This window comes from Palaemon carinicauda, chromosome 17, assembly GCF_036898095.1.
Source record: "Palaemon carinicauda isolate YSFRI2023 chromosome 17, ASM3689809v2, whole genome shotgun sequence".
NCBI classification, from domain to species: Eukaryota; Metazoa; Arthropoda; class Malacostraca; order Decapoda; family Palaemonidae; genus Palaemon; species Palaemon carinicauda.
In genome coordinates, this window is record NC_090741.1 from 46770229 (window position 1) to 46907728 (window position 137500).

The window sequence follows — 137500 nt, forward strand, 5'->3', positions numbered from 1 at the left end:
GAAGTATCAGTAAGAATCGAATGATCAAAAATAGGATTAGATTTCGTTCAAAGGATTTATGATGCTATACAAATATCGCTACCTTGAGCTTATAGCATCATGCTTTTCCATCTAGGGTTGTAGCTTAGCAATTAATACTGATAATGATAACATTACAGTAAACATTTTAGAAGTATCAGTAAGAATCGAATGATCAAAAGTAGGGTTAGATTTCGTTCAAAGGATTTATGATGCTATACAAATGTCGCTACCTTGAGCTTATAGCATCATGCTTTTCCAACTAGGGTTGTAGCTTAGCAAGTAATACTGATAATGATAACATTACAGTAAACCTTTTAGAAGTATCAGTAAAAATCGAATGATCAAAAAATAGGGTTAGATTTCGTTCAAAGGATTTATGATGCTATACAAATGTCGCTACCTTGAGCTTATAGCATCATGCTTTTCCAACTAGGGTTGTAGCTTAGCAAGTAATACTGATAATGATAACATTACAGTAAACCTTTTAGAAGTATCAGTAAAAATCGAATGATCAAAAAATAGGGTTAGATTTCGTTCAAAGGATTTATGATGCTATACAAATGTCGCTACCTTGAGCTTATAGCATCGTGCTTTTCCAACTAGGGTTGTAGCTTAGCAAGTAATACTGATAATGATAACAATAGACATAGTAACGTCTACTATATTCACACTGGTATAAAAACAATGGCACAAAGACGCCTAAATTTGGGCAACGAAAAAATTTTCTTCATTTATGGAGACGGCGAACGCCACCAACGGTCTATTTGCGCACCATAAGTCGCTGAGAACGAGCGATTGCATTGTCTTTGAAAAGGTGAACTTTGACCGGATGAAAAGATACGGGAGAATGATAAGAAGATACTAAAAGATATAAAAAAAAGACTGCTGATAACGACGAGATAACCATTAAAGTCTGTGATCTTCCTAATCGGGTAGTTGAATCAGTAGAACTTCAAAAGTTCAAAGTTGGAGCAAATGCTTTTTTGTTGACCAGGCGGACATGAGTCTTTTTATAGTTTACTTATGACATATTTGTTTTTTATGTTGTTTATAGTTTATATGTGCCATGTCTGTTTTGACGTTGTTAATTTTTTTAGAACGATTTATTGTTAATTTTTTCTCATTTATTTATTTCCTTATTTCCTTTCCTCACTGGGCTATTTTTCCCTGTTGGAGCCCCTGGGCTTATATCATCTTGCTTTTCCAACTAGGGTTGTAGCTTAGATAATAATAATAATAATAATAGTAATAATAATTAGAGGATATAAACTAAAAATAACATCATGAGTCTATGGTTTAGCATGGCTACCCATATCAACATAATTGTTTAGCAAATTAAAATCTACCTCTCAACAACCTGTTTTAAATAGGCAGTACAACTTCTAATCTCTCTCTCTCTCTCTCTCTCTCTCTCTCTCTCTCTCTCTCTCTCTCCCTCTCTCAAACTAGACCAGAATTTCAAGTAGAGATTGTCTGAATCTCCTTTCTCTCTCCTCTCCGCGTCCGATGACCAACTGACCCCAAAAACTCGCTCATCCTTAAAATGTCAGGCGAACGGAAGAACCTCTTCAGCATCCTCTCAAATTTTCCACTGGCTAAATTATTTTCTTGAGACCTAGGCTACTGAAAAAGGACATTCTAATAGCAGTTCTTATCTAGCCCAATTTCGGATGTAATTAGATAAAGAAATTAAGGCTGGTCCGCTTTATATATATATATATATATATATATATATATATATATACACACATATATATATATATATATATATATATATATATATATATATATATACACACACATATATATATATATATATATATATATATATATATATATATATATATATATATATATATATCTTTTCTGAGTGGGGATACCTCAACGAGGTGAAAGGGTTTGTGTATAGCCATAATCAACAAAGAGCTATACTTAGCATTGCTGTGAGCAATAAGACAGAGAAGTCTCCCACTATCACCAATCCGCAATGGCCAGAGTGGAGATGTAAAATGGCCAAATTCCAGACATGAATAAAGCCATATGAGAGAGACAGAGAGAGAGAGAGAGAGAGAGAGAGAGAGAGAGGGAGAGAGAGATTATAACGCGTAACCCGCACCACGTGGTCATCCGGCGTCGAACTACAAACGCAAGTGTTTTGTTTCAATAAAACAGTGACGTCATCTTTGAATGTCACGCCCTTCACACCTCTGCAGGCGGAGGTCACAATACGACTGCAACAGTGGGCGAAGAGGGGGGGGGGTGAGGAGAGTTAAAAAGGGCCTTGAAATAGTATCGAAGACCTACGTTTATATTTGAACACGTGTAGGCTATATACATATGTAGGCCTATGAGTGTATATCAGATTTTAAGGACACAAGCGAATAACTCTCATTAATCGATAAAATATTTATCTATCTATTGACAAAATCAACCAGCTAACCTAATAACAGTACAAACTTTCTCTTCCAGATTTTCAATAGTACAATTACCTAAGTCATTTCCTTCAATAGCTACATAAAAAAACAATAATTTTTTACCCGTAACACAATGATATTTTTTTCCCCTTCAGTTTGAGAACAAATGGGGCTTCAGCAAATCTAGGCCATGAAAATCAGTAATATTAATTATCTACTACCACTGTTAGTCAGTGTATATATATATTATATATATATATATATATATATATATATATATATATATATATATATATATATATATATATATATATATATATATATATATACATATTTATATATACAGAGAGAGAGAGAGAGAGAGAGAGAGAGAGAGAGAGAGAGAGACGCAGCGGCAGGAAAAGAAGACGATGGATTGACGAGCTAAGAATATTTGCGGGTATAGACTGGTATAGAAAGGCCTTACTCAGTGGACTAACAATGGCTGATGATGATGATGATATATTGTAAGGAAATGTTATACAAAAGTAAAAATCGACAAATAATGAATAATTGGAAACACCTGAATAAGTCAAGTATGAAAAGAGGAAGGAAAATAGAAAAATTAAATAGGCCTATGTACCATTAACCTCATAGATGCTTTAACTTTTAAATCGAAATACTTTAACTTCATTTGCAGTAAATGTTTTTTTATGTTGAACAGGCTGACATAAGTCTCTCTTTATAGTTTATATATGACATATCTAATTTAACGTTGTTATAGTTCTCAAGATATGTTATATCCAACATGTATTACTTCTCATATAGCTTATTCATTTTCCTATTTCTTTTTCTCACTGGGCTATTTTTCCTTGGTCTAAAAGCATTAGCATCCTGCTTTTCCATCTAGGGTTCTAGCTTAGCTAATAATAATAATAATAATAATAATAATAATAATAATAATAATAACAGGTCTTTTTCAATATCTCGAATAGAATTATATATGTAAGCCACTATATTTACCGCTGTGCAAATCATGAATTTAAAATTCAAGCTGTCTCTATCTATTCGGGCCAAGGTAGTTAAAAAGCAGACATGAAAAAAACGAAAAAAAAAAAAAAAAACACATTAATATTATGAAACTTAAATCTTAACCATCGAATGCAGGTAAGTTACATTCTCTGAACGACAAGGTAAGATGATGGTAGAATTGGACGAGACAGAACTAGTTTTTATAGACCGATGGGTGAAGGTGTTCTTCACCTAATTTTTCTTGCGGGTCCTTCTTCCTGGACTATCCTTATTCATTGAAATTCTTTAGTATGGATTCTAAGTTGGAGCAAATGTTTTTATGTTGACCAGGCTGACATGAGTCTTTTTATAGTTTATATATGACATATCTGTTTTTGACGTTGTTAATAGTTTATATATGACATCTATTTTGACGTTGTTACTGTTTTTAGAATGATTTATTGTTAATTTGTTCTCATCGACGTTGTTAGTGTTTTTAGAATGATTTATTGTTAATTTGTTCTCATCATTTATTTATTTCCTTATTTCCTTTCCTCACTGGGCTATTTTTTCCTATTGAGGCCATTGGGCTTATAGCATCCTGCTTTTTCAGGTAGGGTTGTAGCTTGGCTAGTTATAATAATAATAATAATAATAATAATAATAATATTGTAACGATGTTATTTACTGTATTGTAGATCAGCCATTAATTGTCTATAACGATGGCAATAGCTGGAATAATTATACAACAAAAGACAGATTTTCTACAATCGGAAATGACAGATTATAGGCAATGACCCTAAACACTGTCCTTCAACACTGGTCTATTTGTCGTTGTTGCTATTTCCTGTTTATCTCGCCTTAAACTAATAAACAAATACAATAGAATCGAGATTAAATACGAGATACCAGATGTAAGATGTGCTTCAGACAACAAACTTAACAAACAAATTCGCTTTAAATCCTGAACTCCGGAATATCGGTCTAGTCCGACTCTACCATGTACACCCTGTTCTACATCTATTCGTACAAAAAAATAGTCCTTTCGATTTCCAAGTCTGGAGCAAACATATAAAAAAACAATAGCAAGACTATGATTATCTCGACTCGATAAAAAACAAGGACAAAAACTAATATCAGGAACAGCCCAAAGTCAATAAATTCTATCCTTTCACTAGGCCAACGCCTCATTGATTTCTGATCACAACCAGTGTTTCGAGGAATGGTTTAAAGTTTTAAAACGAAGCTTTTTAAAACATATCGAAGGATTTAGGACGCTATTGCAAATTAACTTCTCTATTGACTAGGATTTCTCTTAATTTCAAAACGTTTTAACAAACAGGAAGTCAGTTGTGTTAATAGCTGGAGCGCACTGAACTCTGTAAGTAGGACTATTCGATATACCGTAAACTTGCGTGTATACGTGCATGCTGAGCATTACTGCTTTTGATTTGCTTGACATTATTTATCTATCTATCTATCTATCTATCTATATATATATATATATATATATATATATATATATATATATATATATATATATATATATATATATATATATATATAATGCATGTGTGTTCATATGAAATAAAAAAGTAGCAATAAATCTAAAAACATAAAAGTAATAAAATCAAAACTATAAAACGTGATATATAGAAAAATAATAGCTAAATAATAAAATTCTAATCCATTTAAACTTGGCCCTGTAACAAAAAAAAATTAACACGAACAAAGGTCACTTTAAACCAACGAAAGCAACAAACAAAAATGCATTTCTAACTGACAGATTAACACATGGAATAAAATATTTGCCAACACGGAAGTGTGTAATTTATGCCAAAGATAAAATATCCATTAAAATATATAGCATGTGAGCGCCTGCAATATGTGGCAAGTCCTAAGGAAGGATTAAAACTCCTGGTGTGACCCTGCCTTCTCAGCCCACCCAACCGGAGACGAGAGAGGCCACGCCAGTTGGAAACAAGGCGCCTGGGACTCTGGGTACATCCACAAAGGGCGTGCCCCTCCTGCCCAACCTAGCGAGCACTGGTGGAAAGGAAAAGTGGTCCATAATTGAGCGCCAAAACGTCAAGTGGCAACTCAAGGTCGTAGCCGAGATCGGTGATACGGTTGATGCAGAGAGAGGAAGTTCTTTTTGATTATGTAGGGGGGGGGGAGGGTAGGATAGCCTCTTGATGGACTTTGCTATTAGATGGGAAACCCCCCCCCCTCCCTCCCTCCTCTCTCTCTCTCTCTCTCTCTCTCTCTCTCTCTCTCTCTCTCTCTCTCTCTCTCTCTCTCTCTCCGACCTTAAAAACGTAATTTTGCACCCACAATGTGACAAAAACATTAGTTTGACTTGAATTTGAAATTCTAAAAACCCCTTTCGACTAATGAAACGTCTCAAATTATGTCGTGAGTAAATATCGCATTATCGGTAAACATTTTAAAAACTAAATGCTCACAATAATTCCATTATCAATTATTTGATTACGGAGTTATTATCTTGAGGGAGAGAAAAATAAGCTTCCAGGAAATGAGACTCAGATAAAGGGATAGTGGAAACTCTAAGGTGTTCACATACCATGTTAGAAGGCGGTGATGTTGATTATTATTATTATTATTATTATTATTATTATTATTATTATTATTAGCTAAGCTATAACCCTACCTGTAAAACGCTAGATTCTACAAGCCCAAGGGCTCCAACATGGAAAATAGCCCAGCGAGGAAAGGAAATAAGGAAACTTACCATAGTGTGCCTGAGTGTACCGTCAAGCAAAACTCTACCCCAAGACCGTGGAAGACCATGATACAGAGGCTATGGCAATACCCAAGGCTAGAGAACAATGGTTTGATTTTGGTGTGTCCTTCTCTTAGAAGGGCTGGTTACCATAACTTAAAGAATCTCTTCTACCCTTACCAAGAGGATAGCAGCCACTTAAAAATTATAGTACAATACAGTTAGCAGCTCTTCTAGGAGAAGGACACTCCAAAATCACACCATTGTTCTCTAGCCTTGAGTAGTGCCATAGCATCTGTACCATTGCCTTCCACTGTTTTGGGGTAGCGTTCTCTTGCTTGAGGGTACACTCGGTCACACTATTCTATTTTCTTCTTTATTTTCTTTCCTCACTGGGCTATTTTCCTTGTTGGAGCCCTAGGGCTTATAGCATCCTGCTTTTCCAATTAGGGTTGTGGCTTAGCTAGTAGTAGTAGTAGTAGTAGTTGTAGTAGTAGTAGTAGTAGTAGTATGGTGGAGAAGGCGTCATGATTACTATAGTCAATTTCTTTTAGTGATGCAGATTTGCACCGACTCGCAGCGGTGCCCTTTTAGCTCGGAAAAGTTTCCTGATCGCTGATTGGTTGGACGAGATCATTCTAACCAATCAGCGATCAGGAAACTTTTCCGAGCTAAAAGGGCACCGCTGCGAGTCGGTGCAAATCTGCATCGCTAAAAGAAATGGACTATAGTACCACCTGTTTCGTTAATATACTAATTACCTTTATATCATTATGAGGAATATAATTAAATTAGTAAATATAGACGGGAGATCCGGAACCCCATAAAAAAAAAAAAAAAACACACACATATACACATTAACGCAAAACAAAAACCAGCAAACTAATTACATTCACCCAATGGAAAAAAAAAACCGACCTGATTAAAATGCCAAGGACATATTGCCCCCATGGCCTTGGGTATACCATCGGCCATAATATCCGTATGTGAGTTTTTGGGGGCTCCCTCGAAAGGGCAAGTGGTCGTGTCATATGGCCGGCGGATAATGGCCCACAGCCAGGAGCCTTCGACCGGACCAAGGGATATGGATTCAGTTTAATATCGGTCTGTTTTGGTCTTTAGAGTTGGAGAGGCATATAGAACGATAATGAAAACAACAGGTACATACACTGTGCACATAATTACATACACACTTATATATGTATGTGTATATATGTACATACACATACATACATTAAATATATACACACATATATATATGAATATACACACACATATATATATACACATACATACAGTATATATATATATATATATATATATATATATATATAAATATGCAGTATATATATATATATATATATATATATATATATATATATATATATATATATATATAAATATATACAGTGTATATGTATTATATATATACATATATATATACACACATATATATATACATATATATATATATATATATATATATATATATATATATATATAATTACATTATCAGCAAATTGTTAGTCCCTGTCCATCCTTTTCCACCCCAACTGGCTAATTACCAAACGCATAACTCAATTCTTTGGTCATAGCCTTAATTCCCCTCAATGCATTGGAGCTAGCTTACGCATCGAACGTGGTATATCTAGCTGGTAAACTAAAATCTTAAGCCACCATGTGTCAAGGAATAGTTATTTAACTTTTAAACACTTCCATGAACAATTGCACTTACGAAGTGTACAATTACTCTATTTTGTATATGGTGTTATATGTACTATTCTAAGCCTATCTCATATCGGTTTTAGCGGTAGTGAATCCAGTAATTAAAGGCTGTGCAGGTAATAGGCCACAACCTAATCTATAACAAACGAATAATTATAGATATCTAGGCATGTGTTGAGGTGGTTTGGCCATGTTGAGAGAATGGAAAATGGCTGTCTGCTAAAGAAGGTGATGAATGCAAGAGTTGGTGGGAGAAGTACAAGAGGAAGGCCAAGGTTTGGGTGGATGGATGGAGTGAAGGAAGCTCTGGGTGATAGGAGGATAGATGTGAGAGAGGCAAGAGAGCGTGCTAGAAATAGGAATGAATGGCGAGCGATTGTGACGCAGTTCCGGTAGGCCCTCCTGCTGCCTCTGATGCCTTAGATGACCGCGTAGGTAGTAGCAGTAGGGGATTCAGCATTATGAAGCTTCATCTGTGGTGGATAACGGGGGAGGGTGGGCTGTGGCACCCTAACAGTACCGGCTGAACTCAGTTGAGTCCCTTGTTAGGCTGGAGGAACGTAGAGAGTAGAGGTCCCCTTTTTTGTTTTGTTTCATTTGTTGATGTCGGCTACCCCCCAAATTGGGGGAAGTGCCTTGGTATATGTATGGATGATCTAGGCATGAATCTTCAACCTATCGATTTCTGCTATTTTGCTACAAATTTTGACACACATAACCAGTAGATTTTCTTCTTATCTATGTTGGTCTTTCCCTGTAAGGGTTTGGCATCAAATTTAAAATTTACCGCTGTTTGAACATCCTTGCAAGTTTGTGACGAGCCCCATTGGCCATAAAGAGTGAGGTGATATTTCAAGCGATATATCACAAGTTAACTTTCCCTAGCCTGATCGATGATTTGAGATATATACAGTCATCAATTAACTTAGCATGACATATCTTAAGGTATATCACAAGTTAATGTAACCTAACATGTTAAAAGTTAACCTAACCTAACTTAGGTACATTGCCAATTATACAATCAAAACGTTATATAACCAAGGCTCAGTATAAAGTACTGTACTACCTGGATGGAAAAGATGCACTGCTCTGGTCAGCCAACCAATTATAAAGTGACCGCCAACAGGCATCTTATCCCCTCAAAGACTTTTCAATACTTAGTGGTATGGGCCCATACTAGACAAGTTTAGTCAGCAAGTGCCAGATGACAAAATTTCCAAAATTGCAAATTCTTATAGACTGTTAGTTCATGGCAGAAGACTTTTGACACCAGTATAAAAAACCACAAATGAAACTCCACACATATATTACAAAGCTGGTAAAATAGTGAGGGCAGATAGACTGTTCATTTTGAATGAATTTGCTTTGCTTTTATCTCAATTTCATAAAACATTAATGCTATTTGTCTTATTCATTCCAGGTGACAGTTGTGTTGGCAGTAGTGGCGTGTATTCTTTACACTTCCGAGGCCCGTCCCAGTGAAACGCCTGTAAGAGCAACTTCTCGCTCTAGAACTGCTGTGCGATTAGACAGACTCCCACAAACCGTTCGAGGAGACCTAAATAAAGTATGGGATACACAACTATCTAAGCAACGAAGCAGGACACAAAATCCAGAGGACACCATCAACTTCTTCGAGCGACCTGGCGGTGGCCGATACGTCTACGGCTATGACGTTGGCGCAGACGGTCGATCCCACCTCCAAGCCTCCGACGGGAATGGTCAGACAATTGGAAAATACTCATACACAGATGCCAATGGAAAGGACGTCGAGGTGCACTACGTGTCTGGTGCGGACGGCTTCAAAGTCATCAGCAACAACCTTCCAGAGGAAACTGAAGATGTCAAGAAGGCCAAGGCAGAGTTCTTCAGGGTCTTCCAGGAGAGGAAGGCACAGCAGTCAAGCACCAAAGTGGATTCCAATATCGCTGACATGATTGGGAAGTCCGCCGTGCATCTTGGGGTCTCCTCTGCTGCAATGGCTGCGAAGTCATCTCCCCTCATAGTAAGAGGAGGCGCTGCCGTGGAAGCCGAAGGGGCAGAAGAGGAAGAGGAAGAGGAGGGTGATGGAGAGGGTGAAGAAGGTGAAGAAGAGGAAGAAGAAGAGGAGGAAGAAGAAGAAGAGGAGGAAGATGAGGAAGAAGAAGAGGATGAGGATGAAGAAGAAGAAGATGAGGATGAAGAAGAAGAGGATGACGATGAAGATGAAGAAGAGGAAGACTCTGAAGAGGAGGACGAAGAAGAAGACTCAGATGAAGAGGACGAAGAAGACAGCTCATCATCGTCAGAAGAAGACAGTAGCAGCAGCAGCAGCAGTGAAGAAGACGAAGAAGAAAGCAATGAAGATGATGATGATGATGAAGAAGGTGATGATGATGATGACGAGGAAGACAACGAAGGTGGAGAAGAAGAGGATGACGACGATGAAGAAGACGACGACGACGACGAAGAAGAATCGAGCGAAGACGGCGAAGACAGCAGTTCGTCGTCATCATCATCGTCGTCCTCTTCCTCCTCTGAGGAAGGAGATGATGAAGACGAAGAGTCCTTGTTGTCCAGATTCCAGAATGATTTCGGTAAAAAACTCTATTCGACCACAATCCATTTCCCAGGTCCTGCAAAGCAGACTTAACGGACGAATGACTTCAAACCAAAATATGTTTCCTTATTTTCCAGTTTGCCAACGCAATGCTCATTAGGTTTAGACATTAGAATTAGTTTTCCAGATGAAAAAATACCGTTCTTAAATGACACAAATTTAGTACATCATCCTCTCCTCCTACGCCTACTGACGCAAAGGGATTTCATGATGTGAGGCTAAATTTGTGTCAACTTTATACTACATATATTACCTTCTTTCCCTCTTGTTTCGCCTTCCATAATATGTTCCTAATGATGTATTTCTCTATATGTAAAGTTCTCCTAGAATATTCAGAGTTGCTAGTTTAAATATTTATGGGCCCAACAGATATTTCTTTCTAAATCTACGCGGATCATACAAGTATAGAGTAGAGAGACTTTCTTGACAGACCGAGGCAACTCTTGAATAACTTGGGACGACTTTGCAATTGGCGAAACTATGATTAACTGGATTACAAAAGTTGACGCATCATTCAACATAGTTAATATATATATCCAGACATGTGACTATTGAACGTACGAGTACAAAGAAATGTAGAGTTGGTTACTAAACTATGAGAAAATTATATAGGAATTCCATCATTAATGAACGAAACAGACCCTCTTCGCTCCGTCCGCCTTGCACTGTCTAGAAAAAGAAAATGTTTTGCTTAACAGATATTTTTATCATCGTCCTCATTTCGTTATCTAAGAAGATTCTCCTCGCCAAAAGCTCCTCTACCTCTAATCTTCATCCTACGAAGTGTCCTGAAAGGAACCAAAACCTTGACAAAGGATGGCTGCTCACAGGATCCACTTCTGACTTGTTCATCACCCTTCCCTGGTCATCTCCTAGCAAAGCCTCTACTACTGGAAAGTCTGAGTCTTCTTACAAAGCCTCTACCACTGGAAAGTCTGAAAGTCTTCTTACAAAGTCTCGACCATTGGAAAGTCTGAAAGTCTTCTCGCAAAGCTCCTACCATTGGAAAGTCTGAAAGTCTTCTCGCAAAGTCTCCACCATTGGAAAGTCTGAGTCTTCTTACAAAGTCTCTACCACTGGAAAGTCTGAAAGTCTTCTTACAAAGTCTCGACCATTGGAAAGTCTGAAAGTCTTCTCGCAAAGCCCCTACCATTGGAAAGTCTAAAAATATTTGATATTTCGGCAAAAATACAGGTTAGAAACTGGGTGACGAACCTCGTGTAAAACTATTTTGTCCTGCGTTCTCTCTAGGCCTATACGGGCCAACCTGACGTCCATGTATTTAGTCTCTCTAGACCTATCAATTTTACGTGTTAGTGAGTAAGAGCAATGAACTCAAAACGATTAAGTAGTAATTGTATTTATAGTTTTTGTTTGTAGTTATCATCTAAGAGATTAATCGGTGCCTTTTCAAACACGAAAATATATTAAAACCAAAAATTTCACAGAATACACCAATTGTCTGCTGGCTCATTTATACACATCAAACACATACAGATTATCTTTAAGGTTAGAATTTTTTAATTCTTTAAGGTGGAACTGAATAGAAATTGAATATTCTTCACAAACACTGAAAATTCAAAACCCAGAACAGGCAGCCACAGAATTTGTAAGTTCATACTATATCGTACCAGCTAAGTACAATGTTTACCTTCTAAAATACTCAATCATATGTAAACGATGATAAAATTAAGTATAAGTAGATTATTTTAAGCATAAGTAAAAGACTTACATATGAATTAAAGACTGATTCGCCATGACTTAGCTGGCCAAAGGCACCGGTTATTCACCAATAACATTAAATTCTTCGTTTCGTTGCCAACAAAACTGCTTTTCTCACAGCTCTGAAGTACCCAATCCAATATTTTCTCTTTGTTTAATGTTTAAGAGAGTTATACGATTAATCTATGTATAATAAACGATTATTACGAAAATATAGTACTTGGTTTTCCTTCCCTATATTGGAGTGAATGTTGTCTAAAAATCATTTGAGTGAAAGCATACCAAATGTGCGCAGTCTACACAAGGCTTAGACCTATTCGTCCTTATTACACACATCCACACAAACACACACACACACATATATATATATATATATATATATATATATATATATAATACATATATATATACATCCTGAACTAGTCCACTGCAGGAAAAAGGTCTCAGATATGTCTTTCAACTCGCGTCTGTTTAAGGTCTTTCTATGCCAGTCATGATATATATATATATATATATATATATATATATATATATATAAATATATATATATATATATACATATATATATATATATAAATATATATATATATATATATATATATATATATATATATCAAAATTACAATTATCTCAGAATACACTAATTTTATGCACAAAGACCCAATGGGATTCACTGCCTACAGTGAGCCCTGTACCACATAATTGTATAATCATATTCAAGAGCTATGCAGCTATACTTCTCATTTAATTTCTACCCCTTTTCTATGATATTTTCAAGCCTTAACTATCCAATATATTTCCCCTATCTCAATCAAGAACAAATCTTATAGTTTATATAGATTATTTATTTTAATGTTACTTTTCTTGAAATATTTTATTTTTCCTTGTTTCCTTTCCTCAATGGGCTATTTTCCCTGTTGGAGCCCCTGGGCTTAAAGCATCCTGCTTTTCCAACTAGGGTTGTAGCTTAGCAAGTAATAATAATAATAATAATAATAACTTTTGTGAGACAAGAAACCAAAAGAGAGACGAGAGTAGAGAACGAGTTTGCAATATATATCAAATGCAATTTGAAATTAAAATAAATAAATAGAATGACAATTTGATCAACTACTATCGGTAAAAAAAAAAAATTTCCATAAAAAAAAAAAACGGTAAAAATCATGGAATAAATGTTGTCAAATATTTACCGCTTAAAAAAAGGATATATTGACGTAAAGGAGTGACATTACGGTCACCAAAGTAGGGTAGAAATTACGGTCCACTGTATTTTACTGAAATACGGCTGAGAACAGTATATATCTACGGAAAATTTCCGATTAAAATTACGTTATTTTAACAGAGTATAAAAACAAGTAGAAGGAGATCAGGACACCATGCAAGCAAAAGGACAATAATCAGGAGGGGAAAATAAAATGATACATAGTAATTCTCTCATCAGATCTATAACAACACATTTAAAACCATATTCTGGTCTCCTTTATTTTTTTTTTTTTTACTATCCAAGCTACAACCCCAGTTGGAAAAGCAAGGTGCTACAAGCCCAAGGGCCCCAACAGGGAAAAATAGCCCAGTGAGGAAAGGAAACAAGGAAATAAATAAATGAAGAGAACAAATTAACAATAAATCATTCTAAAAAAGGCAACAACGTCAAAATAGATATGTCATATATAAACTATTAACAACGTCAAAAACAAATATGTCATATACAAATTATAAAAAGACTCATGTCCGCCTGGTCAACAAAAAAGCATTTTCTCCAACTTTGAACTTTTGAAGTTCTACCGATTCAACTACCCGATTAGGAAGATCATTCCACAACTTGGTAACAGCTGGAATAAAACTTCTGGAGTACTGCGTAGACAAAGCATGATTTCCTTAAGAATAAAAATATAGTGTATAAAAGACACGAAAGTCTAGTGCATAGAAATTTCCTGATTGCTGATTGGTTGGACGAGATCATTCTAACCAATCAGATAGCAGGAAAATTTTCCGAGCTAAAAGGGCAACGCTGCGAGTCGGTGCAAATCTGCCTAGATAAAAGAAATGGACTATAGTGCATAGAAATTTCGAGTACATGAAAGATATACGAGACTTATATGAGAAATAATGACGAGTAACCCTCTTAGATAGGCAAATAAAAGATACGGGAGCCTCACGCATAAACCTGTTAGATAATGAAAATAAGCAAACCTCGTTTATAGACCTATTAGGTGAAGAAAAGACACCTGAACCCTGCCTATACACCTATTAGATAAAAAAAATAAACTTGTTTATAGATCTATAAGATAAAAAAAAACACCAAAACCTCATTTAAAGCTATTAGGTAAACAAGAGACCACAAATTTTTGTCTATTAACCTATTAAGTAAATAAAAACCACTAAAACCTTGTTTATGAACCTATTAGGCAAACAAAGGACACCAAATCCTTGTCTATCAAGCTATTAGGTAAATAAGACACTAAAACCTAGTCTATAAACCTATTAGGTAAATAAAACACTAAAACCTTGTCTATAAACCTATTAGGCGAACAAAAGACATCAAATCCTTGTCTATCAAGCTATTAGGTAAATAAAAGACACTAAAACCTAGTCTATAAACCTATTAGGCAAACAAAAGACGCTAAAACCTTGCCTATCAACCTATTAGGTAAATAAAAGACACTAAACCCTTGTCTATAAACCTATTAGGCAAACAAAAGACGCTAAAACCTTGCCTATCAACCTATTAGGTAAATAAAAGACACTAAACCCTTGTCTATAAACCTATTAGGCAAACAAAAGACACCAAATCCTTGTCTATCAACCTATTAGGTAAATAAAAGACAATAAAACCTAGTCTATAAACCTATTAGGCAAACAAAAGACGCTAAAACCTTGTCTATCAACCTATCAGGTAAATAAAAGATACTAAAACCTAGTCTATAAACCTATTAGGCAAACAAAAGACGCTAAAACCTTGTCTATAAACCTATTAGGTAAATAAAAGACACTAAAACCTAGTCTATAAACCTATTAGGCAAACAAAAGACACTAAACCCTTGTCTATAAACCTATTAGGCAAACAAAAGACGCTAAAACCTTGTCTATAAACCTATTAGGTAAATAAAAGACACTAAAACCTAGTCTATAAACCTATTAGGCAAACAAAAGACACTAAACCCTTGTCTATAAACCTATTAGGCAAACAAAAGACGCTAAAACCTTGCCTATCAACCTATTAGGTAAATAAAAGACACTAAACCCTTGTCTATAAACCTATTAGGCAAACAAAAGACGCTAAAACCTTGCCTATCAACCTATTAGGTAAATAAAAGACACTAAACCCTTGTCTATAAACCTATTAGGCAAACAAAAGACACCAAATCCTTGTCTATCAACCTATTAGGTAAATAAAAGACAATAAAACCTAGTCTATAAACCTATTAGGCAAACAAAAGACGCTAAAACCTTGTCTATCAACCTATCAGGTAAATAAAAGATACTAAAACCTAGTCTATAAACCTATTAGGCAAACAAAAGACGCTAAAACCTTGTCTATAAACCTATTAGGTAAATAAAAGACACTAAAACCTAGTCTATAAACCTATTAGGCAAACAAAAGACACCAAATCCTTGTCTATCAACCTATTAGGTAAATAAAAGACAATAAAACCTAGTCTATAAACCTATTAGGCAAACAAAAGACGCTAAAACCTTGTCTATCAACCTATCAGGTAAATAAAAGATACTAAAACCTAGTCTATAAACCTATTAGGCAAACAAAAGACGCTAAAACCTTGTCTATAAACCTATTAGGTAAATAAAAGACACTAAAACCTAGTCTATAAACCTATTAGGCAAACAAAAGACACTAAACCCTTGTCTATAAACCTATTAGGCAAACAAAAGACGCTAAAACCTTGCCTATCAACCTATTAGGTAAATAAAAGACACTAAACCCTAGTCTATAAACCTATTGGGCAAACAAAAGACGCTAAAACCTTGCCTATCAACCTATTAGGTAAATAAAAGACACTAAACCCTTGTCTATAAACCTATTAGGCAAACAAAAGACGCTAAAACCTTGCCTATCAACCTATTAGGTAAATAAAAGACACTAAACCCTTGTCTATAAACCTATTAGGCAAACAAAAGACGCTAAAACCTTGCCTATCAACCTATTAGGTAAATAAAAGACACTAAAACCTAGTCTATAAACCTATTAGGCAAACAAAAGACACTAAACCCTTGTCTATAAACCTATTAGGCAAACAAAAGACGCTAAAACCTTGCCTATCAACCTATTAGGTAAATAAAAGACACTAAACCCTTGTCTATAAACCTATTAGGCAAACAAAAGACGCTAAAACCTTGCCTATCAACCTATTAGGCAAACAAAAGACACTAAACCCTTGTCTATAAACCTATTAGGCAAACAAAAGACACTAAACCCTTGTCTATAAACCTATTAGGCAAACAAAAGACGCTAAAACCTTGCCTATCAACCTATTAGGTAAATAAAAGACACTAAACCCTTGTCTATAAACCTATTAGGCAAACAAAAGACGCTAAAACCTTGCCTATCAACCTATTAGGTAAATAAAAGACACTAAAACCTAGTCTATAAACCTATTAGGCAAACAAAAGACACTAAACCCATGTCTATAAACCTATTAGGCAAACAAAAGACGCTAAAACCTTGCCTATCAACCTATTAGGTAAATAAAAGACACTCAACCCTTGTCTATAAACCTATTAGGCAAACAAAAGACGCTAAAACCTTGCCTATCAACCTATTAGGTAAATAAAAGACACTAAACCCTTGTCTATAAACCTATTAGGCAAACAAAAGACGCTAAAACCTTGCCTATCAACCTATTAGGTAAATAAAAGACACTAAAACCTAGTCTATAAACCTATTAGGCAAACAAAAGACACTAAACCCTTGTCTATAAACCTATTAGGCAAACAAAAGACGCTAAAACCTTGCCTATCAACCTATTAGGTAAATAAAAGACACTAAACCCTTGTCTATAAACCTATTAGGCAAACAAAAGACGCTATAACCTTGCCTATCAACCTATTAGGCAAACAAAAGACACTAAACCCTTGTCTATAAACCTATTAGGCAAACAAAAGACACTAAACCCTTGTCTATAAACCTATTAGGCAAACAAAAGACGCTAAAACCTTGCCTATCAACCTATTAGGTAAATAAAAGACACTAAACCCTTGTCTATAAACCTATTAGGCAAACAAAAGACGCTAAAACCTTGCCTATCAACCTATTAGGTAAATAAAAGACACTAAAACCTAGTCTATAAACCTATTAGGCAAACAAAAGACACTAAACCCATGTCTATAAACCTATCAGGCAAACAAAAGACGCTAAAACCTTGCCTATCAACCTATTAGGTAAATAAAAGACACTAAACCCTAGTCTATAAACCTATTGGGCAAACAAAAGACGCTAAAACCTTGCCTATCAACCTATTAGGTAAATAAAAGACACTAAACCCTTGTCTATAAACCTATTAGGCAAACAAAAGACGCTAAAACCTTGCCTATCAACCTATTAGGTAAATAAAAGACACTAAACCCTTGTCTATAAACCTATTAGGCAAACAAAAGACGCTAAAACCTTGCCTATCAACCTATTAGGTAAATAAAAGACACTCAACCCTTGTCTATAAACCTATTAGGCAAACAAAAGACGCTAAAACCTTGTCTATAAATCTATTAGGCAAACAAGACACCAAATCCTTGTCTATTAACATATTAGGTAAATAAAAGACACCAAATCCTTGTCTATTAACCTATTATGTAACTAAAAGACACCAAAACTTACTTTATTAACCTATTAAATAAACAAAACACAGAAATCTTGCCTATAAACCTATTATGTGAATAAAAGACACCAAATCCTTGTCTATTAACCTATTATGTAACTAAAAGACACCAAAACTTACTTTATTAACCTATTAAATAAACAAAACACAGAAATCTTGCCTATAAACCTATTATGTGAATAAAAGACACCAAATCCTTGTCTATTAACCTATTATGTAACTAAAAGACACCAAAACTTACTTTATTAACCTATTAAATAAACAAAACACAGAAATCTTGCCTATAAACCTATTATGTGAATAAAAGACACCAAATCCTTGTCTATTAACCTATTATGTAACTAAAAGACACCAAAACTTACTTTATTAACCTATTAAATAAACAAAACACAGACATCTTGCCTATAAACCTATTATGTGAATAAAAGACACCAAATCCTTGTCTATTAACCTATTATGTAACTAAAAGACACCAAAACTTACTTTATTAACCTATTAAATAAACAAAACACAGAAATCTTGCCTATAAACCTATTATGTGAATAAAAGACACCAAATCCTTGTCTATTAACCTATTATGTAACTAAAAGACACCAAAACTTACTTTATTAACCTATTAAATAAACAAAACACAGAAATCTTGCCTATAAACCTATTATGTGAATAAAAGACACCAAAAGCTAGCAAATAGACATAATAAGTAAACTAATAGAAAAACTTTTTTAAGGCTTAATAGATACAAAAAAAAAAAAAAAACTCAAGTCTGGTAGACAAAAAGACATCAAAGGATCGTTTACAAAGCATAATACGTAAATAAAAAACACAAGAATCTTGTGCATGTACTTATTGAATAAATAAAAGCCATGGAAAGTTCGTGTCCATAGATATACAGTAGCATTATTATAGTATATCAGATAAGGACGTAGAGCATGCTAAGTACTCCAGTATTGGTAGCGAGGTTAAAAGAAAAGCCAAGAAAGGGTGCAGAGAATACTTAGACTGGAAAGCAGACGAGGCTGACAAATCTATGAATTCTGTGATTGGCTATGGTTCAAGAATCGCTCATGGAATTATCAATGAAATCTCTACCGGGGGCAAAGTAAGAAGCATATACCTATCAAAAAGAGAGATGGGTCTGTTATAACAGAAGATGGAGAAAGGTAACGTTGGCTGGTACATGAAGGGAAAAATTTGATTGATATACCTAAAGCTGATGAAGACCTTGATGTGCCCATGAATGAATTCAGTGTGTTTGAAGTCGAAGCTATTATTAATAAATAAAGAGATGGAAAGCCCCGGGATACGATGGAATAACTGCCGAGATGATACTGGCTGAAAATGAAGTGACCCCCAGAATGCTTACAAGATTATTTTGTAGAATGTGGTATGAAGACACAAAACCTGATGAATGGGAGTTAAGACTGTTGGTGAAAATAGCAAAGAAAGGAGACCTGACTGATTGCAATAATTATAGAGGCATCACACTTACGTCAGTTGTCTTGAAAATATATAGTATGCTTAGTCTAAAGAAACTAGCGAGAAAGATTAATGAAAATATGAGATGAACAAGCAGTATTTAGAAAAGGTAGAAGTTGTAAGCCTACTGGAAAAAATTTCCTTTTGAGAAATATTGTACAGCAATGCGTAGAATATAGAAATCCATTTCTGATGCCATTTGTGGAATATGAAAAAGTCTTTGATAGTGTGCACCGGTCAATTTTGTGGAGAATCCTATGTTATAATGGAATTTTTCTTGAATATGTAAATTTGATAAAGTTTTCATGAGCATAACCAGTGCAAAGTTTATGTTAGTGGAGTCATATCAAATGAATTTCCAGTGAACAGCGGAGTACTCCAGGAGAATGTGTTATCACTTATGTAGTTTATCTTCATGAATTTCGTAATGCGTAGAACAGTTATAAATGGTGGAGAAGGATTGGACTGGATTGGTAATAGGAAATAAGCTGACCTAGAGTATGCTGATGACGCTGTCCTTATATGCAGAACACAACAGGATTTGCAATGCTTGCTTACCAGAATGCATGAAATATCACAGGAGATTGGGCTCAAGATTAATAGAAGAAAGAGATGATGAGAACGTAATATGCAATAAAAGATGAAATATGACTGGAAGGAGAAAGGATTAATGAGGCAGAATCCTTTAAGTATTCAGGAACTATGATCTCTAATACAGGGTCTTTAGAATTGGAGTTTAATGAAAGATTGATAAAAAGCAAATCAGACAATGGCTAGGTTGTGTCAAATTTGGAAATCAAATCGCCTTAAATTACATATAAAAATTAGGCTATATGTCAGTTTAGTGAGATCCGTGTTACAGTATGGACACGATTCATGGTATGACAATGTAACACTATCCAACAGATTTTGTAGATTTGAGAACAAAGCCATCTGAAGAATATTGGGAGTTAAATGGCAGGGCAGAATTAGAAATGGACCTATAAGAAATTACCCGAGTGCCAGATGTATATGAGACCATGGTGAGGGGTAGATGGAGATGGTTTGGGCAAGCTCTTCGCACTTCCCATGAGAATTTAGTTCACCAAACGTTTAACTGGGCTCCATAAGGCACTAGAAGTTGGAGGACCAAATGGCCTACATGGCTGAGGACTATGAAGCGTGAAGTGGGAGATAATTTATGGAAAAGTATTGATTTAAAGCTCAAGATAGAGACGACTGGCGAAATATAACTGAGGCCCTTGGCGTCAATGTGCGTGGCAGGAGATGATGATGATGAAGTTTTGATGACGCACTTGCAATAAATAAAATTCTTGAACGTCACCTTTGACATTTTATTTTAGTATCCCATAAAAGCAAATGCGCATATCGTTTTCTTTGAAGCATCTACGACCACATAGAAAATCTAACTTGGAAACGACAAGAGAAACAATTTAAAGTTAAGAAACATTAAAATTGATTGCAAGATGTTACGCAAACACACAGAAAGATAAAATGGAGACAAGTGAAACTTTGAGATACAGAAAACGCAGGGGTTTTATTGTAGTGTATTACAGGGCAATGTAACCAAAGAAAAATACTACTTTTTCTTATAGAAAAGCAAGATCCAAATGTGCCAATGACCTGAATGAGTGAATCTCTTGTAAATGATATACAATATCTCTTATAGGGAGACTGAAGAAAACCAGTTAAGATGAACCATGAACGAGAAAAGTCATCACGGGTTAGTTGTTCTTTGTCCATAGGTCTCTATCAGCCCTCCTATGCCCTTCAACACTTTAACACACGCTGTCTATTGGTAAGAGCCAAATTGGGATAAGTCAGGCTTCTCAACAAACAACCCAATTGATATGAGTCCTATTGATTTTATTATATCATGGCCCAGTGCTGGGGCTAAGAAGGCTAATCAAGAGTGGAGTGCAACTGGGAGAGGTCCCACAGTTGCACTGTTGGAGAAAATGTTAAGGAGTTCGACAGCAATGTGAAGAAAGGAGCAAGAAAGAAGTAGAGGGCCTAAAAGTGGGAGCAGCTATAGGAGGTTGAAGGGATGCTCTAAAGATCCTTTAGTAATGTCTACAGTGTATCGCATAAGATGCACTGACGGCAATAGGGTGTTGGTCATATTAATCGGTATCACAAATCTAGAGGTAACGCCTCACAACGGTTAGGAGCTGCCCTAGCCCTAGGTCAGGGACACATGTTGGCATAAAGCTTGTTTAATCTATTCTAAACTAACCACCAACCAACTGATATTTACACCTTAAAATGCAGGAGAGAAGCGGAAACCGTACAAAACCTACCACAGGTCATCGTAGCCCTAGATCTTACGGAAGCATTCGATAGCATAGACAGTTGTGCATGAATTGCTACTAAATGATCTGCAGTCCATCAGTATTGAAGATCAAGCTTTTGAATACCTAAAAGACTACTTGGTTGACAAACTATTGTGTGCAAATTGGAATCTCTTATTCATCATATGAACCTTTACACAGAGGGGTACCATCTTGATAAGAGCCCTCGGATACAAAGCTAGTGAAGCAAAGAGGTCCAACCAGAGACCCCAGGTTGGGGTCCATTGCACTACTGTTATAAATTGAAACTAATTAAGGTATTAAGACAGACGGGTACCTCAGGAGAGTGTACTGGGGTCAATCTTATTCTGTATCTATACTCGGATACAAAGCTAGTGAAGTATAGATGTCCAACCATAGACCCCAGGTAGGGGTCCATTGCACTACTGTTATAAATTGAAACTAACTAAGGTATTAAAACAGAGGGGTACCTCAGGAGAGTGTACTGGGGTCAATCTTATTCAGTATCTATACTATTGGTCTATCAAAAGTACTATAAAGGCACGGAGTGAAGTTCAAACTTTTTGCAGACGATACACAATTTGATTTCCCCATGAATGACAGAGACGATTATGCTGAAACTCTAAACCAAATTCTTGCCAGTGTTAGGGAATAGGTGACGATCAAACAACTAAAATTTATGGTGGATGAAAAGAAAACAGCCTTAGAATCTTGGATATATTCAAATAAACATAAATAACAACTCTGTCTCAATATCTGGTATAGTTCGTGATCCAGGAGTACTTCTGGGCTGTAACTTGTCTTCCAATGGCCAATTAATATTACAATCCCCTAAATATCATCTTAGATACATTGCTTTATAAAGAAGTACCTGGATGAACATTCTGTAAAGAAACTTGTAATAGTTACCCGGATTGATTACTATAACTCCATCTACCACAATCAACCCAAAGTGCAAATTAGGAAATTGCAAAACATAATAAACAGAGTAGCAAGACTGATAACAGGTATCCCACCGCGAGAAACGATAAATCCTATACTAATTGATTTACACTGGCTGCCGATTAAAGAAGAATTGGGTTTAAAATACGTACATACAACAACCCATCAAGTTATCAAAACCGGACGTCCAAAATATCTAAGAGAATTATTACTATTATTATTAAATGCTAAGCTACAACCCTAGTTGGAAAACCAGGATGCTATAAGCCCAGGGGCTCCAACAGGGAATTGCTACATATTGTGCAGTCAGCAAATTGTGTTGACACGAGAAGAGTTACAGATGGTTTCAAATTACTGGAACGAATATGCTGCCCCAAGACTAGGCCTATACAATAAGCTCCCACTAGACAATGACACGAGAAGAGTTACAGATGGTTTCAAATTACTGGAACGAATAGGCTGCCCCAAGACTAGGCCTATACAATAAGCTCCCACTAGACTATGACACGAGAAGAGTTACAGATGGTTTCAAATCATTAGAACGAATATGCTGCCCCAAGACTAGGCCTATACAATAAGCTCCCATTAGACATTCGAAAGACTGAATATATTAAGTTTTTCAAAAGGAAATTAAAGACTTTCTTGCTTCCTAAGTGCTTCGATAATCCAGGTTTGACAATAGACGAGCAATATGCCGTGTGAAATGCTAAATGCCTTGAAATATATATGATAAAATGGCTGTGAAGGTCCTATAGAGAGTGGGGTTCATTTGCAGTATAGGACCAGAAAAGCAGCCTGTAAAGTAAATGTCTATGAGGGCGGGCATTGTCCATTTCCTCGTTATAATATCAATATAAAACTATCTTTAAAAAATAACATTATTTTCCTTAGTCAAATTATAATCCTAGTTGCAGAGTCAGAAGTTTAAAAAGCCCAAAATTTCCAATGAGGAAAGAACCTTTGTATTGAAAAATTCAAAAAGTAAGGTATAAAGAAAACACAGTAAAGCAAATTAAGAGGGATAATATAGAATAAATAGACCTTGGATTAGCAATGTAAGCAAGACTTATCAACCAGCTCAAAGAAACAGCATTTGCTAAGTTCGAACTTCAAAAGAGATCCCAAGATTGAACTGTATGGTACAGTCAGGATAGTACATTCCACAATTTGCTCATAGCCAGCATAAAACTACGGTAAACTGTGTGATATCGTACTTCAATGCTGCACAATAATATCATCAAACCTTCTGGTAGGCGAGATTGTTAGAAGGAACTACAGCTTTAGTACTACGAAGTGACAAGTAGAACCAGGAAATGCAAGATTAATAAAAGGACTACACAATAGGGAAAGAGTTACCCCTGCACTAATTAAATTACACTGGCTGCCGGTAAAAGCGAGAATTGAATACAAGCTACTCTTACTAACGTTTAAGATACTGAACCAAAATATCTAAAAGAATGCCTGAACAAACTAGAACTAGAAACAAGTGTTAACACAAGACACATGAGTGACAAACATAGGCTATCTGAACCAAGAACAAATAGTAAATTTGGTGAAAGGGCTTTTAGCTACTGTGCGCCTAGACATTATAATAAACTGCCAACTGAAATGAAGGACCTAAAGGGAGCAATTGAATTTAAGAATAAACTAAAGACATTACTTTTCACAAGATCATATGATTTGGAAGATGCTACAATCAAAGAATTGTATAAGTTATAATGAAAATGTTTCGTTAGATGATTAATATGGACCCGCCCGAGTAGTAGTTCACTCGACTTCAGTGGAGGGTTGGATTTAAACCCAAAACAAGTAAACAAGTAAGCAAATGACGATCAGAATGATGAAAAAGGATAAAAAACCTAATAGACATATTTTCTCTTACAAGGCAGATGGTTTATAAACGTAAATTTCATTAAAAAACACTTTTTTCCCATAGTGCAGCCAACAAAACGTGTCGACATAAGAATATTATAAAGTGTTTCAAGCTATGGCAAGAGCCCGTGTCTTGCTATAGGCAAAGCAATCTATACTGAACCGAACCGTTTCAAGTTAGTACTAGCAAGATGCACATCGGCTGTTGGTTCCAGAACTTTCAAATATGCGGCCCCAAGATTGTTTACAATTAGTTTAAGACTTTCTTGTTTATGAAATGCTATGATACTGTTAATTATATGATTAACGTAGATTATATATACTTAATGTCTACGACAAACATATGTAGGTGCTACAATGCGAAGGGCTCCTCCGTGTGCGAAAAGACCAGGAAAAAAGCCATTAAAGTAAGGGGATTTCAAATGTCTTGGCTGTTACAAAGTCCTCGGCTTTTTTTTCGATATTGTGGTCCTGTGCCACCATGGGCTCTCGCTGTTTAACAGTCCATGCAGCCAGACATCAACACCACATCATCCCACATGACAATCAAATATTTCAATAAGGCAAGCAAGTAGGCCTAGTATTCACACCTATGCAGTATTGCTATCAGTGGACATTTCGTCCGTTAGTTGATAAATGATTTAAACAAATTAATACTTTCCGATACGTTTCATTTATCAAAAAAACTGATAAAAGAAAATACGTTATTGTTCTATCAGATTTCATAAAATTCATAATTGCAAAGAGAAGTTTTAACTTTGGCTAATTACAAATAGAAGATATAAAGAAATTTGAACCAAAATTAATTTAAAACAAGTGTTACTTAAGAATAACATGGATCATGTCCAAAATGATTTAGGAAAAAAAGTTAAAATTCTGGAAAAGAGACTAACACAAGAGACAGTTATTATTATTATTATTATTATTATTATTATTATTATTACTAGCCAAGCTACAACCCTAGTTGGAAATGCAAGATGCTATAAGCCCAAGAGCCCCAACAGGGAAAAATAGCCTAGTGAGGAAAGGAAATAGGGAAATAAATAAATGTTGAGAGTAAATTAACAATAAATCATTCTAAAAACAGTAACAGCGTCAAAACAGATATGTCCTATATAAACTATTAACAACGTCAAAAACAGATATGTCATATATAAACTATAAAAAGACTCATGTCAGCCTGGTCAACATAAAAACATTTGCTCCAACTTTGAACTTTTGAAGTTCTACTGATTCAACTACCCGACTAGGAAGATCATTCCACAACTTGGTAACAGCTGGAATAAAACTTCTAGAATACTGTGTAGTATTGAGCCTCATGATGGAGAAGGCCTGGCTAATAGAATTAACTGCCTGCCTAGTATTACGAACAGGATAGAATTGTCCAAGGAGATCTGAGTTTTCATAGGAGGGTAAAGAGTCATTCAATAATCATAATAATAATAACAACAACAACAATAATAATAATAATAATATCTACTGACTCTTTAGCTATGGTAAGCAGCTCTTCTAGGAGGTCACTCCAAAATCAAACCATTGTTCTCTAGTCTTGGGTAGTGCCATAGCCTTCCACTGTCTTGGATAAGAAATCTCTTGCTTGAGGGTACACTCGGGCACACTATTCTATCTAGTTTCTCTTCTGCTTGTTTTGTTAAAAGTTTTTTATAGTTTATATAGGAAATATTTATTGTAATGTTCCTGTTCTTAAAATATTTTTTTTTCATTTCCTCACTGGGCTATTTTCCCTGTTGGGGCCACTGGGCTTATAGCATCCTGCTTTTCCAACTAGGGTTGTAGCTTAGTAACTAATAATAATAATAATAATAATAACAATAATAACACATAAGGTTCATCCCGATTCAGCGTTAAGGTGAAAGCGGCAGTGATTATGTCCCTATTTTTTCTGGAGCCACCCCTAACAGTGGAAAGGTTTATACAGTATATAGAGCTGTACAGGTGTATGTCTGTATTTCAATTATTCTGCATTTTCTTAGAATTTTCCTCTCTGAATAAAAGAAGAAAATAACTTGAACAAAACTTTTAACATAAAACGAAAACAAAATTCAGAGGAACAATTTTGTTTCAAAATTTAGGGGAAAATATTTCAAGATATCAAAGCTACACTAAATTATACGCCAATTTGTATATATGTTTAAAGGGAAACAGTTCCATAGCTAATCAGCTTGTAATGCCTACTCGAATTAGCAGTTATATCGTTCGACTACCTCATATAAAAACTTTTAAAACATAAAACTTCGTATTAAACGAATTTAAGATTACCCCAAAACAAATGTCCGAACAGCCTAACACGACGCCCTTAACTTGTTAAAAACTCTCTTCTCATTGCCCGTAACTTCCGAAGCATATTGATGTCCCATGCATATATAAGTACTTCTCAGACGGGTCAATGTACTCCCGTAAGTGTACTAGGACCTACGAATTGTCAAGTAAATCATGGCATTATCTTACTTACCTCTTCCATAAGTCTGTTTTCATACCAATTTCCCACCCGGACACGGGAGTGATAGGAATTCCGCGCCATTTTCCTTGTCTGCTACAGCTTTTCGCAACACAGTATCTAAAGTTCTTTGCACAGACAGGCGTGCTGTGCACACAATGCACACATACATACAAGGGCACAGGCACCAACACTCTGTGGCCACAGAATAGCGAATTGGCGTGGACATTGTTTACCTGGTTACCTTGGAAACGCTCGTGCTGACTGCTGAGCAGGGTTGCCATTCGTACGATAATTATCGTACATGTACGATTATTTTGGGTCCAGTACGATGTACGATACATACCTTGGGTATATACAATGATTGTGTGTGTGTTTGATTAAACAATTATACTAAAATACCTTTAAATAAACTATATATGTTACTCCTTAATAATCATGTTGAAAGTGTGTACGATAATTTTGGTTTAAAAAACGATAATTTTAAGGTTCATGTATGATAATCCAGTGGAAATAATCTGGTAACCCTGCTGCTGAGAAAGCTTGCATGTTTGAAGTAGCCGAGTTCAGTTTAATCCGGAAATGCAGAAATATTTCTAAAGAAAGAATGCTTATATGTGATAAATTTTATCTTTTACTAGCTAGATAAGGACTTAATTCGTTTCTATTTTAAACTACTCTTATCACCAATCACAGTTGTTTATTGTTACTTCTTTTTTATTTTCTGAACTCAGGAGTTCGGAAATGTGATTGGTGAAACATATAATCTCGATGGTTCCTTTTTCAAAACAATCATGTCTTTATTTCAAGTTATAGAATTAAAATAAGTTCAGAAATAAGCAATTGCAAAGAAAATTACTTAAGTATTAAGTATGTAATTGGGTTGTTTAGGGAGACCGTTAAAAGTATCTTGTTATTGTCATCAAATGAAGTAGTAGTATAAGCATATCTAAGTTATTCACCTTGGTGATTATATATGCAGTTACGAACATGATTGTGATATTTTTTTTTCGTAAAAATTACATAAAATTAACAATTGTAACAAATTCTACGTTGCTGTATAGAGGAAATATTGTTGCATGATAAATGCGTTGTTTGTGAGCTGTTTCTAATGTTCGTTAGACTAAATCTGAATGCCACATTTTATACTATAGAAAATTTAGTAATATGTAATATAAACGCTCTGAAAATTATCTATGTTACGTATTATCAATTTAATAGTAGCAGCAATAGCAGCAGGCAATTTCTTTTAATAAAAATCCTAATGTATACGACAAACAGATCTTGTAGGTCCTGTAGTAGGAAGGGTTTCCCTGTGTGATAGGATCAGGAAGATTAAAGTGAAGTTAAGTACTATTATTATACGCTTTTATTCAATTAAGTCGTCGAGTTGATTTATATAAACGAGTTCAAGTTCAGATTAAAAATTTCCTCTGCTACGGCTCCTCATGTACTGCCAGAGAGCTTTAACAATTCTTATATTCTTCTTTTGTTTTATTATATTTTTTTTTCTCATATGACATTAAATTTAATATATTATTTTCAACGGTAAACAAATATTCCTAATTTTCATTTAAATCGTCTTCATGAAGTTCCTGTTGCCGGACATCGAGTTTTTTTTATTACTCTAATATTCAAATAATAAATCAAGACTTCTCACAATAGAGACTTTTTAGAGCAGTATAAATTACTTTTAAATTATAAATATAAAATATAAAAAGTATAATAATAATAAAAAGAAAAAAAAAAGTTAAATCTCATTCTCCGTGGTAGACTTTATAATGTAAACAAACCGAAGAGAAGACCTTTTCGAGAATGGCGAAGTCGGGATTAATCAGTTTTCTCGTCCAAAAATCATCTGCAGCGTTTATATGTCGGCCAACTCTTCCAGTTTACGCATATATATCACAGAGAAATTATGCAAAGCCAGCGGGTAAGTTAACAAACAGTGTTAGGATTTATTAGACGAAAACTAGTAATGCCGGATAGCCCCGTGGGTTGTAATAGGGGAGCCTTTGTAGGGTGACGGCCAGATCCCGTAGAAAACGGGAATATTCTGAACTGGCCGTCGTTCTAAAAACGATTTTGGCGGGAGAAGCTAACTTAAAAAAACCACCTAACCTATGCTAAAAGCCGTATCCTTACCCAAAGAGGCTTCGCCCCCCCGGACCCCCCCCCCCCCCCCTTACACAACAGTTTCCTTACCTACGAGTACGACGGGAGAAGCTAACTTAAAAAACCCACCTAACCTATGCTAAAAGCCATGTCCTTACCCGGGGGGGGGGGGGTGCGCACCCTTGGACCCCCCCCTTACACAACATATTTAAGATCCGTAGACCATTTCCAAACTTTTTTATTCTATACAAGATAACAGTCGGAGCGATAATAAGCAAATTAGGACGCTTGGCCGTAGTGCTACAAACTACCCTAATTAACCATACTGTGAATTTTCTATGTTGTAGTTAACTATACTATGAGTTTTCTAGGTTATAATTAACCTCAATGTGAATTTTCTATGTTGTAGTTAACTATACTATGAGTTAACTACAACCAGTCGTGTATCCCGTTTAGTTGGTTGCGACAGACGGGGAGTAAAATTTCAAGTTTCCACTTTGGTTTCATTGTAGTGTATTACAGGGCAATGTAACCTAGGAAAACAACTACTTTTTCTTATAGAAAAAATTACGCTCTCTTCGAAAATGACACTCGTTCCCGTCGCAAATGAATAGTTTCAGAAATATATATACATCTATATCCTCCGATAATGGGGGACCCCCAGTGGGAACTCGGGGTTTTTGGTGGGGAAAACATACTGGGGAATCGATATATAAATGTAAAACAAGCCTTTTCTTCTCTATACATTACCTTCTTGAAATTATAATAATCGGAGGAAAATACAAAACAGTACATCTGGATAAACTTTGGAGGCGCCGTTGCAAAGATTGTGTCATGAAAAAATACAGTAGCCAGTGCTGCCAACGTCCGATGTAGATCAAATGCTAACATTCCATGCTAACATTAGTACCTGAGGTTTGTGACCTGTCATACTACTAGGCTAGGTTAGGTGGGTTTGTTAGGTTCTGTGCCCTTTTTGTACTTTTTATATATTGAGTAAAACTTATATGGAGAAATTATTTAAAATATGTATGGAAATATCTATCATTGCTATCGTTAGTAATGTCATCGTGCCGTTGGTAACTCTGTACACATACGTCAACGTTGGTAACACTGAGTATCATTGGTAACGTTGGTAATGTTATCGTTCGCAGCATTCGTAAGAAAAGTGACACCGTTGAACAAATGCTTATATTTAAATATTTTAACACAACATATATGACATCAGTGATTATATTTAACTATTTTAACAGAAAAAATATGTTTTCCTGTAGGAAATAACGTGATTTAACTGGTTTTCACCTTCATTTCATCCGTAATAACAGCAACCAATTCGGCAACTTAAAGTTAGCCGAATTGGTTGATCTGTTTGTTTCCGATTGAAATGAACATCAAATTCCGTTAAATCACGTTATTTACTATAGGAAAACATATATATGCTGTTCGAAATCTCACCCAGTAATACAATACAAAATTACTATAACTTTCAAACCACATATTAAAAGGGAAACAAATACACGAACATTGCAGAATAAAATGTTCAACACCTAAGTTCAGCTAGGAGCCGTATCCAACGTTGCCGCCTCGGCCACATTCATTGTGGGTAAATGCACTGTTGCCATTGTAGCTGCATAGAATTTCAGCAAGCACTTCATTATATTTTCAAGCGGCACATTGTTCCCATCAAAATTGACTCGGCAAAATTATAGTTAAGGACGAACAACATTTTGAACAGATAAAATTGTTTTTTCCTGTAGTAAATAATGTGCTTTCACTGAATTTGACCTTCATTTCCATAGCAAATAAACAAAAACCCTGTTAGACCGTCTAAGAACAGGGATATTTCTTAAAAATCTAATGGTTTTTGCTCCACCTTGTGCTCGCTTCACTCGCGTAAAAAGAAAAACATTAAGCTCCTATGTACTGGGAAGCGGTACATACTGAGCTGCGCACGCTAGCCCCATTGATTATTATTTCTTAAATAATCAAGTTTTTATTTGCAGTGAAAACAAGTGTCTTCGAGAAAATTAACGATTTTGTTTTTGAAACGCCTGTTCTTTAGTAGGAAAGCTTTTCCCATCCGTAACTATATTACAACCGTCGACTCTTAGCAGGAGAAAGACATTCGGTTCTAAATTGATACATTTAAAGTCTTATTCAAGGGGTAAATAAAAAAACTTAATCTATATTCCATTTATAGTTATTTTGGTTTTATTATCAAAGCCTAATTACCAAAATTTAAAGCAACAATACAGTATGGTTTTTTATTACAAAGAAATGTAGTCATAGTCAGCGTGACCATTTGACCACATTCTGAGACAAAACCACAAAACGGCATCACTTGCCATATCCTACTGGCTATATACAGTACTTACCTACCTCAGGGTGAATATAGTACGTTGTAACAGGTGTAAACTTTACTACATATCAAATCAATTTTCAATATTAATCTTACCCGATAATCATGTAGCTGTCAACTCTGTTGCCGACAGAAATCTACGGTCGGGATACGCCAGCGATCGCTATACAGGTGGGGGTGAACACCATAGCGCCATCTGTGGTCAGGTACTCCAGTACTTCTTGTCAACACCACCTCAATTTTTCCTCTGTCGTGCCTCCGGCTAGACCTACATGGATACGCTGTTGATTCTGGAGTTTTTGCTCACGATTTGGTGATGTATTTGCTCTAGAGTTTAGCTTTCGCTATTCAGGAAGTTTTATCATTAGCTTAGCTAGCTTTTGGAATTAATTTGATTAATTATGGTGACGAAGAGAGTATGAACTCTCTTTCACTTTTAAATGGCCGACCCTTCCCTTAGACGGAAGTGTTGGTGTCTAAGAGAGTATAGACTCTCTTTCTTAATTTTGCTTAACAAAAGTTATAGATTTATTTTATATCTCTCCGCCTTTTATAGGCCTCTTCGATTAACTTCCTTTTATTATAAACTTAATTTTTATATTTGTTTATATTCGACCTTTCCTAATAGTAGGCGGTCTTTTCTTGGTACCGAAGTTAATTAACATTGAGCCCGTCATTTCGTTTTTACCTGTTAACATATTATGCTATTTTAATGTTTTTGAAAGAATTTCTTTGATAGTCTCGTACTGTTTTCAAAGTTGAACTAACGTTTTGTTTTGTCTCTGCAGTTGTTGACGTTCAGAACGTTCAACTTGCGCTCTATCGTTACGATAGAGAGAGAATTTTCACGGTGTCACGTTGCAGTAAGAGTAAACCGATTCTAGCGTTTTGTTCATTCTTTCTTAGCTTAATGGTTTTAATTCTAATAAAGGAACTTTTTTGGGAAATCTTTCAGTTTTTTTCCTTTAACAATAATATGTTTTAACGATATATATGATTGGGCTCATCTCTCAGGTTCTAAGTCAAGAGAGAGAGAGAGAGAGATAGAGACGGAGGGAGAGAGAGGAGGATAAACGTTTCGTTCAAGCGAGTAACGTTGTTATCGTTTTTGCTCTTCTCCCTAGTCTCTTTAGGGGAAGAAGGTAAACGTTTCTAGAGTTTTATTCTTGTTCTCAAGCTTTATGCGGTGAGAGATTTTAAACGTAGTTTATTTGATCTAGTGTTTAGTCTCTTTCCAGCCACTGAATTATTTATCTTTCATTATATTTTTCTGTTACATTGTAATTCTGTTTTCGCAATTACTAACTTTTAAGGAAGGATAGAATTGCGTGTTTCAGGTACAAACCACTTAAAGTTTCGAGTTCAGTGAAATAAGTGCAAGCAGAAAATCAAAAGTGATAAAGTGATAAGCGCAAAGTGTTACAGTGTTGCGTTCGAGGGTTCGTCTGTTCGTGCCAGTTGTTCGCCTAGTCTGGGACCTCTTACAAGCTCCCAAGCCCAGGGGAGAAGTAATGTCGAAGGACTTATGGGTTCAGCAGGCCTTGATCGACGAACAGACGTTTCCCTCCGTGGTTTCGGGTGTATCTACACACGTTGCCGACGTGATCACCCCACCCACACAAAGACGAGAGAGCCCTTTTATTCCTCGTCTGCGGAAGAGGTTTCTCGCAGAAACCATGGACCAAATCTTGCAGCTTTTAAGTGCAAGTCGGTCCCTTCCGCGCAAGTCCAACTCCTAGGTGTAGCCATTAGCACTGGGTCAGTTCGGACTTGCTGCAGTACGACAACTGCACACCTCCCAGAGAGGCAAGGTGGTATCGCAACAGGCAGTAGCTCCGTCTGTTGCCGCACCAGCTGTTTTAGACCCTCAGTCTCAACGGACAGTAGCTCCGTTTGTTGTTGTCTTTCTTAAACTAGTGGTCTATGCTGCAGACAATGCAGTCTCAGCTTGCGGTGTTGATGCAGGAGTTTCAGGCAGAGAAGGTTAACACACCTCCTCCTGCGAGCGCTCCTCCACCTCTACGCAGTCCAGCCTGCCAGACGTATGATGTTGAGGTTCCTCAAGCTACCTCCATGCGTGAGCTGCCGCATTGGGAGTTGCCAGATACCAGCTCTGTGCAGCAACCTCCACTTTCCTTGAGGCAGGAGCCTCTTGCCACGCGGCAACCTCCTCAACACTTGAGGCAGGAGCCTTATGCTTTGCAGCAACCTCCTCTACCCTTGAGGTAGGAGCCTCATGCGTTGCGACTACCTCCTCCATCCTCGAGGCAACAACCTCTTGCGGTGCGACAACCTCCACCATCCTCGAGGCAGCAACCTCAACTCCACCTCTGCGCAGTCCACCCTGCCAGACGTATGATGTTGAGGTTCCTCAACCTACCTCCACGCGTGAGCTGCCGCATTGGGAGTTGCCAGATACCAACGCTATGCAGCAACCTCTTGCGTTGCGGCAACCTCCACCATCCTTGAGGCAGCAACCTCAACTCTTGCGGCAGCCACCTCCACTCTTGAGGCAAGAACCTCAACTCTTGAGGCAAGAGCCTCAACTCTTGAGGAACCTCATGCTATGAGGCAGCCGCCTCAACGCATGCAGCAACCGCATTCTTCACAGCATGAGCCTCTCTCTGCGCAGCTACCTCCTCAACCCTTGAGGCAGACGCAACTCTTGAGGCAGGAACCTCACAGGAGCCTCATGCTATGCGGCATCCTCCTCAAACCATGAGGTAGGAGCCTCATGCTATGCGGCTTCCTCCTCAACCCATGAGGCAGGAGCCTCATGCTATGCGACATCCTCCTCTACCCATGAGGCAGCCTCATGCTATGCGGCATCCTCCTCAACCCATGAGGCAGGAGCCTCATGCTATGCGGCATCCTCCTCAACCCATGAGGCAGGAGTCTCATGCTGTGAGGAGCCTCATGCTATGCGGCATCCTCCTCAAACCATGAGGCAGGAGCCTCATGCTATGCGGCAACCGCCTCAACCCATGAGGCAGGAGCCTCATACTATGCGGCATCCTCCTCAACGCATGCGGCATAAGCCTCTTCCCTTGCAGCTTGAGCCTCATCCCATGCAGCATGAGCCTCATACCATGCAGCATGAGCCTCATCCCATGCAGCATGAGCCTCATCCCATGCAGCATAAGCCGCACGCCATGCAACATGCTCTGCTTACCTTACAGCATGCTCTACATACAGCATGCTCTGCATACAGCATGCTCTGCATACCTTACCGCATGCTTCTCAGTCACACATCTTTGGTTGTTGCCAACTCACTAGACTGTCAAGCAGTTTCATAACGTTGCCTTCTAGTCTGCTGCTTTTGCACCAGTGAAACCCTCACTGAGAGAACTTAGCTTTTCTCGGATATGGTTCCTGTAGATGAGAAAGTGCTATTCTCCCTCCTTCTGATATTCCCTTGAGGACTCTGTCATTTGGAGTGGAGCCTTTAGCTGCGTAGCCTCCTATGGACTTTTATTTAAGCATAACATGCTTCCAGGGAAGGTAATGGTTCCACTTCAGTCGCTAACCCTGTCTGTTACCACACCTGCTCCCATAGACCTTGAGCTGTGTTGCAAGACATGCAGTCCAAGCTTAGTCCTTGTTAGAGGATTTTTTGTTTACGGAGTCAGTGTGTCACTGGGAAGACGTTCAACAACCAGCAGAAGTGACTTGTTGTGACGCAGTGCGGCAACCTCAGCAACCCGATAAGGAGTTGTCTGTACGACCCAGACAGTCTAGACAGCTTCGGGTTGTCACTGTACTTCCTCGCTTCCCCATGGTTGACAGTTCACAGACTGTGCAGCAGTACCATGATCTTGTGTCCGGCTCCGTCAGACGACTAGCTTTTAAGAGCTCCCACAAGTCGTCGCTGTCTGGAGATTCTCAGATGGACTATGGATCTGACCAAGGAACTGGGCCTCCTGGTCAATTTTGAGGAGTCCCAGCTCGTCCCATCCCAGACCATTGTCTACCTGGGTATGGATCTTCAGAGTCGAGCTTTTCGGGCTTTTCCGTCGGCCCCAAAGATCTACTAAGCCCTAGTTTGCATCCAGAGCATGCTGAGAAGGAACCGATGCTCAGTCAGGTAGTGGATGAGTCTAACAGGGACACTTTCATCGCTGGCCCTGTTCATCGGGTTAGGGAGACCCCACCTCCGCCCCCTTCAGTATCATCTAGCGGCTCACTGGATAAAGGACATGACGCTAGAGACGATCTCAGTTCCTGTTTCCGAAGAGAGGAGGTCTACTCTCACGTGGTGAAAGAACAGCTTTCTTCTCAAGGAAGTCTACCTTTGGCTGTTCAGAAACCCGACCGCCGTCTCTTCTCTGACGCATCAGACACGGGCTGGGGTGCGACTTTGGACGGACAGGAATGCTCGGGAACATGGAATCAGGAGCTAAGGACACTTCACATCTTTTGCAAGGAGCTGTTGGCGGTTCATCTGGCCTTGATAAACTTCAAGTCCCTCCAGCTTAACAAGGTGGTGGAGGTGGACTCTGACAACACCACAGCCTTGGCTTACATCTCCAAGCAGGGAGGGACTCATTCGTGGAAGTTGTTCTAGATCGCAAGGGACCTCCTCATCTGGTTAAAAGATCGAAAGCTCACGCTGGTAACGAGGTTCATTCAGGGCGATATGAATGTCATGGCAGATCGCCTTAGCCGGAAGGGTCAGGTCATCCCCACAGAGTGGACCCTTCACAAGAATGTTTGCAGCAGACTTTGGGCCCTGTGGGGTCAGCCAACCATAGATCTGTTCGCTACCTCGATAACCTAGAGGCTCCCGTTGTATTGTTCTCCGATTCCAGACCCAGCAGCAGTTCACGTGGATGCTTTTCTGCTGGATTGGTCCCATCTCGACCTGTATGCATTCCCGCCGTTCAAGATTGTCAACAGGGTACTTCAGAAGTTCGCCTCTCGCAAAGGGACACGGCTGACGTTGGTTGGCTCCGCTCTGGCCCGCGAGAGAATGGTTCATAGAGGTACTGCAATGGCTGGTCGACATTCCCAGGACTCTTCCTCTAGGAGTGGACCTTCTACGTCTACCTCACGTAAAGAAGGTACATCCAAACCTCCACGCTCTTCGTCTGACTGCCTTCAGTCTTTCGAAAGACTCTCAAGAGCTAGGGGCTTTTCGAAGGAGGCAGCCAGAGCGATTGCCAGAGCAAGGAGGACATCCACTCTCAGAGTCTATCAGTCTAAAGGGGAAGTCTTCCGAAGCTGGTACAAGGCCAATGCAGTTTCCTCATCCAGTACCACTGTAACCCAGATTGCTGACTTCCTGTTACATCTAAGGAACGTAAGATCCCTTTCAGCTCCTACGATTAAGGGTTACAGAAGTATGTTGGCAGCGGTTTTCCGCCACAGAGGCTTGGATCTTTCCACCAACAAAGATCTACAGGACCTCCTTAGGTCTTTTAAGACCTCAAAGGAACGTCGGTTGTCCACTCCAGGCTGGAATCTAGACGTGGTCCTAAGGTTCCTTATGTCATCAAGATTTGAACCTCTCCAATCAGCCTCTTTTAAGGACCTCACATTGAAAACTCTTTTCCTCGTGTGCTTGACAACAGCTAAAAGAGTAAGTGAGATCCACGCCTTCAGCAGGAACATAGTTTTCACATCTGAAACGGCTACATGTTCCTTGCAGCTCGGTTTTTTGCTAAAACGAGCTTCCTTCACGTCCTTGGCCTAAGTCGTTCGAGATCCCAAGCCTGTCCAACTTGGTGGGGGACGAACTGGAGAGAGTACTTTGCCCAGTTAGAGCTCTTAGGTACTATCTAAAAAGGTCATAACCTTTACGAGGACAATCAGAAGCCTTTTGGTGTGCTATCAAGAAGCCTTCTCTTCCAAGGTCTAAGAACTCAGTTTCTTACCTATTCAGGCTCCTGATTAGGGAAGCACATTCTCATCTGAAGGAAGAAGACCTTGCTTTGCTGAAGGTAAGGACACATGAAGTGAGAGCTGTGGCTACTTCAGTGGCCCTCAAACAGAACCGTTCTCTGCAGAGTGTTATGGATGCAACCTATTGGAGAAGCAAGTCAGTGTTCGCATCATTCTATCTCAAAGATGTTCAGTCTCTTTACGAGAACTGCTACACCCTGGGACCATTCGTAGCAACGAATGCAGTAGTAGGCGGGGGCTCAGCCACTACATTCCCATAATCCCATAACCTTTTTAACCTTTCTCTTGAATACTTTTTATGGGTTGTACGGTCGGCTAAGAAGCCTTCCACATCCTTGTTGATTTGGCGGGTGGTCAATTCTTTCTTGAGAAGCGCCGAGGTTAAAGGTTGTGATGAGGTCCTTTAGTATGGGTTGCAGCCCTTTTTACTTCAGCACCTAAGAGTCGTTCAGCATCCTAAGAGGACCGCTACGCTCAGTAAGGAAGACGTACTTAATAAAGGCAGAGTAATGGTTCAAGTCGTCTTCCTTACCAGGTACTTATTTATTTTATGTTATTTTTGAATAACTAATAAAATAAAATACGGGATACTTAGCTTCTTTGTTAACATATATGCTGGTCTCCACCCACCACCCTGGGTGTGAATCAGCTACATGATTATCGGGTAAGATTAATATTGAAAAATGTTATTTTCATTAGTAAAATAAATTTTTGAATATACTTACCCGATAATCATGATTTAATTGACCCACCCTTCCTCCCCATAGAGAACCAGTGGACCGAGGAAAAAATTGAGGTGGTGTTGACAAGAAGTACTGGAGTACCTGACCACAGATGGCGCTGTGGTGTTCACCCCCACCTGTATAGCGATCGCTGGCGTATCCCGACCGTAGATTTCTGTCGGCAACAGAGTTGACAGCTACATGATTATCGGGTAAGTATATTCAAAAATTTATTTTACTAATGAAAATAACATTAAAAAAAAAAAATAGGAAAATGTTGTTTATCTTGATTTAGTCTTAGGGTTAACTAAGGATACGGAAGGCTAAAGGGCTTTGCAGGGGGCCGTAGCCTCCCCGGTAGGTAAGTAGGTAAGGATATGGCTCATAGTTAGGTTAGGTGGGGAACCTTGCGTTAGTTGGTGTTCTTGTTTATGTTTCCCTTTTAAAATGTGGTTTTGCAGCGATAACCTTAGTAATTTTACCCCTGGTCTGTCTCGATCAACTGCAAAAGCTCCTATAACCACCCATTAGACTGCCATATCCTTATCCTACCCTAAGCTAGGTCTCAACCCTGTGAATGTTTCCCAACCAGTTTCATGCCTGCCAAGATAACCCTAAATCATAAAACTAGTTACATATGATTCTATTTCAGACCATGATAAACAACATTTTCCCCGTAAAGAAACTCAGTTTAACAAGTACTATAATAAAAAATGGTTATGCTGGCCCCAATGCTACATTCATCTCCATGGTAAAAAATAAAAAACACCTAAATAGATAATAAATTTGGCTGTTTAGCTGCCTCAGTAATATATTTCACATAATGATTGTATTGGAGATGTAGTCATTGTCATGGCCTAGTCAGGTGGCAACTGGTGGTGTCAAGGTGACACTCCCATCAATATCCAGACATCCGTCAAAAACTTGGTTGGTGCTACCCAACCACGACCGAAAATACACCATCTCCAAGAGGCTTTTCGCTACATTTAAAAATAAAGGCAACCAATTGTCCTGAAAACGACACTATTGTGTGTATATCGGTAAAACAGTAGGTGTACAATGAAGGAGAAAGATTGATAAGTCAATTTAGAGGTAAGAGACCCCTCTGTAACTGCAGAAGATGATAAAGACTTAACTAACTACAGTGGTACCTCTACAAACGAATTTAATCCGTTCCACAACCGACTTCGGATGTAGAAAATGTTCGGATGTCGAAACGAATTTTCCCATAAGAATACATTGAAATAGGATTAATCCGTGGTTGAGCCCAAAAACCTATGATGACTCCTTAATAAATTACTACACATTATTACCCATGAGAATAATGCACACTAAATTAGATAATAGACATGTAAAAAAGAATAATTATCAAAAAATGATAAATAAGAAACGGGTTTTTAGCGTCACTTTACCTTAGAAACTCCAGCGCAGGTGTTGTTGGTCTTGCTACGCAGAGAGGAGACGGACGGGCGGCATGGAGGTAGAGAGGTTAACTACAATAAACGTACACTACCGTAACTTATTCTAACTTACTCTAAGTGAACTTTAACATAACTTAGCTTATTTATTTTTTTTATTTTTAGATTTTAGATTTTTTTTTACATTTTCTTTTTTTCTTTTTGATGATTAATTTTAATCACTTTCACTCTCTCCACTTAAAATTGATTGAATTTCTTTCGCTTCACTTTTTGCCGTTTTCTTTGAACCACTTCCATTCTCTTCATCACGAGTTTGCTTCGTAGTTTTTTTAAAGAAACTATTGATAGATAGTTGCTTGGTACGGCTTTTCAGAATGTTTCGAAAGTGAGTAAGGCAAACATCATCGAACTGCGCAACTACACGACAAACCTGCAATTTTTTTGGGTGGTATTTGTCGATGAAGTTGACCACGTCTTGATATTTTCCTAACACCTCTTTTATTTGCGCCGAACCTAACACATGCTCTACCTCCTCGATCCCTTCCTCGTCATCACTCATGTGCTCAGACATAGAATGGAGTTCCTTGAGCTCCTCTGTGGTAAGTTCGTCGTGATGTTCGGCAACGAGTTCCGTAACGTCATCTGCGTCGACCTCCAGACCCATGGACTTGCCAAGGGAGACGATTTCCTCTACGTCTTCCGCTGCACCCACCACGGGATCAGGTTCGGAGTCAAAACCTTCGAAATCTCGGGGAGAAACTGCATCAGGCCACAGCTTCTTCCAGGCAGAATTGAGGGTCCGTTGAGTTAATCCCACCCAAGCCTGATCTATGATCTTCAAGCAGTGCACGATGTTGAAGTGGCTTTTCCAAAATTCACGCAAAGTTAAGTTGGTGTTTTGCGTGACATTAAAGCACTGCTTAAATAAGTGCTTGGTGTACAGCTTCTTAAAATTAGAGATGACTTGCTGGTCCATGGGCTGGAGGATAGAGGTGGTATTCGGTGGAAGATAAAGCACCTTTATGAACTTAAATTCATCGAAGATATCATCTTCAAGTCCGGTGGGGTGAGCGGGTGCATTGTCAAGGCATAGCAGGCACTTTAAAGGCAATTTCTGCTCATGAAGATACTTCTTCACAGAAGGGCCGAAAACTTGGTTAACCCATTGCACAAAGAACTGCCTAGTGACCCAGGCCTTCGAGTTGGATCGCCAGAAAACATGAAGCTGGTCCTTATCCACGTTGTGTGCTTTAAAGGCCCTAGGGTTCTCAGAATGGTAAACCAGTAAGGGCTTGACTTTAAAGTCCCCGCTAGCATTGGCACATAGGGCAAGAGTCAACCGATCCTTCATTGGCTTATGCCCAGGCAATTTCTTCTCCTCGGCGGTGATGTAGGTTCGACTGGGCATCTTCTTCCAAAACAGCCTGGTTTCATCATAATTAAACACGCTGCCCTATGTAGCCTTCTTCCAGCACGATCCTTTCAAAGTTCTTGACAAAGTCAGCTGCAGCCTTTGTGTCCGCACTAGCAGCCTCTCCGCGGCGAACAACTGAATGAATCCCGGACCGTTTCTTAAATTTCTCAAACCAGTCACGAGATGCCTTGAAATCGTCTGAGGAAGGTTCGGTTGAACTCTCCCCAGCATCACCCCCAGAGCTCTCCTCCTTCAAGTCTGTGAAGATGGCGTGCGCCTTCTCGCAGATGATGGTTTCGGTGATGGTGTCGCCAACAATCTCTCTGTCCTTGATCCAGATTAGCAGAAGTCGTTCCATCTCTTCTATGATAGGGCTACGGCGTTTTGAAATAATGATGATCCCCTTAGAAGGTTTCACTGCTTTAATGGCTTCCTTCTGTTTCAGGATTGTCGAGATCGTCAACATATTACGGCCATATTGTTTAGCAAGTTCACTCACGCAGACGCCACGCTCATGTTTTTCAATAATTTCTTGCTTTACGTCTAAAGAAAGCATTTCCTTCTTCCTTTTCTCACCGCTACCACTACCACTTGCAAAACTAAGCCTTTTAGGACCCATACTTTACGTAAATTACCGTAAAAGGATGCATGTAAAAAATCACGATTAAAACAGTACAATAATAGCAGAACGCACAGGGTACAACCGCAAGAAGCCGACGAGAACATAGGACTGACCCAAGCCACACTAATTGAGGGTCCCTCCGAGGTCGAAGTGCTGCCTTCTATCGGCGGAAATAAAAAACACATCTGGCGCTATGAGTACCAACTACGCGTACGGGTATTGTTTACTTCGGGTGTCGAAAAAAAATTCGGGTGTCGAAAAAAAATTCGGGTGTAGAGTAGGAATGTGTTCAAATTGTACTTCGCGTGTCGAAAAATTCGGATACAACCGGTACGACGAAAATTGCTTACTTCGTGTGTCGAAATAAAATTCGGGTGTAGAGTCAAAAATTTGCTCGAATTTTACTTCTGATGTTGGAAAATTCTGATGTAGATACGTTCGTATGTAGAGCTTCCACTGTATATAAAAGAGTATCCAGTTTCATAATCATATTGTTCTCAATATTAAACAAGCCACCGGAAGCCATTACTTGTGATTCTGGGAGTCTATGCAATTGGTAAATATTTGCAATAGACTAGTTGACCGTATTCCCAGAAAGAAGAGACAACCTAGGCTCTCTCTCTCTCTCTCTCTCTCTCTCTCTCTCTCTCTCTCTCTCTCTCTCTCTCTCTCTCTCTCTCTCTCTTTTAATTTGTAAATAACTGATCCTTAATAATAGATAAAATCATTACTATGAAACAAAAGGAATAAACAAAAATGTATCTGCCCTTCCACCACCATATAGTGCTTACGATGTAGAATTCTATAAAAAAAAAAAGCTCTCCATTTGTTTATACCAATAATTTATTAAAGAGAAGTATAATCTGCACAAAGTTCTTATTATGAAATACTGTAATGAGGAAGATATTTCAGTTTTTACCAATTGAGACCAGGTCTTTCGACATTTTGGCAAACCGGAAAGTCATACAATTTGGTCCTTTAGTGTGATAGGGTCGGTATGGAAAGGAAGGTTGACCGAAATGATTTATAAGAGAAAATTAAGTTATGGCAAGTAACTTTTTATATGTTAACCCTTTAACCCCCAGGCTATTTGGAAATTTCCAACCCTTAACCCCCAGGGGGGTATTTTTTTCCCAGCACATTTTGCAGTATATTTTTTGTAAATTGCTCTAACAGCCTTACTTTTTGTCATAGAGAGGTCAGGTTGGTCTCATTCTCTCGAAAATGCCTGAATCTTTTCAAAAAATTATCAAAAATATGAAAAAAAAAATTTCTATAGCATTTTTTTGAAAGGACTTACCTGTATGTCCATGGGGGTAAAGGGATGGCTTTTGTGAAACGTACCAGTACTTCCTTTGGGGATAAAAGGGTTAACTAAATTTTCTTGGAAGAGAAAGAATAATATAACTATCATAGGTAAAATAAAAAAAGGAAAATTAATGCTTCTTCAGTATCTACAGTAGAGTACATATAAACCCTTCACATAGGGCTTATATTATTGAGACTTGTCAGTCTCATGATGGTATGGAACATATTGTAAATTGCATGCATCCAATTTTGGGGTCATTTGTTTCTGTTTAAGCTTTATTTACTTTTAAATTGTGAAAGGATAACTGTAATATGCGTTCAGTAAAATTTAAGTAATTATTGTTCTTCAGTTAAAAATTGTTCATGACTGGCTTTTTGTGATATACTGTGTATTGCATTTATAACCCTTTTACCCCCAGGCTAATTGGAAATTTCCAACCCTTAACCCCCAGGGGGTTATTTTTTTCCCAGCACATTTTGCAGTATATATTTTTCAATATTAAACTTAGTCGGTGATTATATAAGCTGCAGCTCTGCTGCCCGACAGAAAAACTCTACGCTCAAAATCCGCCAGCGATCGCTATGCAGGTAGGGGGTGTACTTCAACAGCGCCATCTGTCGAGCAGGTACTCAGTACTCAATGTAAACACAGAACTCAATTTTCTCTCTGTCGTGCCACCGGCAAGACCTACTAAATTCGCTGTTGCTTACTGGATTGGTTTTCACATATTTTGGTGAAGTACACATTTCTAGTTTTGAGCTTTCGCTTTGCAGACGTTATCTTCAATACATCCTTGCATTCTTTTGTTGATTTTGGATTATTTGTTGACGACTTTGGATAGATTTTGAATTCCCCTTTGACTAATTCAAAATGGCTGACCCTTCTCAAGTCCCTAAGTTCAGGAAATGTAATGCTAGGGACTGTTCAAGGCGTCTTCCGAAGGCCTCTATCGATCCTCACACCGTTTGTTCCAATTGTCGGGATAAGACCTGTCAATTGGAAGATCGATGTGAGGAATGCGTTGGGCTTTCGGAATTCGATTTCATCGAATTCCAGAAATATACACGTAGGCTAGAGAGAGATAGAGTCAGGAGAAGTTCATCTCGCTCCGTTGAATTTTCCTCTCCTCATGCCCCACAACCTATTCCTTCCCCTGTAGTGGTTGCTCCTGATCCCCCTTCTAGCACTCAACAACCTTCGATGGCAGATATGATGCGTGCCATCCAGGCTCTGGGTGAGAGAGTCGAGTCATTGGCGAGTGACCGTAACCAACTCATGGCAGACGTCAAGGAGTTGAAGTGCAAGAGTGCAGTGGGTAGTGACAAAGTGAGTGGTAGTGTTGTGGAAAGTGTTGTGGATAGTGTTGCGCTTGAGGGTTCGTCTGTTCGTGCCTGTCGTCCTCCCAGTCCGGGACCTCTTGCAAGCTCCCAAGCCCAGGGGAGAAGCAATGTCGTACGACCAAAGGGTTCGAGAGGCTTTAATCAGCGAACAGACGTTCCCTCCGTGGTTTCGGGCGTATCTAACCAAGATCGCCCCACCCACACGAAGACGAGAGAGCCCATTTATTCCTCGTCTGCGGAAGAGGTTTCTCGGAAGAAACCATGGACCAAGGTCTCGCGGCCTCTTAAGCGCAAGTCGGTCCCTTCCGCGCAAGTCCAACGGCCCAGTTGTAGCCACTGGGTCAGTTCGGACTCGCTGCAGTCTTCCGATGACTGCTCACCTCCTAAGAGAGGCAAAGCGGTACCGCATCAGGCAGTAACACCGTCTGTTGCCGCACCTGCTCCTGTAGACCCTAAGTGGTCTTTGCTGCAGACCATGCAGTCGCAGTTAACGTCATTGATGCAGGACTTTCGTGCGGAGAAGGTTGACGCTGCACCAACCTCTAGCCTACAACCACCCACGGTTGTGCGTCCAGTGGACGCTGAGGCTACCTTCTCCCGCACTCCAGCTGTGAGAGTCCCGCCACCCATGCGTTCCAGTGTACCCTGCCAGCCGCATGTTGACGTTCAGCGACGCACGGAACCTTCCGTTGACGTTCGCGAGTTACAACAACAGCCTAAGTTGTTTTGTTTTGACGCGGTGCGTCAACCTCCGCAACCCAGTGTGGTTACCTCTACTCGCCCAGAGCAGACTAGACAGTCTGGAGTAGACGCTTTGCGTCCCCGCGCTGCTATGGTTGTTGCCAGTTCACAGACTGGGCAACAGTTCCATGACGTTGCGTCCGGTTCAGTCACGCGTGCACCCGTGCTGCCGGACTCAGCTGACCAGCCGATTCCTACTCCTTTGCCGCTTCCTCCTCAGTTTTCAGATGATGGACTCTCTGATGATGACGACGCTGCACACATTGACGACCCACATACGGACATCGACGAACCCAAGACCACGCAACCCTCCTTGGACTTTAGGAAAGTTCTTGCACTGTTCAGGGAGATGTATCCTGATCAGTTTGTATCTGCGGCCCCACGCTCTCCTCCATCAGAGTTTGCTTTAGGCACGCAGTCATCCGTGCCTGCCTTTACGAAACTCGTCCTCGCCCGCTCGTCCAAGAGAGCTTTACGAGTGCTGGGAGATTGGATGCAGTCCAAAAAGAACCTTGGGAAGACAGCATTTACGTTTCCCCCTGTGAGACTCTCTTCCAGATCGAGCGTCTGGTATGCCACGGGAGAAGTTCTCGGCGTGGGAGTTCCTGCCTCTGCCCAGGGCGACTTCTCAAGTCTAGTAGACTCTCCCCGCAGGCTAGCCATGAGACGCTCTAAGATATGTTGGTCTCCTTCAGACTTAGACCATCTGTTGAAAGGAGTGTTCAGAGCCTTCGAGGTTTTTAACTTTTTGGACTGGTGTCTGGGAGCGTTGAGCAGGAAGATCTCCCCTTCTGACAAGGAAGCTTCCTTGCTCATTATGTCCTGCATGGACAAGGCCATACGTGACGGATCCAGTGAGCTTGCGGCTTCGTTCGTTTCCGGGGTCCTCAAGAAACGGGAAAACCTTTGCTCTTTCCTGTCAGCTGGAGTAACACCGTGTCAGAGATCGGAACTTCTGTTTGCTCCTCTCTCAAAGTGTCTCTTCCCAGAGGACTTGATAAAGGAGATTGCTGCCTCCTTGATTCAGAAAGACACCCATGACCTGGTTGCGTCCTCTGCCCGCAAAGCCAACCCTTTGCCTACCGTGTCTAGACCCAGGATGGACACTCCAGCGTCCAGATTCATTCCGCCCTTTCGTGGCAGAGCCTCCAGCAGAGGAGGTGCTCGTGCCGAAGGGAGACGTGGGAAGAAGAAAGGTACCAAGTCCTTTAAAGGCAGAGTCTGACTGCCACCTTCTTCAGACAGCAGTGGGAGCCAGACTCAAGAACTTCTGGCAGACCTGGGAGAAAAGGGGCGCAGATGCACAATCTGTGAAGTTGCTCAGAGAAGGGTACAAGATCCCGTTTGTCCGCAAACCCCCTCTAGCAACGTCTCCCATCGATCTCTCTCCCAGGTACAGAGAGGAAGACAAGAGGCTAGCTTTGAAGCAGGAGGTGTCTCTCTTACTAGAAAAGGGAGCGGTAGTCAAAGTCCGGGACCATCAATCCCCGGGCTTCTACAACCGTCTCTTCTTAGTGGTAAAGAAGACAGGAGGGTGGAGGCCGGTGCTAGACGTCAGTGCGCTGAATGTCTTTGTCACAAAGCAGACGTTCGCCATGGAGACCACAAAGTCAGTTCTAGCAGCGGTCAGGAAGGAAGACTGGATGGTCTCTTTAGACCTAAGGGACGCATACTTTCACGTCCCCATCCACCCAGAATCCCAACCTTTTCTGAGATTCGTTTACGAAAAGGTTGTCTACCAATTTTAAGCCCTGTGCTTTGGCCTAGGCACGGCTCCTCTTGTGTTTACGAGGCTGATGAGGAATATTGCCAAATTCCTGCATTTAGCGGATATCAGAGCCTCCCTCTATTTGGACGACTGGCTTCTAAGAGCTTCTTCCAGTCGTCGCTGTCTGGAGAATCTAAAGTGGACTCTAGATCTAATCAAGGAATTGGGTCTCCTGGTCAATATGGAAAAGTCCCAACTGGTCCCATCCCAAACTATAGTGTATTTAGGAATGGAGATTCACAGTCAAGCTTTTCGGGCTTTTCCGTCGGCCCCCAGAACAAGTCAAGCCCAGGTATGCATCCAGAACATGCTAAAGAAGAAACGATGTTCAGTCAGACAGTGGATGAGTCTGATAGGGACGCTTTCATCCCTGGAACAGTTCGTTTCGTTAGGGAGACTACACCTCCGTCCCCTTCAATTTCACCTAGCTGTTTACTGGAAAAAGGACAAGACGCTAGAAGCGGTCTCGATCCCCATTTCCGAGAAGATGAAGTCATCACTGACTTGGTGGAAGGACAGTATCAACCTCAGAGAGGGTCTGCCCCTGGCTGTTCAGACCCCCAACCATGTTCTCTTCTCGGACGCATCGGACACGGGCTGGGGTGCGACATTGGACGGTCGGGAATGCTCGGGAACGTGGAACTCGAACCAAAGAACGTTACATATCAACTGCAAGGAGCTACTGGCAGTTCATCTGGCCTTGAAAAGCTTCAAGTCCCTCCTTCAAGGCAAAGTGGTGGAGGTGAACTCGGACAACACCACGGCCTTGGCGTACATCTCCAAGCAAGGAGGGACCCATTCTATGACGTTGTACGAGATCGCAAGGGACCTCCTCACCTGGTCAAGAGATCAAAACCTTTCTCTAGTAACGAGGTTCATCCAAGGCAATATGAATGTCATGGCGGATTGCCTCAGTCGGAGGGGTCAAATCATCCCAACAGAATGGACCCTACACAAGGATGTGTGCAAGAGACTATGGGCCACATGGGGCCAACCTACCATAGATCTATTCGCAACCTCGATGACCAAGAGGCTCCCAATATATTGCTCACCAATCCCGGACCCAGCAGCAGTTCATATAGATGCCTTTCTACTGGATTGGTCCCATCTAGACCTTTATGCATTCCCCCCGTTCAAGATTGTCAACAAGGTACTGCAGAAGTTCGCCTCTCACGAAGGGACAAGGTTGACGTTAGTTGCTCCCCTCTGGCCCGCGAGAGAATGGTTCACCGAGGTACTTCAATGGCTGGTGGACGTTCCCAGAACTCTTCCTCTAAGAGTGGACCTTCTACGTCAGCCACACGTAAAGAAGGTACACCCAGGCCTCCACGCTCTTCGTCTGACTGCCTTCAGACTATCGAAAGACTCTCTAGAGCTAGAGGCTTTTCGAAGGAGGCAGCCAGGGCGATTGCTAGAGCAAGGAGGACATCCACTCTTAGAGTCTACCAGTCGAAGTGGGAAGTCTTCCGAAACTGGTGCAAGTCGGTATCAGTATCCTCGACCAGTACCTCTGTAACCCAAATAGCTGACTTCCTATTATACCTGAGGAAAGAAAGATCTCTTTCAGCTCCCACTATCAAAGGTTACAGAAGCATGTTGGCAACAGTCTTCCGTCACAGAGGCTTAGATCTTTCCAACAACAAAGATCTACAGGACCTCCTTAAGTCTTTTGAGACCACGAAGGAGCGTCGTTTGGCTACACCTGGATGGAATTTAGACGTGGTACTAAGATTCCTGATGTCAGAAAGGTTCGAGCCACTACAATCAGCCTCCTTTAAAGATCTCACTTTAAAGACTCTTTTCCTGGTTTGCTTAGCCACAGCTAAAAGAGTCAGTGAGATCCACGCCTTCAGCAGGAACATCGGATTTTCATCTGAAACGGCTACATGTTCCTTACAGCTTGGTTTTCTAGCCAAAAACGAGCTACCTTCTCGCCCTTGGCCTAAATCGTTCGATATTCCAAGCCTTTCAAATATGGTTGGAAATGAACTAGAAAGAGTCTTATGCCCTGTTAGAGCTCTTAAGTTCTATTTAAGACGAACTAAACCTTTACGAGGACAGTCAGAAGCTTTATGGTGTTCTATTAAGAAACCTTCTTTGCCTATGTCAAAGAATGCAGTTTCCTATTATATCAGACTGTTGATACGAGAAGCTCATTCCCATCTGAATGAAGAAGACCAAGCTTTGCTGAAGGTAAAGACACATGAAGTTAGAGCTGTCGCTACTTCAGTGGCTTTTAAACAAAATAGATCTCTGCAGAGTATAATGGACGCAACCTATTGGAGAAGCAAGTCAGTGTTCGCGTCTTTTTATCTTAAAGATGTCCAGTCTCTTTACGAGAACTGCTACACCCTGGGACCATTCGTAGCAGCGAGTGCAGTAGTGGGTGAGGGCTCAACCACTACATTCCCCTAATTCCATAACCTTTTTTAATCTTTCTCTTGAAATGTTTTTTATTGTTGTTTTTGGGTTGTCCGGAAGGCTAAGAAGCCTTTCGCATCCTGGTTGATTTGGCGGGTGGTCAAATTCTTTTCTTGAGAAGCGCCTAGATTAGAGGTTTTGATGAGGTCCTGTAGTATGGGTTGCAACCCTTGATACTTCAGCTCCTAGGAGTCGCTCAGCATCCTAAGAGGATCGCGAGGCTCAGTAAGGAAGACGTACTTAAAAAAGGCAGAGTAATTGTTCAAGTCGACTTCCTTACCAGGTACTTATTTATTTTATGTTTGTTATTTTGAATAACTGCTAAAATGAAATACAAAATCCTTAGCTCATAATAATGTAAACAATTAATGCTGGTCTCTACCCACCCCCCTGGGTGTGAATCAGCTTATATAATCACCGGCTAAGTTTAATATTGAAAAATGTTATTTTTATAATAAAATAAATTTTTGAATATACTTACCCGGTGATTATATATTAAAGGACCCTCCCTTCCTCCCCAATAGAGACCCAGTGGACCGAGGAGAAAATTGAGTTCTGTGTTTACATTGAGTACTGAGTACCTGCACGACAGATGGCGCTGTTGAAGTACACCCCCTACCTGCATAGCGATTGCTGGCGGATTTTGAGCGTAGAGTTTTTCTGTCGGGCAGCAGAGCTGCAGCTTATATAATCACCGGGTAAGTATATTCAAAAATTTATTTTATTATAAAAATAACATTTTTTAGATTGCTCTAACAGCCTTAATTTTTGTCATAGAGAGGTCAGGTTGGTCTCATTCTCTTGGAAAATGCCTGAATTTTCTCAAAAAATTATCAAAAATATGAAAAAAAAATTTTTTATAGCATTTTTTTGCAAGGACGTACCGGTACGTCCATGGGGGTGAAGGGATGGCTTTTGTGAAACGTACCAGTACGTCCTTTGGGGGTAAAAGGGTTAAGCATTTAGCATTTTGTGATATACGGTACTGTATGTTGTATTTTTAATAATTTCTGTATTCCCTAGTAGGTGTTGATGCCTTAGAGTCATTTAGAATTTTATGTTAGTAAGTTTTAATGATATCATATTCAAGAACAGGTTTTAAGCTTTGTTTATACATACGCAAGTAAGGACACAAACAGCCCACAATGAACCACTCGGCTACTTTGATTAGGGGCGAGTGGCAATGCCTCTGGACCAACTTAATGTAAGGTTACCATAGTCTTGATTTTTCTGTTTCTTATTGGATATGATTGTATTACATGCCTTTGATTTTTACAGGAGGTATGGCTAAGAAAGCTAAAGGAAAGCTTGGACCGGCCTTAGAAAAAGTGGTAAGTGCACTTTCTTATTACCAGTAGTACTATTGGTTTTGTTGTTTTTAATACAGACTTTTATAATGTTGTTTATGATGTATGTATATTCTTATAGATTAATATTTTATGATGATTCTACATTCCTATTTAACAAATCACATGCCCAAAAACTAATTTGTTTAGTTCTCCATGATATAAAACTTTGTTTTTTTACTGAAAAAATGATTGAAAACAAAAAAAATAAGTATGTAGAACATCCTATATATAGTACAGTATTAAAAAAAAAATTGAACAGTTGTTGTAAATGGTACCAAATAATAAACGGAATTGGATATGTGTAGTAGCAAATTACAAATCAGTGAAGACATAAATTCACACAAGTTGAAAAATTTTATTTTAATAATAAAATTTGTTTTGTTCCGGAACCATATACAAACTTACGCTCTTTAGGAGTGTTATTTCAGTGACAGCTGGAACTAGCCGTTAAAGCTGTAAGTATCCTCCGCTAGTTAGCGGAGGGAGATAACCGGGAGAAGACCAAGATCCCACTCACACCAGCACCAGTGAAAACAACCGCCACTTTTTATTTCGGCTCTGTGAAGTACAAACAGACGTTCTCTTATTCCTCCGTCAAAACCATATAACAATTTCCCTAATTTACTGGCCTAAAAAACTAAGAATTACCTTTTAATCTTTTACTCTTTCAGGTGTGACTGCTCACAGGAATTATAATCATGTGGGTTTGTCCTGGCAATGAAGGATGCTGTTGTGGTACCTTCCTGTCGGCTGAGGAGACTGATCCTCACGGTATCTGCTCTGCGTGTAGGGGTCACTCTTGCACACAGGAGTCTCCATGCCTGGTGTTTCTGGACATGTCACCCTTCCAGTGGTCAAGGTTCAACAAGTGGCAGAAAAAGAAGGCTAAGAGAGATTCTTTTCCTTCGAGGTTAGCCTTAAAAGGGAAGAAACCTCGCTATCAATCTCCACCGGCTCGACCTCACAACGATGCCTCTGCTCGATTGCCTTCCCCTGGGAGTCGGTCGAGTACAAGCGACACTCGTGTGACTCCGGGAAAACCCTACGTGTGGGGGGGCCTTCGTTACTTCCCCTACCAAAGCAGCATCGGCCGCCGCCATAAGGAAGTCGCTTTTATACGAAGCAGTTCACTTCCTGTGGCCTTCCTCGGCGCGCACCAGTTCCCAGTGTAAATAAAGGTTACAGGAAGTCTTGCGGCTAGGATGCAATGGGAGTAGACATCCTCCCCAAGGGTTGATTTCCATCTTCCCCCTCGAAACTCCAGAGGTCGAGTACCGAAAGAGTCTCGCATCCACTCGGCCGTCTTGACCTCAGCACCTGCTCACCCCAACGTTCTCTCTGCATTGCCTGGCGGGCTTGAGCAGTTGCTGACAAGTACTCCTTGGAGTGGCTTGTCAGGGGATCTCATCAGGGTGAACCCTGGGACTAGCTTCGGCTACATCCCAAGGGCAGTTTATGAAGTTGATCTTCTGGCTGGGTTTGCTCAGAAAGAAGGGATTTATATAGAGCGAGTTGCACTGAGGTCCGCCTTCAGGTGTTGGACAGCCTTCCCTTTCAAGGGAAAGTCGTCCTCCACCAGGAGCTTGGTAGCCTGCTCTTCCGAGGTAACGCTTTCCTTCGCCAAATCCCGTTCACCAATCTTCTTGCCAGCGAGGAGATGGCACACAGGAGCAAAAGGGGTTTATTTTCCCTCCCGCCCGCATGAGCGACAGACCTTTAAGTGGGAAAGGGCACTGAACTCGTTCATGCCCCGCTCCAGTTCATTGGAGCACAGCTTTTCGGAGCTGGATGGTGATGATGGGAGGCGATTGCCTGCAATTCCTCCATCTTCGTCATTGTGTCTGTAGGACACAACATAGCGCTACGTGCTATGTTAAGTCAATCTCTAAGGAGTTTGCGCCTCCGGTTTCTTCCTCGTGAGGTAGAACCTGATTTTCTGCTTGCGCACCTGTGCTTAGCAACTGCCTGGGCTTCATAACCCTTGCGGGAAAGGAAGGCGGTGCGCCTTTCTCCTGTTGGGATTAGGCGTGCGGGAGAGTTTCTCTACTTAATGCGCTAGCAAGTGAGCACGCTAACTGGAATCTGGCAGAGGAGTGGTGCGCACCGTACCACCTAGTGAGGTGGGAGGGTGAGCTGGTCTGCTTGACAAAGGTAAGCACATTTCCTATGCTGTGCTCAGTGTTCTCCTAGATGAATTTTCCCATCTAGACTCACGTGTGCATTCTTTTACCTGCACGCAGGTGGACAGGCAGGCACAGGTTGACACCTTACTTGTTTTTACTGAGAAGGGTGCGTGCGCAAGTGCGCCTTATCAGTTCTCGACCCCTCAACGTGCTTCTAGCTTGCGATCTGCTTTGCGAGAGAAACATGTTCCTTTGCAAAAGAAAATGTTTTTCCTTCTTGTACTGATCGCTCCAACTGGCTTACGGACAGCACCCACTTCCTTAGGGAAGGACATTAGGTGACTTCCTGTCGTGCTCTCCCTCTCTTTAGTACGCCACCTAAGCTAAGGAAACAGGTTCATGGGGCTCAATCGGGAACAGTCTCATTCTCGAGAGATGTCCCCTGTTTTCTACACCCTGTTCAGGCGGTAAATCAGGCAGTCTCACAACCAACTGATCATCCTCCGACAATTTTACAACTGGATGTCTTTAACATTCCTTTGGAAGTTTCATCTACCTTTAAGGGGAGTGAAGGTTTGTCTGTTTCTAGATGTAGGAGATCGGCTATACAACTACTCCTTGTGCCTCTCTCACTTCTGGTGTCCGCGAGGTATCAGAAATAACTGACTACCAAAGTGCCTACTAGCCAGGATCCTGCCTTGGAGAGGTTGGGTGTGGTTCTCATTGTGTCACAGAGGAGAAAGAGGAATCAGAAGCAAACGCTCCCCCACCTGGGGATATCGTTCATCCCTATAGAGTAGATGCTCACGGTCTCTAGGGAGATTTCTCTCATAGACAACTATAGGCTTTTGCTTATAAAGTTGAACCGGTCTGAACCTCCTGCCGAGGTGGCAAAGGTTCCTCCTCCCACTCCCTCTGAAGGTCTATGGGCTAAGTAGTTGGAGGGGATGGAGGGTTTTTTCTTTCTTGGTGATTTAAACATCCGTCTAAGAAAAAGGAAGAACACCAAGACTAACCTTACGAATTGGCTCTCTTTGGGGGAGTGCAAATCTTGGGGGGAACATCATTCTCAACGTCTGTTTCCGTAAGCTATTTATGCAGATTGGACCGCCATCACCTGTCCCCCAATAAGTCGTACCTGAAATAAAAAGGGGTAATGCAACACAGGTGTGTGTGAGTGGGGTAACTGGCCACCCCTCCCCCCTCCCCCTCTAACTAGTGGTAGGGTATTTACACCTCGCTAAAAGTCTTATGGCTTGTCTTCCTGCTTCGCCGAAGGTATAAAACATTAAAAATAGCTCTAGTTGTGTATCGTTAGAAAAAAACAAATTACTTTCAAATTTGTCATTTTTTATTGTCTTAAAATACTGTTTGGAAAATTTTTAGGCTGCATAGTTTTGGTTTTTAAGATATATTTTTGTGATGATAAAAGATTTTTGTTCCGTAACCGAAATACAAACCACGCTATTTACATTGGGTATTACTTTCGGCGTAGCTGAAATGACGAGCCATTAGATTTTAACGAGGGTTTCCTACCCCGCGCTAGTTAGCAGGGGTATGGGGAGGGGTAGGTTGCTACCCTCCCTCCCTCACACACCGGTGAAATGTCCCACTTCACTTTTGGCTCGGACAATGGACAGACGTGCCTGTATTTGTCCTCGCTTGGCAGCCATTATTTGTTTTTTCTTTACTTAATCACTTACTTTTCTTTTACTCAATATATATGTAAACATTTTTTCGTGTTTATGTATATATTTGAGTATAGAAATCAGTAAGTTTCCTTTTCAGAGTTCGTGCTTGTGTGTGTAGTGTACGATATCTGCGTGTAGCCCTCGGCAGTTAGGCCACCATGGTGTAATTTCATGGGTCGCGATCGAGTTTGACTACGGTCTTTCTCTCTCTCTCTCTTTGAGGTCGTTCACCCTTTTACTACGTTTTACTACGTCTGAGTAGCTTCCTTCCCGGTGGGTGGGGTTGCTACGCCGTACGTTTTGTCTCGATTAGTTCATGAATCTAATTGTATTTGTTGATTTTTCAGCTTTAGTAGAACGATTCCTTTCGGGGTTTTCGTTCTTTATTTAGTGTTCTTTCATTTTTAAATTACATAATTACATAGTTACATAGTTACATAATTATAATTGTTATTTCTGGGTCGATCTGTGGCGCCGGGTGAAAAGAGTCCTTCTTATATACCTTTTCTGATAAAACCTTCCAATTATACCAGAGAAAGATAAAAGCATGGAATGCTGAGGTTACAACCCTCGCGCGAGCACCTTTAGGGTGTCGTGTATAAAGCAAAGGCGCGTGAAATCCACTATTCACAGGTTGTCTTCCATTTAGTTAATTCCTTCGTCAAAGGGATGGGCCGATACAAAGGCCCTTGCCAACCACCAGCGCCACACCACCCACGCCACGACGCGAGCGCCATCTGAACCACATCCTTCTTTTTGGAATACTATGTGTTGATTTGTTTTGTGGTGCTCTCGGTCTTTTTTATCAATCGTGGATTTATTTTGTCATGTCCGAAGCTCCATCTTCACACATTCCAATGTTAAGTACCATAGTTTGTTTTGACAGTATTTTATTGTACCGGGCTTTTGTTTTATATCCAGTATAGTCTGTTTTAATTCCCGTCTGGTTCTTGGTTAAGTCCTGGCCTTATGCCTTTAGAACCGTTATTATTTTTATTTTTATTTTTTTGTGTATTTATGCTCATGGTATTTTTTGCTAGTAAGTCCAGCCTACGAACGAGATAGCGATTTAGCTTTGATTTTGTTTAGTGCCCGCCCCTCCGAGGCGTTCGTCACTCGACTGTGCTATTTATTTAAAGTTTTAGCAGTTGCTATTCTTCGATCGTAGTGTTTTATGGATGTACATTTTTATTTTATACGTTTATAATAGTGTTGTGTGATTTTTAGTCCTGTTTTTGTGTCCAAGAGAGCGAGAGATAGGGGTCCCCGTTTTCTGTTCGCAGTCACGAGTTACCCCTTTCTCTCGTTTTCTTTCTTTGCTCTGGTGGTTGAGCGGATTTCCCGTTTTCCGTTTTGTGCGTTCAACGGGTTCTCCCTCCCTCACCTCTCCCCCTCGGGGTGGATGATAACTTACGAGTTATTTATTTTTCGTGACTTTTCAATTGTTAGCGTTATTTTGGTCCGTGTTCGTCCTCTCCCCGTTACGGCTCGGGAGTAGTTTATGAACGTTTTCCACTCCGCCTTGAGTTCTACTCCGGCTTGAGGGATTCTCAATGACTTTCGTTCTATTGTTATATTTATATATTGTTTACTACATGGGACGGGCTTCATATTGTTTAGATACGACCCTCCGGTGGCCCTTACTGCGGTCTCAGGCCACGGCCATATCCACAATAGCCATTGTTATTACAATTGTGTTTTTATCCACAATAATTATTCAGGACCTTTCTTCTCCCTCCGGCCTCACCGGAGGTTGTAAATACGCTTTGCTATGATCTAAGCCTTAGCCTTTAGCTGCGGCTTGGCTTTTATATCTTCACAATTGAATTATTAGCCACAATTGAATTATTCAGGGTATCTCATTATCCTCCGGCGTCACCGGAGGTCGCCCATACACTTCACACTTATATTTGCCTTGCCTTTGGCTAAGTCGGCATTATTCAGGACATCTCATTACGCTCCGGCTTCACCGGAGGTCGCCCATACGCTTAACACTTATATTTGCCTTGCCTTTAGCTAAGGCTGGTGTTTATATTTATTTTAAGGGCATGTCACTGCTTCCCCGACCCTCGCAGGTCGGCAGATTGCTTTAAGTTATTTATCCTTATGTCATTAACAGACATTAGGTAAATTACAAATATACAAACATTTGGATATTATAGTGCCAACAATGGTTTTGGCCGAATAGCGATTTAAACGTTTGCGATTTAGTCTGTTAGTCTGTTAGTTTACACTCGCCCCAGGAAGGCTCGATTTAGACTATATCCTTATTTATTGGTTACGTTGTCGTTATTCTTCGTTTTTGGTTATTACAATGACTAAAAATGAAAAAGAAAAAGGAAAAATAAAAAATAAAAATAAAATAAAAACAATCAGTTTTATTTTACTTTCCTTATATTATTGTGTGATGTTAGCTTTTATTATGTAACCTTGAGAGTGAGAACATAAGGTGCTCGTTTATTAGCTCGAGTAAGGGAGGTGATTTTCCCGTTCTCCGTTTTTATACGTTCACGAGTTATTCAGGCCTCCTCTTATTATCAGAGTTGATGATAGTACGTTTAATGTTATACACGTTTTATTGATGTGGTTACTGTTAATATAGCTAACACTATTAGTAGGAACGTTGGTGTATGAGTCATTAATTGGGTTCGATTTATACCGACACCCTTAGCTCCGCCTTGAGTTATGTTTAGCTCCGCCTTGAGTTATACGCCGCTATAATGGATACTCATTGGGTGAGAACTAGTCAGATATTTGGAGTGCAACGGTGAAATCCGGCACTCAGACTCCGGCTGAGACCTTTTTTGCACACGAACCTTTGTCATGTTTGATCTCAATTACACCTTTCCGGCCCCTTTTTTTCATCGAATCTCCGGCTACGCTGGAGATAACTCAAACATTCATTGAGGTTAATGGTATCGTACCGGTGACGGTCACGATCTCACGGGGACTAGCCTTTGCTACCGGATCTCCCATACAAACAGAGATCAAGCAGACGTCCAGAACCGGAGTTAACAATGTGATACCGATGAGGATTTCACAGTTTCATTATTACGGTCCCTTTTTCATCGAATATCCGGCTTCACTGGAGATAACACAGACATTCAGTTTTAGAGAATGTTATCGTACCGATGAGGATCACGTTTTCACGTTGCCGGACCTTTGTCACTGGTTCTCCGGTACAAACTGAGATCAATCAGACGCTCAGAATCAGGGTATGAACCCTTTTTCATGAATTATCACAATATCGTCATTACGATTCTTTTTCATCGAATCTCCGGCTTAACCGGATATCGTACAGGCGATCAGCATTGAGGTTAATATTAGATTTCCTCTGGTTCACGTTGTCACTATGACGGACCTTTGTTTGTACCGGGGATGGCCAATCTTTTGTTTTACCTGAAAAAAAAAAAAAAAAAAAAAAAAAAAAAAAAATTATTTATGAACGTAACTATGCCTATATTTATGCATGTATTTAATTCTAACTATGTATAAATATGGATAAATATCCATACAACATCGTGTTCAAATAGAATTAAATTAATTATGCCTATATTTATGCATGTATTTAATTCTAACTATGTATAAATATGGATAAATATCCATACAACATCGTGTTCAAATAGAATTAAATTAATTATGCCTATATTTATGCATGAATTTAATTCTAACTATGTATAAATATGGATAAATATCCATACAACATCGTGTTCAAATAGAATTAAATTAATTATGCCTATATTTATGCATATTCAATCCTAACTCTAAATATGGCTAAATATCCATACAACATAGTGTTCAAATAGAAATACATTAATTATGCCTATATTTATGCATAGTCAATTCTAACTATGTCTAGATATGGATAAATATCCATACAACATAGTGTTCATATAGAAATAAATTTCCACCCAGTGGCGAATGCGCCAACAGTGTCACATTTCATGAATACAAGTGTCGCACTATACCCCAGAAGATAATACATTAAATAACTTGTCTTTAAAATGGCTTTTTAAGAGTATACAGCTGATCCCAGCCTGTGAATGGGATCGCTAACCAAAGTTCAAGGAACATCCAGACTTATGTCCCCTTTGTGTTACAGAAGGTTCGCCTGCATGGTTCCCATCAGGATGATGATGATTCTCTCTGGCCTGCAAAGAGAGGCTCTCCACCCTTGGGTATCGAAGTTGGGAAGGAATGCTCCATCTAGAGGTCCCTATCTCCTCGGAGTGTCCTCTCTAAGGTTGGACAACGACCCCATGGACGGGCAGGTATGTGGGGATGAGTTTTGAGCCTTCAGCTTTGCAATTACCTACGTCACCGACCTAGGACCATTAAAGGATCCTAATGTTCATGTTACCCTGCATAAACGGTGACGGCTAAAAGCAACACATACTAAGGAAATCCAAGGGGCTATGACGAGCTCTAAGGTATGGTGGTGAGTCAGTGCCGTTCAGGAACTCGGATATAGGTGGTACCATAAATCTGGAGGGCATAGACGTCCTCCCTCTGGGGGACCTAGATTTTACTCCCAGGTACTAGAATTCCCATTCAACGGATTCGTTCGATTGAAAGAGATTGCCTTGGTTAGATTAGACAAGGTACCGAAGGTAACGGTATTATTTCCTAAAGGGCAGGCCCGATCTGTCTGGACCAGGATGTTGTCAGCCTGGGGGGTACGATAATTCCAGGCTCTGCCCTTCCAGTTCGACCTACACGTTTGTTGGTCTGATCGGGTCAGTTGTGGGAAGTACGTTCTGTCTGAGACCTCTATCAGACAGGAATTGATAGTCGGTTTCCCACTCGTCATCACAGCCTTCCTCTGGTTCGACGATTTTGTATCTGACCCCCCATCATCAGGTGGTCTACCTCACTGATTCCCCAGGTACACAGCCCAACTCCGTTGGGATGTTTTGCCTGCATGCAGCCCTAGATCCGAACCCTCAGGCTCCTTTCATGGACACCAGAGAGGAAGCTACAGGAGTAGAAGACAGTCCCGACATCAAAGCGGACCTAGGAAAAAGGGGGCTCGGAGAAGGGAAGGACCTAGATTCACTCCCTCACAACGCGGTGGTCCTGGTAGAGGGAAGACTTTACCACTTTCGTGACCATTGGACTCGGTCTGTGGGATCATAGCATAGTCTCTAACGGTTTGAGATGAAAATGGCCTCAAGGTCCTCCTCCTCCGCCAGTGACCTTCTCCCAGAAATACACTCCCGTCCTGAAAGAGTACACCACAGGGTTACTCAAGAAAAAGCAATCAAACGACTATCTCTTAGGTATGGACCTTACTTCCCCGTGGGACCGTCACCACCTCTGTCGATCTTACCGACCGCTATTAGCTTGCGCCTATAGCTCGAAACTTCTCTTCTTATCTGGGTTTCCACCTAAGCAGGAAAGCCTTTGTGTTCAAGACATGCCCTTCGGCCTCAACATTGATCCCAGGATATTCACGAAACTGGGAGAGGCAGTGTTAGAACAACTCAGGAACCAAGAGATACAGATCATTGCTTATCTGGCCGGTTGGCTCATTTGGGCCCGGCCTGCCATAGAAGGTAACAGAGCTACGAAGGAATTTCTTCGATCGCTCGACAACCTGTGATTTCGGGTCAATCTCCATAAGTCTCGCCTGCGACCATCAGGCCACTTAGAATGGTTAGCCATTCAGTGGGACCTTTCGAAGCACACGTTGTCTCTCCCTTCCAAAAGTAAGAGGAATAGGTTCCAAGATCAAGGATTTCTCAAGCACAAACAGGTGTCCAAAGAGCCTAGAAAGTATCCTCGGCCTTTCCCAATTCACTTCAGTAACAGATCTCCTAATAAAAGCCAAACTCAAGACATCAATCGATTTTGGAGAAAGAGAGCTACAGTACCTATAAGAAGACAAGGTCTCGAGGATCCCCTCTGTCGGGAAAATGAGACTACGCCCATGGTCCGAACCGAAGGACCTCTCCAAAGCGGTTCCTCTACAATTCCCACCTCCACAAGTGACATTCCATTCAGCCGTGTCTCTAAGTGGATGGGGGGATTTCTCCGAACATCAGATGTTTCAGGTTCTTGGTCACTAGCCATGAAACAGTCCCATATCAATGTTCTCGAAGCCATGGCGGTGTTCTTGACCTTGAAGAGAGAGACTCCTCCGAGGTCGACCCACATCAGAGTAGTGCCAGACAGCACAGACGAGGTACACTACGGAAACAGGGGAGGATCCAAGTCACCCAACCTGAATCAGGTCCTGGTCACTTTCTTCGCCTGGGCAACAGAAAAGAACTGGTTCCTGTCAGCACCTCACCTAGCGGGAGGCCAGGGTGTGAGAACGGGCTCACTATCCAGGACGAGTTCCCTGGAGTCAGAATTTCACTCCGGTGGATACTCAGGTTCGTTCCAGGCATCCAGGTAGATCTATTCACATCTCAGATCAATCACAAACTACCTTGTTATGTGACCCCAATCCTGGACCCTCGGGCTCATGCCATGGACGCGTTACCCCGGGATTGGAACCATTAGAGGAAGATTTCCCTATCTCTCCCAGTGAATCTTCTAAAAACTTTAACACCGACTGCGCTCCTTCCGGGGCGCAGTGGTTTTAGTACCACCTCACTGCCCAAGAACAGTTGGTTTCCTCTCCTCCTCGAGTAGAAACTCCGTCCCATCCGGATTCCGTTCCTCAAACTGACCCGTGTATTCCAAACTCACTGTGTCGGATTACTCAAGGATGTCCAAAACCCTAACTTTGTGGACTACAGGAAGTTGGCAGCTCGTAGAGACTCGAACATTGAACCGGAAAACGATTTCTTCATCGAATCAGTCAAAAGGGACTCGACAATTCGCCAATATGATTCGGCCGTTAACCCCCAAAATAGGTGGTCCCCTTGGAAAGTTATTCCTCTTCTCCAAGATACTTTTCTATGTCCGGTCACCACTCTCAGGGCCTTTTTAGCCACGACTGCTACCCGATCGTCTGGCCCCTTGTTTATCAGGGAACAAGGAGGTACCATTCCCATACGTGGTATTAGGCTATAGATCCTATACTTCGTTTGACAAGCCAATCCGGGATCATTTCCCCCAGAAGATGGACTTTGATGACCTTATAAAGTTCACGGGTTGGGAATCTCCTATGGTCTTCAAACGTCACTATCTAATGAACTTACAGGCTCTTAAATACCCAACAGTTGCAGCTGGGAGCCGTATCTCTCCCCAGTGATCTTTTGTTCTTCCTTTCATCCATCTCTTTTCTTCTCCCTCCTACCCGCCACTCGCACCACGACGCCGCTTCCTTGGTAGTTCGTTAGCCCTAAGTTTATTACATATTAGGTTATGTTTGTAACTATTATTGATTACCGTTGTTACAGGGTTGGGATATTCTTAGCCATGTCAGTTTTGTAGCATGTTTCCTCTGATACTCGGAGGCTTCCCTGTTATCATGTTTGTTTACCTTAATTATTTATGATTTTCTTTACATGGTGTTGTTTCTCTCCCCTCATTAAATTAGTTATTGTTGGGCTTGGAAGGCATTCTCTGGTACATTTTCACCCGGCGCCACAGATCGACCCAGAAAAGGGATTTTGACGAAGGAAAAATCTATTTCTGGGGAGAGACCTGTGGCGCCCGGTGAAACCCTTCCCCTTTATTTTACACAATCCCACCCTTTCCTTTCCAAGCCATCATGGCCAATACAGAAGGATGTTGTTCAGATGGCGCTCGCGTCGTGGCGTGGGTGGTGTGGCGCTGGTGGTTGGCAAGGGCCTTTGTATCGGCCCATCCCTTTGACGAAGGAATTAACTAAATGGAAGACAACCTGTGAATAGTGGATTTCACGCGCCTTTGCTTTATACACGACACCCTAAAGGTGCTCGCGCGAGGGTTGTAACCTCAGCATTCCATGCTTTTATCTTTCTCTGGTATAATTGGAAGGTTTTATCAGAAAAGGTATATAAGAAGGACTCTTTTCACCCGGCGCCACAGGTCTCTCCCCAGAAGTAGATTTTTCCTTCGTCAAAATCCCTTAATTATGTGTTGGTTACAGCTCTCCTTCCGTTAGTGTAAGTGGTTGTGAGGGCACGTGCCTGTTGTGTAATTCTTGTGTTCTTTTCCCTCGGGATTCCTCTTCGGAGCCTTCCCGGGGGAATGAATGTTAACTAATGATATTTGTTTTTATTTTTCACAGTTACCGATCTAGTTCGTTTCTGTAATGTGACAACGGAGTGAGCTGTCTTGTTGAGGCCTGGGGATTCGGCTGTTGCTGCCTCCCCTGTAGATCTTCGTCAGGGGCGTGTCTCCTTCTCCTGGAAGTACTCCCGTGACGATTGACAGCTCTCCAGTTCATTTTAGAACACTCACGAGCCTCCTTGGGTGGGTAACTTTCCTTCTGAGGCAAGTTTTCCTGTCCAGGCTTGAGTTTTTCCCCTTTGGGGGGTTCTCCTCTTGCCTTTTTTCGTGCGACTATGCTCTTGGTGCTGAGCGGTCGCACCTGCATTTACGCTCAAGGGGCTGGGCAACTGCAGGAGCCCCTCTTCGGAGGATTGCTCTTTTTAGGTCACTGGCTGACCCGTCTCTTCTACGAAGTGTTTCTCTTTCGTTCGCGAGGGAGTACACTCATAGAGACTCCTCTTCGGAGGACACTTCTGCTGTTGTTGCTGTTGGCCGCCTTCGCCGTAAGGCTCACCGTCCGCTACGTCGTAAGGGCCTCCCGTCTCCCTATAAGGGTGCTAAGAGGCGCCTTTTTTAATCTTCTCCGTATGCAGCCTGCAGCTCCTACCTCCTTAGTTCTCTCCGGGGATCGATCTCCAACGCCTTCCTGACCTTCCGCCCCTGGTGCAGCTGGACATCAGTCTGACCTCGTCATCCGACGGGCAACTTTCCTTTCGGGGAAAAGGGTTGCCTCCCACGGGGGTTCTTCTCTTGCGTGTCAGGGTTCCCCTGCACGCCCTTCTGCAGTGTTAGCGCACAGGCGCGCTCCTGCTCGTCAGCGTTCTCCTGATCGCTAGCGCTCTCCTGTTCGCCAGCGCTCTCCTGTTCGCCAGCGCTCTCCCGATGATCATCGCCCACTGCTGCTGTTCCTGTTGTGCGCCCTGGGCGCCATCGGTCTCCTGAGCGCTCTAGATCTCCTGCCCGTCAGAGCGCACCTGCGCTTCCAGTTCCTGATTCGCGCCCTGTGCGCCCACGTTCGTCCGCGCGACCTAGAACTTCGGTTCAGGTCTTGGACAAGGACTCTTCTTCTCCTCGCCTTTGCAATCCGGCTCGTCAGCCTGCTCCAGCGCAGCAACGCTCGCGGTCGCCTACGCGTGCTTCTAAGCTACTGTTCACACAGGATTCCACTCGTCGCCCTTCTGCTCGCCAGCGACCACAGACGCGTCAACGTTCGCCTGCTTGTCAGCGATCTCCTGCGCGTCAACGATCGCCATCGATCTTCCACGCGTTACAGGTCCCCTGGACACCATCAGTAGCGATCTAGCGCTCGCCTGCTGTGGACGATCTCCGGTAGCTGAGTCTTGCCGTAGATTTTCCTCCTGCTCGCCGGCGCTCACCTTTACTTCTGTCCTTCTGTGCGCCAGCTTTCTTTAATCGCCAGCGCACATCTGCGCGCCCTTTCCTGCCACGCACCAATGAGCGCCAACAGTTTTTCCTGACCGTCCAGGATTGCCTGATTGACAGCTCGCATCAGCGCTTACCTTCCTGATGCACCTGCGCGCCTTTGTTTAGTGCGACGCGCGCTAACCATCCCTAGTCTCTTACGCGTCAGCGATCTCCTATGCGCCCGCACGATTCTTCGCCTGCGCGCTAGCGTTTTGTTAACGCACCACCGCTCGCCAACGCGCCATTGCTTGCCAACGCGCCATTGCTTGCCAACGCGCCATCACTTGCCGACGCGCCATCGCTTGCCAACGCACCTTCACTCGCCTACGGGCCATCGCTCTCCAAGACGCGCCATCGCTCGTCAACGCGCCATCGCCCGCCTACGCGCCATAGGTCTCCTGACCGCCTGCGCGACCACACGCCCACGTTCCCGCGCGACCGCACGCCCACGTTCCCGCGCGACCGCACGCTCACGTGCCCGCGCGCCTACGCGCATGCGCACCCGCGCACATGCGCTCCAATGTTCGCCCACGCGCGAACCAACGGTGTTCCGTCGCACGAACCAACGGTGTTCCGTCGCGCGAACCAACGGTGTGCCGTCGTGTGAACTGACGGTGTTCCATCGCGCGAGCGCCGGCTCGATTCCTGCAGTAGCCATTGCTTGCCTACGGGTCATCGCTCGCCTGTGAACTTTCAGATTCCGACCACCAGCTCTCGCCCTTCCTACCACGCTCGCCCTCCTTCTGCGCTCCCTCGCGCACTTTCGTCTGCTCTCCTGCGTGCCCGCGCACGGGCGCTTCCACGTTCGGCCACGCGCGAACCATTGATATACCATCGCGCCAGGGCGATTGCGATTGCGACCGCGATTCCCGTTGGGGTTTTGCAACACGGCCAGCCTGGCGAGTCTTCTGGAGCGTATTTCCAGAAAACGGTCTTCACCCCGTATATGCAGAGCATGGCGCATGCTAGAGCAGGAAGAATCTTCAGGAAGGTCTGAGCAACATTCTTCTTTCCAGAACCTGGGTTAGCCCTTCCTCGTCATTCCATGGAAGGGTCTTGCCAGGGAGCTTTCCGTTCAAGATTTCTCCGTCGGGCAAGGGGTGACTGGTTTAGCCATTCCTCTTCTCCATCTCGTGGAATGGGCTTACCAGGTCCTTTCCCTCCTCGGTTGTGACCCGAGGTTTTGTACAAGGAAGCTCCAGGAAGATCATGGGTACTTTCTTCCTCTCGGGCTCAAGCACCTTGGCGTTTCGTCGCCAAGTTTCGAACTTGCGGGCAAACTCGATGTTGGAGCATCTAGACGCAGTGACCGAGGGCTTCCTCTCGGGTGTCTCATCCGTGGATTTCGACAAGCTCAGACACTCTTCCATCCTTGGGAAGAGCTTGTTTGAGCCCAAGGACAGAGACATGGACAGCTGTTGTGCGGAGGAAGTCGACTTCCGGTTTCATTCCTCCAAGGCGCTTTCTTCCAGACCCTGCAGGCCTCCGATGCCTCTTCATTCAGCCTCGTCGGCCTAAGTTATCGGACCGGCTACGGCAGCTAAGACAAGGTGTTCAATAGCAGTCCCCTCCTGTCAAGGACAGGTAGCTCGGGAGGCATAATCCTAGAGGGAGCGGCAGAGTTCACAAACTCTAGGATTGGCAACCCCCCTTGCAGGTCTCACGCTGGGGGGATGCCTAAGGTTACTCGTCCGGATAACAGCTTTCCGATGCCGATTCCTGCACGGTCTCCATGATCAGCCAAGGATATCGCGCCTCGCTCTTACCATCTCTCCGTTACTGTCAGCAAATCCAGTGTCACTGAGCCTCTATGCCATGGGGTCGGCAAGAGGTTTGCCTGTTGGGCAGAAGGATCCATGCCTTAGGAGAAGGTCCTCCATAGGGTCGTCGACGGCTCCCCCCCCCCCCCCGGCTTCTTCAGTCGATCCTTTCTTCTGGGAAAGCATCTGAGACGGGAGTTCCGTCGTCGACCTCTCAGCTCTGATCAAGTTTGTCGAACAAACTTCATCCAGCGTGGAACAGCAGAGTTGATCAGACTGGTAACGAGGCTGCAGGACTCCTTAGGCCCTGGATCAGGAGGACGGGTACTTCCAGGTTCCATTCCATCCATCTTCCAGGAAGCTCTTGGAATTCAGCCTAGACTACAGGTGTTCCTGCTTAAGATGCGGTGTGGCGATCCCGTCGCGGCATCGCGGGTTTTTTCCCCAGAGAACTCTCCCTGCTTTCCTCATGGCCGCTCAGGAGCAGGCTTCCGCCTCCTTCGCTTTTTGGAGGTCTGGTCAACTCCGGTAGGCTCCGGTTCGACCTTCTTCGGCACCGGGACAAGCTTCCGGGTCTTTACCAAGAGTGTGGGATCATGGTAATTTGCTAGGAGCCTTCTCTACTTCTGCCTCAACATCTGGAGTATCTAGCCATGATATTGAGTCAACGGCCATACCACGTTGAAAACACCGCTTCTCGTCCGATCAGCGAAGTTAAGCAACGTCGGGTCTGGTCAGTACTTGGATGGGTGACCGCCTGGGAACACCAGATGCTGTTGACTCCTTCTCCGAGCCTTCCCTTCAGTTGACTGTGGCAAGGCTGAGGAGAGTCGCAGTACCTGTTCTCGGTCAAGCAGAGCTTTCAGCCCTTCCTTGGAACGTTTCCTGGGTCTCTTTTCCTCATTGACCCGTCTAAAGTCCCAAACGGTCGCCTCTGGATAAGATTCTGGTGGTATCAAAGCAACGATTAACCGGACTTTCTGGCCCCTATGGGACCAGCAGAACGTTTAGACCTGCAATGGGGGTTAACCTATGGAACCTTTTGATGGGAGTGGATATTCTCGTCCTTTTCCCACATTTTGATGCTGTTCTCGGACTCGTCAAAGAAAAGGGGGGGGGGGGGGGGGGCATGTTCCGGTTCAGGCCTATGGTCAGGACCTGAAGGGTACCTCCCCATCATTCAGGCAGGCTTAGGGGCCGTAGTCTGGCCCCTCTACAGATCCTACAGTTCCTGCCGAGTCGCTCCGTGCGCGACGACTTCATGGTACTGGTGTATTCCAACCAGCAGGGGACGCATTTTCATACCGTCGCATCTTGCAGTAGAGATACTGAGATGATCCGAGGTCCTCTCAATACCACTATTGGCTCGCTCATTCCGGGCAGAGGAATGTTCTCTCCGACTATCTGAGCAGAGCCTCGCAGATAGAGAGTACCTGGGGGTCTTTGGCCTATAGTAACCAGCAAGCCCTGGCCTGGGGGACCTGATCGCGACAGCCTGGAATTTCAAGCTTCCGCTGTTCTTCCCCCCAGTCTCAGACCCCAAGACTCTTGGGCAAGATGCTTTCCGGTGACAGTGGGACAACATCGACGCCTGCGTCTTCCAACCATTGTTGTCTGTTGAGAATGGGTCTCAACAAGACCAGGTTGTCTGTCAACCTTTCGATGGCCCTGAGAGCTCCGCTGTGACTATACGCAGAACGGTTTCCGGACCCTCTGCTTCCCCTGACGGAACTCCCGGGAGAGCTTCTTCCACGGCACAGGCTACTCAAACAACCACACTACAACATCTTTCACGAGCCGTTGCATCGCTTCGGCTTCACGCCTGGAGACACTACGCCGCTTCCTCAAGAAGAGACAACCCGCTACAGTCGCGGAGCGGAGGTCGCGTCACCTGGGATAGTCATCCGCAGGGGTCTACCAGGCGAAGTGGAGAGTCTTCTGTAGTTGGTGGCGTGGGAGAAATACCTCTTCCCTTGAGGCCTCTTCTCCAGCAATAACGGAGTTATTGCTTTTCGGCGGGAGGAAACTCTTTTCCGCTCTCGGCAGTGAAGCCTATCGCTCAGCCTTTCCCTGGCCTTCAGGCTGAAAGGAATAGACTTTTTCCTTCCCGCTGGACCTTTCTTCGCTCATGCGAAGCTGCGAACGTCCCTGCCCCCAGTCGGAGTGAGACCTCCTCCATGGAGCATGGTTCGGACTCTTTAGTCCCTTAAGAGATCTTCTCAAGAACCATTACGTCAGGCCTCTGATCGTATTCCGTCTTGGGGGACGGTGCTCCTGCTCACTCTGGCCTCGGCCAGTGTGTAAGCAATCTTCATGGTCTCGTACGACTCCGCCCTTTTCAAGAGAATAGGGGAAGGCAACATTCAGGTTCGCTCCTGAGTTGTTTTCTAGACTCAGAATCTTGGAGTCCCGGACCTTCGGTTCGACTCCTTCAAGATTTCGAGTCTCCGTTCTGTATCAGATGACCCAAACCTTCTACTTCTTGCCAGTAAAGGAATCGAGGGGTTATCTTTGAGAACAGCTGCAGTTTGTCCTCACGTGCAGCCGGTTTGGGAGCACAGGGAGGACACAGGGGAGAGTCACCAGTATACCTCTTCAGCTCGGACTCAAGGACATTCATCTCGACCTGAATCCAGACCCTCCCCCGTCACGTCGCCCTACAGCACGATGTCAGATACATCGCAACGTCCCTCGCCTGCGAGTAGAACTACTCTGTGACGCAGGTGCTACAAGCTGGAGTCTGGAAGCGTCTAATGACCTTCGCAGCCCGCTTCCTGCAGGACGTGACCCACAGGAGTATCAATACGTTTCTATCGCTCTGTGGTGGCTACACAACAGCTGGTCTAACCTCAGGCTCCTTTCTGGACAGGTAGCAGAAGGTTGAGGGCATTGTTATCAGGTTTTAGTCTGCATGAACGAAAGAAGTATGTCTGGCCCTTACTTCTTTCTTCATCGTCCCCTCTACTGGGGAAGCAGCATCCTGGTCTCTGGATTGCTAACCTCAAACCTCTGCAGGTAAACCATGCTTCCTTGTGTTCCGAGTATTGAGTCAATACTGTCGCGTCCCCCATACCCTGACGAGGTGGTATTGGGAACGTCCTAACCCAGAGTTCCTTCTGGAACTCCAGGTCAACTGCCTAGGACAGGTCACACTTTCTTCCTTCACACACAAGCTTATGTAGGCCACACGTTTCCTTGCGGAGCAAGGAACTTGTGAGGTGCAGGGACTCCTTTTCTCGAGTGCGACTCATTCGGATTCTGAGTCCCCGGGTAAAGCCAAAGCCAGTATGGCTGGGGACTTTCCACCCTTCCTAAGGGGTAAGTCACCCAATGTAAATAGCATGGTTTGTATTTCGGTTACGGAACAAATGACAAATTTGGAGATAATTTGTATTTTTCCTAACCATACAAACCTTAGCTATTTACACATATGTGCCCGCCAGCCCTGTCTCCCAAGTCAAGTCCTACCTCTAAGTGAAGTGAGACATTTCACCGGTGTGTGAGGGAGGGAGGGGTAGCAAGCTACCCCTCCTACCCCTGCTAACTAGCGCGGGGTAGGAAACCCTCGTTAAAATCTAATGGCTCGTCATTTCAGCTACGCCGAAAGTAATACCCAATGTAAATAGCTAAGGTTTGTATGGTTAGGAAAAATACAAATTATCTCCGAATTTGTAATATTAACATTAAATATATCTTTCTCTCCCAAATCAGCACTGTATATTAATAGTTTCATTTTATTTTAGAGACTACCAGTTGAGACGGATCCCCATAAACTCGTTAATTGTGTGTGCGGCGCTAATCCTGTCAAAGAGAACCCAGAAGATGTTAAAATAAAAGAGGATTCTGAGTATCCAGAGTGGTTGTGGACATTGAATATTGGTAAGCATATCTGTTTTTATCTTAGCATCAAGTGGTGTAAAGGTCTAAAGGTCGCTCATGAATGGCAGAGGCAAGGGACAGTGACATTGCCTTATCAAGCAGGACAATGCCCTAGAGACTGACCATATATGCATGTGATCAGTGCCCGAGTCCCCTCTCCACCCAAGGTAGGACCAAGGACGGACAGGCAATGGGTGCTGATGACTCAGCAGATAGACCAAGAGGCTCCCTCAAACCCCCCATCCTTGGCTCAAGGATGAAGATTTGAAGCGACCAAAGGAACAAACGAGTTTGAGTGGGGCGATCACCAATCAGAGACATTACCATATAGGCCATCACAAGCAGATATTGCTGTTTGTTATGGGATGCATGAATGGTAGACTTTATTCCGTAATGAGATTTCTTTTTTGTTCTGGCACTTACGGTTGCTTATACAGTACAGCACTAAAGTTTCAATGCTCAACTTTTTAGGTATTTTATTTTCTTGATTAAGAAAGAGTTGGATATATTATACCTAAACAGCATCATATGCAGTATAATTTTTATCTCTTAAATGTTGTGCGACATTTATCGATTGCATGTTGTATTTTGTTATATGCAATGTGTTATGTAAGAACTATTTTTTATTGTAAGTTCTAAGTTCAAGGGGTCTAAAGATTTGAATCTGAATTTTTGTTAAACTACAGTACTTTCAATAAAAAGGACATTAAAACTGCTTGGTTAAACATGTTCTGTTCATCATAGATTTTTTAAACATTTGTTCCGTAACTGGAATACAAACCACGCTATTTAATAGGGGTATCACTTTCGGCGTAGCTGAAATGACGAGCCATTAATTTTTATGAATAGTACTTACCTGGCAGTTATATATATATAGCTGATATCTCTAAATCGGCAGAATTTTTCAAAACGAGGCAACCGCTTTGTGGTGGTTGGGAGGTAGGTGGTAACACCCGTCACAGGGTGGTCCAAGGAATCATTCCCGTGTCCAAGACTTCAGTTCATCTCTGCCGGCTGGATCGAAAACATCGTCGGTCCACCATTGAGAGTTTTTCGAATCATTTTCCCTTCTTCGCTTTTTGGACTTTATTTGGTGAAGTACACTGATTTAGGGTTTTTGGCAATCGTGTTTTATTATTATTATTTACTTTGTTTATCATGAGTGATAACTTAATTTTTGTGTTGGTGCGAGTGATGTATGCAACATGAGGTTACCGAAAGTGTCGGTTGATCCTCACAGTTTGTATGCAGAGGTTTTGTTTGTGCACTATATTTTAGTTGCGAAGTTTTTAATCCTGATGACGGAAATACGTTCAGGCAACTCTATGACGTCACAGTCGTGTTACGTAATCTTCATGTATGTCTTGCAATTCTCTTTATTTGTTTTATGCAAAGAATGGGAGGAATTCCACTTATATAAGTTTTTTAACTTTTAATGTAAAATTTTAAAGAAATATATGTCCATTTGGTGTTCGTTCTTTAAATCATCGATCTAATTTCATAAATTAAATAGAACTAGCGTATGGTTAATTTGCGCTGTTACTCGTTACTATCGGTCCAGTCCCAACATGCCTTGGTAGCGTTCTTTTTGGTATGGAAATTCTAGTTTTAGTAGCTTTTTCATTTATATGTTCTTATTGTTTACATTTATATATATAGATACGTTATTGCTATATCTGTTCTTTTTATCATTACAACTCGCTTGTTTTTGAATTCCCTTGGAATTAATTGTGGATTACATTTGTTTTCCCTTTTTTTCTGTTCATTTTAATCTTTAACGTATAACTTTCCCGGCGTTTGTATGTAACTACCGGGTAGGTATTTATGACATTTAATTTTACCGGTGGTTATATGTAACTACCGGGTGAGTGTCTTCAACCTCTATTTTTATTCTCAACTCTTGCCCGGTGGTTTTTTCTTTTTGTGACCGCCGGGTAAGTATGTTTGAAAGTTTATTTTATTATGGAAATGTCAGTTTTATATTCTATAAAAAATATTTTGTTTCAGTCTATATAGCAAGTACTAGAGACGATTTTGCTTTCTCATTCAAGCCCGTGGCAGTTCTCTCACAACGGGCAGGACTAATTATGGTTTTTTGTGTAAGAGTTTAATATGCAAGTTTTCAGTGCTAAATTAGGCATTGGATTCTTGCAGCACAGGGACGTTGTTTTCCTAGCCTTAGACCTCTTCCAAGCTCCCCGGCCCATGGGAGAAGGAACGTCGATCGGCGAAAGGAAACGAGAGGCGTTAGCTCACGAGCAAACGCCCTCGCGAGCGTTCCTGTTAACGTTCCCAAGAATGCTCGCCCTTGCCATGGTAAAGCAAAGAGCGTTGGACGTTAAGATTCTTGCACTGCTTTTAGAATTTTGCATTGCATCACTTTTGATTTTAATGGCAATTCTTAAGTCATAGATATTCTCTGCTAATATCAATGCTTACAAACCATCATTGACTCGGTTTTTGTCCCAGAGCGCCAGTCGACCTTATGAACCCTCTGGTCGGAACCGAACGCGCCGAGCGGCATAGTGAATATCATTTTGCCTTAACGCTCGGCGCTAAGTCTTTCAAGACAGGACGAATGCAGCCTCGTCTTTCAGGGCGAATGCAGCCTCGTCTTTCAGGACGAATGCAGTCTCGTCTTTCAGGACGAATGCTGCCTCGTCTTTCAGGACGAATGCAGCCTCGTCTTTCAGAGCGAGTGCTGCCTCGTCTGTCAGGACGGATGCAGCCTCGTCTTTCAGGGCTAATGCTGCCTCGTCTTTCAGGACGAATGCTGCCTCGTCTTTCAGGACGAATGCAGCCTCGTCTTTCAGGAAGAATGCTGCCTCGTCTTTCAGGACTTATGCAGCCTCGTCTTTCAGAGCGAATGCTGCCTCGTCTGTCAGGACGAATGCAGCCTCGTCTTTCAGGGCGAATGCTGCCTCGTCTTTCAGGACGAATGCAGCCTCGTCTTTCAGAGCAAATGCTGCCTCGTCTTTCAGGACGAATGCTGCCTCGTCTTTCAGGACGAATGCTGCCTCGTCTTTCAGGACGAATGCAGCCTCGTCTTTCAGGACGAATGCAGCCTCGTCTTTCAGGACGAATGCAGCCTCGTCTTTCAGGACGAATGCAGCCTCGTCTTTCAGGACGAATGCAGCCTCGTCTTTCAGGACGAATGCAGCCTCGTCTTTCAGGACGAATGCAGCCTCGTCTTTCAGGGCGAGTGCAGCCTCGTCTTTCAGGGCAGCCTCGTCTTTTGGGGCGAGTGCAGCCTCGTCTTTCGGGGCGAGTGCAGCCTCGTCTTTCAGGGCGAGTGCAGCCTCGTCTTTCGGGGCGAGGGCAGCCTCGTCTTTCGGGACGAGGGCAGCCTCGCCTTTCGGGACGTGGGCAGCCTCGTCTTTCGGGACGTGGGCAGCCTCGTCTTTCGGGACGTGGGCAGCCTCGTCTTTCAGGTTGATTGGACGATCGCCGCCTTGTCCTTTCAGGGCGACGCCACGTCTTATAAGCTCTTTGTCAAGGATGACTTTAGTGATCGCTTTTCTCCTGTTGAATTGTTTGAGGTTAACAGAAGGAGAGGATCCTAAGTTCTGTTGCTCCATGTTCCCCACCCTCTGAGTTTTCACATGGTCATTAATGGAGCTTTAAGAATATATTAATTTTTGTTTCTTAACACGTTGACTGCGATGTGCTCCACATATGGTTCACAGAGGACTCTCTGAATGAGCGATGTGTACCCTATGTGGTACACATGCTAAGAATTATATATTTTTTTCAAGTATCAAAATTTTATCAAAATGGGCATTTTTTTTACCAAAATATTATTGTAATATATTGGAAATTAATTAAAATAAACTAGAACATTAACTAAACACTTTATTTATTACTGAAAATAATCTTCACATGCTAGCAAAAGGAGCATATTTTTTTTTTAATTCTTTCTTTCTTTCAGTAAAAAAAATAGAAAACCTTATCATTAGATCAATAAAAATGCTATCCTTTTAACCCTAGATTATATTTATATAAATTCAATAGAAAAATAAATCAGTTTGGTAAACATTTTACTTCTGAAAAAAATGTGTCCTTTTCTTGGTGAAAAAATATCAATGTATGATGAAGGAAATCGTGTAGTATTTAGAGTACAAGTATAAAATTAACATTTTTTTTCTGTTTTGCTTCTACATAAGAAAAACCAATAAAATACACAAATTTATATTCTTCAAACTGAATGTTTCAAGTTGAAACAACTGAGAAGGTTTACCCTCACAACTCTCACATTATGTGCTTACTCTTCGTACTTTCTTTTGAGCTACAGAACTTCCTTTATTTTGTGACAGTATCTCATAACAGGAACGACAAAGCCTTCTTGTCTTAGCTTTGGGGCCAGTAGCTTCAGTCAGGGAATGTTTTCTGTATGCATATGTACGCTTTTGCGTATATACAGTGTGTATATATATAATATAAAGGAATAAGTAGAAATGACAGAGAAGGTAATACTTACATACATACATACACATACATACAAACACACATATATATATATATATATAGTATATAAATATATATATATATATATATATATATATATATATATATATATATATATATATATATATAATATATATATATATATATATATATACTGTATATATATATATATATATATATATATATATATATATATATATATATATATATATATATATGCATACATACATACATATGGTACTAAAAGGAAGGCAAGAATTCAAGTATTCTCTGGGATGTTAATTTTTCATCATATTGGGACAATGGGTAATTTGTATATCAGTCTGTATATGCAAGTATATATATATATATATACATATATATATATATATATATATATATATATATATATACATATATATATATATATATATATATATATATATATATATATATATATATATATATATGAACTACCCATTTTGTGTGTATGTGTCATTCCTTTTTCTGTTACTTCCTTTATCTAATTTTCTAATATTTTATATTATAATACATTCTCTTATACAGACATAAGGAAGAGTTCTTTTCCACATTTTATTCCTCTCTCGCAGAAGTGTGAATATATGTATGTATATACGTGGATAGACAGGTACTAAAAGATGGGCTACCATATACAGATGGACAGATATATATGAATAACTGAAGACCTAAATAATTTACTTGTATGTAAATACTTTTATCTATGCAAAATATAAATTTATATTGCCAAAAATACAGACTGTATATATGTTTCCTAATGTGTGTGTCTGTAAATTGTATGTCCATCTTATATGTATTATATTCAAGTGTATGTTTATATATATTCCTATATACACACGTGTGTACTACAAATTTTATGTGCATATATGAAAACATACAAAGGTGTTATGTATGTGTGTCACACTGAGTATGAGCCATGTTTGGTACATGTTGCATACGGTAATTCCCTAGATCAGTCTGAGCGATATGCACCATAACTGAACATCCAAAGTGTGACCATATTCGGCACACAACGCCAGCAGAATTATCTCTAATCGTTCTGGGCGACTTGAGCCATATATGACCACATCTATTATGTCCATATTAGGTACACAACGCCTGTAATGAAGACTTTTATTATGTCAGGCGAAGTGTACCACATAAAGTCACGCTTTTTACACTGGCTGAGCACTCGGCTTACCTTATAGATACACCATAACAATTCTCACGTCAATAGCTAGCTGGTTACTGATTTTAATTGGGGTTAAAGATAACGCCCATTGGGCCGTTTCACACCATTGCCAATCGCAGTCAACGTGTTAAGACAGAAACCTTTGATGACTAACAACAGTAGGAGCCAGACTTTGCTACTTCTGGCGAGCCTGGGAGAGAGGAGCAGACCTTTGGTCCGTGTTTTTACTGGGATGGATGCGAAATCTTTTTCCTAGTGAATCCTCCTTTGTTAGTTACTCCGATAAGACTTTACTGCCTAACCGACTTTGCAACTTCAATGTCTCTCTTTTGGGAGAGGGAGTCTTTTGTCCGGTCCTGGACGTAAATGCTCTTTACGCCTTCGTTCAGAAGTCAAAGTCCTCCATGGAGACAGCAAAATCTTTGGAGAAGAGGGGAGCAGACCTTTGGTCAGTACTTCTTCTGAAGGAGGATTACTTTTTCCTTTTATAGGGAAACCTCCTTTAGTTTTTAGCTACAACGATTCTCTCTCCCAGTTCTAGAGAGGAGTCTAAGTGGCAGGCTATGCAATCAAACTTTATCTGGGGTTTGTGTACAAGGAAGAATGGGTCAGTTTCGGGCGTGTGTTTTGGTCTCAGCTCCGCCCCTCTCATGTTCTCGTAACTTTTGCTTTATGTAGCGGAATACTGCTCTCTGGAGAATCAGAGCGTCCCTGTATCTTGATTTTTAGACAATGTTGAGCCTATCGAATATTAGGTCTTCCTGTCAGCAAGAAGAGTCTCTTCTGACACCAGGACGCTCAGCACCTTGTCTTTTAGAACGTTTAGCGTCTCGCTCTGTTAACATCTCGCGTCTTACAGGACCATCGGCGCCACGTCTTACAGGACGATCGGCGCCTCGTCTTTCAGGACGCTCGACGTCGAAGTTCTAGCATGAGGCATGACTTTGAACATGAGAATCTAGGACTTCGTGATGACACTAGTTGAATTGTGTGTCGAGATCAAGGACACCTTCGTTCTGATTTCTTGGATCTAGAAAGGAGGTTTGTTCTAGGGCAAGAAACATCGGGACAAACATGCTCAGCAGGAAGAGACTTGTTTTTCCCTCAGAATGGTATCTCAACCCGCAAGTCTGTCAGTCTCTGGATGTTGTGGGGCAGACCTGTAACAGACCTTTTTGCCTCCAACTGGAAGAAGAGGATCCCCTACTGCTGCTCCCTAGTCCCGGGCGAGGAAGTTCTGGCAGTGGACTCCTTCCTGATGGATTGGACAGGGGTGGACATGTTTGCGTTGCCCCCGTTCGAGCTCATCAATCTGGTCTTAAGGAAATTCGCTCTCCTCGATTCGGGGCGAATGATCCTAGCGGCTCCATTCTGGCCTGCTAGGGAATGGTTTTTGGAAGTGATGGGCATGTTGATGGACTTCCCAAGAAGACTTCGGCAAGTCCAGATTTTCTCACAGCCCCACTTCGAGAGGTATCTTCTTACCCCCCTTGCTCTCAACTGACTTCCTTCAGACTGACTAGAAGCTTGTCAGATCTTGAGGCTTTTCGGCACAAGCGACGAAATCTATCGCCAGAGCAAGGAGGATCTCTTCACCAAGAGTCTACCGATCTAGGTGGGAGACCTTTAGAGCTTGGTGCAGGCGGCACAGGTTTCCTCATCCACTACCTTTCTGAGCCAGATTGCAGACTTCTTCTTGTACCTCAGACAGGATGCTAAGCTGGCTGTATCTACCATCAATGGATACAGCACTATGCTCTCCGCCGTCTTTAGGCATAGAGGCCTAGAGTTGTCCCAAAATCAAGGTTTGCAGGACCTCATTGGGTCTTTTCAGACGACGTAATAGGTACTCTTAAACCTGGATGTGGTGTTTAAGTTTCTGTGCTCCAAGAAATTTGAACCTATCTCGCTAGCCTCTCTTCGGGTTGTAGCAAAGAAAACCCTCTCCCTTATGACTCTAGCGAATGCCAAGAGGTCAGCGAAGTCCAGGCGATTGGGAAGAGGGTGAACTTCAATTAGGATAGGGCAGTTTGTGGCTTAAGGTTCATCTTTCTCGTAAAGAGCGAGAACCCTTCGTAACCCTGTCCTACAACGTTTGATGTCATTAACCTCACGAACCTAGTGGGTCGAGAGAAGGAAAGACTCCTCTGCCCAGTTAGGTCCCTCAAGTTTTTTTTTGGCTCACACTATGAACGTGAGCTGTGTATCCAACTTGTTTTGGTGTTCAGTGAAAGGTCTGCCAAAACCCGTCTATGTATGCTTTGTCATTTTTCCTGAGGGAGAAAATTAGGGAAGCCCACCTCTTATGTGAGGAGGAACACTTCGCCCTGTTGAAATTTCGGGCTCACGAAGTGAGAGCCATTGCTACCTCTCTGGCATATCAGGAATATATGTTAGTTAGGCTATTCATGGATGCTATTTTCTGGAGGAGCAACTCTGTCTTCGCTTCTCATTAACTCAGAGAGGTGAGAGTAGACTTTGGCAAGTGCTATACCTTGGGCCCATACATAGCTGCGGTTTCTGTCTTAGGCAAAGGAGTTAATAACCCCACTCAACCTTGGTTTATATGCATGTATGAGGGTTTGTGTTTTTATGATGGTCTGTGGACTTCGTCTTGTGGTGCGGTTCCCTCAGTCTGAATAGATAGTTTATGTCTATGTTGCAGGGTTAGGTGGTTAGTTTGAGTAAGGTTGCAGTTTTTATTATATGGGGCGAAGGTAGTTTCTGAAGTCTAGTCAAGTTGTTGGTCTTATCCCTTTGACAGACTCGATTGAGTTTTTTGCAGCTTTGCAGGCTTACTCCTGGATAACTCCTAAGGGAAAGCCACTCTAAAGGCTGTACCTTTGAATCAGCTACCTTAGCAGGCAAGGAATCAAGGTGTTTTTATCTCCTACATCTCTTTTGTTGTTTCCCCAACGATGTTTACTGTCTGTTTCCCTCCTCCAAATGTGTGAATCAGCTATATATATATAACTGCCAGGTAAGTACTATTCATAAAAATGGAGTTTTTATGATAAAACAAAGTTTTATGAATACTTACCTGGCAGTTATATATATATTCTAAGGCCCACCCACCTCCCCTCAGGAGACAGGTCGGGCATAGATGAACTGAAGTCTTGGACACGGGAATGATTCCTTGGACCACCCTGTGACGGGTGTTACCACCTACCTCCCAACCACCACAAAGCGGTTGCCTCGTTTTGAAAAATTCTGCCGATTTAGAGATATCAGCTATATATATATAACTGCCAGGTAAGTATTCATAAAACTTTGTTTTATCATAAAAACTCCATTTTTAACAAGGGTTTACTACCCACACCGCTAGTTAGCGGGGGTAGGGGAGGGTAGCTTGCTACCCCCCTCTCACACACCTGTGCTTGACCCCACTTTGCTTTCGGCTCGGATGGTGGTCGGACATGTCCGCTCTCATCCTCGCCGTTAGTTGGCAGCCATTTAATTGCTTTTGTCTTTTCTTTTTCTAGTTCTGTATATGTGAAGTTGGCCTCTGAAATCATGCGCACCTGCCCTGGGTTTCCCGACCGCCCCTGTGGAACATTCATGTCGGCGGTCGAGACTGATCCTCACGCCCTTTGTCCTTCTTGTAGGGGCCAACGGTGTGATAGCAACAAGAAGTGTAGTGAGTGTAGGGAGTAGTCTACTTCCCATTGGGAGAGGTTTTCGCGACAACGGAAGAAGAAGTCCAAACGGGATATTTCTCCTTAGAAGGATGCTTCGAAATGAGAAAAACCCAAGGCTTCTTCCGTTGCCCAAACCTCCTCCGAAGCTCCCACTCGGTCGGTATCTTTCGAGAAACCGTGGAGTGGTAGCGTAAACCGATGTATTGTTAACAACCTTGGGACTCGAGAGATGTCGTTGCTTCCCCTAGCGAAGCAGCTCCACCTCTCCCCCCGGTGGAGGATATGTCACTAACCTCCCTTTTCCAGCTTTGGTCCTCCATGGGACTTACGGGTTCGTCCTCCAAGGAGGTTTTGATTAACTACATCCGATTGGATGCCGCTGTCAAACAATCGTCGTCACTGTCAGAGATTGATCCTCTGTCTCTTGTCAACGTTGTGGTGTCAGAGGTATTCAATGCAGTATCACCCATCACCTCTTCCACTCCGAACTCTATGGTAGCTGACGACTTAGTTTCTCCCGTTCCTGTTCAACCTACGAGGGAGAAACTAAGTCCATCGTCAGTCTCTCCTGCTAGTGTTTCTTCGCCCTCGGGGGAGTTCACTTACAGAGATTCCTCTTCGGAGGACTGCAGAAGGTCAGCTTGCTGATCCAACAGCCCCCAGAGGGCGCATTCGTCGGAAGGCTCGCCTTCCTCTTCGCCAGAGAGGCCTTCCTTCACTTGCGGTGAGGAGGCGCCTCCTTGGTTCAACATCTTCGTTGCAGTCCACCGCAGAGGAGCCTCGAGACCAATCATCCATCACTGCTCCTGCATTGGTCCTTCAATGGAAGGTCGTCCTTTTAAAGGACACGTTGACCTTCCATCCTACAGACCTGCCGTCACCGTTTTTACATGGGCCTAACAAGGCTCCACCGAAGCACGCTATTGCGCGCCAACCACATACGCGCTCCATGCCAACGAGACCTGACGAACGCTCCTTAGTAGCTCGTTAGGCCCCATCACTAAACCCTAACACAGGGCATCAAGGGCGTATGCGCCAACATGCACATATGCTCCAACAGGAGCACAGCTCCATGACGTGCTATGCGCGCCCTCTTGCCCATATGCGCCCACATTCTCCTGCGCAAATTGTGCCCACGCGCCCTGCGCTTACGTGCCAACTTTCTCCTATGCGCCCACTCTCTCCTAAACGCCCGCGCCCAGCTGCTCGCCAGTACTCTCACACGCGCCAGGAAAAACCTGCGTGCCAGTAATCTACTGGAAGTAGTACTTCTGGGAAGTTGGCAATGCTGGCTTCTCCCACGCGCCAGCACGCTCGCCCCGCGCACGCTCGCCCCGCGCACGCTCGCCCATTCTCTCCAAAGGATGCACGCCAACATTCTCCCGTGCGCTAGGGATCTTTTTCCGGTGCACGAGCGCCCTACGGCTGGTATAGATGCATGCAAGCTCTCTCCGGCACGCCCGCGCACTCAACGTGTTAATCCTGCATGCCCGAGCGCGAATACTCTCCCGCTCCCGCGCGCCAACAGTCTCCCGCGCGCCAACTTTCTCCCGCGCGCCAACAGTCTCCCGCCCGCCAACAGTCTCCCGCCCGCCAACAGTCTCCCGCCCGCCAACAAACAGTGTCCCGCCCGCCAACAGTCTCCCTCGGGCGAGCCCCGATGTTCTCCCTCGCGCGAGACTACTGAACGACGCACGGCAAGGTCGCCATCACTTCATTCCCCTCCCCACAAGTGCATATCACCGCGCATTGTTGGAGAAGGGAAACATCCAGAGGGGTTCAGGATCCCAAAGCCACCGTAGGCGAACCCACCAATGATGGTGACTCCTCCCAGGGATCTTTCAATCCCTGTCCCTTCAAGGGGTATGTCTGACAGCGCGTCTGTCAGCCAACAGCCCTGGTTCGGTGCACTGATCAGAGCCGTAACGCAGACTTTCAAGCCTGTTTTCTCTGAATTGGGACACAGAACCATGGCTTCTTCTACCCCTTTGAAGAGAAAAAGAGGAGTTCCAGACGCGGTCACTTCCCCAAGGGCGAAACTGACTCCACACAGACTTTCGAGGCAGGTTCCTTCTTTTCCTCAGACTTTCTCTCCTTCCCTTTCGGACGAAGATTTCCCGTCCCCAAGGGAATCACGCAAAGAGAGACTTTCCCCCATCGCACCAATGGGGGAAACCTCGCCTCGCGCTGAGGGGTCTACTCAGTCGGGGATTGAAAGGAACATGCCACCCTCGTCAATGTTGGAGTCCTACATCCTTCCCAGGAAGGAATCTAAGGACTCCAAAACAATGCCGAAATCCTCTACTTGGACTAGGATGGAGCCAGCTTGCCCCTCAGGGAATGTCCTCCACTCTCCCCAAGAAGAGCCTTTGGGGATAGAAGGAGACTTCGCTGCAAGTCCTACAGCAGGAGGAGACCAGCAGGAGGAGACCAGCAGGAGTCAGAAAATGCATTGTGGCAAGTTCTGACTCTAATGAGGGCTCTCAACGGGTTTTCCGACCCAGAGATCCCTCCTCGATAGGGCAAGGACATGGTCTTGAATCGTGTCTTTGATACTCAGAAACCCTCCAAGACCAGTGCAGCAATGCCCTGGTCTCAAGGGGTTAAGAGTACCAGGGACAAGATCGCACAACAGCTCTCCGAGATGTCCTCCTCCAACTGTTCCGGTGCCACCAATAAAGTCAAAAACCTTTATTCCACGTACAGCAGAGGAGGTACTTCGAGATCCTGAAGGATCCTTGTTTAGCTCTTTCTCTTCACCACTCGCTGGAAGAGCTAACCAGGGGAGTCCCTCTTGAGAGACTCTCCAACCGGCAGGTCTCGTTCTCGGCAGCCGAGATCCTCAACCAGGAGAAAGTTGGGAAGTGTGCTATGCAAGCCAATTCAGGGCTCGATATCTGGTTGGGGACCTTAGTATCCTGATACGTTCTGAGGACTTCTCCAAAGAACATACCAGGAAAGCTATGGAAACCTTCCTTCTCTCAGGTACTCGCACGATCGAGTTTCTGGCCCACCAAGTCTCGAACTTGTGGGCAAATACCATCCTGAAACGTTGGGATGCAGTAGCTGAGAGATTCCATCAGAAGGTCCCTAGCACCGAGATCAATAGGCTCAGACATTCCTCCCTAGAGGGATCCGTCTTGTTCGAGCCTAAGCATGTGGAACATGCTGCTGAGAGGTGGAGGAAGTCTCAAGACTCCCTCCTTCATAGGGCTTTAACATCCAAGCCCTATAAGCCTCCAGCACCACAGCAGTCCCGTCCAGTCAAGACCACTATGACGACAACAGCAGCGAAGACCTTGGTGTCTAAGCCCTTTCCTGTCAAAGAAAGGAAAGGCAAAAAGTCCTCCAGGGAAGGCAAGAATCCTAGAGGGAGTAGCCGAGGCCGCAAACGCTAGAATAGGCAGTCCCCCTGCATGTCCACCAATGGGGGGATGCCTACAAAGTTGCTCAAACAGGTGGAAGCAACTTGGGGCCGATTCTTGGACAATCTCCGTGATCAGTCTAGGATATCGCGTCCCGTTCATAACATCTCTACCTCCCCTGACGACGAATCCAGTGTCATTGAACTCCCTTGCCATGGGATCAGCAAGGGGGCAAGCCCTTTGGGCAGAAGTCCAGACCCTGTTGAAGAAGGGCGCTCTCCAAGAGGTCCTCGACGGATCCCCAGGCTTCTTCAGTCGACTCTTTCTTGTAAAGAAGGCGTCTGGAGGCTGGAGACCAGTCATCGACCTCTCAGCTCTGAACAAGTTTGTCAAACAAACTCCGTTCAGCATGGAGACGGCAGACAATGTCAGACTAGCAGTAAGACCGCAAGACTTCATGTGCACACTTGGACCTAAAGGACGCGTACTTCCAGATCCCAGTCCATCCGTCTTCAAGGAGGTTAGACAACAGAAAGTACCAGTTCAAGGTTCTGTGCTTCGGTCTCTCCACAGCACCACAAGTCTTCACCCTAGTATCATCTTGGGCACACAGGATTGGCATCCGTTTCCTCCGTTATCTGGACGACGGGTTAATCCTAGCAGACTCGGTGTCAACCCTTCTTCAACACTGAGACAAACTTCTGAGACTTTGCCAAGATCTGGGGATCATGGTAAATCTCGAAGTCTTCATTGTTTCCCACTCAAAGACTGGTATACCTAGGCATGATTATAGACACCACTAAACACAAAGCTTTCCCATCAGACGACAGGATAGCAAGGATGAGGAAGGTCGCAAGACCTTTTCTCAGACGAGAAGAACTTCCGGCCCAATTATGGTTACGTCTCCTCGGTCACCTTTCATCGCTGGCCCGTCTAGTTCCCAATGGTCGCCTCAGGATGAGATCCCTCCAATGGCGACTCAAGTCCCAGTGGAATCAAGCGTACGACTCCCCGGACATCCAGATCCCCATGGGACCTGCGGAACTGACGGATCTCCAGTGGTGGGTGGCAGACGAGAACCTACGAAAAGGAGTGGATCTTCTCGTCCTCCCCCCGGATTTGATGCTGTTTTCGGATGCTTCAAAAAAAAAGGTGGGTGCCCCACGTGCTGCACCACATAACCTCAGGCCTCTGGTCAGAGTCAGAAAAGTACCTCCACATAAATCTCCTAGAGATGAAGGCCGTCTTTCTGGCCCTTCAACAGTTCCAACAGTACCTGGCAAGTCACTCTGTACAGTAGTGGCCTACATCAACAAACAAGGAGGTAGTTTTTCACAGCAACTATCTCATCTAGCAGTAGAGATACTTAGATGGGCCGAAATCCACTCGATACCATTATCGGCACACTTCATTCCGGGCAAAAGGAATGTGCTCGCCGACAAGCTGAGCAGAGTATCTCGGATAGTGAGTACCGAGTGGTCTTTGGATCATCTAGTACCCAACAGGGTCCTGACTTTGTGGGGTTCTCCGACTGTGGACCTCTTCGCAACGGCCCTGAACTTCAGGCTCCCGCTGTACTGTTCCCCAGTCCCAGACCCCAAGGCTCTCTGGCAAGATGCTTTCCAACAACGGTTGGACAACATCGACGTTTATGCCTTTCCCCCCCATTCTGTCTGATGAGGAGGGTACTCAACAAGACCAGAACATTGGTCAATCCTTCAATGACCCTCATAGCTCCGCTATGGCATCACGCAGAATGGTTCCCGGACCTTCTGCAACTCCTAACGGAGCCGCCAAGAGAACTCCCTCCACGACACAATCTACTCGCACAACCACATGCCAACATCTTCCACAAAGCCGTAGGTTCACTACAGCTTCACGCCTGGAGACTATCCAGCATCTTCTCTCTGAGAGAGGATTTTCGCAACAAGTTGCGATTGGGATGTCTGGACACCTGTGAAAGTAGTTCAGCAGCAGTCTACCAGGCAAAGTGGAAAGTCTTCTGTGGTTGGTGTCGTGGAAGGGGTATCTCTCCACTCGATGCCACTATTATTATTATTATTATTATTACTATCCAAGCTACAACCCTAGTTGGAAAAGCAAGATGCTATAAGCCCAGGGGCTCCAATAGGGAAAAATAGCCCAGTGAGGAAAGGAAATAAGTAAATAAATAAATGAAGAGAACAAATTAACAATAAATCATTCTAAAAACAGTAACAACGTCAAAACAGACATGTCATATATAAACTATTAACAGCATCAAAAACAAATATGTCATAAATAAACTATAAAAGACTCATGTCCGCCTGGTCAACAAAAAAGCATTTGCTCCAACTTTGAACTTTTGAAGTTCTACTGATTCAACCACCCGATTAGGAAGATCATTCCACAACTTGGTAACTGCTGGAATAAAACTTCTAGAGTACTGCGTAGTATTGAGCCTCGTGATGGAGAAGGCCTGGCTATTAGAATTAACTGCCTGCCTAGTATTACGAACAGGATAGAATTGTCCAGGGAGATCTGAATGTAAAGGATGGTCAGAGTTATGAAAAATCTTATGCAACATGCATAATGAACTAATTGAAGGACGGTGCCAGAGATTAATATCTAGACCAGGAATAAGAAATTTAATAGACCGTAAGTTTCTGTCCAACAAATCAAGATGAGAATCAGCAGCTGAAGACCAAACAGGAGAACAATACTCAAAACAAGGTAGAATGAAAGAATTAAAACACTTCTTCAGAATAGATTGATCACCAAAAATCTTGAAAGACTTTCTCAATAAGCCTATTTTCTGTGCAATTGAAGAAGACACAGACCTTATATGTTTTTCAAAAGTAAATTTACTGTCGAGAATCACACCTAAAATTTTGAAAGAGTCATACATATTTAAAGAAACATTATCAATACTGAGATCCGGATGTTGAGGAGCCACCGTCCTTGACCTACTTACAATCATACTTTGAGTTTTGTTAGGATTCAACTTCATACCCCATAATTTGCACCATGCACTAATTCTAGCTAAATCTCTATTAAGGGATTCACCAACCCTAGATCTACATTCAGGGGATGGAATTGATGCAAAGAGAGTAGCATCATCTGCATATGCAACAAGCTTGTTTTCTAGGCCAAACCACATGTCATGTTTATATAGTATGAAAAGTAATGGGCCAAGAACACTACCCTGTGGAACACCGGATATCACATTCCTATAATCACTATAGTGCCCATCAACAACAACTCTTTGAGATCTATTACTTAAAAAATCAATAATAATGCTAAGAAACAACCCACCCACTCCCAACTGTTTCAGTTTGAAAACAAGGGCCTCATGATTAACACGGTCAAAGGCAGCACTAAAATCAAGGCCAATCATACGAACTTCCCGACCACAATCAAGGGATTTCTGTACAGCATTGGAGATTGTAAGAAGGGCATCACATGCTCCAAGGCCTTTACAAAAACCAAATTGCAAACTAGGGAGTAGATGATTACCTTCAGCAAACCTATTAAGACGTTTTGCCAGAAGACGTTCAAAAACTTTAGATAATATGGGAGTTATGGAAATTGGGCGGTAATCAGTGGGACTTGAGCTACCACAAACACATTTACATAGAGGAGTAACATTCCAACAATAGCGGAGTTCCTCGTGTATTTGCGTGAAGAAATGTGCCTTTCAGTCTTGGCAGTGAAAGGCTATCGCTCAGCCTCAAGTCTCGCCTTCAGGCAGAAAGGAATGGACATTTCCTCATTGCTAGAACTTTCTCTACTCATAAGTACTTATGAACTTACCTGCCCTCAGTCGGAAGTGAGACCTCCCCCATGGAACGTGGTTCGAGTTCTCAGGTCTCTTAAGAGACCTCCCGATTAACCATTACGCCAGGCATCATATCGCCACCTAACCTGAAAGGCAGTATTCCTGCTAGCTTTGGCCTCGGCCAAGCGAGTCAGCAAACTTCATGGTCTCTCGTATGACATTGCCCATTCAAGGGGATTGGGGGAGGTGACGTTCAGCTTCGTCCCTGAGTTTATTACTAAGACTCAGAATCCAGGAGTAGCGGATCCTCAATTCGACTCCTTCCGGATTTCTAGTCTCCGTACTGTAACAGATGACCCAGACCATCTCTTACTATACCCAGTAAGGAGCTTGAGGCTGTACCTCAAAAGAACAGCCGCAGCCCATCCTCGTGTGCCATCACTATTCGTCAGCACAGGAAGGACTAAGAGGAGGGTCACCAAGAACACCATCTCTGCATGGATTTGCAGGGTCATTGACCTGGCACTGAATCCAGACCCTCCTCCATCACTTCTCCCCAGAGCACAGGATGTCAAGGGCATAGCTACATCCCTGGCCTTCAAAGGAAATTTTTCAGTGACGCAGGTTCTTCAAGCTGGGGTGTGGAAACGTCAAACAACGTTCACATTCCACTACCTGCAAGATGTGACCCACAGGAGACTCGATACGTTCTCTATCGGTCCTGTGGTGGCTGCACAACAACTGGTTTAAAACCTCAAGCTCCTTTTTTGGACAAGTAGCAGAAGGTTGAGGGCATTGTTACCCGGTTTTTGTCTGCATGAATGAAAAGGTTTAACTGGCCCTTATTCTTTTCTTCATCATCCCCTCTCTTGGGGACAGCAGCATCCTGTGTTCTCTGCATAGCTGACCTCAAACCTCTGCAGATAAACCATGCTCCCTTGTGTTCCTAGTATTAAGATTAATACCGTTACGTCCCCATACCCTGACAAGGTGGTATTGGGAAAGTCCCAGTCTACAAGTTTCCATCTAAAGAACTTCAGAACAACTTTCTAGGACGAGTCACACTTCTTCATACCTTCACACACAGCTTGCGTAGGTTTAGCGAGGTGCAGGGACTCCTTATTTCTTGGGTGCTTACACACTCAAATAAGGAGTCCCTTGGCAAAGCCGAAAGCCAGACTGGCTGGGATGTCCACCCTTCCTAATGGGTGAGTCACCCCTATTAAATAGCGTGGTTTGTATTCCCGTTATGGAACAAATGACAAATTCGTAGATAATTTGTATTTTTCCTAACTATACAAACCTTAGCTATTCAACCAAACTTGCCCGCCAGCGCTATCCCTGTTGAAGTCTTACCTCCAAGCAAAGTGAGCTCAAGCTCAGGTGTGTGAGGGGGGGGGGGGGGGGGGGGGTTAGCAAGCTACCCTCCCCTATTCCCGCTAACTAGCGGTGTGGGTAGTAAACCCTCGTTAGAAATTAATGGCTCGTCATTTCAGCTACGGCAAAAGTAATACCCCTATTAAATAGCAAAGGCTTGTATAGTTAGGAAAAATACAAATTATCTACGAATTTGTCATATTTATAAACTCCTTTCTCAGGTAAATCCCCGCCCTTAGAGGAATTGGATCCGGAGACAAAACAGTATTGGCGACGTCTAAGAACCAACGTTATGAAGCAAAACAACATTTTGAAAAAGGCCAAGAGACGTTGATAAGTATAGATTGAAATGTATAATTTTTATGTTATTACTATGATAGGGGAAGCCGATTATGTACAGGAAAGTTTTATAGCTGGAATAAAGGAAGGAAAATCTTACCTGTTCTTTTTTCATAATGACCACTTTTATTAAGAGTCCATAGTACTTAAAGCTTGTTACTTAATTAATTACCGTAGTTATTATTTCGTCGTCATCATCTCTTACGCCTATTGACGCAAAGGGCCTCTGTTAGATTTCGCCAGTCATCTCTTATCTCGAGCTTTTAAAATAATACCTCTCCATTCATCATCTCCTACTTCACACATCATAGTCCTCAGCCATGTAGGCCTGGATCTTCAAACTCTTTTAGTGCCTTGTGGAACCCAGTTAAAAGTTTAGTGAACTTATTTTTGTTATTATTATTTAGTGGTGTATTATTAATATTTAGGCATTTTTTGGGCTGGCTTGCATTTATTCCTATATGAGGTGCTAAAGCTGTTAAGAAATGGTCGATGACACTGGAAAGCTGTCTGAAAAGGTGGAAACAGAAGGACCTTAAAAAGGCTTTGTACTGTTTGGAGTTCATTGGTTTGTAGAAATTGCTTTTGTTTTATGAAGAAGCAATTATGATATTGAGAAAAATTTATAAAGCATAATAATTGTAATACAGTACACAGCCTTTTCCTGACCTGTTTACATATTTATTTACTTCTTAAAAAATTCCAGTGAGAGCCATATATTCAAGTATAATATTAACTAGTGAAGATTATGAAAATACTCAGGATGTATGAAGTATGTTGCTCTTGCATAGTTTTTCTTGTTTTTTTATGATATAATCACTTATGGTCAAGTTTTTATTTCAGAATTTGAAGCATTATTAATTTGGCTTAAAGAAAAGCTTCATGGCAGTCTCTTGGTTGATAAACAAACTTGACATCGTTAGTAATTTGAATTCAAGTCTTAAGTTAAGAGACCAGTATATTTAGCATTATGAAGATGGACTGCTGCTCTATATTACAAGAATACTTTTAGGAACTGATGCAATATCAGTGTATAAAAAAACCCTTTCAACCAGATGTTCCTGATGATAATCGACAAGAAATTGAGGTCAGTACAATATATATTTTATGTCTGAGGAATTTAAATAGTATGCCATTTATAAGATAAATATATGCAAAGTGTTCGAGCAAGGTGAAACCATTGCATCAATGCGCATGTGCAAAGTGCCACCATACTATGAACTAGTCTGAGGAACCTTGTTCATTTTTAGAGTGAAAAACGTTTGGAGGAGGTTACCATGCCATCTCGGTCCCATTATTCTGTATGTAACTACAGTTTTTTGTTGTCTGTCTTTTTTGTTATTCTTTTCATTTGGGCATTTCACTTTTTAATGAAGTGTTCATCTCTTTGCCCATTTTTTAAATCTTCTGAATCCTATAAAGGCTACTGATATTTTACTGTTTAGGCATTTTAAACAGAACTGAGTTAGAATACATATCTCTTAGATATCCGAGGTCTCTTGTTGTGTAAATTTTCTTAAAACCCTTCTTGTTATGCAAATCTTTACCTAAGTACTTTCAGCATGAAATTTGGCTATGGAATCACATTAGGTATAATTGTAACTAGTTTGTGTTGTGTACATAGTAATTACGGTTATGATTATATTTTTGTGGTTACATTCTTATATCTAGAAGTTATTCCAATGGTTTAGACTAGGACTTGAGTATTTTCCTAAGTTCTTCCACTCTCCCCACCCCTCGCTTCCATTTTCTCATAATCTTTTGTTTGTTCTGGTTCTGAGTCCTTGTTTAAGGGTCATATTGCAAGTTTTATGACACACTCTAGATAGCTTTATAGATTTTTTGAGCATTCCAGAGGCCCCAAGTGCATTCCGTTCTGACTTTTTTCATTAATTGATTTTGGTTTCTTACTGAAACGTTTAGAAAAGTGATTTTGACGAAGGAAAAATCTATTTCTGGGCTCGACCTGTGTCGCTCCATGAAATGCTCCTCTAGCACCATTTCTAAGGCCTAATTATTGCTGAAAATACCAGAGAAAAAGAGATGCATGGAATGCCAGGAATAAACCTAGCTCGCTCAATCTATGAGTGTTGGTATAGAAAACTGGGGCGTGATTGAACCACAACCATAGATCCCTCACTAATTAGACCTCCCCTTCATCAACATCCCCCCTCTCTACCCGTACATCTGCCCACCCCTTATCCACTTTCCTCCTCAGCACTTGCGTTGGTCAGACATGTTTTGTTTTGCTCTGTGTTGTTTTGTGTTTTTTGGAAGATGTCCGACGTTTTAGAGATCCCAGCTCCCATGTTGAGTATTATATCTGTCTGTTTGGGATTTCTAGGTAGCGACACTTATTATTCTTAACCGTGTTTGGTTTTTTGTTTTCACCGCTGGTTGTTTCCTTTCGGGGGATCGCCGCGGCCATTGTGTGTCATTTCCTCATGATCTCTTTGTTTATCGGGTTTGCATTTAGTTCCTCATACTATTTGTGAGTCCTTGTATATGTTTTGGACATCTATTTCATATTTTGACATGATCACTCTTTAGCCTTATTAAACTTATGTACAATAACTACTAATCATGGTCTTCATATGAAGTTGTCTTTTATGAAGAAGATTAGACTGTTGAGCCTTTTTTTGATAGTCTGATTTCCTCACTGGACTATTTGTTCCTGTTGGAGTCCTTGGGCTTATAGCATCTTGCTTTTCCAACTAGGGTTGTAGCTTAGCTTTTAATAGTAATAATAATACAGGAAATTACTTTAACATCTGTAAATTCCTTTAGCTGAAAGTAGGAATGAATGATTTTAAGTTCTTTGGCGGCATCCTGACATAAGAAAGTAGGAATGATCGCGCCTGTAGATATATCTCGGTATAAAAAAAAAAGAGTTTTCTCATACAGTACATGCCAAATCTTACACGCAATCGAATATATTATCCAATTTAAAAACAAATACTTAAGATATAAAATTGGATGTCAACCCCCATCTAAACTTTAATTATGGAAGGGAAGTAGTTTTAATAGACCTATATAAATTTACGGAAGAGGAGATATTGGTCATGTGTTCATTAACAGTGTGGAATGTGCATAAGGTTGCTGGGATATCAGTGATTATCCTTAATTTCTAGGATGCTGATATACCTTTCTACATTGTGATTGAAAATGAAAGAATTAAAGTTCTTCTTTCTAAGCAGAAGCCACTACTGTACAATGTTTCAGTTGTTTCAAATGTGGATACCCTTCTAAAGTCTGCAATAATGAAAAACTGTGTTGCACTTTTTCCGAACATTACCCTGGAGAGTGTACACTTGAGGCCAAGCGCTTAAACTGTAATTTGAATCATAAATCTACTGACAGGAGTTGGCCTCAATATAAGTTAGAAGAGGCTGCCCTCAATAAATCCAGTATTGAACCTATAAGAGTGGGGCATGCTAAGAGACTATTAAATGAATAAATAAGCTATGCCAAGGCACTGAAACCAGGAGGAAAATTGCTGCAGGAGACATCTAGCCCACCTATTACTGCCAGTAGTTCACAAAAGAGAAATGCGACATCTGGTAATATGCTGCATGATGGGGCAAGAATATCGCCTCCTAAGGGTTTGCCCACCTCTGTTAAACGTTTGTCCCCCTTTACAAAAGAAAATACTAACCACTCTCAGGCTCTATCTTTACCTGATTTGATGGAGGTTTCACTCAAAACAGAGTTATCTGGTGCACCTGTAGTGAGGAAGATGACGAAACCTGATAAATCACCACCTCTTAATTAGCAGAGAGACCTCCATCTTTCTCACCCCCTTCCATTAACAACACCAAAGTTATGACATCAAATAAATATGATGTCTTGTCTGTTGATATTTCAGATCAACAAAAAACAAAAACTTAAATCAATTAAAAATTCAAGTTGAGGTCCACCATCCCCTTCAGCAATTATGCCAAAAGAACATGAAAAAGGCCAATGTAAAACCTTATTTATCAAGACCCTCTTTTAAGAAGCCTACAGGAAATAATGTTAAACCAAAAACTGCCAATGGGAAGACCTCATCTAAGATATCTTCTAGAAAAGAAACCATAGATTTTCCTCCATTTTGCAATGGAATTGACAGGGTCTTAGGGCCAAATATGAAGAACTTAAGTGCTTAATTCATGAACATTCCCCCATAATTGTATGTCTACAGGAGAGCAATCTTGATAATAATACTCCATGTCCTTGTGAAATATTAGCTCTAGGACACTATATGATGACCGAGTAGGAAGCCATGGTGGATGTCTTATATACGTTCTTCATTCATTCATTCATTTTAGATTGCCTTGCCGTATGCAAGACATGGGCGTTTGCGTTGGCAGCCCATAATACGTTCGTCTTGATGTTCCCCAAATATCTTCGTCTATTTGTACACCTCTGGAGGCAGTGGTTGTACAGATTGATATAGGAAGAAAATATACAATTTGCTCTCTGTACTTACCTTCAAATGATAACATTTTGTATGATAATTTAGTAGAGGTGATTCTACAACACTCCGGCGTCAATGACCTTAGATGTCAGGATGCCTGAAAACTTTAAATCAATCAATCTACAACACTCTCAACCTTTTCTTTTACTTGGAGATATTAATGGTAGACATCCTTTATGGAGTGATATTTCAGCAAACACGAGGAGCAATATTATGTCATCAATTAGGGAAAATGAGGATATGGGACTCCTTAATACAGGAGAGCCCACACACTCTCATGTCCAGACAGGTACCCCGTCATGCATTGATCTTTCATTGGATAACAAGGTCTACACTAGTTGCGCATGTGCTCTCATCCATACACTGCTGGGGCTCACCAAGCAGGTAGAACATAGTTCTACACAGCAGTTGCTACTATAGAAGTCTTCAGATTATTGGCTCCTGCCGCCTTCCACTTGGATTTGGAACAGAACTCAAGAAATATAATCTTCCGGCATTATTTTTCCCCCAACTTCTCTCCACGAGTTGGGGAGCTTGTCGGATCACTTACATGGTTTCGGGTTCCGATTCCTTGTAATTCTCGCTCCTTCACGCCTGCATAGGTCAACAGTCTCGTAAGATGTAACCGCTCGGGATTATTCCTTTTCATCCCCAATTGCTCTAGGGGATTGAATCAGCTTACGTTTACAGATTATAGCAAACAGATTCGAGGAATCTTTTTGTAAGCAACTTTTGTAAGCAACTTCTCAACCTTGGGATTCTCCTCTGGTAAGGTTATATACGGTTAACCCACAGCTTGACCTTGGTCATGTTCGTCAGCGCTTTGACGACGACGCTCTCCCTCAACCTGAGTTCACTCAGCCAGCGGTAGGAATGCAAAGTCCGAAGCATCAGCCTGATGTTTTCTTAGGGGTAACTCCTTTCTTGTCCTCGAGTTAGGTTTACTCCGTAGTGGCTGTGATCCCCTCCTATGAGTTCTAAGTTCTCTTCTCTTATTCATCCACCCTATCTCGTCCTGTCAACAGGACTCCTTCAGTCCCTTTAGCAAATCCTATTGATGGATCGTACATAACCCCTCGGCAAACTCCCGCGCGAGTACTGTATTGGGGATCGATGGACATGGAACTCCTGCTCTTGAACAGGTCATCCAAGTGCAACAAAGAGCTTCCTATAGCAATAGCTCACAAAAACACGAGTTGGTAGCGAACGCCACCAAGTGACCTTGGTCAACTACAGGGTCAGAGAATCTGAGGTTTGAGGGCGGGTGTCTATAATCTACACGAATCCGGACAATCTTTATGGACTAAGGTGTTATGTCATCATTGCACGACTACATTTTTTATCAAAGAATCTCCGAGCTTCTACAGTCAATTTCCTCTTTAAGGAAGTATCTAAAAATCATACAGGCAATACCAGTTCAACGTGCAGTGCTTCGGTCTTTTGACAGCACTTCAGGTTTTCACAAGAATTTTTACCCTAGTGTCAAGCTGGGCCTACAGGATCAGCATCTGTCTCCTAAGACTCTGGGACTACTGGCTGATCCTAGCAGATTCTTTGGCTTCCCTTCTTCAACACTGAGACAAACTTCTCAAATTTTGCTGTGATCTGAGGAGTTTGGTAAAGCTTGAGAAGTAATCCTTGCTTCCTTATCGGAGACTGGTATACCTAGGCATGATCAGTAACGCCACCTGTAGAAAGTCTTCCATCAGACGATGGGGTCCAGAGGCGGAAGAAAGTGGCAAGTCTCTTCCTTCAACAAGACGCGCTCCCAGCCAGCAGTGGTTATGTTTCATAGGTCGCCGATTGACTCTTAAGTCTGTCTAGTCCACAACAGACTCCTACAAATCCAATCTCGTCAGTGGTGGTTCAGCACAAGAGCTCTCCCAGATACACGGGTCTGTATGGGACCAGAGCGGAAAACAGACCTGAGATGGTTCTTGTCAGACAAGATTCTCTGCCGAGGGGTCAACCTCCTCGTCCCTCCCCCGGAATTAATGGGGTTGGGGTTGGCCCCACATGCTGTACCACACGTCCTCCAGGCTCTGGTCACAGTTCAAGAGGTACCAGCACATAAATCTCTTAGAGACAAGGGCAGTCTTCCTAGCCCTACGGCAGTTCCATCAGTTCCTGGCGCATCACTCGGTGGTGTTGGTGAGCGCCAACACCACAGTAGTGGCTTACGTAGACAATCAAGGCGGTGCCTTTTTGCAGCTACTTTGCCATCTAGCAAGGGTATGCTAAGATGAGCGGAAGACAACTCGGTGACCCTATCAGCTCGCTTCATTCTGGACAAAAGGAATGTGCTCCCGGATATCTGAGCAGAACAACTTGGATAGTGGCCTCCGAGTTGTCTTTGAATCATCCAGTGGCCAACAAAGTCCTGACTTTGTGGGGTTCCCCGACAGTGGACCTATTCGCAACATCCCTGAACAACAGGCTCCTGCTCTTACTGTTCACCAGTCTTGGATTCCCAGGCCCTAAGGCAGGAAGCATTCCAGCAATGGTGGGGTAACATCGACGTGTACACCTTTCCCGTTCTGCCTGATAAGAAGGGTGCTCAACAAGGTAAGATCATCTGCAGACCTAGCAATGACCCCCATAGTTTTGCTATGGCATCATGCAGAAGGGTTCCCAGACCTTCTTCAATCCCAAGAGAACTCCCCCCACAACTTGACCTCCTCAGCCACCACACATGAACATCTTCCACAAAGTCGTAGGACCCCTACATTTTCACACAAGGAGACTATCCAGCATCCTCTTACACAGATTTTTTTTGCAACAAGTTGAAAATAGGATGTTCCGGATATCTCCGGAAATCTTCATCTGCCGTTTACCAGGCTAAGTAGACTGCCTTGTGTGGTGGGTGTTGTGGATGGAGTATCTCTCTCTTTGATGTCACTCTCCAGCATAGCAGAGTTCCTTGAATACCTTCAGGAGGAGATACTCCTCTCGACGGTGAAAGACTTCTGCTCGAGCTTGAGCCTCGCCTTTAGGCTGAGAAGAGTTAACGTTTCCTCTTCGTTGGTATTGTCTCTCCTTATACGGAGTTTTGAGCTTATCTGTCCTCAGTTGGAAGTTAGACCTCTTCCAGAGAATGTGGTTCGCATCCTTTGATCCCCAAAGAGTGCCCCTACGATCCATGACGCCAAGCATTAGATCTTCACCTAACATTGAAGATGGTTTTCTTGCTCGCATTGGCTTAAGCTAAGAGACTTTCTTATGATATCTTCCTTTCTAGGTGATGGGGAGAGGTAATGCTTGGCTTTATCCCTGAGCTTATTGCCAAGAGGCAATCCAAGAATAGCGGATCCTAAATTTGGGCCTTTTTGGTTTGAGTGTCTTCGTAATGTAACTGATGATCCAGATCAACTGCTGCTTTGTCCAGGGAGGAGTTGAAGATTCTACCTCAAGAGAACCAGAGGAGCTCCCCACGAGTGTCAGCAGAGACGTTCTCCATTGGCCTTGTGCTGGCTACACAACAAATGGTTTAAACACCTCGGGCTCCTTCATGGACAAGTAGCAGATGGTGGAGGGCAGAGTTACTTAGGATTTAAGTCTGGTATGAATGATGTGAATGGCTGGCTCTTTTTTTCTTTCATATACTCCTTTTTTAGGGAACAGCACCTAAGGTACTCCGCAAGCTGGCCTCCTCTATCTGCAGTTAAAACAGTTTCCCTTGTGTAACCTGGTAGAGATACATACTTGTTACATCCCTATACCCCCTGATGTGATATGGTTGGGAAACATCTATGGTTGATTCAAAGATTCCTATATTTCTCTAAGAATTCTTACCTAGATTAGTCACACTGCTAGTATCACACCATAACAGATTGCGCAGGTCTCTAACCGTACTTCCCATGCAATTTAGCGAGGTGTCAGGGTTTCTCCCTGTTACGTGCCGAGCACGTACGGGAAAACCCAGGGTCGGAAACCAGCCAGTTGGTTCAGACTTCCACCCACCTAAAGGGTGAGTCTTCCCTAAAAGATATTTAAGGTTCGTATTCTGGTGTAGGAACAAATGACAAATGCGGAAGTAATTTGTATTTTTCCTGACCATACAAACCTGTAGGTCTTTATACAAATTGGCTCGCCATCATCTATCCCTCAGTAAGTCCTGCTTGCAAGCGATGATAGAATACATGTGTGAGCGGGGTAGACACCCCCCCCCCCCCCCCTAACTAGCGGTGAAGTAGTCACATCTTGCTAAGTCCTACGGCTGGTTTCAGCTTTGCCGAAAGTATACAGTATTCCCTAATAAAGAACTACAGGTTTATGTGGTTAGGAAAAATACAAGTTTCTTCTAAATTTATCAATTTAATAATGTCCATAATCCTTTAGTTACCGTTATTTTGTAGGAGAATGTCACTACATTTTTCTAAATTTCAAATTTTGTCTAAATATCTCAAAAATTGACAAAGAAAACAGAAAGGGTATTATAAAAATGCATACAATTTGTAAACCTTTAATGTAACAACATCACAGCATTCAACATTTCATATATCATTATATTTTTGCATGTACTATATACACAGTATATATATACACACTCAGACACACAAGGTTCAGAAACTAAAATGTGTTGACGGAAAAAATAAACCTTTTATTTTTACTTATTAAATGACCTAGATGGCAGAACAACTAAGTGTTGAATATTTGTAGAAACTAGCCAAGTAATGACTAGTAATGGGGGAAATATCTCCCATGATCAGTTTATCTGTTGATTTCCACTGCTGAACTCTCACATTCTTAAGCCCTGTCCACACAATCGAGCATGCCAGGCGAGAAAACAGTGATACCAGGCCACAATAGTTAGTGAAAATGAGGGTTGATGACGTCAGAAGCGGGAAAACTAAAGGCAGGGATCTGGCAACACTGTATGATGCCAGATCCCTGTCTGGTTTTCCCGCTTCTGACGTCATTACCCTTCATTCTTACTAACTATTGTGGTCTGGTATCACTGTTTGCCCGTCGGCCATGCATGATTGTGTGGACAGGGCTTTAGGTACTCTACTTTCCATTATAATCTGCACTACAAATTTTGTCTATTGTTCTATTGTCTCCTTTATTCTGAAAGAAATTGTCTACGATCTTGGAGTGAAGTGTATTGTAGATGAAATTTCTAGTATTTGAGATTTTCAATTGACAAATCTGTTACCTTCACTATAGCCACAATGTTTCTTTCCATTCAAGAGTTCACCAGCAGTTAATTTGGCTGTGGTCTTTAGATACTTTGAGCGATTGGGTTCAATTACTTGAAAGCAGATGAGAGTTTGGAAGGAAAAGGAAAAGAGAAAAGAGGAAGACATGACTTGAGACAAGGACGATGACAGTGGTTTAAGTTCTAGATTGGTTATCCAGTTTACAGATGTGATATAAAGTAGATCTAAATGGAGAGACAAGGGATAGCCATCAGGATCATTGGGTCTAGTCATTGAATCCCTGTAGGAGCTTTGGATGTATTAAACATGAAAGTGACTCCGCATAAGTTACAAGACAATGCAAATAACAGTTTTCATGAAGCAAACAGAATTCCTCCAAAATTTAAACAATTTAATTTGTAGGAGCTATTTGAGGTAGAGACATTCCAGTATCCTTGGGCATGAAGGATGCGTACCTCCACGTATTAAGGTTGGTGATAATGACATTTATAGTACTTAAGCAGTTCAGCACACTCCCCTTACTAATAACTTTTTCATGACTATAAGTGGGTATTCAGCTCTTAGTTGTTCTAAGCATCAAGGTCAAAGTAAAAACATAGGCTTGTATTTATGGAATATGATTACTGTACTTTTGTTTTCCAATTTGCTTTATCAATTTAAGTGTTATCAACTTTTATTGTGTTGAGCTAAAACAACAAGTCTCACTACTTAATGTCAGTTTTGAATGAAATAAGCTTCTAAACATACATATGAAAAAGCAAGAGATGTATTTGACTAAATCAATAAATATAAAGTACTTTGACAGAATAGGTACTATGCTTGTATGCTAAACATAAATTACACAGTGAATTATGAATTCTATTGTAGACTGCATATCCACATATGCCTAAAACATGCCAGTACAGTAAATGAAAACAGCCGTTCTATCTACAGAATCATTAATAAGATGGATAATTTAACAGAAATGTTACAATACCTATCTATAAATTGAGACCAAATACATAATCATAACATCTTATCTACAATTTTTTTACACTGCATACACTTATTTACTTCAGCATACAGTATATACTGAATTAATGCTATATAATTTACCCAGGAAATGTAACACATTCATGATTCATCTACCATCAGTAAATGAGTAAAATATCCCAAGAGTTGCAGTACATCTCGTTTTCAATTTTGAGCAATTCCCGATTAATACAAAAATGAGCGACAACCAATTAACCCTTTTACCCCCAGGCTATTTGGAAATTTCCAACCCTTAACCCCTATGGGGTTATTTTTTTTCAAGCACATTTTGCAGTATATTTTTTTAAATTGCTCTAACAGCCTTAATTTTTAACATAGAGAGGTCAGGTTGGTCTCATTCTCTTGGAAAATGCCTGAAGTTTCTCAAAAAATTATTAAAAATATGCAAAAAAAAATTTTAAATAGCATTTTTTTTGCAAGGTACGTACCAGTACGTCCATGGGGGTACAGGGATGAGTTTTGTGAAACGTACCAGTTCGTCCTTTGGGGGTAAAAGGGTTAACATGTAGCTCTGAAAACATTTAAGAGGTTGTTTCCTGCAGGAATGTGTTCATATTCACTGTGAATGTACATTTGAGATCCCAGCGCTGTCAGTGCATCTCATGAGATACACTGTAGGCATTACATGGGTTTTTACAATGTTCCTTCAGGCCCTAGCTGCACAGCTATATATCCTCCTTCACCTCCTTTATCCTCCTTTACCAGCTGAACTCGGTTGAGTCCCTTGTCAGGCTGGGAGGAACGTAGAGAGTTGAGGTCCCCTTTTTTTGTTTTTGTTTCATTTGTTGATGTCAGCTACCCCCCAAAATTGGGGGAAGTGCTGTGGTATATGTATGTACCTACCTCTATTCTAGCTTCCTCTCTTCCATCTTAATGGGCAACCTCTTGAAATTTACTTCTAAGTGTAACTGGAGGTCTTCCTACAGTTGTACTTCGAGTGCTGAATGGTTTCATGGCCCCCCACCTAAATTTCATAAATTCAATTCAACACTTTTCACCTGGTGTGTGTGTGCCATTGCAATTTTAGTAGACGTGAATTATGGAATATTTTATGAAGAATTTGGATAAAATTTTCCTTTTCTGTCAATTATTATGGCATGCTGGTCTGACAAATCCTATTTTACCACCTCACCTTCAACAAATCCAAATTATTGATGAATTTCATTGTTGAGTATCTACAGTTAATGAGCACTTTTATGAAATTTATAAATTTATTGTACGATATCTTAGTGTGAATTGTACCAGTGTAATTAAATCGTATTATGCTTTTAAACTATTTATAATATTCTTATATAATTTATATATGACGGTGGTGAAAGACCTCACATTTCAGGGCCTGGCCTTTGGCTTACTTGAGAATTTGAATGGGATTTTACTTTGATGTTTAATGACACTTTATTCCTTTTTAAAGTATTCAAAATAATTTGTTTTTTGCTTAATGCTACAGGGAGAAAATTTGATACAGTATCTTGTTTTAGTCGGAAGGTTTTTACTTATTTTTCAAAAGAATACATATGTATGCACAGTAATCAATGAAAACAATGATAAATTCCAAATAAGTTCTCTCACAACTGTAGTCAAGTTGTTAAGATGTCAACTTTTCTTACGTTGTAGGTTACACGTAGTCATACAAGACCATTATGGTAGATTGAAGTGTAAATGAAATGGGTACAGTAATTAAGCAAACTGTAAAATCAATATGTTTGGTTAAGGGACTCCGTATATACTTTACATTACAGTATATATAACTAACTACTGTAAGAAAATACCTGTGTATGTTTATGTGCTGAAAGAAATTGAAAACATTAGCTTCCCTACTTTATTCCATATTTTCATCTATTTTTCTTATTTTGTAATGGTTAATTTCATGTTGTTACAGTATGACTGTAAGAGACCATAATGCATGTCTTTTACTGATCTAGAGGAAGATTTTTCGTGAGTAGCTGCTCGTTTGTACTAACTAAACGGAGTTAAAAAGACGCCCGTTTAGTTATAAAGAACTATTTTCAATGGATGTGTTCATGTAGATCTAGTTCATTTGGTTAAAATAAATAAATGTTTTGTTATAAATAATGCAAGTCATTATAGTGTACTCTATATGTCATTCATGAAAATTATTCTTTTCCTGTAGGTGATGTTAAACATAGAAATATTAGACTGAATATTTCAAAATTATTCTTCTCCAATAGATGTTAGATAGAAATATTAGACTATTATTGATGTGGAAGTTAAGCTAATCATGTGTTGTGTAAAGAAAGAGAAAATGAAGTGAAGGGAAGTTTTCAATATTACTGTCAGGGTTTTTAATGTATTCGAGTTTTCTTAAAAATGTCGCCGCTTTACATCGTGCACCAAGCGTCTCATTTTCATATAGGCAGGTAATTCATAATAAGTTTAAAGTTTCTTAAAGTAAGTCCGGAAATAAAACTGGTCACCATAAATATACCGTACTTGTTTTTTTTATATGGTTTTGCATAAACTACCTGAATCTTGCGTTTCCTACATACCGTTATCTATGGCTTTCTATAATGTAATAAAAAAGGATTTAATCCTTACATGAACTTTCCTCTAAAGGTAAGGATTCATTAGTTTAACTTCAAGCGCTTAGAAGAAAAAAAATATATATTTGAAGCAGGTCCCTTTAATTGATCACAGATTTACAAAAACTGTGATGTTTCATCTTTTTTCTGTAAGAAATACCATTAAGAAAAATAGTGCATCTTTGAAGCTTGTGGATCTTGCTATAAAAAGAATGCATTGAGTAGGGTCTGGGTCATGCCTAGACCCCAAGTACAAACTTGGGGGAGATGAGTGGGAGTTATTTGGTATAACATTGTCATGGCTCACTGAGTTTATATCGAGAAAGTCTTTTCTCCTACAGTACCTTCAACATACAGTATTTAGAATATTGAAGTTACTTTCTATCTCTATACCATACAACGAAAAATGTCTACTTTACGCTAACATTGTTCATCAAAATATCATAATTTTTCGATTCTAACTCTCAGGAGATATCACTGCGATTGTATTAAAATTGTCATATCGGTATTTTGAGGTGTTTTGATAATGACAATATGGTTGACAAGCTTTTGTGTAAAATAATTGTAATTTTATCATCACCATATGTGCACCACACCACTAACTTTCACAAAAACTGTTAATTTTATGAAGATCCCCTAATGTTAGACACTTGTTATAAACTCTAGCAATAATTTGTTGCTGGTTTGGAATCTGTAAATTCACCTGAAATATGAATTTATGGATCAGTTTAACTGTCTATTATTCACAAAAGGTATTTAGAAGTGGTACACAGAGACAACACACACACACACAACCTTGGAATAGAGACTGATTTTTGGAAGTAGTATCAGTGAAAGACAAAACACATCATCTTGGAAAAGTTATGTACTCACTGCAGTACTGTACATCTAAATGACTTTGTTGTAAGCCGATCCACAGCTTACAATAGGATGACTATGCCGATGACTGATGCTGGTTTAAAACCAAGCACCCCAGCATAATACTGTACAGATTGCCAAACGGCACAACGTGATTCTCTCTAACCAGATAATGACTAAAAACTTAAATTACATAGGAAACAAACATATCCAGCATATCACCATCATGGCTATGAATGTATGGAGGTTAGAACAGTTTATCGAGAATGAAGCGCTGTAAGTTGGGCAGTATGGGCACTGGTAAGATCCACACACTTCACAAATGTCCAACAATGACAGTGGTGTAGCATTGATCATAATCATCTCAAAGTGTTCTGAAACAGACATAAAAGAAGTTAAAAACTGAATAAAAATAAAATTATTTTGCATTCAAATGGTATTCATATTGCTTCTCTTGAAGCTTGCTTATATCAGTGTTTAATCTTCTTCACTCAAGTGGTTAACTACTGCACTGTAATTGTTCAGTGGTTACTTTCAACATGGTAAGGGTAGAATAGACTTTAGCTACAAGAATCCTAATACATCAGGGAAGTTCAAAAATTAGGGGAGGAGGAGTTTATGAGAGTATTCAGAAGTGTGTATTTCTCTTTATGAGAGTATTCAGAAGTGTATTTCTCTTAATATGCTCATTATATATTTCACACAGCTCTTAATATGCTCATTATATATTTCACACAGCATAGGTTACCTGGAGCAAAAAGTTCCAGCACTTGTGCAGACCGAACACGAGTGAGATTTGCTGTGGGGTACCATCGCTGGGTTTCATAGCTGAAGCACTGTCTATGAGATGGAATCTACAGAAAAACAAAGAAAATTTGAGATAATTGTCTTTGTTATGATTGGATGATGATAGCAATTAATTATTAATCTGTAGCAATTCAGTTATACAGTACATATTTTTTTTTTTTTCATTACAGTTCAGTTCAAGCATGGAAAAAGCTCTACTAGATATATGCTGACATGTAAGAATAAATTGTGTAACATGTAAATTGTCAATATCAATTACTACTTGAATTTACTGATACTTTTAATAACCACTCTATTAAATTCTCTTTTTAATATCCATATCTATACAGAAGTACAATGTAAACCTTTTTTAATGTATAGCAATACAAAGATGCAATGTAAGCCTATTAGTTTAATTCAAAGATCTGTATTAAGGCAAACTACAAACTAAATGTTGAATACTGTATATATAAACTTACATATTCAAATTGCCAGAAGACACGAGTCTCCGTTGTGTGAACATTCCGTAACTGAGGGAAGCTTTTATTTCTGACATTGATGACTGTCTTCTCGGCCAATGGCTGGTAGAATATATACCCAGTTGGGTTTTCAACCTCTACCATTGCAGCGTGACTTGTGTTCCCATCATCAGTTGCAATCCACCTGGTATTGCATGGTATAATTTTAGCGACGAATGAAGGATATATTGCATATAAATTTATACAGCAGTGTAACTTCATACTACAGTATATAATTACATTTAAAATTAGTAAATTTTAAATGAAAACCAATATTAATTTTCAATCTTTTTAATCCACCTCACTATACTATATGACTTCTACTGGAAAAACTTTAATGATATTAATGTGTAAATTTAAAATAGTTTTATTAATTTCAAGTCATGTGAAAAAAATACAGGCTCTCATATTCTTCCTATGTTGTACTTACTTGGCACAAACAGTTGTCGTTATGAGTGATTTATTCCTGAACTGATGATATTCCTCTGTTACGCTGAGATCAAAATACTTTTTGTGTGGTTGTTCAATAAACCTAAGGACATCCACGCCATACGATACATCTAGTTGTACGACTGCTTGGCCCGAACCTTTTGCCACAAGGTTTACATGTCCCCAGACATTTTCCAACTGCAAGAGATTAAATAGGTCCTGGGATCTTTAAAAAATTATTAATTTGAAAATAATTTGTATTTTTCTTAGCCATACAAACCTGAAGCTCTGTACGTAGGAGTATTTATTTAGGTGAGGCTGAAACTAGCTGTTAAAGCTTTTGCAAGATATAACTATTCTCCACTATAGTCCATTTCTTTTAGCGATGCATATTTGCACCGACTCGCGGTGGTGCCCTTTTAGCTCGGAAAAGTTTCCTGATCGCTGATTGGTTAGAATTATCTTGTCCAACCAATCAGCGATCCGGAAACTTTTCCCAGCTAAAAGAGCACCGCTGCGAGTCGGTGCAAATATGACTCGCTAAAAGAAATGGACTATAGTTAGCTGGGGGGGGGGTGTAGCAAGGTAGGCTAACCCCCACTAGCACTAGAAACTTACCATCACTTTGCAATTGTGGCAGGACTCCTCGGGGGTAGGTGATGGCGGGACTAGTATGAAAGAGCTCCAGGTTTGTATAGCCAAGAAAAATACAAATTCCAAATTTGTTATTTGGTTTAGCACAACATACAAACCTTCTGCTCTTTATGTAGGAGACTTGCTTCCAGGTGGGTGGAAGTCCTAAAACCAACTGGCTGGCAAACTGTCCTGCGGTGGCCCTCTGTGCTTCACATGAGCTATTTAGAGGGCACCTTGACACCTTGTTATCCTTAAAGGACGACGACCTGGTCAATTGTTGCTAGATGTAGAATTTAGCAATGTGACTTGCTCAGGAAAGCATAAAATTGGAGCCACGCTCCTCACTTAACCTAGATATTGCCTGACTCCACCTCACATGGAGGAACTCCACCTCACATGGAGGAACTCCACCTCAAATGGAGGACAGGGACATAACAAATATATATATACATATACTGTATAGGTTGCACAAAGGGCATGGTACCCACCTGCAGTTAGACGAGGTCAGCTTAAAATAGGAAGTGGCCAGTCACTTGTACATTCAAACTAGCCTTACTCGCATGTAACATCTGCCCTCGACCAACTGCTACTTGTCCTACATGAGAGTCGAGGTGCTTTAGACCATGTCTTGCACAGCCACACCACAGAGTCTAATGAGAGTGTCTTAAGTTCCGGAGGGTTATGTCTTGCAGGTTATGGGGGGTTGAATGTGTTTTGACATTTCCACACGCCCGCTTGGAAAACCTGGGGAGAAATTTTTAGGGAATGCTGGGGAAATACTTATACCCCTGCCATCGTGCCAGGGGGGCGTCGATCAGAAGATGAAAGGTCAGATGGAATGGCTCTCTCGATCACCTGTCTGATCCACGAAGGAATCAAGTTCTTTTTTATCTTCCTTATGGTTCTCTCTGTACTAAGGAAGAGCCTGCTGATCTAAGGACGGGCTCTTGCCATTCTTTCTAAGTATTTTTTTTATTGCCCTCACAGGGCAGAATAACAGTTAATCAGGATCATTTGTTAAAGACTGTCGACTCAATACAGAAGAGCCCTAACCTAGAATCTGCTACAGCTGGAGTGTCACTTGGCCCCATCCCTTTGAATGGGTGACGTCGTAGGAGAGGCCACGTAGCTCGCCGACTCTCTTGGCAGAGGCCAGGTACTAGAAGGAAGGCTGTCTTCAGAGTAAGTCTCGGTCCAAAGCTTGACGAAGAGGCTTGAAAGGGGCTCCTTTCAGAGAATGTAAGACCTTGACAATGTTCCAAGGAGGCAATCTCACTTCTGACTGAGGGCAGGTGCGCTTAAAGTTCCTTATGAGGAGAGACAATTCCATCAAGGAGGAAATTTTAACTCTGTTTAGCTTGAAGATGAGGCTTAAGGCCGAGCGACAGCATTTCACCGCCGCTACCGAATAGTTTTTCCTCTCTGAAATACAATAAGAACTCCACTATTGATGGTCTGGAGGCACTGGGTGGACTATACAAAGTCCACAACACCAACCCTAAAAGACGACCACTTCGCATGGTACAGACGGCTCCCAGAAGTATCCAGCCATGTGCCTTTCAACTGGCTTAAAAAAAAACTCTCTTTCCATGTCCATCCATATACCAAAGGCACTTCCCCCAATTTTGGGGGGTAGCCGACATCAACAAGAACAAAACAAAAAAGGGGACCTCTACTCTCTATGTTCCTCCAGCCTAACCAGGGACTCAGCCGAGTTCAGCTGGTACTGCTAGGGGGCCACAGCCCAACCTCCCACATTTCCACCACAGATGAAGCTTCATACTGCTGAGTCCCCTACTGCTGCTACCTCCGCGGTCATCTAAGGCACCGGAGGAAGCAGCAGGGCCTACCGGAACTGCGTCACAATCGCTCGCCATTCATTCCTATTTCTAGCACGCTCTCTTGCCTCTCTTACATCTATCCTCCTATCACCCAGAGCTTTCTTCACACCATCCATCCACCCAAACCTTGGCCTTCCTCTTGTACTTCTCCCATCAACTCTTGCATTCATCACCTTCTTTAGCAGACAGCCATTCTCCATTCTCTCAACATGGCCAAACCACCTCAACACATTCACCACTCTAGCCGCTAACTCATTTCTCACACCCGTTCTCACCCTCACCACCTCGTTCCTGACCCTATCTACTCGAGATACACCAGTCATACTCCTCAGACACTTCATCTCAAACACATTCAATTTCTGTCTCTCCATCACTTTCATTCCCCACAACTCCGATCCATACATCACAGTTGGTACAATCACTTTCTCATATAGAACTCTCTTTACATTCATGCCCAACCCTCTATTTTTTACTACTCCCTTAACTGCCCCCAACACTTTGCAACCTTCATTCACTCTCTGACGTACATCTGCTTCCACTCCACCATTTGCTGCAACAACAGACCCCAAGTACTTAAACTGATCCACCTCCTCAAGTAACGCTCCATTCAACATGACATTCAACCTTGCACCACCTTCCCTTCTCGTACATCTCATAACCTTACTCTTACCCACATTAACTCTCAACTTCCTTCTCTCACACACCCTTCCAAATTCTGTCACTAGTCGGTCAAGCTTCTCTTCTGTGTCTGCTACCAGTACAGTATCATCCGCAAACAACAACTGATTTACCTCCCATTCATGATCATTCTCGTCTACCAGTTTTAATCCTCGTCCAAGCACTCGAGCATTCACCTCTCTCACCACTCCATCAACATACAAGTTAAACAACCACGGCGACATCACACATCCCTGTCTCAGCCCCACTCTCACCGGAAACCAATCGCTCACTTCATTTCCTATTCTAACACATGCTTTACTACCTTTGTAGAAACTTTTCACTGCTTGCAACAACCTTCCACCAACTCCATATAACCTCATCACATTCCACATTGCTTCCCTATCAACTCTATCATATGCTTTCTCCAGATCCATAAACGCAACATACACCTCCTTACCTTTTGCTAAATATTTCTCGCATATCTGCCTAACTGTAAAAATCTGATTCATACAACCCCTACCTCTTCTAAAACCCCCCTGTACTTCCCAGATTGCATTCTCTGTTTTATCCTTAATCCTATTAATCAGTACTCTACCATACACTTTTCCAACTACACTCAACAAACTAATACCTCTTGAATTACAACACTCATGCACATCTCCCTTACCCTTATATAGTGGTACAATACATGCACAGACCCAATCTACTGGTACCATTGACAACACAAAACACACATTAAACAATCTCACCAACCATTCAATTACAGTCACACCCCCTTCCTTCAACATCTCAGCTTTCACACCATCCATACCAGATGCTTTTCCTACTCTCGTTTCATCTAGTGCTCTCCTCACTTCCTCTATTGTAATCTCTCTCTCATTCTCATCTCCCATCACTGGCACCTCAACACCTGGAACAGCAATTATCAATGCCTCCCTATCATCCTCAACATTCAGCAAACTTTCAAAATATTCCGCCCACCTTTTCCTTGCCTCCTCTCCTTTTAACAACCTTCCATTTCCATATTTCACTGTCTCTTCAATTCTTTCCATGTAGTTGCTGGATAATCTCCATGTGTGAAGTGGTAGCGATAATCTTCACGTGTGGTTGTTTAAGTAGATCAGGAAGTGGAAGGAGCTCCCTCAGGGCCTCTGTGAGCGGATGTAGAAGGTCCAGGAACCATTCTGCATGATGCCTCAGCAGAGCTATGAGGGTCATTGCTAAATCTTTCAATGCCCTGACCTTGTTAAGGAAAGCATAAAATTGGAGCCAAGCTCCTCACTTAACCTAGATATTGCCTGACTCCACCTCAAATGGAGGACAGGGACATAACAAATATATATACATATACTGTATAGGTTGCACAAAGGGCATGGTATCCACATGCAGTTAGACGAGGTCAGCTTGAAATAGGAAGTGGCCAGTCACTCGTACATTCAAACTAGCCTTACTCGCATGTAACATCTACCCTCGACCAACTGCTACTTGTCCTTCATGACAGTCGAGGTGTTTTAGACCACGTCTTGCACGTCTAGGTTCCGGAGGGTTATGCCTTGCAGGTTATGGTTGGTGAACGTTTTTTGACATTTCCACACGGCCGCTTGGAAAGCCTGCGGAGAAATTCTTAGGGAATGCCAGGGAAGTACTTATACCCCTGCCATCGTGTACGGGGGCCGTCGATCAGAAGATGAAAGGTCAGATGGAATGGCTCTCTCGATCACCTGTCTGATCCACGAAGGAATCAAGTTCTTTTTTATCTTCCTTATGGTTCTCTCTGTACTAAGGAAGAGCCTGCTGATCTAAGGACGGGCTCTTGCCATTCTTTCTAAGTATTTTTTTATTGCCCTCACAGGGCTGAGTAACAGAGGATCATTTGTTAAAGACTGTCGACTCTCAATACAAAAGAGCCCTAATCTAGAATCCGCTACAGCCGGATTTTGAGTCCTAGATGGCGGAGCGTCACTTGGCCCCATCCCTTTGAATGGGCGACATCGTAGGAGAGGCCGTGTAGCTTTCCGACTCTCTTGGCAGAGGTCAGGTCCTAGAAGGAAGGCTGTCTCCAGAGTCAAGTCTCGGTCCAAAGCTTGACGAAGAGGCTCGTAAGGGGCTCCCTTCAGAGAATGTAAGACCTTGACAATGTTCCAAGGAGGCGATCTCACTTCTGACTGAGGGCAGGTGTGCTTAAAGTTCCTTATGAGGAGGGACAATTCCATCAAGGAGGAAATTTTAACTGTTAGCTTGAAGGTGAGGCTTAAGGCCGAGCGACAGCATTTCAACGCCGGTACCGAATAGTTTTTCCTCCCTGAGATACAATAAGAACTCCACTATTGTTGGTCTGTAGGCACTGGGTGGACTATACCCCGTCCACGACACCAACCCCAAAAGACGACCACTTCGCATGATACAGACAACTCCCAGAAGTATCTAGCCATGTGCCTTTCAACTGGCTTCAAAAAACCTTTCTTTGCATGCAGTTTCTGGATAATCTCCATGTGTGGTTGTTTAAGTAGATAAGAAAGTGGAAGGAGCTCCCTCGGGGCCTCTGTGAGCAGATGTAGAAGGTCCAGGAACCATTCTACATGATGCCTCAGCAGAGCTATGAGGGTCATTGCTAAATCTTTCAATGCCCTGACCTTGTTAAGTAGCCTCCTAACTAGGCAGAAGGGGGAACACATAAACGTCTATTCTGTTCCATGGATGTTGAAAAGCGTCCTGTCAGAACGCCCGAGGATTTGGTACTGGCGAGCATTATATCGGAAGCTTCCAGTTTAGTGACGCTGCAACTAGAATTTCCCCGATTTATTTCACAAATCAACTTAATGTAAAGTACATGTTTAACCGTTGAGCGCCATTGGACTTATTTTAAAATATTTTTTTTTCTCTTTCCTTAATTGTTTATGCCTACAGAAATTTTACAAAATATGTGAAATTATGTCTCAATGGTTATTAGCCTATACTATAAAAACATTTAGAAAAAACCTTGTCTGAGTCTGAGAGTTTTGTACCAATTTAAGTATACTGTAATGTTCTTATAGAGCAGTGGTTCCCAACCTGGGGGAAATTTGAAGCTTCCTGGGGGGAAATAATTACACTACCTACTAACTAAAACAAGCGGAAAATGTCCTCATAGTACGTGCGGCAATTTGTTGTTAGCCATTTAATTGTGATATGATCATATCAGTTCTCACTGACATGATATTCAAGGGGAGAATTGGAATATCATGCCCATTTCTGAGCCAGGTGAGTGGGCATGAGGGCTGGGCGGGGCATGAAGGGGGAAATCTGGATGGTTGAACTGGGTGCAGGGGGGAAATGACTGAAAAAAGGTTGGGAACCACTGTTATAGAGTAACAAAAAGGCCAACATATACAAAAATTAACCAAACTCATTCCCTCCATATTTACTGGCTGAGTTCATTGCTACGCTATGATTCTCAGATTATAGGTGAATTTGAAGAATGCTTACCTTAAAATTATGAGTGGCTACTGGAGTTGCATTTGTAATTGTTACATGGAATGGGGTCATTGGTTGAGCAGTAACTTCAAAGGTGCATTCCATATTCATGACATCTTGTATCCTTGCTCTGAAGGCATACTCTGCAAGGGCCTGCATTGCTATCACGGAGTCCTGAAACACAATTGTTCAGGAATCATTTAAAGGCTTGTTTCACATATCGTCACCCTCATAAACTAACTGCCTAAGTCATTTTCTCCACTTATTGGGAACTCAAAAAAAAAACCTTCTCATTTCCTAATTCTTTATATCATTGTATTGAGCTTCAATTAACAAATTCTAATTCACAAATTCCTCTGATAAGAATTTGTGAATTGAAACAAGACAATGATATAAAGAATAAGGAAATGAGAAGGTGTTTTTTTTTTTTGAGTTCCCAATAAGTGGAGAAAATGACTTAGGCAATTAGTTTATAAGGGTGACGACATGTCAATTATTGCGTTCTTTGGAGTTTTTGTGTGTGTAATTTCTTAGTTGTTTAACAACCAAACTTATGCAAGGAAACACTAAATGAAAGAGGATAATCTATCTAAGATAAACTTCTCGTAAAACTAACACTCGTTGAGATGAAAGCAGACTCCCAGTCTCTAACAGCATTGAGCCAACGCATAATCCTCTCTGTATTTTCTGTGATGCCTTCCCGTTTCAGGAAGAAGAGAAGGGCATAGCTAGTGGCTTCAACGGCATGTGCATCGTATTGTTCTGGTTCTTTTGGGAGCAGGAAGGCCTTTTGATTATTTTCCTGACGGCGGCCGTGCACTTTGATTGGGAGAAGAGACCAGTAAGACATATCACCTGTTGAAAAAAGACACACTAGTTATTGTCTGAATTCCAGTGTAATATAGTCGAATCTCTGCTAAAAGGTCACTTTATTTTAAATCTAATTACTAATATTAAGTAATATTTAGCACAAACATTTGCATATTGCGTCAATAGGTGTAGGAGGAGCTGATGATGATGAAGAATTTTATGTGTATCTATATACAGTACTCTAAACTTGAAGTCTAATAATTTATGTAAGTTTTTATTTTGTAGTAACTGAGCACATGTTAAAAAGATCGACTAATTGTATTTCAATTAAATTAAGAGAGCTTATTACAATTACTGTACTGTACTGTAATGTACTTGAAGACAATTAAATACTCAAACTGTACAAACATAATTACCAACATAAAACATGGTAAATGTATTTTATTTAATCTTATTTCAAGGCTTCATTAATTCTAATACACCATGTAAATTGTAACAGGTAATGCTGTGTTTAGCAAGAGAAACTTTTGGCAATGCTGCCTGTACAAAAAAAGTTGCTGATCTTGTGAACATGTGATCAATTGCATTTTTATGTGAACATGTGATCAATTGCATTTTTATTAAGTTAACCCTTTTACCCCAAGCTATTTGGAAATTTCCAGCCCTTAACCGCCAAGGGGTTATTTTTTTCCCAGCACATTTTGTAGTATATTTTTTTTAAATTGCTCTAACAGCCTTAATTTTTGTCATAGAGAGGTCAGGTTGGTCTCATTCTCTTGGAAAATGCCTGAATTTTCTCAAAAAATTATAAAAAATATGAAAAAAAAAAAATGTATAGCATTTTTTTGCAAGGACGTACCAGTACGTCCATGGGGGTACAGGGATGGCTTTTGTGAAACGTACCAGTACGTCCTTTGGGGGTAAAAGGGTTAATGAAGTTGTTTTAGAAGTATATTGTTATTTACTTAACAGCACTTTGTAAAATCAATATAAATGCCTTTGATCACGTGTTTACAAGCCCAGCGACTTAGTTCTACAGGCAGTGTTGCCAACAGTTTCTCTTTAGCTAAACACAGTGTTATCCCCTACAATGTACTGTACAGCCGTCAAATGTCTTCTTATCTTCTTGTGAAGTGTACCAGAATTAATGAAGACAATTACTGTATACATAAAATGAAAAACATGTACAACAAGGCAAGGATTATAAGCACAACTAATACATGTTTAACCCTTTTACCCCCAAAGGACGTACTGGTACGTTTCACAAAAGCCATCCCTTTACCCCCATGGACGTACCGGTACGTCCTTGTAAAAAAATGCTATTAAAAATCTTTTTTTCATGTTTTTGATAAGTTTTTGAGAAAATTCAGGTATTTTCCAAGAGAATGAGACCAACCTGACCTCTCTATGACAAAAATTAAGGCTGTTAGAGCAATTTAAAAAAAATATACTGCAAACTGTGCTGGGGAAAAAATAACCCCTTGGGGGTTAAGGGTTGGAAATTTCCAAAGAGCCTGGGGGTAAAAGGGTTAACAGCACTTTGTAAAATCAATAAAAATGCCTTTGATCACGTATTTACAAGCCCAGCGACTTAGTTCTACTGGCAGTGTTGCCAACAGTTTCTCTTTAGCTAAACACAGTGTTACCCACTACAATGTACTGTACAGCTGTCAAATGTCTTCTTACCTTCTTGTGAAGCGTACCAGAATTAATGAAGACAATTACTGTATACATAAAATGAAAAACATGTACAACAAGGCAAGGATTATAAGCACAACTAATACATGTTTAACCCTTTTACCCCCAAAGGACGTACTGGTATGTTTCACAAAAGCCATCCCTTTACCCCCATGGACGTACCGGTACGTCCTTGTAAAAAAATGTTATGAAAAATCTTTTTTTCATGTTTTTGATAATTTTTTTTTAAAAATCAGGTATTTTCCAAGAGAATGAGACCAACCTGACCTCTCTATGACAAAAATTAAGGCTGTTAGAGCAATTTAAAAAAAATATACTGCAAAATGTGCTGGGAAAAAAATAACCCCCTGGGGGTTAAGGGTTGGAAATTTCCAAATAGCCTGGGGGTAAAAGGGTTAATCAAGCTGAACTTGTATAACAAGAGATCCTTTCAACTGATAGGAAACGTGAAGAAACAAATTTGTCTTCATCCTGTGCCTACATTAGTGGCATCAATCAAAATATTACTTTGTAATAAGTTTGGATAAACTATCGGCTTTATTCAAGTTATTTCCAAAGTCATATGCCATAAATAATTAAAAACAGTAAATTTTAATCCAAGGAGCTTTGCTAAGGCAACATATAAATTCCTGGATATACATACATATACCAAGGCACTTCCCCCAATTTTGGGGGGTAGCCGACATCAACAAAGAAACAAAAACAAAAAGGGGACCTCTACTCTCTACGTTCCTCCCAGCCTAACAAGGGACTCAACCGAGTTCAGCTGGTACTGCTAGGGTGTCACAGCCCACCCTCCCACATTATCCACCACAGATGAATATAGGATATAGGTAAGAATAATTTTATCCCATACAATTAAGAGAAGTAATTTGACAAAAAAGTTTAAAAGTCAGTACTGTATGAGAAAAGGAAACTACCAGTAAGAGTTATAAATTAGGCTACTGTACAGCATCAGCATGAAATACTTTATTCGGTTAAAAGTTAGGTATGGACATACAGTAAAGTATGATGTACATATGCTCCACATAAATTGATGGACATTGCATATTCGATGAAAAATTAACTAAATACTCGTTGAAAATACTAATTAATTTGATTGCAAGAGCCAAGATTTTAATTTGGCTTTCCAGTTGAGACAATCATATTAAGTTTTAGTTAAAACAAAATACCGGTATTTGGCAGTTCAGGAAAATGTAGTTTTAATGCTAATATTCATTTTAAATCTCAATGTACTGTAATTCCTTTGGTTTTTAAATGAAAATAACTAACACTTAAATCTCGAGTACAGTACTTGATTTTGTTAAAAGTAACAATCTTAACCCTTTTACCCCCAAAGGACGTACTGGTACGTTTCACTAAAGCCATCCCTTTACCCCCATGGACGTACCGGTACGTCCTTGCAAAAAAATACTATAAAAAAATTTTTTTTCATACTTTTGATAATTTTTTTGAGAAAATTCAGGCATTTTCCAAGAGAATGAGACCAACCTGACCTCTCTATGACAAAAATTAAGGCTGTTAGAGCAATTTAAAAAAAAATATACTGCAAAATGTGCTGGGAAAAAAATAACCCCCTGGGGGTTAAGGGTTGGAAATTTCCAAATAGCCTGGGGGTAAAAGGGTTAATTTGTATTGAGACTTGTTTCAAATTAAAATAGCAAATGCTGCATTGAGAAAAAAAGTAAAGAATATAGATGTGTGTAATCACTTGTCAGTAAAGCATGGGTTTTATTTGTAAATATAGTTAAATTAAAACACTAAATAATGTTAGACAGACCCTCTTGTAATTGTTTCTTTTTGATTATGCATTATTGATCAAAAATATGAGCAGGCCAAAATGTAACTACTGTATTTAAATTGTTAGGCAAAGAGTCCATGGAATAGAACAGCACTGTGGTATATATGAAAAATAAGGAAAAAACTGACTAATGATAAGTAAAATAAAGTAATTAAATACTGTAAATAAACAAATGCTGTTTATGCATAAATCTAAAGTGGTTAAAAAACCCAATTATTCAATGTCATTGCCAGATTTAGGGGAGAAATCCCCTGCTAGAGAGCTATTGGATGCACCTACCATACTGGAGGTGCATAAGCCAAATGGTTCTCCATCTTTCAATCGAAAAAGAGGGAGACCACCATCCCTCTCCCCTCCAACGAGAAATGCAAAGTTACTTATTGCAAATACAGCACAATATTTTATCAGCAAAAGATGATGAACTACTACCATGCAATCAAATCTCACCGAAATCTTTCCGCTTCTTGAGCAGTAAGCCCGCAGCCTTTTCGGACGATAGGCTGCCCACTTCAATCAGGGCATATGCAGCAAGGGCCAGATGATAGCAGTCGCTCAGGTGTGGCAGTTGCTTTTCTAAGAACCTGTGGGTAAAATTAAGAATTGTACTGAAGACATCATTATGAGAACTCCAGGTTGCAAGACATTTTGTTTTGGGAACACTTTACCAATCATTAGAATCATTCTTCTATACCTTGCCGATCTCTGGAAAAATAATAATCTGTATTTCCTATTCCCTTCCTTTGAGATTGAGCATAACTTTTTCCATTCCTTAAACTATGAGGATACAGGTACATCCTACATTTTTAAAGGCTAAGGCACAGTAATTTAACACCCTTTAACCTACGTAATCTCGCCTCTGACAATGATGTTTATGGCTAAATACTGTCATTACATTTAGAATGTCAAGTAAAAAAATGGCCCAATTATATGAAAACCTAACAAATGAAGAGACAGTCTCGAAAGAGTGGAAAATGATCATAATATAATATGCAAATTAAAGGAGATGCACTTGAACATCAGAATTAATTAAGAAGACCGCTCATTAAATAATACTAGAGTTGCAGGGAAAAAAATGTGAAATTTCTTTTTAAAACACAATACAGTACTGTCCCGTAGTTAAGTTAGGTTTCATGTCAGAGCAGTTAATAAAAGAGGCAATAACAAAGAGGAGAAAATTATAACTCATATGTTATGCTTAATAGAAGGCAATTGACAGAGTAACACAACATTCAATTAAAAAGGTATCATACAAGCAGAGGGAACCAGAAAGATTAATTGAGGCAATGGGTTTACATTAACTCATCACAATATTAACAGGAGAGAAGACAGTGGCAGATGTATGAGAAAATATGAGATAAATATTTAAATCCAGCTAGTATCTATCCAAGCCACCTTGATTTTTATCTATATTAATGGTGGAAGCGTTATCTATATTAATGGTGGAAGCTACAAAAGAGTACAAAAAGTGAGTACCCAGGGAGCTGGGCTGCTTTATGCAGACGACATACTGTAGTGTTGAGAAAGAGCTGTAAATATTTTAAAGATAGAAGAGTGTAATGATGACAGGAATGAAAAGTACTACTGTATATGCTAAATGAAGTGAAGAAAAAGGATCAGGAAATTATCCCATACAGATGTTGTGGAGAAGATGTAAGAGGTGAACTAGGTAATATTTTCATCAGAATTAAGAAAAAAAAATGTTCAACATTACAAAAAACAAACATGATGTACGTAAAAGATTTCTTTTGCCTGGGATGACTATAAGAAACATATCTGTTAGTTTGGGACACACTTGACTTGAATCTAAAATCAAGAGGAGTGTTAGAATCTGGAATCAAAGGAGAAACCATAGCAATAGTGAATGAAATGGACAAAAATTAGTACAAAGAAACAAGATTGAATTGCACACATGACCTGAAATACTTTATAGTAGAGTTCTGTACTGTAAAAATAGGAACTTACAAAGGGAATAGATGAGATTTTGAAAAAAAAAAAAAAAAAAAGATAAGATGCCAAACAAACTTTAATGCTGTTATATTGACAAATCTATAAGGTTGATTTCCTAGACTTTGTTGACATGGTACATCGCAATTGACCCATGACAAATTTTCCTTTATTATATTTCAATATTTAATTTTTTTACCATACTAGCAGTACCAGCTGAACTCGGTTGAGTCCCTTGTTAGGCTGGGAGGAACGTAGAGAGTAGAGGTCCCCTTTTTTGTTTTTCATTTGTTGATATCGGCTACCCCCCAAAATTGGGGGAAGTGCCTTGGTATATGTAGCCTATGTATGTACCATACATACATATACTAAGGCACCTCCCCCAATTTTGGGGGTAGCCAACATCAAACAAATGAAAAAAAAAAAAAAAAAGAGGACCTTTCCTCTCTACGTTCCTCCCAGCCTGACAAGGGACTCAACCGAGTTCGTCTGGTACTGCTAGGGTGCCACAGCCCACCCTCCCCCGTTATCCACCACAGATGAAGCTTCATAACGCTGAATCCCCTACTGCTGCTACCTCTGCGGTCATCCAAGGCGACCGGAGGAAGCAGCAGGGCCTACTGGAACTGCGTCACAATCGCTCGCCATTCATTCCATTTCTAGCACACTCTCTTGCCTCTCTCACATCTATCCTCCTATCACCCAGAACTTTCTTCACTCCATCCACCCATTTCTTTAAAATCTAGAGAAATTGATTAATTTGTGTCTTTTACTCAATTTGAAGCTAACCAACTAGTTTACTTTGTGGCTTGATAACCAGCATACAGTACTTACTTGGTTGCTTGTTGGCGGGCATTGCGTGCCTTTGAGTGCATGTCTCCTTGAAGTGAGGGGAGGCTGCTCTGAAGGGCAAGTACAACTAGAGCTGTTAAGGGGATAGACGATGCTTTTCCTGTTTTCTTTGCCTGCAGAGAAAAAATTACTTTGAAAGATAAATCCACGAACAGTATTCGGAAATTATACCCTAGTGTATACAGTAGTTATAAAAAATAAATTCAAGATAATGAAGTTATTAGCAAGCTTTGACTGACTAAAATGGCTTTTGAGGAAAAAGTACATGTACAGTATACACAAAACATAAAAGGAAATTAAAAAACTTTTCTAGATAATGAACAAAAAGTTAAAAATCATCTACTAGAAGTAAATATTTACCAAATCAACTTAATATACATAATGCATCCCCATATACACTGAATTACCTTTATAAAGTACACATTATACCATAGTTTACACACATAATAATGGGCACATTTCTATTTTCTTAATATCCACATTCTGTTGATTCATAATGTCAGGCTGCTTCATACCAAAACTCTTTTTATTTCATTTTGATGTAAAAGTATGGAACAGTCTTCCTTTCTTGCAGTATTACTTACACTTGCAAGCCTTAGTGGACTGGAATTCTACTTTAAATGTATATGCAAATAGCCTCAGATTTTGTTTGAAAAGTCAGATATATCTTTCCAATATTTATTACTTTCTCCCCCCATTTTCTCCTTTTTACAAGATAGAATTTCATACCATGTAAGATTGATTTGTGAGACATTAAATTTCCTTTCAGGCTTATTCCAACTTCATGATTTCTCATTTTGAAGAATAGAAACAATAATGATATTTACCTTACTATCTAGATACACATATCCAACTTCATGGAATCCACCATCAATTGCTTGATACTTGAGCATGAACCCAACAGACCTCTTGATAATTTTGGGATCTATAAACAACTGGTTCTCCCAATCCTCGTGTTGGGCATCGTTGAGTAGGCTGACTACCCGTGCTGTAAGCCTAGAGAAAGAGAATTCATTTGAAGTTAGTCACGATGGTTCAAAAAAAAAAAAAAAAAAAAAGAAGAAGATTAGTTTCAGAAGTGGTTCTCATTTAATGAAAAATTTAATTATCTTGTTTGGATTTATCCTTCATACCTTACCTTACTATACTTCAGATCAAATTAAAATATTGTCACACGATCGGAAGGCTACGAGACGAACTCTATTACTGTATCAAGTGAGAGAGTTACCTACAAGTACGTTAACGCAAGGGTATGGAATATGTAAATATTAGTGACACAAACTTAAAAGAAACTGAAATGTTGGAGAGAAAAAGAGAAGTTGGACTCTTAGAAAGAAAGAAACAAAAAATTAATTGAAACAAAGCAAGGAAAATGGTTGAAAGCAAAGCATCTGTGGGCAGGAGGGCCATTGCAAAACCTTATTATTGCTAACAATTCTTGAAAGGTAGACCATAACTGTACAACTTTCTGCCTCTCACATCTCATCTGCTCACTCAGATTTCTCTCTTGCACTGTAAGGGATTTGTCTATTTGTACTTTCAAGTTCAGAACAGGATACTGTAATTTACGGACAATAATGAAAAATATACAGCTTCTAATTATTTCGGTGAAAAGTAAACTTCATACACAAACTAATGTCACTTACCATACACTAGGTTCAGAGCTTGACCACATACAGAAACCACCTTGTTTGGTTCGCCTAAGCAATGCTGCTAATTGTACCGTCAAGTGTTCGAAAGCTGGGTATGCCTCCCGAATGTCAAGCTGTGATAAGATGAAGAAAATGGTAAGAACACAAAATTAATACCTAAAAACTGAGCTATATTTGTTACATCAAAAAAGAAATGTGTGTTTATGTTAATAAGTATAGTAAACATATATACAGTACATTCACACTATAAACAATGTACTGTGCACAAAAATATCCATCTCTATGATGATATTGATAAAACGAAACGCAAAATAAATTTAAAATATTCCATTGAACTATTTCACTGGACAATTCAAGGGTAAAACATTTAAATATTATTATTATTATCATTATTATTATGATAAAAACACTTTTTGTAGTTTAATGCAGTTCAGCAAGTGCTGCACGTCACTAAAAGATAGTAACTCTTTCAAGGGCTCTGTCTCGTTTCGTTTACCCAGAACACTAAAGAATTGCATATTGCTACACATACGGTATACACCTAAAAATACGCTAGGGTCCATTTGTCATTTGTACCATTAGCATTATTATTCCGAAAATACTGTATAATTGTGGGCTTTGGCACCCTAGCAGTACCAACCTAACCCCTCTGAATCTCTCGTCAGGCTGAGAGTGAGAGGAACGAAGAGAAGAAAAGTCTCCTTTTGTTCGTGTTTTTTTTTTTTTAATGTTGGGTACCCCAAAAAATTGGTTGAATTACCTTGGTACATAGATAGAATAATTGTAATGGAACAAGCCAAGTGGCCAACCCCTTGAATAACAGTACAGAATTCCATAATATGAAATACCAGTATGAAGTTAGAAAACCAAAACACAGAATACAGTACAGGTGTAAAAAAAAAAGTTATAAAAGATAGTATTGTAGCTAAAAGAAACTTCATAAAACTATGATGCAGGAGAAGGATTCAGAAGGAAATAAGTACACGAAAATATTTTTCTACAGGTAACACAACCTATGCTCATAAATGATGAAATATGTTATTTTCATTAGTAAAATAAATTTTTGAATATACTTACCCGATAATCATGTAGCTGTCAACTCCGTTGCCCGACAGAATTCTACGGAAGGGATACGCCAGCGATCACTATACTAGAAGGGGGTGTACTCACCACCGCCACCTGTGGCCAGGTACTGCAGTACTTCTTGTTGACACCACCTCAATTTTTCCTCGGTCCACTGGTTCTCTATGGGGAGGAAGGGTGGGTCAATTAAATCATGATTATCGGGTAAGTATATTCAAAAATTTATTTTACTAATGAAAATAACATTTTTCAATATTAAACTTACCCGATAATCATGTAGCTGATTCACACCCAGGGAGGTGGGTGAAAACCAGTGTACATGACTATAAGATAGCTAAGTATCCCGTATTTCATATTAACAGTTATTCAAAATAACAATGAAATTATAAGTACCTGGTAAGGAAGTCGACTTGAACCATTACTCTGCCTTTATTAAGTTCGTCTTCCTTACTGAGCGCAGCGTTCCTCTTAGGAGGCTGAACAACCCTAAGGTGCTGAAGTATACAGGGCTGCAACCCATACTAAAGGACCTCTACACAACCTCTAACCCAGGCGCTTCTCAAGAACGAATTGACCACCCGCCAAATCAAAAAGGATGCGGAAGGCTTCTTAGCCTACCGTAACAACCCAAAAAACAACAATAAAAGCATTCAAGAGAAAGGTTAAAAAAGGTTATGGGATTAAGGGAATGTAGTGGCTGAGCCCTCACCTACTACTGCACTCGCTGCTACGAATGGTCCCAGGGTGTAGCAGTTCTCGTAAAGAGACTGGACATCTTTAAGATAAAATGATGCAAACACTGACTTGCTCCTCCAATAAGTTGCATCCATAATGCTCTGCAGAGAACGGTTCTGTTTAAAGGCCATCGAAGTGGCTACAGCTCTCACTTCGTGGGTCCTTACCTTCAGCAAAGCAAGGTCTTCATCCTTCATGTGAGAATGGGCTTCTCTAATCAGAAGCCTTATATAATACGAAACTGCGTTTTTGGACATAGGCATCGAAGGTTTCTTGATTGCACACCATAAGGCTTCTGACTGTCCTCGTATAGGTTTTGACCTATTAAGATAGTATTTCAGAGCTCTGACAGGGCAAAGAACTCTTTCTAGCTCGTTACCCACCATGTTGGAAAGGCTAGGAATTTCGAACGATCTAGGCCAAGGACGTGAAGGAAGTTCATTCTTAGCTAAAAATCCGAGCTGTAAAGAACATGTTGCTGATTCGGATGTGAACCCAATGTTCTTGCTGAAGGCGTGAACCTCACTAACTCTTTTAGCTGTTGCAAGGCAGACGAGGAAAAGAGTTTTGAGAGTAAGGTCTTTGAAGGAAGCTGACTGGAGAGGTTCGAACCTAGGAGACATAAGGAACCTTAAGACTACGTCTAGATTCCAGCCTGGAGTGGATAAACGACGTTCTTTAGAAGTCTCGAAAGATTTAAGGATGTCTTGAAGGTCCTTGTTGAAGGAAAGGTCCAAACCTCTGTGGCGGAGAACTGAAGCCAACATACTTCTGTACCCTTTAATCGTAGGAGCCGAAAGGGATCTCACATTCCTTAGATGTAATAGGAAGTCAGCTACTTGGGTTACAGAGGTATTGGTAGAGGAAACTGCATTGGCTCTGCACCAGCTTCGGAAGACTTCCCACTTGGATTGGTAGACTCTACGAGTGGATACCCTCCTTGCTCTGGCAATCGCTCTGGCTGCCTCCTTCGAAAAGCCTCTAGCTCTAGCGAATCTTTCGACAGTCTGAAGGCAGTCAGACGAAGAGCGTGGAGGTTTGGGTGTACCTTGTTTACGTGAGGTTGACGTAGAAGGTCCACTCTTAGAGGGAGAGTCCTGGGAACGTCGACCAGCCATTGTAGTACCTCTGTGAACCATTCTCTTGCAGGCCAAAGGGGAGCAACCAGCGTCAGCCGTGTCCCTTCGTGCGAGACGAACTTCTGAATGACTCTGTTGATGATCTTGAACGGCGGGAATGCATATAGGTCGAGATGGGACCAATTCAGCAGAAAAGCATCCACGTGAACTGCTGCTGGGTCTGGAACTGGGGAACAGTACAAAGGAAGCCTCTTGGTCATGGAGGTGGCGAACAGATCTATCGTAGGCTGACCCCACAAGGTCCAAAGTCTGTTGCACACGCTCTTGTGAAGGGTCCATTCCGTGGGGATGACTTGATCTTTCCTGCTGAGGCGATCTGCTGAGACGTTCATGTTGCCCTGAATGAACCTCGTTACCAGAGTGAGATTTAGACTTCTTGACCAAATGAGGAGGTCCCTTGCTATCTCGTACAGCTTCCTCGAATGGGTCCCTCCCTGCTTGGAGATGTAAGCCAAGGCTGTGGTGTTGTCGGAGTTCACCTCCACCACCTTGTCTAACAGGAAGGACTTGAAGTTCATTAAGGCCAGATGAACTGCCAGCAGTTCCTTGCAGTTGATGTGGAGCGTTTCCTGTTCCTTGTTCCATGTTCCCGAGCATTCCTGTCCGTTCAAGGTCGCGCCCCAGCCCGAGTCTGATGCGTCCGAAAAGAGATGAAGATTGGGGGTCTGAATCGCTAACGATAGACCCTCCTTGAGAAGGATGTTGGTCTTCCACCACAAGAGAGTAGTCTTCATCTCTTTGGTGACAGGAATAGAGACTGCTTCGAGCGTCAAATCCTTGTCCCAGTGAGCTGCTAGATGGAATTGGAGAGGGCGGAGGTGGAGTCTCCCTAACTCGACGAACAGGGCTAACGATGACAGGGTCCCTGTTAGACTCATCCACTGTCTCACCGAGCAACTGTTCCTCTTCAGCATGCTCAGGATGCATTCTAGGGCTTGGCTTATCCTTGGGGCCGATGGAAAAGCCCGAAAAGCCTGACTCCGAATCTCCATTCCCAGGTAAACGATGGATTGGGAGGGAATGAGCTGGGACTTTTCTAAGTTGATCAATAGACCCAGTTCCTTGATCAAGTCCAAAGTCCAGTTGAGACTCTCCAGACAGCGACGACTTGTGGGGGCTCTTAACAGCCAGTCGTCTAAATAAAGGGAGGCTCTGATGTCCGATAAGTGGAGGAATTTTGCAATATTCCTCATCAGATGCGTAAACACCATAGGAGCTGTGCTTAGGCCAAAACACAGGGCTTGGAATTGGTACACAACCTTTCCAAAAACGAATCTCAGGAAAGGTTGGGAGTCTGGATGAATAGGAACGTGAAAGTAAGCGTCTTTCAGATCCAACGAGACCATCCAGTCCTCCTGCCTGACCGCTGCTAGGACCGACTTCGTCGTCTCCATAGTGAACGTCTGCTTGGTGACATAAGCATTGAGCGCGCTGACGTCCAGCACCGGTCTCCAACCTCCTGTCTTCTTGGCCACCAGAAAGAGACGGTTGTAGAAGCCCGGGGATTGATGGTCCCGGACTATCACCACTGCCTTCTTCTGTAACAGGAGCGACACTTCCTGGTGTAACGCTAGCCTCTTGTCCTTTTCCTTGTAGTTGGGAGAGAGGTTGATGGGAGAAGTGGTCAGAGGGGGATTGCGGCAGAATGGTATCCTGTAACCCTCCCTTAGCCACTTGACAGACTGGGCGTCTGCACCTCTTCTTTCCCAAGCTTGCCAGAAGGTCTTGAGTCTGGCTCCTACTGCTGTCTGGAGAGGAGGAGAGTCAGTGTTTGCCTTTTGAAGTCTTGGGACCTTTCTTAGACCTGCCCCTGGAAGAGTCTGGACGGGTACTTCCTCGGCTGGGGGCTCTGCCACGAAAGGGCGGAATAAATCTTGTAGCAGGAGTATCGGCCACTGGGGTGCGGTAAGTTCTGGGAACTGAAGGAGCAACCTTAGCCTTACGAGCTGAAGAGGCCACAAGGTCATGAGTGTCCTTCTGAATAAGGGCCGCAGACAAATCCTTGATAAGCTCTTCGGGGAACAGGAACTTAGAAAGCGGAGCAAAAAGTAACTGAGACCTTTGACAAGAGGTGATGCCAGTAGAAAGAAAAGTGCAAAGTTGTTCCCTTTTCTTGAGTACTCCTGAAACAAACATTGAGGCAAGTTCGCCGGACCCATCCCGAATTGCTTTATCCATACAGGACATTATAAGCATGGCTGAGTCCTTGTCAGCAGGGGCAGTCTTCTTGCTCAAGGCCCCCAGGCACCAGTCGAGAAAATTGAAAATCTCAAAGGCACGAAATATACCCTTTAAGAAGTGGTCTAAGTCGGAAAAGGTCCAGCAGACCTTAGAGCGCCTCATAGCCGATCTACGTGGAGAGTCGACCAAACTTGAGAAGTCAGCCTGGGCAGAGGCAGGGACTCCCAAGCCTGGTTCCTCTCCTGTGGCATACCATACGCCCGCCTTAGAAGTCAGCTTAGTAGGAGGGAACATAAAAGAAGTCTTCCCTAGTTGCTGTTTGGACTGCAACCAATCCCCTAACATTCTTAAAGCTCTCTTAGAGGATCTAGCAAAGACGAGCTTAGTATAGGCCGACTTAACAGGTTGCATGCCTAGCGAAAACTCAGATGGAGGAGAGCGAGGGGTAGCAGAAACAAAATGATCCGGGTAAACCTCTCTGAAAAGAGCCAGGACCTTGCGAAAGTCAATGGAGGGAGGAGAAGACTTGGGTTCCTCCACGTCCGAAGAGGGATCATCTAGGTGCGCAGCTTCCTCCTCAGAAACCTCAAGACCTGAGTGGTGGGAAGCGAGAGGTAAAGTTACAGCGGTGTGCTGAACAGCAGAATCCTGACAAGCGGGTGCATAAACACTTGCGGTTTCATCCTCAAGTCTCTGTTGAAGAGGATGAGGGCTGGTAACGACAAAGTCAAGAGGTTGGGATGAAGGAGGTTCTGTGGCGGTTTGAGGAGCAAGTGTGGAGAGAGGCGACTGTATTAAAACCTGAGGTTCAGGCTGCAAAGACTGGTCAAGTAGAGTAGAAGAAGGTAGGTGCATGCGTTGAGGTGGCTGACTCCTAGCATGAGTTTCCTGTCTCAAGAGTTGCGCTTGTTTCAAGGGTTGAGGTGGATGCGCAGTAGCAGGTTCCTGTCTCACGAGTTGAGGTTCTTGAGGTGTGAGCTGCGAGAGTTGAGGTAGCGGCTGCGCAGAACGCAGTTCCTGTCTCACGAGTTGAGGTTCTTGAGGTGCTAGCCTCAAGAGTTGAGGCTCTCGCCTTGAGGAAAGTTGAGGTAGCAGCTGCGAGAGCTGAGGTGGCTGCCTCAAGGATGGTAGAGGTTGTCGTACCTCAAGAGGTTGTTGCCTCGAAGATGGTCTAACTGCAAGAAAATCTTGCCTCAAAGGAAGAGGAGGATGTAAGGCATAAGACTCCTGTTCCCATTGTTGAGGTTGCCTTAAGGAAGGTGGAGGTTGCTGCACAACGCTGGTAACTGGCAACTCCCAACGCGGTAAGGTAGCTTGAGGAACCTCAACTTCGTACGTCTGGCAGACTGGACTGCGGTGAGGAGGAGCGCTCGCAGGAGGAGGTGAAACCTTCTCTGCCTGAAACTCACGCATTAAGACCGCAAGCTGCGACTGCATGGACTGCAGCAAAGTCATCTTGGGATCAACAGACGATAAGGTCTGTTGAGGCAAAGCCTTAACAGAAGATGAGGTCTGTTGAGGCATCGCCTTACCTCTCTTAGGAGGTGTGCAGTCACCTGATGACTGCGGAGAGTCAGAGCTAACCCAATGACTGCATCCGGGTTGTTGAACTCTTGAGGTCTGGACTTTACGTTTAAGAGGTCTTGAGACCTGAGTCCAGCGTTTTCTCCCCGAAATTTCTTCTGCAGACGAGGAAAATAAGGGCTCAATCGTCTGCGGGTGGGAGTGACGGTCTCTGTAAGACACGCCCGCAACCACCGAGGATACTTCTGTGCGCCGATCAAGGCCTGCCGAACCCTTTTGCCCTTCGACATTGCTTCTCCCCTGGGCTTGGGAGCTTGCAAGAGGTCCCGGACTGGGAGGACGACTGGCACGCACAGAAGTACCCTCACGCACAACACTGACACTGACACTAGCACTCGGCACCGCACTGACACTAGCACTCGGCACAGCACTGGCACTACCACTTCCCACTGCACTTTTGACCTTAAGTTCCTTGACGTCCGCCAAGAGGAACTTGTGGTCACTCACTACCGATTCCACTTTGTCACCTAAAGCCTGAATGGCACGCAAAACATCGGACATATCAGGCTGAGCACAAATAGTAGGTTCGGGGGTAGCCACTACAGGGGGAGGAAAAGGTTGAGGATCATGAGGTGAGGAATAAAGCGAAGAGCGAGCAGAACTCCTCCTAACTCTCTCTCTCTCTAACTTAGTGGTATATTTAAGGAATCGAACAAACTCAAGTTCCGAAAGTCCGGCGCATTCCTCACATCGATCTTCCAACTGACAGGATCTTTCCCTACAGTCGGAACAAGCGGTGTGAGGATCAACCGAGGCCTTCGGAATACGCCTATTACAAGTCCTACATCGTCTATGGGGAGGGGCTTGAGAAAGGTCGGACATCTTGAATCAAAGAGCTAGTCAAGGGGGATTCCAAATAAAGCAAAAGATCGTTAACCATTAATCAAATCAATATAAAAGCTATCTAAGCTAATAGAAAAGTTTCCAGTATAGCGAAAGCTGAAATCTTAGAGCAATACTTCACCAAAAACCGTGAACAAGACTCCAAAATTATAAGCGTATCCATGAACGTCTTGCCGGAAGCACGACAGAGGAAAAATTGAGGTGGTGTCAACAAGAAGTACTGCAGTACCTGGCCACAGGTGGCGCTGGTGAGTACACCCCCTTCTAGTATAGTGATTGCTGGCGTATCCCTTCCGTAGAATTCTGTCGGGCAACGGAGTTGACAGCTACATGATTATCGGGTAAGTTTAATATTGAAAAATATTTACATTATTACAGTACTGTAAAGTATGGTATTTTGTATACAGTACTGTACTGGGCAATAAAGAGGGCAGAAGAGAAGAAGCTGGATGTTGCAGAGATGAGAATGTTGAGATGGATGTATGGGGTGACAAGAAGAGATAAGCTACGGAATGAAGTAATTAGGGGTACCACAGGAATTAGAGTACTATCAGATAAGATCCAAGAAAGTATACTGAGGTGGTATGGTCATGTCATGAGAAGAGATGAACAGTATATTGAGAGGAGAGTGATGGAAATGGAGGTACAGGGAACGAGAAGGAGTGGGAGACCAAAGCGAAGGTGGATGGACTGTATCAAGGATGACCTTCGATCAAAGGGATTAACCGGTGTTGAAGTGTGGGACAGAGGTAGATGGAGAATGGTGGCCAGAAACATCGACCCCACATAAAAGTGGGAAAAGATGTAGACTAAAGAAGAAAGAAGAAGACTGTACAGTAATTAACATAACAATAATACTAATTTACAATTAATACACTAACACAATAAAAACTAAAAGAAAATGTATCGGTATTAAATCTCTAACCGTTCATGAGTGAAGTTCTACGCAGTAAGTCTGAAGCAAGATGCATCTATCGAGCCATTGACTGTTTAGCGTGTGGAGTAGCATATGTACAGTTCCTATCACGTTTTATACTAATATCACTATAAACACACTGGATATGTATAGGTTATTTACATCAGAACGTGATTCTGCACTAAAAGGGCTGAAGCGGGTGATGCACACTCGGAGACAATACGGGACTGAGGCCAAGTCACCGAGCAATAGGGTGTTGTGCTATGTGGACGTGGAAATGTTACGAAGCATGCCAGGCGCGGAGGAGCGCGGTTGGTTTGAAATTGTCAAGGCGTAAGAGTACTTATCCCAAAACCGTGAATGTGGTTTTGTTCGATATTATTATTATTATTATTATTACTTGCTATGCAACAACCCTAGTTGAAAACCAAGATGCTATAAGACCAAGGGCTCCAACAGGGAAAATAGCGCAGTGAGGAAAGGAAATAAGGAAATAAATAAACTACAAGAGAAGCAATTAAAAATTAAATAAAACAGAATCAATAAATTAAATTCACATATAAACTATATCCTTCTTTGTAACGCAAATGACTGAATCTGCGAACATACAACCTGCAAATAACGAGGGCTGACTGTATATAGTTTGTGACTAGCATAATCATGCCGTTATAATAAATAACAAAATCTAGAACTATGAGTTACAGTACCTAGGATGATAATAATTCATCGGAACATTACTGGTCAGATTAAAAGTACGGAGTGTACTGTATGTAGTTGGTTGGGACATGCGTCAACTAGCTCATTACTTTTCGAGTCAATTTTCTTCAGGTGGAAAACGTTATTCATCTTTGTCCGAATATGATACTAAGAAGCTTGAGTTACGATTTACAAAATAGGATTAGTGTTTCCTTGACAAGAGCAAAGCTGGTTGGGAAGCAAAGACAGGGTTGAGACTTAGCCTTAGGGTAAGCCTAGGATACGGTGGTCTATGGGGGGCCCTTGGTAGGCAAGTGGGTAAGGATACGGCTACTAAGTTATGCTAGCTGGTGATGTTGTGTTTGTTGACCGGTAAGACGGTCTGAATGATCCCCCGGTCTCAGAATTCTCCTTGATAATCTGCGCATGCGCGAACATTACCGTTTGCCAGTGCATACAAGGTTGATGTTTTATTTTCCTGTAATGTTAGCGTACGCAGCTCAACATTACTATTAGCCAGTACATACGAGCTTGATGTTTTATTTTCATGCAAGCGAAGCGAGCTAATGGCGGAAAAGAACCATTATACAATGTCAAGGAGAATCCTGAGACCGGGGGATCGTTCAGACCGTCACACCGGTTTAGTATGTGGCCTGCCTTTCGAAAATGGCCTATGAAATTCTATCAGTTTTAGTATGTGGGCTAACCTAACCTTACATTTAGTTTGTGACCTAACCTAACAAGCCAGGTAGGCCACCTTTAAAAACGTGTTTTTTTAAGTTATAACTTTGTTTAATTCTAAAAGGTGTCAAATTTGTAAAATATGAGTTTCCAACAATTATTTGCACCAGAACAGTTCAAAATGCATAATTACATCAGAAACAATTATTTCCACTTCCATGTAGGCCTATAGTAAGGAACAATTTTTATTTTCGTATTTATGAAGGTATACTGTGCTGTAGTAAATATTTACTGTAGCCTACCCATATTTTAATTACTAACCAGGACCGGAGGCAGGCCCTAACTACCTACAATGGCTCCTTAACGACAAAATGATATATTTACTTACTTAGCATAACATATGATGTATTAAGCTTGGTAAAATTATATGGAGCTTTTCTCAAGTTCGAAACTCAAATTCTCAGTTCTCAAATTAAAACTTTATCCTCTTTGTTTACTAGGGACAGGGAGTAGGGAAACACTATGTCGCCAAATAATCCTTTTCTTCTTCTATTTCACCAATAGAATTTCAAGTACCTATTTTATTATTATTATTATTATTATTATTATTATTATTAAGCAACAACCCTAGTTGGAAAAGCAGGATGCTATACGTCCAAGGGGTCCATCAGGGCAAATAGCTCAGTGAGGAAAGGAAATAATGGGCTTGAGTAAGAAAAGAATTATGGAAAAGATAAGAGGAAATTATCCAAGATGTGAATAAATGGATGAAAAATGTGATTCATAGAAAGAAGAGACCCACAGCCTATGCTTGAGGAATGGACATGGATATGGCAATCCTTGGAATGAAGTCAAGGTTGAATATGCTGAAGCTAAAAGCGAATTTCAGATTAAAATACACAGGTGATGTTCGTGACCTACACAAAGAACAAGATTATACAGAACATTTATTTCCATGCCCCAAATTAAGACAATTAATGGAACAAGATATAAGCGTAGGTATGTTGCAGAATCCTAGCATGAATCTGGTTGTATACATAAGACAATGCATACGAAAGAATTTAAATATACCAAACTTGCCACAATGGTTGCCAAAACTGATAATGTGAGGTATCATCCCAACTGATTTCAAGATAGAAAGGGATACCATTAAATATTAGGATTTCTATCAACCATGTTGCTATGGTAGGCTACAGGAGTTACTGCAATAACCATGATATAATAAGAGTAATAATAATAGGGAAGTGGGGAATATGGGGAAAGGAAGAGTACCCCAGGATACAATCCAATTTATAGCTCAAAGGCAGGTACTCGGGATGGGAAAGATTAAGGATATAGGGAGAAAGAGAAGTACAGGAGAAGAACAAAAGAGAGGGACAGACCCTCTTGTGATATTAAGGAATTGGTATTATTATTTCAGTTATAACCATAAGGTTGGAAGCTTTGCTCTTATCTATCATGTGATAGAGTGGCCGCAAACTTATTTTGCAGAGTAAGCGGTTATGAACAAGGATGCAAGATTATCAGAGAGAATTGTGCAATCTAGCAAAATTTGTAAAAATAATAATGGAACAGTTTTAGTTATATATTAGTTTTTTTTTTACCTAGTCTATATGAGCTCATATCCCCATTATACATGGCATATATGGGTATACGGATATATGTACAGTATTGTATAGATATGTGAATAGAAGTAGTATTGCTTCTTTTTACCTTCATCTTGCACTATTATTGTAAGTCAAATTATGATTTTGTATATTTTGTAATGAACTCTCAAAAAAATCCTAAATCCTAAATGGTACTGAGGATCGGGCACTACCCAAGAATAGATAACAATGGTTTTATTATGGAGTGACCTTTTCCTAGAAGAGCTACTTGTCAGAGATAAAGAGGCTCTTCTAACCCCTTATCAAGTGGAAAGTAGCACTGTACAATCACTGCCCAGACTTGCAGTAGGGAATATGTAAAGAATATTATTATTATTATCATTATTATCATCAAATGCTAAGCTACAACCCTAGTTGGAAAAGCAGGATGCTATAAGCCCAGGGGCTCCAACAGGGAAAATAGCCCAGCGAGGAAAGGAAATAAGGAAAAATAAAATATTTTAAGAATAGTGACATTAAAATGAATATTTCCTATATAAACTTTAAAAACTATAACAAAACAAGAAGAAGAGAGACTAGATACAACAGTGTGCCCGAGTGTACCCTCAAGCAAGACTATTTGGTGTATGTATAGGCAAAAGAAAAATGAGCCGTAACCAGAGCATGGTTTTAATGTAATATTATTTGAGCAAAGGACCCAAAACCCAATAACTTTATAGCGGTAGTATAATATTTACTAGTTTCTCTTCAGCTAGTATTGTCTTCCCATATCTGTTTTGACGTTGTTGCCCTTTTTAGAATGATTTATTGTTAATTTGTTCTCTTCATTTACATATTTCCTTATTTCCTTTCCTAACTGGGCTATTTTTCCCTATTGGGGCCCCTGGGCTTATAGCATCTTGCTTTTCCTACTAGGGTTGTAGCTTGGATAGTAATGATAATAATAATAATAATAATAATAGTTATTTTATAATTAGACTTATCATATTACATCTTTCCACTTTGTTAAATATGCATGTCAACTACAGTTAAAAGCATTCAAATGAGCATGGAAGGAAGAAATCAATATGATACATTTCAGGGGAAAAAATGTAGCAAAATATTAAAAATATTGAAATATATCGTTTCAGGGAAAAAATGTAGCAAATTATTAAAAAAAAAATGAATATATATCGTTACAAGAACAACTGGGATAGGAAAGGCGAAAATAATTAATGAAATAACTTTCAGATTATCATTGATAATATTGGAAATATTGACCTAATAAAAAATACGATTTTGATCCAATATTCAAACCACTTTAGGAGTGAGCAATGAAAAATAGAATGTTCAAACAAATGGCAAATCTATACAGAGTATTTCAAACTGATAATATACAGAGAGAGCCATTGTAAAATCTAATTTTAATAACTAGATTATAACAATTTATGCGAACACAAAAAAAACTAATAAATGAAGAGAACCTTAAACCGACAATAAAAATGCACAAACAACATTTAAGAAGGCAAAACCATTACTTGTTTTGTTCTAAAAAGCTGAGCAATGAAATAAGAGATCATGCTGTCATTAAGCAAATCCAGTTTAGCAATACAGTAGTCGCTCAAAAAAAAAAAAAAATAAATAAAAAAAAATAAAGGCTAAACATTATTTCCTCTCTAAACACCTTATTTTCCTTTTGCTCTACCACCAATCCAAGCAGGTCTTATCGTATAGTCTGTCTCCTGATTTATGAGAACAAGTTAGCTGTTACAAGAGGCACATTATTATATCTTATTTCTCTTCATTTAAATATATATATATACATATATATATATATATATATATATACACACACATATATATATATTTCCTATATGGAAGAATATCTTAATGTTGTTACTCTTCTTAAAAAATTTCAATAGCTTATTACTTTTCTTGTAGTTTATCTATTTCTTTATTCTCTTTCCTTACCGGGCTATTTTCCCTGTCGGAGCTCTCAGGCTTATAGCATCTTGCTTTTCCAATAAGGGTTGAAGCTTATATAATAATAATAATAATAATAATAATAATAATAATAACAATAATAATATATCTATTTACCAAGACACTTCCCCAAATTTTTGGGGGTAGCCGACATCAATAACGGAACAAAAGGGAACTTTTCCTCTCTTCGCTCCTCCCAGCCTGACGAGGGATTCAGCCATGTTTGCCTGGTACTGCTAGGGTGCCACAGCCCACCCTCCCCCGTTATCCATCACAGATGAAGTTTCATATGCTGAATCCCCTACTACTGCTACCTCAGCAGTCATCAAGGCGACGGGAGGAAGCAGTAAGGCCTACCAGAAATGCATCACAATCGCTCGCCATTCATTCCTATTTCTAGCATGCTCTCTTACCTCTCCCACATCTATCCTCCTATCAAACAGAGTTTTCTTCACTCCATACATCCACCCAAAACCTTGGCCTTCCTCTTGTACCTCTCCCATCAACTCTTGGATTAATCACCTTCTTTAGCAGACAGCCATTTTCCATTCTCTACATGGCCAAACCACCTCAACACATTCATATGCACTCTAGCTGCTAAATCATTTCTTACATCCGTTCTCAACATCACTAATTCGTTCTTAACCCTATCTAATCGAGATACACTAGCCATACTCCTCAGACATTTCATCTTGAACACATTCAATTTTTGTCTCTCCGTCACTTTCATTCCCCACAACTCCAATCCAGACATCACAGTTGGTAAAATCACTTTCTCATACAGAACTCTCTTTATATTCATTCCTAACCCTCTATTCCTTACCACTCCCTTTACTGGCCCCCAACACTTTACATCCATCATTTACTCTCTGACGTACGTCTGCTTCCACGCCACCATTTGCTGCAACAACAGATCCCAAGTACTTAGACTGATCTACTTCCTCAAGTAACACTCCATTCAACATGACAGTCAACCAAGCACCACCCTCCCTTACTCTTACCCACATTAACTCTCAACTTCCTTCTCTCACATACCCTTCCAAACTCTGTCACTAATCGACTAAGCTTCTCCTCTGAGTCGGCAACTAGTACAGTATCATCTGCAAACAACAACTGATTTACCTCCCATTTATGATCACTCTCATCTGTCAGTTTCAATCCTCAACCAAGCACTCCAGCATTCACCTCTCTCACCACTCCATCAACAAACAAATTAAACAATCACGGCGACATCACACAACCCCATTTTCAATGGAAACCACTCGCTCACTTCATTTTCCATCCTAACACACACTTTACTGTCTATGTAGAATAATAATAATAATAATAATAATAATAATAATAATAATAATAGAAGCAGTGATGGATTGGATCAGGCGATTCAGTCCGGACACCTAGCTGTAGTGGATCCTGAATTGGATCAAAGGTACCATCAGTGACTAGCGCTCCACGACAGAATTGAAAAGCATCACATCAAATATTATTTTTTCTAACTCACATTGTTGGTCAGTCTTAAGTAATGCAACGACCATAAAGTAGCTCCGAAGTTGAAGGCCACGCCGTCAGTGCTCCTCAAGTGTCGGCCTCCGAAGACATTTGCGTGGTCCACGGAGAAGTCCTCAGACAAGGGCCCGAAAACACCTCCTGTAGGAGTGGATGAAAGAAATGGAGGATTAGCTCAAGTTGGAGAGTTAACTAAAGGTTTGTATTGTTTCCTTTTATTGTAATACAGGGTATCCCACGCATCCCTCCTGAAGGAGTGGGTGCAGAAGTTAGTTAAATGGAGATTTGTATATTTTCTGTTATACATGTTCATAAACACAATGATGCAGGAATTTCTTTCCACGCGAATTGTTAATACACCTCCAATGAGATATATTAAAGGGTAAGATATTTTTTATTTCACTAATATATCCAAAATAGATAATGTTTAAAATTACGTGTCCTTTACTGTAGAAAAATATACAATTCATGTTGTGGTAGCCGATGTGGTAACGTCACTGACTGGTAAACGCCAGACTGGGGTTCGAGTCCCGCTCAAACTCATAAGTTTCTTTGGTCGCTGCAACCTCACCATCCTTGTGAGCTAAGGATGGGGGGTTTGGGGGGAGCCTATAGGTCTATCTGCTGAGTCATCAGCAGCCATTGCCTGGCCCTCTTTAATCCTAGCTTGGATGGGGAGGGGGCTGGGCGCTGATCATATATGTATATGGTCAGTCTCTAGGACATTGTCCTGCTCTATTGAGCAATGTCACTGTCCCTTGCTCCTGCCATTCATGAACGGCCTTTAAACATTAAGACTTTTTTTTTTTTTTTAACCTGATTATGAATATAATTCAGTGAATGCCAGTATTATGGCCTGCAAAGTTTCACGAGCAAGTGTCCAGCTGGGAGAAGGCAATGGAGAAAACTGACAGTAATTTCATTTTAAAGAATCTCACCTGAGACAGATATTTTTCCTTGAGGGGAACCAGAGATGAATCGCCTGAGGATGCTGAAAGGGATGATAGGACTCTCCTCTACAATCACGTCCAAGAATTCGTACACCAGGGCACGGTTCTCCAGGTCCAGCATCAGAGACGTGTGCTTACGTACCGGTACGCCTTCTGGCTGTGAGGAGACGGGGAATAAGAAATATATATCTAGAAAGCGCTGTATCTAAAACGGCTTTTTTTTATGTACCATCGTTTTTGCTCAAGTTTAAATTGAAAATTTTGACTACTACTGTACTTTCCAATTTGAAATAATTCTGCTGAATTAGGCCATAACACCCACTTCTTTTCTCTGGTAACAACAACAACAGCAACAATAATAATACAAATAATAATAATAATAATAATAATAATAATAATAATAATAATAATAATAATATCACCCAGGTCAATGTACACCAACTTTACTGTTTCAACCTCGTTATACCTGTACGGTTTCACAATTCATTAATGATTCATAGCAATCATAATTTCTCTAATCAAGAGGTTATATCAGTCCTTTTAACGATTCAATCGATTTAATATCATTCAACCTTTCATACTTCTATTTTACCATGACTTTAATGGACTCTTCATAATTTAAACCAAAATAACTACAAGTCAATTATTTTACTTTCACTTACCTTTTGTAAATCCAGGTTACTTATTAAAACCTTAATTCCTCTAAAGCACTTTTAGCCATTATGGATAAACTTATTTATCCTGATATACATCAGATCAACTAGCCACAGTTTTAATTAGTCTTACCACATCAATATTGATAACCTCAAGTCAGGAGTTAAAAAAAAAAAAAAAAAAAAACCTACCCTAACAATTAACAATAACCACTCTATTACAAGATAAACCCAGTCCTGAAATATAATATTTTACCCCAAAACTGTATAATTTCAGCCACACTGTTATAATCTCGAGCATTATTACATAACTTGAACAATTATATTTCCACTTCAACCTTCCTATAAAAACCTAAGTCCACCTTACCATAACTTCGATCTCCCATGTATACTCATTTACCATAAAACTGTATAACTTCAGCCGACCTATCACAATCTCGATCATTCTTGAATAGCCAATGCAATTACATTTCCACTCCAACCTTCCTATAAAAATCTCAGTCCACCTTACCATAACTTCGATCTCCCAGGTCTCAGAGTCCTGTCGCATCTGGGATATTGCGTCGATGGTCACCTCAACAGTCCCAGACTGTTTCTTTATGGCCAGTGGGATCATCACCTCCTTGGCTCCATGACCCTCAATCTGCAAAGAGAAATAGGATATGATATAGTGGCATTTAGTTTTTTTATAAGCCACGATATTTCCATTGTGCATAAACATGTCTTCATGTATCAATATACAGTACACTGAATATGTATACGTTTACACAGTTATTATTTATAGGAAAGTAGAGAGAGGAAGAATTATTCAATACAAATAAATTGCCTTTATTTACTGGCACTACTGTTACTAGATAAACCTTAATGAAAGCCTCAGAAAATTACAAAGAGAAGGTGATGGTGCTGTCCAGACGAAGTCCTCGGACTGTAATACTGGACTCGGCCTCCAGTCTCCACGTGGATGAAGTGGTAATCCTCGCTATCGTGGATGAGCAGCATAGCTTGGATGGTGGATTCCATGAGGTTGAACACCATCACACGAATTGATACCTGTTGGACAACAGTATTTTGTTAGCAAGTAGTACACCTCCTTGGAGGAGGAGGGACCAACAGAGAGCAGATCCAGTTTCTCAATGAATCTTTAAGGGTGCGGTTGCTAGCCCCATGGCATTTTTCTTAACGCCATTAGATGCTGGTATCCATTTACAGTTGGTTGAGCTGGGGAGTGGTAAGTCGGACGTCAGCTACAATTTATTAAACGTGAGCTAAGTGTTGCACCACTCAGTCATGTGTCAACATTGCTAGATTGCACCTTCAAAAGTTATGGGGTGGGGTTGCCGTACACACACATAAACACACACTCTCTCTCTCTCTCTCTCTCTCTCTCTCTCTCTCTCTCTCTCTCTCTCTCTCTCTCTCTCTCTCTCTCTCTATATATATATATATATATATATATATATAGTTTGGCACCAACTTTACACATGCCAAAAGTTACTTTCAAAAGTCAAGCCCAAAATGGGACATTACCATTGATTCCACTAAACCATTGGAAATACTTGTATAGAAAATGAGTTATATATATATATATATATATATATATATATATATATATATATATATATTTATATATGTATATATATATATATATATATATATATATATATATATATTACACCAGTATAGCCTGCTATTCTAACGCATACATTTAAGGCTTGACACATTCAAGATAATTACATATTGCACTTCAATTAACTTATACACTGTATATTCAACTCTGGTAAGAACTTACCTGTTCGCCTCTCCGGCACACAGACGGACCCTCGGCCAGGATGTAGAAGGGAGGGTCCCCATTGAACTGTTGGAGAATAAGACACATTATTAACCTCAGGGCTAAATATTGCCTTTCATCTGTTTATCAAAACCATGAAGATTGTTACTGAAAAACCTACTTGACAATACAGAAAGTCTGTTTATTTTGAGCTGGCGGTAAATATCCACAACCGATATCAATGAAGTTTCCGTCTTGCCTCTAATTCGCCTATTTATTGTCATTTTAGAAATAACATTACATATCTTTCTAGATTTTAAAGACATATACTG

The 137500-nt window shown here is 41.3% G+C and overlaps 3 protein-coding genes and 1 non-coding gene across 4 annotated transcripts in view; 3 read left to right on the plus strand and 1 right to left on the minus strand.

The window, feature by feature from the left end:
- Nucleotides 1-12418, plus strand: part of LOC137656719 (clumping factor A-like) — a 16565-nt gene extending 4147 nt beyond the window's left edge. Inside the window, exon 2 of the mRNA XM_068390955.1 lies at nucleotides 9314-12418. Coding sequence (XP_068247056.1) covers nucleotides 9314-10525 — 1212 coding nt within the window. The 3' untranslated portion in view covers nucleotides 10526-12418. The remainder of the gene's footprint in view (nucleotides 1-9313) is intronic.
- Nucleotides 12419-28880: 16462 nt separating this feature from the next.
- Nucleotides 28881-87841, plus strand: mRpL54 (mitochondrial ribosomal protein L54). The gene is made up of 4 exons (XM_068390232.1): nucleotides 28881-29038; nucleotides 50514-50566; nucleotides 69478-69613; nucleotides 87625-87841. Exons 1-4 carry the CDS (start codon nucleotides 28921-28923, stop codon nucleotides 87735-87737), a joined length of 420 nt encoding a protein of 139 aa, XP_068246333.1. The 5' UTR covers nucleotides 28881-28920; the 3' UTR covers nucleotides 87738-87841.
- On the plus strand, nucleotides 66398-66516 carry LOC137656905 (5S ribosomal RNA). Its single transcript, XR_011047047.1, has one exon. It is a non-coding gene; the product is annotated as a 5S ribosomal RNA (ribosomal RNA).
- Nucleotides 87842-101779: 13938 nt separating the features above from the next.
- LOC137656341 (CD109 antigen-like) overlaps nucleotides 101780-137500 on the minus strand; it is a 184986-nt gene continuing 149265 nt past the window's right edge. Inside the window, exons 21-35 of the mRNA XM_068390512.1 lie at nucleotides 137190-137255; nucleotides 136286-136450; nucleotides 135912-136043; nucleotides 134736-134904; nucleotides 133793-133938; nucleotides 118862-118980; nucleotides 118043-118211; nucleotides 117198-117328; nucleotides 114867-115000; nucleotides 110727-110965; nucleotides 110123-110284; nucleotides 103522-103718; nucleotides 103053-103236; nucleotides 102536-102641; nucleotides 101780-102161 (exon numbers count right to left, since the gene is read on the minus strand). Coding sequence (XP_068246613.1) covers nucleotides 101977-102161; nucleotides 102536-102641; nucleotides 103053-103236; nucleotides 103522-103718; nucleotides 110123-110284; nucleotides 110727-110965; nucleotides 114867-115000; nucleotides 117198-117328; nucleotides 118043-118211; nucleotides 118862-118980; nucleotides 133793-133938; nucleotides 134736-134904; nucleotides 135912-136043; nucleotides 136286-136450; nucleotides 137190-137255 — 2304 coding nt within the window. The 3' untranslated portion in view covers nucleotides 101780-101976. The remainder of the gene's footprint in view (nucleotides 102162-102535; nucleotides 102642-103052; nucleotides 103237-103521; nucleotides 103719-110122; nucleotides 110285-110726; nucleotides 110966-114866; nucleotides 115001-117197; nucleotides 117329-118042; nucleotides 118212-118861; nucleotides 118981-133792; nucleotides 133939-134735; nucleotides 134905-135911; nucleotides 136044-136285; nucleotides 136451-137189; nucleotides 137256-137500) is intronic.

Excerpts from the sequence above, each read along its gene's own strand:
- mRpL54 (XM_068390232.1), top strand. The coding sequence starts at position 28,921 with ATGGCGAAGTCGGGATTAATCAGTTTTCTCGTCCAAAAATCATCTGCA. Across the intron at positions 29,039-50,513 it reads AAATTATGCAAAGCCAGCGG|GAGGTATGGCTAAGAAAGCT; the intron begins GTAAGTTAACAA and ends TGATTTTTACAG. Across the intron at positions 69,614-87,624 it reads GTTGTGGACATTGAATATTG|GTAAATCCCCGCCCTTAGAG; the intron begins GTAAGCATATCT and ends CTCCTTTCTCAG.